At 40.5% G+C, this 110,798-nt stretch overlaps 2 protein-coding genes and 2 pseudogenes across 6 annotated transcripts; 2 read left to right on the forward strand and 2 right to left on the reverse strand.

Annotated features, from left to right (window-relative positions):
• Positions 1 to 5,341: 5,341 nt before the first annotated feature.
• LOC144601613 (glutathione peroxidase 1-like) lies at positions 5,342 to 12,710 on the forward strand (annotated as a pseudogene).
• A 774-nt stretch (positions 12,711 to 13,484) lies between these two features.
• LOC144602001 (uncharacterized protein C3orf62 homolog) lies at positions 13,485 to 27,351 on the reverse strand. Its single transcript, XM_078414685.1, has 4 exons — positions 27,262 to 27,351; positions 22,567 to 23,018; positions 18,343 to 18,446; positions 13,485 to 14,355 (listed from the first exon to the last, which is right to left on the reverse strand). Exons 1-4 carry the CDS (start codon positions 27,349 to 27,351, stop codon positions 14,102 to 14,104), a joined length of 900 nt encoding a protein of 299 aa, XP_078270811.1. The 3' UTR covers positions 13,485 to 14,101.
• Positions 27,352 to 27,600: 249 nt separating this feature from the next.
• On the forward strand, positions 27,601 to 33,731 carry LOC144601788 (glutathione peroxidase 2-like; annotated as a pseudogene). 3 transcript variants are annotated; one of them, XR_013548370.1, is made up of 4 exons: positions 27,602 to 27,799; positions 31,416 to 31,491; positions 31,644 to 31,786; positions 32,988 to 33,731. The product of XR_013548370.1 is annotated as a glutathione peroxidase 2-like, transcript variant X3 (transcript). The 3 variants fall into 3 exon arrangements; XR_013548368.1 differs by having other exon boundaries at positions 27,601 to 27,799; positions 31,416 to 31,786; XR_013548369.1 differs by lacking the exon at positions 27,602 to 27,799 and adding an exon at positions 28,681 to 28,939 and having other exon boundaries at positions 31,416 to 31,786.
• A 2,893-nt stretch (positions 33,732 to 36,624) lies between these two features.
• usp4 (ubiquitin specific peptidase 4 (proto-oncogene)) lies at positions 36,625 to 105,596 on the reverse strand. 2 transcript variants are annotated; one of them, XM_078414206.1, is made up of 22 exons: positions 105,466 to 105,596; positions 95,496 to 95,623; positions 86,414 to 86,544; positions 82,847 to 82,973; positions 78,010 to 78,155; positions 77,253 to 77,314; positions 65,720 to 65,878; positions 64,576 to 64,687; positions 64,247 to 64,420; positions 60,417 to 60,575; positions 57,013 to 57,237; positions 56,754 to 56,837; positions 52,856 to 52,950; positions 52,358 to 52,558; positions 48,534 to 48,640; positions 47,113 to 47,364; positions 45,697 to 45,767; positions 44,983 to 45,098; positions 41,970 to 42,119; positions 39,740 to 39,843; positions 39,555 to 39,643; positions 36,625 to 37,511 (listed from the first exon to the last, which is right to left on the reverse strand). In XM_078414206.1, exons 1-22 carry the CDS (start codon positions 105,552 to 105,554, stop codon positions 37,371 to 37,373), a joined length of 2,922 nt encoding a protein of 973 aa, XP_078270332.1. In that variant the 5' UTR covers positions 105,555 to 105,596; the 3' UTR covers positions 36,625 to 37,370. The 2 variants fall into 2 exon arrangements, with proteins under 2 accessions (XP_078270332.1, XP_078270333.1); XM_078414207.1 differs by lacking the exons at positions 36,625 to 37,511; positions 39,555 to 39,643; positions 39,740 to 39,843; ... (11 more) ...; positions 64,576 to 64,687; positions 65,720 to 65,878 and adding an exon at positions 73,926 to 74,100.
• Between the last annotated feature and the right edge of the window lie 5,202 nt (positions 105,597 to 110,798).

Below are 110,798 nucleotides of genomic sequence, written 5' to 3' on the forward strand. Positions count from 1 at the left end.
GTGCTGTTCCTCCAATTTGCATTGGGCTCCACTCTAACAGTGGAGGAGGCCAGGCCAGAAAGATCAGTATGGGAGGGGGAGTTAAAGTGTCTATCAACCGGGAGATTGAAGAATCTAGCAAGAGTTATAAATCGTGCACCTCTGACACAGCCAAACACAGCTCAATCCAACCCCCATGGCAGCAAAACAGTTGTCATGTTACCCTTTCAACTTCATTTTACACATTTTTTTAAACAATTGCTATTTGTTCCTTCATAGAAACATAGAAAATAGGTGCAGAAGTAGGCCATTCGGCCCTTTGCACCACATACAGCACAATGACCATGAATTGTAAAATATCTGCTTCACTTTTGTCCCCATGAATTGTCAGCCTTTCCTAGCCTGGCCTATACATGGGTGTCAAGATATCATTTTAACCCACTTCTGAAATGGCCTTCCTTGCAAGCTACTGGTCTGGAGATATGAAAACATTGGCTCTTCTAGAAGCACCCACATCCTGAATGAATGAAAGAATGTTAACAGGATATTGCAGCCGCAGTTTCCACCACAGTGTGCTTGCATAGCCTCCCACCCTCCAATGTTGCTTCCTCCTTGTGCTGTGTAAGAGAATAACAAGATATGCATAAATACATTGCAACGTTTATTTGAAGGAAAGACACCTCCACAGTTTTCTCTTTAACGAAGAGGTCCCATTTTGCAACTACTTTTTTCAGACACATATGGATCAAACAACTGTAAATTCCCTTTTTTAACTTGTTAAAGACATTGAGGAACACATCCAAATAATTATTCTCACACTTTTCCCAAGCATCAAAAAGATAATGCCTTGCAACAACAGCGTCACCCTGCTTTACTAGCTCTCAGTTTTGAATTGAGTGCAGATGAAATCCAAGTCCCCCACCTCTCTATATTCTGGCCTTGCTCTTCAATTCCTACCCATTTTAATTAAAACCACTACTTTAAACTCACCGTGGGAGCTGGGAAATTTAAATTCAAATTATTAATCCTGGAATTCCTACACAGTCTAATTAAACCCCAGTGTGAAAAGTCAAAACAACCATTAGCTGACATTGTACAATAACTGAGTCACAACTCAGGAAGTCTCACAACAGTGAGTCATGGCCTTCCTTCCCCGTATGAAAAGGTCAAGCACATTGATGGAGCTGGTGGAAATCTCAGGCGGATGACGTACAAGTTTTTCTAAAATGCTTTTTTTTTAAATTTAAGTTTATTTAAATATAAGTCAGAGTTCAAAATCAAACTAACGCCTAAAGCAGCATTTAAAATCACAACCTTCATGATGATACAGAGTGCTTTACAGTCAATGATAATACACGAGTGATTACAAGAGGTAAGATTAGGGAAACTTAAATTATGGGAGGCTGTTGCAGGAAATATTTTCTACAGTTCAATGCACACTTTTTCAGTAGAGGTCACGAATGAGCTGGATCAAGACACAAAGCATAAAAGATAGACACAAAGTGCTGGAGTAACTCAGCAGGTCAGGCAGCATCTCGAGAAAAATATTTTTTTCATAAGGTCATAAGTGATTGGAGCGGAATGAGGCCATTCGGCCAAAATTCTGGGACCCTTCTTGAGACACAAAGTGCTGGAGGAACTCGATGGGTCAGGCAGCATCTGCGGAGAGAATGGATAGGTGGCATTTTGGGTCAGCACCCTTCGAGGACGCTGTGTCTCACATCTCTGCCCTCAACAGTTCACGTTGGTGGACAGTCTAAACTTGCAAATGTACGAAGGAGGCAAATCTGTAACCATGACTCACACAGACCAAGAACAAGGCAGGGTTGAATTTCTGACCTCTGCTGATTTAGGTAATGTTTGTCAGGGTTTTTTTTGCTTTTTGATTTTTTTCAAGAAAGTGTAAATTAGCTCTTAGGGCTAAGGGAATCAAGGGATATGAGGAAAAAGCCGGAACGGGGAACTGATTTTAGATGATCAACCATGATCACATTGAATGGCGGTGCTGGCTCGAAGGGCCGAATGGTCTACCCCTGCACCTGTTTTCTATGTTCAAGACCTTCAGTGGGGTGCCAGACAAGAGGTACACAACAGATTTAAATAATTCGCAAGGTATAGTCATTAAAAGCATGTCATCATGTATTGTGGCTTTGAACGGTCAATTGATGGTCATTTCGAAGGGAATTTAAAGATCAACCACAATGGGTCTGCTATGATATAAGTGAGATCAGATAAGCATCTAAAGAACATTAATGAGCCAATATAAAGCTATTAAGTTCTATTTCCCTTTTAAGGAATTTCTCTTAAGACAATCATTCTGAACATGTGCAGTATCTTAAGTGTGGCAATAAACAAAGGAACCGTGGTTTACACCATTTTCTGTTCAGACACTCCCCGACTTACACAAACTCGCATTTACGTAAACAATGATGGTAGTCTATACTTCCCACCACGCTACAATCACTCACGTTTACATCAGAATCTAGCCAACAGTGGCGGCAGTACTTACACAGAAGGCTGTGCGCCGCATAGAGTGCCATGGATGCCGCTGACACAGTTAATACTCTCAGTGATGGACACAAAGTGCTGGAGTAACTCAGCGGGCCTGGCAGCATCTCTGGAGAACGTGGACAGTGGCGCAGCGACAGCGTCGGAGACATGGGTTTGATCGCGATTACGGGTGCTGTCTGTACGGAGTTTGTACGTTCTCCCCGTGACCCCGTGGGATTTCTCCGATATCTTCGGTTTCCTCCCACACTCCAAATTGCGTACAGGTTAATTGGCTTGGTGCAATTGTAAATTGTCCCTAGTGTGTAGGATAGTGTCAATGTGCGGCGATCGCTGGTCGGTGCGGATTTAGTGGGCGACGCTGGATCATAAGTGATAGGAGCAGAATTTAGGCCATTCGGCACATCGTCTACTCCGCCATTCAATCATGGCTGAACTATCTCTCCCTCCTAACCCCATTCTCATGCCTTCTCCCCATAACCTCTAACACCTGTACTAATCAAGAATTTCTAAACTAAACTAATTCCCATCCACTCTCACGTTGAACATCTTGAGATGTTCTAATGACTCTGGTTGAAGAGAGATATTGAGGCTCTGATTAGGAAAAAGGAGGCATACATCAGATATTTGCAGTAGGGATCAAGCAAATCCCTCAGAGTATGTGTAAGGCGGCACAGTGGCACATCGGTAGTTGCTACCTTACTGCGCCAGAGACCCAGATTTTGATCCTGACTACAGATGCAGTCTGTACGGCATTTTGTACGTTCTCCCTGAGACCGCGTGGGTTTTCTCCATGTGCTCCGGTTTCTTCCCAGACGCCAAAGATATAGAGGTTTGTAGGTTAATTGGCTTCGGTAAAATTGTAAATTGTCCCTAGTGTGTAGGATAGTGCTGGTGTACGGGGTCAGCGTAGACTCGGTGGGCCGAAGGTCTTTTGATTGAGAAACTCTGTTCAGACCTGCAGAACTAATGCGAAGTATTCCTGTATTAGAATTTGTGGGCCACATTTAATCTTCAGTTGCAACCAAATACTCATAACAATTTTTTTTTAAGTATAGGGAAACAAAAATAATACAAAGTAAAATATTGCAGGTGCTTTGAACGTGAAATGAACAGTGGGCGGAAGAGGGTGGAGGGGAGGGTGGAACTGTTTGGGTGTGGAAGGGTCGGAACCGAGAGGTGGAAATGGGAAAGAGACTGGAAATAATGTAGACTGCAGGAAAGTACTCTGCATTTGCTCTCTCTGTGGATAGGATGACCACTCTTCCTGACTTGGTCATGGCACCTAGAAAACATTGCATTGCAAATCTAAAATTGTTGACAATAATATAAAGATGTAATATTATTATTAAAAGGATCAGTATTCATGTAGGAATCCCTTTCGAACCAAAACCTTCAATCAGCAAAGTGATTCTCACCGTGGATTGTCGAAGAAAGTTCATGATATAAATGTATACTATATATCATATCATATCATATATATACAGCCGGAAACAGGCCTTTTCGGCCCTCCAAGTCCGTGCCGCCCAGTGATCCCCGTACATTAACACTATCCTACACCCACTAGGGACATTTTTTACATTTACCAGCCAATTAACCTACATACCTGTATGTCTTTGGAGTGTGGGAGGAAACCGAAGATCTTGGAGAAAACCCACGCAGGTCACGGGGAGAACGTACAAACTCCTTACAGTGCAGCACCCGTCGTCAGGATCGAACCTGAGTCTCCGGCGCTGCATTCGCTGTAAAGCAGCAACTCTACCGCTGCGCTACCGTGCGCGTTCTGGTAAAACAGTCCAATAGACAAGACCAGTAAAGTTCTGCCATCAGAATATGCCAGGGTACCTGAGCCCCCACCAACTCTAAACAAGACGGAAATTAGAAACTTTGTGAATATTTTGTTAGCGAAAGTGTGAACTAGTACTCACATAGGGACGGAGTCGAGAGCCAACTCATTTATTTTGTTGTGCAGCCCAGCATGTCAACATGGTTATAAGTGACATAAACATTGGTCTTATGTCATAAAACAAAGAACAGTACAGCATAGAAACGGGCCCTTCGGCCCATAATATCCCTGCCGAACATGATGCTAATTAAATTCATCTCTGCCTGCATTTATTTGAGCCATAGATCGTCCAATCCGTGCATATCCAAATGCCTCTTAAACACAGATCAAACCCCAACCGTGAAGATGCTGCTATAGGAGTGATAGTTAGGTCTGTTAAAAAAAAATGGCATGTGTCCTGCTTTTGAAAATGTCTCTCATCCATATCTGGAAATCAAGTTGATCCCTGAAAACGTTTCTCTAAATGGAAAGGCATGCTCATCATCACCTCCAAGATGTCATCAGGTAGTTTATTTTGCTAAATTTAATAACAGCTCAACTGTGACCAAGTATTGACCAACTTTCCAATGTGAGTGTGTGTCGGTAAAATCCAGATAGCGCCAGTAAAACCGGTCAATAAAGCAGGGAGTGTGTGAATTGGGGTCTGAGCACGGGATAGATACACACCATAGATACAGATGAGGGAAACGGTGCTCTTCATTATATTTCCTTGTTAGAAAAAAGACTCGCGCAGCTGAATTATTTGTTTTTTTCTACCTCTGAAAATCATGTACGCAAACAATAGCGACGATAATTTCCTGGATACTGCTTTGACGTATAATAATGCTCGTGGTGGTGGTAGTTTGACGTTGATGCAGTCACAATGAAATGAGCAGGTTTGTGTGTGTGTGTGTGTGTGTGTGAAAGGCAACTGGGTTGCCCCAGTTTGCCTCAGGCTTGGCAGGAGTGCAGGGAAACTTGACCCCGCTTTCCCAATAGCAGAGCGAGAGAATTTGGACAACTCCAAACATGAAGAAAACCATCAAAAACGTTTTTTATGACTTTTCCGCTAAGCTTTTGAGTGGCGATACGTTACATTTCTCCAAACTCAGAGATAAGGTCGTGTTGATTGTCAACGTTGCCTCCCTCTGAAGCCAAACCAGCAAGGATTACCACGATCTCAATGCCATTCAGAAGAAGTTTGGCAAGTATGGGTTCGTGGTCATTGGCTTTCCTTGCAATCAGTTTGGCCACCAAGTAAGTTTTAAATGTGTGTGTATGGTTCCGAGATGTGTTCTAGAGCGGGGCATCCACCCAAAAAACTCGAAGAAAAATATTAATTTGAAAAGAAACGGGAATGTAGTAGTGACCCCCTGTTAAAGTGAGGTATATGTGTTTTAACGCTTAGTATCGCCAATACATTGACTCCATTAGTGGATATCGATCACTGGATGGGTTCGTTTTCGAACTGTATTGATTTAAAATTGAAATTCGCTTTGACACTTTCTGTTGGCGACAGTTCCACTTGGAAGAGTTAATTATTCTTATTTCACAATTGTTAGAAATTGTTTGAACAGTCTGAAGAAGGGTCTCGACCCGAAACGTCACCTATCCGTGTTCTCCAGCGATGCTGCCTGACCCGCTAAGTTACCCCGGCATTGTCTTTCCTTGGAAATTCATAGGTCGCTCTTCATTTCATAAATGCAGGGTATAGTTTGACATCGATTAAATGATGTTTGCCGCAATTTCAAAAATGCAGTTCAATCCTGACAGTGAAGATACACCTTGCACTACCATGGACTGTTTTCCGATTCTGTCTTGCACTAATTACTTGTTTTTGCACAGTCTTTTTCTTTTCTTCATCTTGTGTAATTTGTGTAGTTTCCGTTTTTGTGTGTTGCCTGAGTAGGTATTCCTGTTGCTGCTGCAAGCAACATTTTCATTGTTCTTGCACCTCATTGCACCTGTGCATATGTCAATAAACGACTTATAGAGTCATTGAGTCTAACAGTACGGAAACAAACCCTTCGGCCCAACTCGACCATGCTGACCAAGACGCCCCATCTAGGCTAGATGTTGCTTTACACCGAAGATAGACACAAAATGCTGGAGTAACTTAGCCGGTCAGACAGTATGTCTGGAGAAAAGGAATAGGTGACATTTCGAGTCGAGACCCTTCTTCAGACCAGGTGTCTATCCACGTAAGCTAGTCTCATTTGTCCGTGTTTGGCATATATCCCTCTAAACGTTTCCTTTTCATTTACCTGCCCAAGTGTCTTGTAACTACTGTTATAGTACCTGCCTCAACTACCTCCTCTAGCAGCTTCTTCCATATACCCACCACACACTCTGGATGGAAAAGCTACCCCTCAGGTTTCTATTACATCTTGCATTTCGCACCTTAAACCTATGTCCTCTAGTTCTTGTATCCTCTACCCCGGATAAAAGGCTCTGTGCACTCACTTGAAATGGGAAGAAACATTCCTCCTCAGTCTTCCTTTAGAAGCCTAGCAACTCTGCCGCTGCGCCACCGCGCCACCCGTGTTGTCTTCGTAACATGTGCATGCGCATAACCCTTTGTTACATGTTGTATCACATGTTCCACTCATGCCTAGAAGAGCCTCGATTCGAAATGTTGCCTGTCCATTTTCCCTCCACAGATGCTGCCTGACACAACGACTTCCTCCAGCATTTTGTTTTTCCACCCAATTTATTTGGTGCGTTACAGTGTTGCCTTCAGTGAGTGGTATCCCAGAGCTATCGGCTTTGTTTTTATCCCACTTTCTCGCTATTAAAAACAACTTGTTTCCTCTCTTTCGCAGTTCTGATGAGGGATCCCTGCTCTGTTTCTCTTTCCAAAGATGCCACCTGACCTTCTGAGCATTTCCAGTATTTTCTGTTTTTACTTCACATTTGCGGTATTTTTTTTTGTCATTCAATGGTTATCGGGTACTGCTTCAGGGGTCTTGCTGCCAGGTTAGCACAATCAATGCTACTGCCCACCTGCCCAGAACTCGAGCCGTATCTGTGGGATAGTCTCACGTTGGTCACTTCAGCCACCTGAAATAACACAGAAGGGAAGTGCAAGAAAGTTCCATTGACCCGAATAGACCACCCCAAAAAAGAACACAAAGTGCTAGAGTAACTCGGGGGCGGCACAGTGGTAGAGATGTTGTCTTACAGTGTCAGAGACCCAGGTTTGATCCTGACCATAGGTGCTGTCTGTACAGAGTTAGTACATTCGCGCCGTGACTGTGTGGGGTTTCTCCGGGTGTTCTGAGTTCCTCCCACATTCCAAAGACATGCAAGTTTATTGGCTTCTGTAAATTGTCTCTGATGCGCAGGATGTGAAATAACATGGGATAACATGGAAATAGTATATGAATGATTTTTGGCTGGCACACGCTGTATCTCTAAACTCTAAACTAAACTCAGCGGGTCGGGCAGCATCTGTGGAGAACATGGACAGATAACTGTCTTCCACTGGAAAAGATTATGTGTAGTTATGAGTGTCAACGGTTCGATGGTGTAAATTCTCTTGAACTTGACATTGTTTTATAATTGATATTGTAGGAAAACAATGACAACGATGAGATTCTAAATGCCTTGAAGTACGTACGTCCGGGTAAAGGCTTTGAGCCGAATTTCTGTTTAACTGAAAAGATATTGGTGAACGGCACAGACACAAATCCAATCTACTGTTTCCTAAAGGATAAGTTGCCAGCACCGAGTGATGAACCAAATATCTTAATGAACACACGTGAAAGTATTATCTGGGAGCCGGTCTGTCGCAATGACATCTCTTGGAACTTTGAGAAATTCCTCGTCGGGTCAGATGGAGTGCCATTCAAGCGTTACAGTCACCATTTCCATACCAATGACATTGAGAATGACGTCAAATCTCTTCTCCCACAGGTCCATATTTAACGTTGTGAATAATCTTCCTCTTCAATAGTCAAATATAACATCGTGAATATAGTATTTATATCTTAATTGTGAAAAATGCCATTGTTAGGTTTCTTTTTTTAGGGGGAGGGGGACCCGGACACTGCTGGCAAAACCAGTATTTATTACCCACTCTTAATGGCTCTTGACAAGATGATTGTAAGTATGGTCTTGAACTGTCGTAGTGGCTCCTGGTGACACAGCACTGTGTTGAAGGGCGTTCCAGGATTTAGCTTTAGTAATGGCAAAGGGAATAGCGGTATGTTTCCAAATGTATTTTGGAGAGAGTAGACACAAGTCAGTGTTGGAGGGAGTGAGTGCTCAGAGTAAGACGTAAACTGCCGGGGTCAACGGGTCAGGCAGCATCCCTGGAGAACATGGATAGGCGACATTTTGTGGACCCTTCTTCAGACCCGCTGAGTTACTCCAGCATTTTGTGTCCTTTTTTTTTGTAAACCAGCATCTACAGTTCCTTGCTTCTACATTTTGAGTATTGGATTGCAGGTGGGTTGCTTTTCATGAATGAGCCACTTGATGTTGCTGCAGCTGCAATCACCTGGATAAACAGAGAGCATCCCATCATTCTCCTGACAAGTACTTTGTAGGTAGTGGACAGGTTTTTGAGTGACAGGAGGTCAGTTACTTGCAAAAGCATACCAGCCCCTGTCCTGCTCTTGAACCATAGTATTTATGTGGCTCGTCCAATTGAACTCCACGATGATGATTGGGGCAAACGGTAAAGCTATTTAATGACAACATTTGATTAAACTCCTTCATTGGAGATGGTCACTACATGACACTGTTATGATGCCAATGTTAATGGCCGCTTAACAGGCCATGACTAAGTGTTGTCTACGATCCACCACATGCAGATATGTATTTGTTCATTTGCTGAAGAGTTGGAATTGACATCCCAGTAAGATTTGACTTGAATGGAGTCGATATTCTACAGTCATCAGCAAATGTACTCACCTTTAAGCATATAGTAGAAAAAATGTCTTTGCTGAAGCAGGTAAAAGTAATCAGGCTTACAATACTGTCCTAAAATGCTGTCCTGGGGTTAGGATGATTTACTTTCAGTATCCTAAATTATCTTCCATTGTGCAAGGTATCACTCCAACCATTGCAGTACTTTCCACTTGACCTCACTTCATTGAGTTCACTTTCATCATGGCTCCTTGATGTCAAGCCCTACTTTGATGTCATGGCCATTTATTCTCAGCCAGGTTTTGATCGTTTGCAATGAGGTCTGGAACGGAGTAGTTGTGGTGAAATCCAAATCCATTTGTAAGCAGATTATTGATGACTAATTGATGCTTGAAAGCCATGTGGTGATTTATTGAAAGTGGACTATTTGGATGGTATTTGGAATCACAAAATTGTACCAGCACAGAAATAGACCTTTGGCCCACCTGAACTATTCCCACCATGATCCCTTTCAATGCTAAGCCCAATTGCCGGGATTGGATCCATATCCCACATCTCGTTTCCTATCAAGTACCTGTCCAAATGCTTTCTCAACAGTTCCATTGTATCAACCTCTACCACCTCCTTTAAAATATAGAACACAACACAGTATATCACACAAACAGACCCTTCGGCCCGTGATGTCTGATGTCATGATGCCAAATTAAACACACCCCTACTGCTTGCACATGACCCATATTCCTCTATTCCTTGGATATTCATGTGTCTATCTAAAAGCCTCTTAAACACCACTGTATTACCTGCTTCGACCATCACTCCTGGCAATGCCTTCAAGTCACCTACCATTCTTTGTGTAAAAAACTTGCTCTTTAAAGCTCACCTTAAAGCTTTGCCCTCTAATATTTGACATTTCCACTCTGGAAATTAGATTTTTACTGTCAACTATATTATGTCTCTTATAATTTTATAAACTTTTATTTAGTCTTGCCTCAGCTTCCAATGGTCCAGAGAAAACATTCAAGTTTGTCCAACCTTTTCTTAAAGTTATATCCAGACAGCATCCTGGCAAACCTCTGTACATTCTTCAAAGCCTCCTCATGCTTCCTGTAATGGGGCAACCAGAACTGCACATAATATTCCAAATGCAGCCTAACCAAAGTTTTATAAAGTCCCAACGTGACTTATTGGCTCTGTTGCACAATGCTGCAACAGATTAAGGCAAGCAAAACCATATGTTTGCTTTGAGACCCTATCTACGTGTGTTGTCATTTTCAGGTAGCTAATGACTTGGACCCCAAGAACCCTCATTTGCCTCCTGCAATTAACAGTACATGTTATCTTTACACTTGACCTTCCATAGTCATTGTACCATTGCAAAAGCAATATCTTATGCTTGCCTGGATTAAATTCCATCTGCAATTTCTCTGCCCATATCTGTAAATGATCTGGATGCTGCTGTATCCTTTGGCAGCCTTCTTCACTGTCTGCAACTCCACTAATGTTGGCCTTGACTGCTAACTTACTAACCAATTTACATCTTCGTCCATTTCTCAAGACATTCCTGTATTTCATAAATAATGGAAGTCCCAGCACTGATTCATGTGCCATGTCAAGAAAAACACTTCCCACCACTAGCCCCTGCTTCTTTGGTGTCAGTTTTGAATCCAAACTACCAAGTCACCAGCGATCCCGTACGTCTTAAAGTGCAGATTGCATTTGTCCTGTTTTATTGTGAGCATATTATAATATTATGTGGTGTGAATTGAACTGGCTACAGACTTATCTGACAGGAAGAAGGGAAGGTAAATCATCGAACACAGTTGAAAATGCTTCCTTGTCTCCAGCACTGAAAGTCATAGAGCTAACAGCACAGAAACAGGCCCTTTTATAAGGTCACACATGATAGTAGAATTATAGTGTAAGAAAATAACTGTACAGATGCTGTTACAAATCGAAGGTATTTATTCACAAAATGCTGGAGTAACAGCAGGTCAGGCAGCATCTCAGGAGAAAAGGAATGGGTGATGTTTTGGGTCGAGACCCTTCTTCAGACTGATAGTAGAATTAGGTCATTTGACCCATCAAGTCTACTCTGCCATTCAATCATAGCTGATTTATCTCTCCCTCCTAACCCCATTCTCCTTACTTCTCCACATAATTTCTGACACCCTTTGGCCAAACTCGTCCACACCGATCAAGTTGGCATACTGGGATTAGTCCCATTTGGCCCATATCCAACTTAAGCCTCTCCTATCCATATGTCCGTTAAGTAGGTTCATCCCTCATGTTGCTTCACTCTCTACTCCTGGTAGATCTGATCTGCCTATGGGACAAGATATACTTAGGGATTGTGATGGCATCTGACAGATTCGCTAAGGTATAATTCTGTGAGTCAGACCATATCAGGTTGTTGTTTGACTATTTTTTTTAGTTTAGATACAATGCGATACAGGCCCTTCAGCCCACCGAGTCAGCACTGACCAGCGATCCCCGCGCATTAACGCAAGCCTACACACACCAGGGACAATTTACACCTATACCAAGTATACAAACTCAAGGAAATTCACCTACAAACCTGTATGTCTTTGGAGTGTGGAAGGAAAGCGAAGATCTCGGAGAAAACCTACACGGTCATGGGGAGAACATACAAACTCCATACAGACAGCACCCATGGCTCGAACTGGGTCTCCAACCCTGCAAGGCTGCAACTCTACCACCGTGCCACCCACGATGGGAAGGTTCAGTTTGAATCTCTGGGAAGGGTCTCCCAATGTAGACACTAGCCACCCTAATTTGTGAGGAAGGCTTTGAAAGGTCAGCTGGGCTGGCAGTCGAGTTGATTTCATAACCAGGTACTCCAGACAGTTTTATTCTTCTTCTGTGTCTGAAGGAACTGCAGATGCTGGTTTACACTGAAGATAGACACAAAATGCTGGAGTAACTCAGCGGGTCTGTGGATCTCTAGAGAAAAGGAATAGGTGACGTTTTGGGTCGAGACCCTAGATCAGGCTGCCAGATGAAGGGTCTCGATCCAAAACGTCACCCATTCCTTTTCTCCATAGATGCTGCCTGACCCGCTGAATTACTCCAGCATTTTGTGTCTATCTGTTTTATTCTTCTTCAGTCTGAATATAGTAATAATGGTACAACTGAGTCACTTGCTTAGCCATTGCAGAGGGCATTTAAGAGTCAACTGGGTTGGTCTGGAATCACGAAGGGCTAGACAGATGGTGTTTTTTCTCCCCCTGAAGGAGATCAATGAACCAGATTATTTTTTACAACAATCTGGTAACTTTTGAGGTTATCACCGTTAAGGTGACTTCACTCATTTAGGATTAGTCAAGATTACAATTGTAAAATATTAAGTTATAACATCATACAACTATCATAGTAAAGAAATAGTAGAACTGAGGTTTGTTTATTTTGCTTATGTAAGGGCTCTGATTCCTCTCTTTAGAAATTCAAAGGTACGAAACGAAAAGGAGAGAGATGTCCAAGCCCTCCCAAAAAAAGGGCTCATCGCTGAAATTAATGGATTTCATCCTCATATGTTGCTGTTAGGCATTTTATAACATGATGGTACTTTTTGAAATCGCAAGCAAAGAGTACTTGATACAGTGTGTAAAAGTCTAACCTGCAATTAAATAATCCAAATGAAATATTGTGAATAAATCTGTTATGATATAAAACTCTCTCATCAATTTAACTACATAAAATTAGGCCATTTCTACCAGAGAAAGTTGTTTTTGCATGGATGTAAAACCTTAGGAGTGTATAAGATACATTTATGGGATGTGGGTTTCTCTGTGAAATCTACCCTCGATTGTCTTTCCTAATTGTCTCTGAGGTGATGGTGAGCCATCTTCTAGAGAAACATTTGTATCTCAGATGAAGATACTCCCACAATTTTGTTGGGTAATTATTTCCACGTTTCATACACATTTCCAATGAAGGAATAATAATATGTTTTCAAGGCAGAATGATGTAAGACTTCCAGGTGAACCCACAAGAAATATCATTCTCATGCATATAGTACTTTGTCCTCTTGGTTGTAGAGATCATTAGTTTTGGGAGTTGCTGTTCATGTAACCTTTTTAACAACTAACTGCAGTGCATTTTGTAGATCATTTGAACTATGGTCCTACCCTCGGCTGAATGTGTGTTCTCAGGATGAGAATATTAAGTCTGCAAGTAGGAAGCAACCTCAAATAATTTCTCACATATTCAAACAACAATGTTTATTACAGATGAATAATTCATTTATCATATACAACCATTTAACATATGTTTACATTGGAATAAATTGTATGACCTTTAATACATATATTACTTAATACATTGTCATTATTTTTAATATATAATGTCCTTTTTATACAGGATGTTAAAAATTGCACCTTCCCACTTATCTTGTTTAACTGGTCAACATACCAAATATACTAATTTGGGACTATTGGATAATTTGTAACAAGAGCTTTTGTAAATCATCAGTGAGAGTTAATTTGACCGCAACCTTCTGCACATAAACTGGAGGGGAAGGCATATATGTTGTATTGGACTGTAATCAAGAATACATGTATTCTGAAGACCAAACAAACAGCCAGCCAAAAAAATCTAACTATGGTTGCGATGAAGGAATTCCAGCTGAACTACATTTTTTGGGGTTAGCTGTTTGCTGTGTATTGCATTCAGACTTGCATGTAGAACTTTTTACAGGTCCTCATCAAAGTATGCTTTGGCTCCAGTAGTCTAAACTTAAACAGAGACAATTGCTTCAGGAATTTATTTGTATCTATCATTGGATGTTCTTGCTTAAAATGCAGGTATAGATATCAGTTGCAAGACAGACCAGTCAAATTTGGTTCCAAAATGTGCTCAGGATTATGTGTTTCTCCAAATTACTTATTTTTATCTATCTACCTACACTTTTTTCAATACGTTGTAATCCTCTTCCATGTCCAGGACAATATTAATCAAGTTGTCATCATCTGAGAGTCTATATTTCCCAGTGTGTGGTTCTTTATTTATTGGGCTACAGGGTGGATCAGCAAAGAAAAGGGCTACAGTGTCTTCTGCAGAAACTGATCCAGCAGATTGAGAAAGGGATGGACAAGATTCACTCAAAGGTTCCAGTTTCCCTGCCAATGCCTCGAGCGTTCGAATACTGGTGCTCTCTTCATAAAACACAATGGCAAAACGTTATCAAAGCTGCCTGCTTAAATATCTGCAAAGCAACTTTTCAAATTGCTATAATCATTTCACAATTTTAATTGGAAGTTGTTAAGTATAAAGTGATCATATAAAATTGATGGGGTTAATTTGTGTAGAATAATTGGATTGGCAGCAAGGTGGTGCATCTTGTTAAATTGCTCCACCAATCTGGTTTCCATGCCATGTGGTGTTTGCATGGTTTTTTTCCAACTGCATGGGTTTCATCCAATGAGAATTATGGATGTAGCCCAGACCATCACACAGAACAACCTCCCTTCCATTGACTCCATCTACACTTCACGCTGCCTCGGCAAGACCAACGACATAATCAAGGACCAGTCTCACCCGGTGACTCCCTCTTCTTCCCTCTCCACTCAGGCAAGTGGCACAGAAGTGTGAAAATACACACCTCTAGATTCAGGGACAGTTTCTTCCCAGCTGTTATCAGGCAACTGAACCATCCTATCAATAGGGTGGCACAGTGGCGCAGCGGTAAAGTTCCTGTCTTACAGCGTTTGCAGTACCGGAGACCCGGGTTCAATCCCGACTATGGGTGCTGTCTGTTAGGAGTGTGCACGTTCTGTGACCGCGTGTTTTCTCCGAGATCTTTGGTTTCTTCCCACTCCAAAGACGTACAGGTTGTAGGTAAATTGGCTTGGTTAAGTGTAAATTGTCCCTAGCGGGTATTGGATAGTGGTAATGTATGGGTATCGCTGGTCAGTGTGGACACGGTGGGCCAAAGGGCCTGTTTCCACGCTGTATCTCTAAACTAAACTTGGGAGTGGTCTTGAGCTACTGTCTACCACATTGGAGACCCGTGGGCTATCTCTAATCAAATTTCACTGGTTTTTATATGTTATTCCCATTATCCTATATCTGTACACTGTGGGTGGCTCGATGTAATCATCTATAGTCTTTCCGTTGACTGATTTGCATGCAACAAAAGCTTTTCACTGTACCTCGGTACACATGACACCAAACTAAACTAACTAACGTTCCATAGAAATATGGGTTTGTAGCTTAATTGGCCACTAAATTGCCTATAGTGTGTAGATGAATGGTAGAATCTAAGGGAAGTTGTTGGGGATGGGTATAAAATAGGATAAGAGGATTAGTGTAAATAAATGTTTGATGGTCAGAGTGAATTCTGTGGGTCAAAGAGCCTATTTCTGTGATGTACATTAAAACCACAGCAATTATTACAAACCTAGGGAAGACCTGCATTGCGGTTTAAGATAAATAGGAGTTTGATCCAATGTACTCTCTCCCAAATGGAATTTAAAAAAAATCATACATGGATTCACTATCTTTGCGACCACTTCCTTTAAAACTCTTGGGTGTAGTAGGTGTTCAGGTCCTGACTATTTGTCCAACTTTAGCCCCATTAGTTTCTCAAATACTTTATCCCCGTGACCTTTACACGTTACTCCGTATTATTTGAAATTAGCCCATTTGTTATCTAAAGGAGATTTGAAGTGTCTTCCATAAGACTGTTGCAAAAAATTGATGCAACATATCTGACATTTCTTTGTTTCCCATTATTAATTCATCATCCTCATTCTCTCAAGCTCCTATGCCTTCCTTAGCTGCCACCTTCCTCTTTATAGTATATATCTACAGAAACTCATAAAGTATAGTCATGCAGTACTTCATGCAGTCATAAGGCCTTCAGTCCAACATGTGCATGCTGATCAAAGTGCCTTCCTGAACTAGTCCCTTATACCTGGACTCTTTGTTTCAATATTACATGCATGTTTTCTCTCAAAAGGGAGAATTACTTTTCTCCCTTCTTATTTAGCTTTTTACATAGAAACATGGAAAATAGGTGCAGGAGGAGGCAATTCGGCCCTTCGAGCCAGTACCGTCATTCATTGTGATCATGGCTGATCATCCACAATCAGTAACCTGTGCCCAACATCTCCCCATATCCTTTGATTCCACTAGCCCCCAGAGCTATATCTAAATCTCTTTTAAATTCATCCAGTGATTTGACCTCCACTGCCCTCTGTGGCAGAGAATTCCACAAATTCACAACTCTCTGGGTGAAAAAGTTCCTTCTCACCTCAGTTTTAAATGGCCTCCCCTTTATTCTAAGACTGTGGCCCCTGGATCTGGACCCGCCCAACATTGGGAACAGTCTTTCACTGCTGGATCTTAAAGACTTCCCAATTCTCTGGCCTACCACACTAACCATTACGACTTGGTATGCTCTACTTTTCAATTTAACATCTCCTTAAATCTCTTTTGTTAACCATAGATTTTGCCTCCTCCTGATGGAATACCTATCCAATTGGGATGAACTCCTGCTGAGTATTATGGACCAGCTGTCTGAATATCTTTCATTATTTGTCTACCGACCTGTCATTTAGTTTATTTTCCCTGAACCCCTTAGAGTATTCCAACTTCATACCATTATTTAAGTTGAAAATAGTGGTTCCGGTGCTATGGTGATCATCCTCAAACTGCATTTAGAATTCTCACATATTGTGGTCACTACCTCCTAGGTGATCTTTAACCACGTTCTCTTATTAATCCTTCCTCATTAGTCATGGCTAAGTCTAAAATAGCCGGTTCCTGAGTGGGTTCTGTAACTTATTTTCTAGGAAGCAATCCCTGACACGCTCCATAAATTCATCTACGATATCTTTGCCAGTTTGGTTCATCCAGTCAATATGTAGATTAAAACCTCCCACGACAACTGCAGTTCCCTTCAAACATGGCCTAGATATTTTCCTATTTATGTTCCACCCTATCGGGAAAACACATTTCCGGGGCCTGTTGACTACACCCACATATGTCCTCTTTTCCCTGGTATTCATGATCTCCTGATTCTACATTACTATCCACTGCCTCTATATCATGACTCTGATACCTTCCTTGATTAACAATGCTGCCCTGCTTTCTTTCCCTATTGGCTTGGTCATTTTTGAAATCCTATAACCTGAAATACCTAGCGCCCAGTCCTGGTTACAATAGACAATAGACAATAGGTGCAGGAGTAGGCCATTCAGCCCTTCGAGCCAGCACCGCCATTCAATGCGATCATGGCTGATCACTCTCAATCAGTACCCCGTTCCTGCCTTCTGCCCATACCCCCTCACTCCGCTATCCTTAAGAGCTCTATCCAGCTCTCTCTTGAAAGCATCCAACGAACTGGCCTCCACTGCCTTCTGAGTTACCCTGCAACCACGTCTCCATAATTGCCCTTAGATTATACTCATACTCGTATCTACACTGTCAACTCACCTGTCTTTTTGCAAATTTTATTTGTTTCAAGTAAAGTCCAATACACTTTGATAGTTTTATAGTTTTTAACAACTCTGGATTTGCTGTGTGCATATTTTACAACTAATATTTTTTATAAAACATTTAGTTTATTATTGTAACGCAGGAAACTCAGCAGCTGTTTCAAAGCCCCACAATGATTAATGTTTAATGTTATTGATGTTGATTGAGAGATAAATATTGGTCAGAACCAAAAGGGGATAAAACGCTTTACTTCAAATAGCAGCACAGAATATTTTATCAGAGAGGACATACATGGACTTCATATTTAGCAATATTTAAAACTCAATTCCTACTCCTTTTAACCAGATTTCTCATTGCCACACTATAATTCTATGTTAATTGAGCCTGCAGCATAGTTTATTCTGTTCATGTATATATACTGCAAACAATCTTAGTTCTTTCTATATTCACTTTTAGGTTAGGCTAACTTAAAAACTTATTATTTATTCTTGTGCTATTTAACTCCTCCTATCCTTTGGGGACCTTTTTCTTCTTTTCATTGCCATGTCCCTCTCCCCCTCTTCTCTGGCAAATTAGCTTTGACCACCCCACAACACACTTTAAGAGTTGCAAGCACCAGTATTAATACCATAACTAAAATAGTGTACAAAAGAGTTCCAAAAGAAAATCTTTTTTTCAAATAAGTAGTTGTGCAATATTACCTATTACTTCTAGAAGATTCTTTGTCAGTTCTTCACAAGAATTGTTTGATGGATTATTTCCCTGTGTTTCGGGACACGCATAATTGTTGGTTTCTTGTGAGGAACTTTTGAGAAATGGAAAATACATTAATCAAAACAATACTGCTTATTTGACATCTTCAAATTTGACTTTTACCATGCTGATAATTTATACTGATTTAAATCCCAAGTTAGATAACGTTTATTATCCAATAAACCTCTGCTGCCCTTCACACTATTGTCCAGTTCATCCTCATCTCCCCTATCTCGCAATTTCCCGTCTAGACCTTGTTTTTTTTCTGATTTGTCCTATTTGTTGCCAATTAACTTTAGCTCATTTACTATTGTAAACACCTGTTTACATCCCTTGAAGGAGCTTATGAGAAAAGATGTACCATGGAAGTGGACACGTAAATGTGATTAAGCTTTCAAGTCATGTAAAGCTCAGTTGGCAGAGAGTTCAATGCTTGTTCATTACGGTGTCAATAAGCCAATGAAGTTAGCATAAGGTGTTGGTGCTGTGATCTCTCATGTGTTAGAAAATGGAGAGGAAAGGCCAACAGCATTTGCGTCTAGAAGACTCAATGTCAGTGAGAGAAATTATGCGCAAATAGAGCGAGAGGCTCTTGCATTGATTTTTGCCGTTAGGAGGTTTCACAAATACTTGTATGGTAGAAGGTTTGTAATCGAGACAGATCGCCAGCCGTTGAGTGATCCTAAATCCAAAAGCACACGTACCAACTCTGGCAGCAGCCAGAATGCAAAGATGGGCATTGATATTGTCTGCATACCAGTATGATATTCAGTATCGTAAGGCAGCCCGAGCACAGAAATGCTGATGCCATGTCTAGATTACCTTTGGAATCGGAGGTTACCCCAAACAGAGAGGACTTGTTTTACTTCTCTCATGTTGATGAGTTACCTATCACATCAGGGGACATTCGGAAGGCTACTCGCACTGACAGATTTTTGTCAAGAGTGCAGGAATATATTACAAATGGATGGCCAAACAAATTGCCGAATTCAGAGGCAGAACTGAAACATTTCTTCGTACGTAGGAACAAACTCTCAGTAGACCAAGGTTGTGTCATGTAGGGAGCGAGAGTTGTAATACCCGAAAAATATGGAATAAAATTGCTAGAAGATCTTCATGATCAGCATATTTATTCACAAAGTGCTGGAGTAACTCAGCAGGTCAGGCAGCATCTCGGGAGAGAAGGAATGGATGACGTTTCGGGTCGAGACCCTTCAGAATGTGCCTAACAAAGAGTCTAACTAGAAGCTATCTATGGTAACCTGGTCTAGATAAGGACATAGAACAAACGGTGAAAGAGTGTAGCACGTCAAGCAGTTGGAAAGAATCCACCCACAGTGCCGCCACAGCCATGGAAATGGCCGGTTAGAGCGTGGCAAAGATTACACATTGACTTTGCAGAGTTAGATGGACAACAATTGTTCATTGTGATTAATAGTCACTCCAAGTGGGTTGAGGTGTTTTCGATGAAAAAAACGACATCCAGCAAAACAATAGACATTTTGCGAGGGTTGTTTGCATCCTATGGATTTCCAGAGGAAATAGTGTCTGATAATGGACCACAATTCTGTTCACAAGAGTTTGCACGATTCATGAAAGGGAATGCTGTAAAACACACTAGAGTAGCTCCATACCATCCCGCTTCAAATGGAGCAGCAGAATGCACAGTGCAAATTGTGAAGCGTACATTAGTCAAACAACTGCTGGATCCAAATCCAAAGAAAAGACAGTTGTCTTTGTTTCACAAACTGGCTAACTTTCTGATTACATATCGAAACACACCTCACACCACTACGGGTCAAACACCAGCTGAACTGTTCTTGAAAAGAAAACCCAGAACAAGGTTTTCACTGTTGAAACCAAACTTGGCTCAAACAGTAGAAGAGAAACAGGAGAAACAAAAAGCATATCATGACGGAAGTAAGAGTAAAGGAAAGGAGTGTTGAGTTGAATCAGAAGGTAAAGGTGAAAAACCATCATCACAAGTGGGTGAAGTGGTTACCTGGAAGAGTAGTGAGAAAGTGCGGACCACGGACAAACTTGGTCAAGATGTTTGGAAGTGGAAAGGTGAGAAAAGTACACATTGACCATGTCATGCCTATACAAGAACAGACAGGGTTGAAATCAGACCAATTAGACGAGTCATAATTGGGTTATCACTCAAGTACAGGTACCAGATGAACCAGAAATGGTACAAGAAGATACACAAGTTAGTGAGAGTTTGAATCAGCCTGAAAATGGAGGTTCAAGTGGGGTTGACAGTCATATGGACTGGAATCTATGAATGTAAGTCAAAAGGAAGGCTTGACTTAACTAAAAATGAGTCCAAGTGGTTCTAAACAGTCAGAAACTTTTGGTCAGGGAAGATATCCAGGAAGAAGGAGAAACCTAGTGGTTAGGTTAAATTTGTGAAGTTATTTCCTGAAATGCACATATCATTGTATATGCAACATATATGCATGATGCCCTCATTTTATTCAGGTTATATAAAAGTAAACTATCAGACAAGATTGTAATAATTTCATACCGTTGGTTATATTCAAAACAAAATGTCCACAAGGAAATATTTAAAAGAAATTAGGATGGAAGGAGTTGTAATAGCGCCACCTTTGGTTGGAGGATTGTAAATGATTGAATAAACCACAGTACAGCTGTGCAGTCAGCAGTGAGTTAACTTGTTATTCTGTGTCTGAGCTCAAGATATCACAACTATCACTGGTGATCTATATCCTATTCTATTTTAACTATCTACATGGTTTCCTTTCGAACATTGTTTAGCATTGTGGACTTAGCGTTCACATGTATGCCTGGCATCAGATTTCCAAAATACACTCTATTCTGAGTTCTGTCATGGGAGAAAATTACCATGGATAGATACTTGGATAGGAAAGGCACGTAGGGTTACAAGCCTAATGAAATTAAACGGGATTAGCGTAGAAAGGCATCATGGTTTGCGTAGATGAGAAGGACCAAAGGGCACCTTTTTGTGTTGTACATTTCTATGATGAGGACAGAGAAAAAGATTAAAAGATGCAATCAAAAGTTTTCTTAAAAGTGTACCATCCCCACCAAATACTGGGAACCTCTGACCATTGAAAATGAATAAGAAGCATTTGGGATGGTGTTGAGAACTTTGAGGCCATGCATCAGGTGCACACAGAAGCCCTATGTAAGGAGTGTAAGAAGCACAGCAGCATCAAGCCCCATCTGCCACTTTCTACTTCATCGGTAGACGAGTCTATGGTTCCCACATTGGCCTCATTTGCCACCTCAGAAGCCACAAAACCAGACTGGAAGCATGTTGTTCACAGTCATGTTCAACTGCCGACGAAGAAAAAGATCATGCAGATCACCTTCAGATCTACTTCATTGCTTATTCAATCACACGATTTTCAAATTGCTCCTCTGGTTATGAGTGTTGCATGAGAAAAAATCTTATTTTACTAAAGCAAAATTAGGGACCTTCTATTTGTCTTTTGTCCAGTTTTGGGCCTCTTGATCTTGATTTATAGATCTTGGCAATGAATTTGACTCAGTATTCAGCTCTTCTACTACTTACCAAGTTTGCTTTATTCTGTTTCCATGATATTGCCCAGATCTACCCCTTCCACTGATGAATCCTACTCCATGCTTTCATCACTTCAAGGTTTGACTTTCCCCAATTCTCTCCCAGCTCAACCCCATCCCAGTTCTTGAAAAGCTAGAACAAAAAAGAAAGCAAAACTTGACACTTATGGATTGAAGAGTTTCAGCTCTTCTTACACTCATACGTCAGCATTCAATTTTGCAATAGCCCATTTTCAAATCTCATTTCCTCACCTATCTAACATTCACTATTTCCTTCTTTTGTTTTACGGTTAGCACACACACGGTCTGTGCCCCTCAATATGCAGCATTCTCATTGTTTCCTTCACTTCTCTGTGACATCTATTACTTACTATATTTGTGCCCTCTGAAATCTTCTAAGATATATTTATACATCTTGTCAGCTCCCTCGCTCTCAAAGATCTCCCCAGCAGGATCTTTCATTTTTTTAAAAGTTATTTTGTTATTGTTTGCCTTTTTCCCTTCATGGTCGATTTGAGACATCTTTCTGCATGCAAGGAGCAATATTTAAAGGAAGTCATATACATGGCGCCAGAAAGTTAGAGCTTGTAGATGTTATTAAATACCTGATATATTCTTGTGTAAAATTGTCTGTGCTCTCACAACAATTCTCAAAGGGACCATCTCGCACTGGAACATTGGTATTCATGACAAAGCTTTCTGCATTTCCAAAGACAAGCCGCTTTACTTTAAATGAAATATTATTGCAATCCATCAACGCAAGTTCTGCTGGCACACAGTAATATGGTCCTCTCTCAGGTAATACTTGGAGAACTGGCTGGGTGAGATGTGGAGAACTGAACGATGGATACATTCTTGCAAAGGAATGGTTAATGAATGCACTATCTGGTTCCAGTAACCTCACTGATTCAAGCCACTCAGGGTCTGAAGAGAACATAGGAGATACAATATTGTCCTCCATGGCTCGATCCAGAGCTGCTGCTAGGTCTTCCCTGCACTGCCTCAGTTTCTCAGACATTTTATTTACCTGCATGAAAAAAACATAAAATCTGGATTGCTACATAACATTAAAAAGATACACAGGAGTAAAATGAAATTATTTATTAAAAAATTATATTGATTGTTAATATTGTAATTAGCACAAGCAAAAACTATCACCTTACCATAGAATGTTTGCAATGATATGGACTATTGTAAATTTTCTGTTATTATCCGCACTGATTTTTAAACTTCCATTATTTAGCATCAGAATTTAAAGTGAAGGGAATCCTGGACAATAATCATGGCATAGATACACAGGTGGGAAAGAGTAGTCCTTGAGTGATCAGCATTGACCCCAAAGGCCAGGATATCTCATGGAATCAGATCAAACGTGAGCAAGTAAACATCCTCCTGTTTACCACCTACCATCTTCTGTCAAATGATTAACAACACTTGGAAGAAAGGGCACAGAATATATTTTGTCTGGGGGAGTTCAACGTTCATCATCAAATGTTGCTTGGTAATACCACCACATGCTGGTCCGATGAGGAAAACAACATGTGTGGTGAAGTTACTTTGATCGCACCAATCTAAACGTAGCGGATGGCTTGCTTCATGATAACATCAGCTGAAGTAATCCCCATACTATCCTTGTGAAGAGAGAATCCCTTCTTCACTCCAAAGACATCTTCATCTTGTTTGTGGCGCAACATTCCTGCAAAGTGGTACAGAATCAGAACAGATCTGGCTGTGAAGAAATGAGCATCCTTGAAGCACTGTGGAGAATCAGCAGCAGCAGAAATGTGCACCGCCAAAATCCCAGATCTTCCCTCACTCTGCCATTACTATCAAGCTGGGGTTCAACAAGAGGAGTACAGAAGAATATTCTAGGACAAACACCTCAAATTGGCAGCCTCGAAAAGCTTCAACATAGGACTGCATGCCTTTTTTACAGCATATAATAAATAGAGCCAAACAATCAATGGGGCAGTTTGAAAATCAGTTACGAATACAGTAGTGGTGAACAATCAAACAGCTGACAGGAGGAGGCAGCTCCAAAGAATATTCACATACTTAAAGTTTGTGGTGCACAGCATATAAGTGGTAAAGATCAACCTAAATGCAGTGGATGACATGCATTAACAACTATGAACAATCAGTTGTGCCAAATAGATGAATCATCTCAGCTTCCCACTGAGATCCCCACTATTGTAGAAGCCAGTTTTTGGCCACTTAGATTCACTCCATGTAATATCAAGAAATGGCTGAGAGCACTGGATACAGAAAAGGCTATGGGACTAGAGTCTAGTTACTAGACAATATTTCAAATGCAACAGTGAAGACATGTTCCTGAACAAGCAGTGCTTTAGCATAGTTACAACACAGCCATCTTCCCAACAATGTTGTCCTAACACAATATTGTTGACTAATAACAATGTGTCCTTTTGAGAAGAAGCAAGTCAACTTTAATCTGGCTAATTATCACCTATGTAAACTATGCTCAATCATTAGCCAAGTGAGGAAAGATGTCTTCGACATTGCTATCAAGTGTTATTCACTTGTCAATAACCTATTCACAATGCCCAATTGAGGTTTCACCAGGACTGCACAACTCCTGGCCTGATCACAGTTTTGGTGCAAATGTGAGCCAAAGAGCTGAATTCTAAAGGTGAACTGAGAGTGTTTGCACTTGGCATAATAGTAATATTTGACCTGAGTATTGCATCAAGGAATCCTGATAAAATAGTGGTCAATAGAATCAAAGGAATAAAACTCCAATGTTTGGAGTCAAATGGCACAAAGGAAGATATTTACAGTTGTTGCAACAGTTACTAAGGGCGTGTCCTGGCACGAGCCAATTCAACTGGTTTAACACTGACCTTTATTCCATGACAAGGTTAGAAGTGATGCTGTTTGCTAAAGATTGCACGATATTCCATTACATTTGTAACTTCTTACAACCGAAACAACCCATGCCTGCAGGCAGCCATATCTAGACTACATTCAGGGAAGGGAAATTGGCAGAAGTGACACCATTTGTTTGAAAGTCCTCATGAGCAACATCACAGGGGCTCAATCATTGAAAGACGTATGATTGCTAATCAAGGATCTCTGTGCAGGCTATGAAAAGCAAGTCTTCTCCATGTAGAATCAATTGGAAAATTGGAGACATTCACTAACCACATTGCCAACATGCTGCAAGAGTCATGTGAAACCGAAGTCTCGGACACCAATGTAGGGTCAATATTATCAGAAAGGAGACATAATGCCAGATGAAAAGATATTTCTGGAAGGAATGAGACTCTGAAGGGGATTAACAGGATATTCTCTGAGAATGTGCCCAATGGTGGGGAATCTTCATCTATGGGGAATTGTGTCAGGATACAGGGTGAGATGTTAAGATTTAGGTATCTTCTCTCAGTAGCTTGTGAATCTTTGGAATTCTATACAGCAGAGAACAGAGGTACCAAGTCATTAAATATATTTGAGATAGATTCTTGACATACCGGGAAATCGAGGGTTATGGGAATCAGGCAGAACAATTATGTTGAGGGCAATAATGAGAACAACTGAGGACAAATGTTGAATAGTGGAACAGGCTTGAGGGGGCCATTGGACATACTCCAGCTCCCATTTAAGTTTTAGGATTATCAAACTTACTTGACAAGAGAATGTAGTGCATGTACTGCAATGCTCTTTGTTACTGGATGCCTCCACCCACCCCCTATGGTCCAGCAGCCTATTTTAGCACTGGTGCAGAATCCACAACCCCATAGATTTATTTTAGTGTGTAGGATTGTATGGGAAAATAGGCTCAGAGAAAGTGATTTTTATTGCGTTCAGAGAAGATGATTTTTATTAAGTTAATTGTTTTATTATGTTTTCAATATGCTCAACGCTTAAGTAGAAGCCAATGTACGTTAGAGAAACAAGAATAATGGATGAATGGAACTTAGTAAAACTTAGGACACAGTCTGAGAGTTTTGAATTGCAAAAAATTGCAACGGATAAAGTCAGGGATAAGGTTTCAGTAGCTGATGACTCATGGAAAGAGCAAGTTATGTTTCAGAGGTGGAAAGAAGTGGTATCATATGTAAGTTGTCAGAAATGCATATTGAGTCAGATATGAAGATGTTGGCAAAAGCATGTTTCAGCTTCAGACAGTTATCATAAAGAGAAATGGAGTCAGTGCCTAGGCAAAGACTGAAGATAATGACTTCAATATTCCCAATTTTAATTGGAATGGATTACTGCTCAACTAATATTAGAAATCCAACAAGATTTTTTGACATTTCCACAATCTGTTCTACAATCATTCTGCAAAATATCGTTTCAAATATATAACCCAATCCTATAAAAAGTTATAATTTAAGTGGTTTCCACTAATCTTTATGGTGGAGCATTAAAATGAAAATAAATGGATGTGCAAAACAAATTGTCCTCCTCTCCCACTAGCTCTCAAGCAAATTATTTGGTTGCCAAATTTCCTCCCAGTAAAAATCATGTAAAAATCCCAGTAAAAATTAAATGGAAACATTCGGAGCAAGTTCCTCCTTGAAAAATGAAATGCATTTTTATTTGCAGTTTCTTCCCAACAAGTTCCAAATCGTTCTTGACTATTGGACTACTTTCAACATGTTAAATCAGGTCAGCGTTCACTTTCCATTGCTTGTGGGCAAACTGACTCTTGCACCTCCATGCACAGCTTATGTTTGACAGGCATCTGCCATGCACAGCAGACATCATCGTTGATATAGTGCACATTTCCTACACTTCCTGAAAATGTAGCATTGGTGAAGAAAACCATCACTCCTGCTGCTTAATCACAAGGAAGAACCAATAAGATATTGCAGGAGTTCAGGACTGAGATGGCAATGAACATGTCTGCATTGACACTCGCGCACAGCATGCCTGCAGCATTACAATGTAGACACAAGGGTGCCTCCAGATGCTGGTTTACAAAAAAAGACACAAAGTGCTGGAGTAACTCAGCGGATCTGACAGCATCTCTGGAGAACATGGATAAATGACGTTTCGGGACGGGACCCTTCCTTAGACTGATTCCAGAAAGCTGGAAGAGAGGCGGGGCAGGACAAAGCCAGGCATGGTCAGCATTGTGGATCCTTTTCCTTTGAGACTGTTGATGCCCAGGACAGACTGCAGGGTTTAGAAATGAATGAAGCCAGACCATCATGTGGAAACAAAGGCCGGGTACACTGGGAAGTGCCTTGCCTTCTTCACTATGTTCTCCCCCCTCTGCAGCAACCTTATGGTGTGGCTGTCTCACACAGAGAAGACGTCTTTAAATGCTGACTCACTTCCCTGTGGTCAGTCAGAGCAGGAATGAGGCAGCGTCTTCCAATACACTGCTTCCTATCACAGCACGGATCCACTGTGTTAAGCGCCATGAAGGCTTCTGCAATGGATCTTTCCCCAAATTCGTGTGTATTTTTTTTTGTAAACCATGTCGGGCCTTAGCACACATATAGCAGTCCGAAAGTCCAATTTCCAGACATTTTGCCACGTTGTTCGTGGCGATGACAGCGCGCCGCCGCCGCCGTTACTCACCCGGCCGCCGCCTCTCGACTCAGGCGAGTTGGCAGCTCGAGCGTCGGCGGCTCACACGCGCCCTGCCCCGCCCGCGCCCCGCGCGCTCCCTTCCATTTGACGGCGGGCACGCGCGGTCCGGGCAAACTGCCGCCGGCGCCTCCCAGTGCGCATGCGCGACCGGTTCCCGCCCCTCCCCAACGGCCGGAGTGCGAGGGAGACAGTGCGCGGGCGGGAAAAGTCGTCCTGCCACGACATCGACGGCAGCCGCCATCGACCAGAGGACGAGTTCGTGTCCGCGTCTGAGCGGTAAAGCAAGCCCTCAGTTTCCCCTATCCTTCCAGCCGTCCGAGCTTAAACCGAAGTGAAGCACAAGTGAACCGAAGTGACTCAGCGGGTCGGGCAGCATCTGTGGAGGGAGATGGACAGGCGACATCCCGGCCGGGTCTTCAGACACCTTCAACTGACAAGCAAACGGTCTGAAGGCTGAGGGACGGGCCCGGTGCATCATCTGAATCGTTCAATGTGGATGATTCACTCCGATTTTCTCTCCACAGACGCTGCCCGACCCGTTATTTTGTTTGCATCAACGCAAAATTGTTCACCAGAAAACTCGGGGATGACAAAGGGGAAGGGGAGGGGAGATGTTCCAGGACATCATTATATTGTGGAGCAGAGTACAGATTTACTTAATAGTAGTGTGGATGGCAGCACAGATTTCGTTATTTTGTGGAGGGGTGCACGGGTTTAATTATTGTGGAGGGGAGCACAGATTTCATTATTGTGGAGGGAAGTACATATTTCATTATTAGATTGTGGACTAGGATCTAGGGGGATTGTGGAGGGGGAGCACAGATTTCATTATTAGATTGTGAAGGGGGAGCACAGATTTCATTCTTGTGGAGGGAAGTGTATATATTGTGGAATGGAGGGCGCAGTTGTCATTACAGTGAGGAGGAGGAGGAGGAGCATAGATTTCATTGTTAAATTGCGAAGGGAAGCACATATTTGTGAAGGGAAGCACACAGAAAACTGATGACAATTTATGTATCTTCTATTTATAATGAATGATCTCTTGCTATCCACTTTGCTGCTGTAACACTGTAAATTTCCCCGGTGTGGGACGAATAAAGGAATATATTATTATTATTATATTATATTTCATTATTGTGTGCTGGAGAGCACAAATTTCATTACAGTGTGGAGGGGGCAGCACAGATTTCATGATTGCTGCTGCTGCCAATCTCCTGTCCCCCCCCCATCCGGACCAAACTCAGATCCTGGGGGGACAGGGCTTTCTCCATCGCTGCTCCCACCCTCTGGAACTCACTACCCCAAACCGTCAGAGACTCCTCCTCACTCACCACATTCAAAACATCACTGAAGTCTCACCTGTTCAGCACTGCCTTTACCCACTGAAGGTCACCTCACCTTCTGTCTCCTTTTTCTGTACGTTTACTTATTTATCTATTTATTCAATTCTCTATGTTCTAGAAATCCCTGTAAAGCGTCTTTGAGTGTTTGAAAAGCGCTATATAAATGTAATGCATTATTATTACTATTATCGTTTGGAATAACCTGTTTTACCCGTGTAATGAGGAGGCAAGAATTTGAGGGGCCTGTTCACGGCTGTGGAGAGCACTTTCTTTGGGGCAAATAGGTGTAAATAGGTCTGAGGTTACAGATCACCCCCGGGTTATGACAGGTTCCATTCCTGAGAAGCGTACCCCGAACAGTTTGCAAGGCAAAAATTTGGCCGCCAGCAATATGTTCAAATAACCCCAAAGTCCAACCATGGGCAAGATGTAGTTAAACTAGGGCGCTTAATTCAACCATTCAAATTTCTCCGCAAAGTACAATTATGTTGCGGTGAGGTGAGTTACCACTTGTTAGAAGATGCAGTCCGACAAATCCATCTCGCCAGTTTCCCAAATGCTTGTTCATATGTGTGGGTTGTCCATACATTGGGCGTTAGTTAGTAAGTCAGGAAGGACATGCAATGAAATCAGCCAAAGGGAGCGTGAGGCATTCAAGGAGATAGTGTTTTGAGCAAATATGTTCACATCAACCTAAGGAGTGGGACATTAAGTGTTGAAATCTTTATGCAGGGCAAAGTTGAAGACAGAAATACATTGATGCCATACCAGGACCCCAATACCGAAGAAATCATGTAGCGAGGCATGGCCTTCTCATAAGGATAGCCAGATTGATGAATCAAGATATTTCCATCAATCTGCTTCCATTGAAGATGCCTGACCCCTAAAGTCTTCTAGCAACTTTTTGTTTTGCTTCATAAAATACTGATCTGACCTCAACTGATGAATGAGTATCATCTCTGCTTACTCCATTAGAGGAAGGGTATTCGAGAGTGTCTAGAGAAACTACAGTCATAGACCAGTTTCTGTGCACTGTAATGGTTCCTGAGATTGGGAGGTGAGGATTGTTGCAGATATTGTATAGAAATATATAAAATGATGAGTAGCCTGGACAGAGTTGATGGTATGAGGCTGATTTATTTGGTTTTGGGATTGAGACAATGTGTAAAATAAATTGGAATTAAGAGTTACAGGAGGAAGTTTTTTTTCATAGTGCATGGTTAGATTCTGGAATGGACTGCTTGCAGATTCAATGGAGGCACATTGTGGCTTTCAAAAAGGAATTGGATAAATATACGGAAAAAAGTACTGCCAGGGCAGAGAGGCTGGGGATGGAACTTGTGTGCTGCTCAGGAAGAGATCCTGTACGGACATGATGGCCTCCTATGCTGTAATCATTCAATGATGAAATCACACTGAAGTCGGTATGAATATTGACTTCTCTAACTTCAAGTAGCGCTTGCTTTCCCTGTCTCCATCCCTCCCCCTTTCTAATTCTCCGACCAGTCTGTCTGCCCCCGATTAAATTTTATCTCTGCTTCGTTGTCACCCTCCTAGCTGACAATGATCTATTCTACATTTTCCTTGATATTCATCCCCTTTGATGTCCCGTTTTAACACCTTACACTGTATCTCCCTCTCCCCTGACTCAGTCTGAAGAAGGGTCTCAACCCAAAACATCACCCATTCTTTCTATCCAGAGATGCTGCCTGCTGCTGCTGAGTTACTCCAGCATTTTGTGTGTATCTTTGGTGTAAATCAGTATTTGCAGTTCCTTCCTACATATGAAATCTTTAATTTGGGTCTCTAGTGTGAGGCATGTGAGCTTTGTGGTCAGCCTAATTTAGTCAATTCAAAGTAACAAGAGTCAATGTTGGGGATATCAGCCTGCAATAGACTGCTGATTCACTTATCCTTCCAATGAATGTGGAGATTTTGGAGAAATAACGTGGATGAGGCTTTTCCATTGCCTTGGCCCATTGTCCAGGTGTCAGAAGGATTTATACCCTCATTAAATCATGGTCTGAAATGAATAAACTTGTCAAAAGATAAAAATTTCTGATGACAGATATTGAGCTGTGGTGATATGAAAATGGGTGAACATTCATATGTAAATCTAATGTAGAACTTATTTGTTTTAATCGTCTTTTAAGGAAGCCTCTAAATAAGTGCCTTTCACTATTACCTTAATACATCAGAAAATAAGTTTATCAATTGAGGTACCACATTTGATGTAAGTGTTCCTTTTATCTTTAAAGGATAAATATGCAAAGCAGCACAGTGAGACAGCAGGGCATTTCAAAACCTTCCTCTTGTCCACAAAGTGGGAATAGATTTCTGGAGATTAGAAACATATAAGCAACAGGGAGATTCATATCATTAGCTTAAGGGCTATTAGCTGTTAAATATGTTAGTATCTGAAGTGTGTATGTAGTGTGATAAAAACATAGGGCATAAGGTTTTTTAACCAATGCTTACAGATGCAGAATTTTTAATCTATATACTTTTCAATATTTATATATGAATTGTGCTCTACATCTTTTGTTTAGAGCCATGACGTTTCGCGGTGGCGTTGGATCAGAGTAACGCAAATTTCAAAAGATTTTTGCCGATTTTAAATATTGCGTAAGTGGTTTCATTTCCTGGACGATACTGGCGTTTCAGATTTGAATCTCAGGCAACACTTGCAAAGAAGATGGCAGAAGCCAGACTGACATTTTATAACTTGACTACAGAACTCCTCAATGGTGAAATCTTCCATTTCTCCAATCTTAAAGGAAAGGTGGTGTTAATTGAAAACGTTGCATCCCTATGAGGTTCAACTACCAGGGATTACCAGCAGATGAATGAGCTCCAGAGCTGCTATGGCAGCCAGGGGTTTGCGGTTCTGGGTTTTCCCTGCAATCAGTTTGGTTACCAGGTAAATGTGACATTTAAAAAAAATACTGACCATTCTTTGTCTCTAAATGTTTAACTTACTGTAGTTGACTTTTTTCCTATTGGAAATTTCAAACTTTTATATAAACTTATTTATTACAGCAACACTGGTAAATGTACTTACATTTAATTACATTGTACTAAATTAAATAGTTAAGCCAGATTTCCATTTAAGGAATTTATATCATAAATATCCTTTATAGCTTCCAAATTTGTAATTCTAATTCTTCATTGTAGACATTCAAAATTCTTTGTTGTCATACATGTTTTCCTCAGTTTATAAACACCCAACCTATATACGGCCTATACATTTGAGCAAATGCTTGGGAGACTGGCAGGGTAGATTTGCCAGCTGCTGCGGGACTTCAGGCATCTTCTAGTGTGTGGGAACTTGGCTTGGGACTGGATTTCCAGCATGTCAACCATTTAATTTACGAAAAGTTCTCGGGAATGGAACACTTGCAGAGAACCTGTATAACAAAATATCTTGTCACTTCAATATAGGCACTTTAGGAACTGGTTAAGCTTACATAAAGATGACCTCTTAAAGTAACTCACAATGCTATGATGAGTTCTATTTTTAATCACATGAAAGCATGTTTCGGCTAAATGGTCATTAACCTTATTAAATCTGGTTCTCTATTCACAAGTTCTGCCTAATCTGCAGCACAATTGCAGTTTTGTTCCATATAGATTATTTGGAAAAATAGTTATTATTGAGATTAGTTTAGTTTAGATATACAGCATGGAAACAGGCCCTTTGGCCCACAGTCTGCGCCGACCAGCGATCCCCGCACACTAATGCACTAGTGTATGTCTCTGGAGTGTGAGAGGAAACGAGCTCCTGGAGAAAACCCACGCAGGTCACGGGAGGGATAACGTACAAACTCCGTACAGACATCACCCGTAGTCAGGATCAAACCTGGGCTTCTGGCAGTGTAAGGCAGCAACGGTACCGCTGCGCCACCGTGCCATCCTCACCAGTTATTTTGGAAAAAATACCTGAATCCAAAACCCAATTTGCACCTTTCAAATAAATCTTCGCTTGTGGAAAAAATGAGATGTGGAAGTGTTGGCTTAGTTCCGTTTTGTGAACAATGCCTATCAGATTCCACAAAATGCATCTGTGGCTTGCAAAAAAATTAATTCCTTGTACTTGACCTTGCTTTATATTGATTTTGTAGGAAAATATCTACAATGAGGAGATTCTTAATTCTTTGAAATATGTCCGTCCAGGCAATGGTTTCGAGCCAAATTTTGCTTTATCTAAAAAGATGGATGTCAATGGAGAAGATGAAAATCCAATCTTTACTTTTCTGAAACAGAGGTTGCCTGAACCCTATGATGATCCTGAAACCTTAATGGTGGATCCCAAGTTCATAATCTGGAGGCCAGTCCATCGAAGCGATCTAGGCTGGAATTTTGAGAAATTCCTTATTGGACGAGATGGTGAGCCATTCAGGCGATACAGCAAGAATTTCCTCACTATTGATGTTGAAGAAGACATCAGAGTTCTTTTACAAAGTAATGAAAGACCATCTGATAAAACCATTGAAGAAGAAATTGAAATTGAGTAATGTTTACAGTTTTCAATGTTGAGCATGTTATGTTATGCTTTGTATAAAGATTAGCCAAACATATGTAAATGTAAAATTTAATAATCACCACCTTTATGGATAATTACATTTACTATATTATAGCGCTAATCCAATTGGTCTGTTTGCTCGGTTTAGAATTTTTTTGCAAATGTTAAATACATAAAAAGTTTCCTCAGTGACATCCTGATTTCTCTGTTAAATGAGCCAAACCAGTTTCAGATGTTAGACGTTTTACTATATGATGGTGCTTTTTCAAAGGTCTGTTGAAAAGTACTTAATGTAGCCTGTAAAAGTCTAACTGGACATTGAAGGCAACTTGTAAAGGAGAATCTTCCATTAAAGGTGTTTTAATGAAAAACCACACCCCATTTTCAATTTTATTGTAGGGACTTACACCACATAAAACAGGCAGGAGGATTTTTATCCAGACAAGTAGAGATATTCCATCGTGCTTGTGACGAAGATAATTGAAAGACATCAGAGTATCAGGTGGTTTGATTTCTGCTGCAGCCTCAGACCTGTTCTGCAGCCATGTGACATATAGCTGAGCAACCTCTCAGTTCCCAGGATGTTGATAGTGGGATAATCAGCAGTCATAATTCAATTGAACACAAAGGCTAGAGGGTTAGACTCAGACATAATGCTGGAGTAATGCAGCGGGGCAGGCAACATTGCCAGAAAGGAGGAATGGGTGACGTTTCGGATCGGGACCCTACTTCAGACTGAGTCCAGAGTCACCGAATAGTTTAACTGTCCTGATTAATTTTACTGATTGTATGTCTCTTTGTCACCTTCTCCTCAGCTAACAATGAACCATTGTACATTTCCTTATCGCCAGCTGCTTTGATCTGTCGTTTTCACACCTTGCCCCTTCATATCACTAGACTTCCTCTCCCCTGACTCAGTCTGAAGGGTCTCGACCCAAAATGTCATCCATTCCTTCTCTCCGGAGATGCTGCCTGTCCTGCTGAGTTACTCCAGCATTTTGTGTCAATCTTCAGTGTAAACCAGCATCTGCAGTTCCTTCCTACACATGGTTAGACTCATGCTTGTTGCATATATAAAGGCATAAATGCTACTTGGCCCTTACAGGTCTGTCTGAATGATATCCAGTTTTTGCTGTATATGTATAGTTTACTTTGCTGAGGATTTTCAAGTCGATTTGATATTAGGGGTATCTGGTGGAAATGGCATTTTTAAGTCAAAGCTGATATTTGAGGACTGTTATAATGTAGTCTCATTTTATGCCACGCGAGTACCAAATTCATTTTTGGGTGATAGATGAGTAAAAGTCAGTTTCACCTGAATTTCAGAGAAATATGAGTTCCTTTCCAATGCTTCATTCAAGCAAACAAAATATGAGAGAGTTATGGATTTCAAACTGGCACACTTTTTCATGGATCACAAAATGACAAGTCTAGCAACAGCAATCATCTTTTATATCCCAAACATTCTTCAGTCATCTCCTTTAGCATGGGTTTGTGGAGATGATTACAAAATAATACCAGGGCTAGATAACAGCCTGTTCTATTGCAGTGAGCTGCTGGATGCCTTTTCCCCCTCCCCCATAGTTTAACAGCAGTCTCAGCTTTAGACACCAATGCATCAGGGAGGGAAAAATTATCCAGACAGTTGCAGGAAGCAAACATTTCTTATCTGCCCACTGACCCATAGTACATAAGGTATTTCTTTTGTTTGGAGCCGGGGGGGGGGGGGGGGGGGTACGAAGAGTTAGAAGGTATCAAAGGAAAGGTTGTATCCCTCGTACATATCCAACAGATTCAGCTACCTCACAGCCAACATAGATGAGAGCAGGAAGTTCTGTAAGGGTCAGTAAAATCTTAACTATATTGGTACGATGGGCATTAAGAACAGGGTGGTAATCAGAGCCAGTATAAATAGGGGAAGACTATTGTCTCTGCTCATGTTATTGGTACCTATTTGGACCCATAACAGCTGATTATTTGTCTCCCACTCCTACTTTCAAGGGAGATTTCCTTAAGCCTATCCTTGCTCAACCCTCCGATAAAATGTCTCAAAGACAGAAAGCTGTACAAACAACTGGGCACAATCAGAATAAGGTTAACCTTCAGATTATGCCTTGAGCCATGAGGAAATTAGCATAGAGTAGCTCAAAGATTTTTGAGAGAAAAATAGGTTTCAGTCTATGAGTTACCAGTGCCAGCACCAGGATTTGTGTAGGGGGAAGGAGCTATTTTGCTGGGAAGACAGATAACATACCAGGCTGTGGCAAATACTCTTGAATTTGGGTTGGAAATAGGAGTTTGAAGTAAATGGTGGTTGGGGCGGGAAAGCAAACGGTGCTTATGTGAAAAGGATAATAACCAGAGTGTGACAGGACAGTATATGTAAAAAAAAAAAGCATCTCCAAGAAAGTTCAAAGTTGGGTGATATGGTAAAGAGGCATAATTAAAAGGCGCATGGTATTCTTAAACAGACAATGATACAAAAATAGGCATGATCTGAGACATTAGATGCAAACTCTGAAAAGCTGGAATGTAATCGTCTGAGCACTTAACCTTTTAGAAGAATAGATAGAAAGGAAATGAAGGTAGTGCAGTTTTGTTTATTAAAGATGAGATATTTGTGGCAGGGAGATAAAGTGGAGGGCAAGGTGCCACTGTTTGAAGAGTCCACAGGACCCCTTATACAAACTACACTGCATGACAGTATAAATCCATGGATGATCAAAATCAAAAGAAAACCAAACACTTGTGATGACAACATAATTATAAACAAAGATGGGAGAAATTAACAGGAATAATATGACCTTGAACACTGAATGAAAACAAACTGAAACTAAACTATCACTGTTTTTGTAGCAGGCAGACGGCTAAGAATTTCACATTTCAACAATAAGCCAGGATCTGTGGTGTGGCAGAACAAGATGCACATTGTATACTATTCAGATTAAGATACTGGAGCCAATTTCATTATACAAAAGATAGATAGAAAAAGAGCACAGGAGAGAATTAGAGATAAATTCAAAGGCAAACATTGTGAGAAAATTATTCAGAGGAACAGACTAAAACGGGTCTACAGGGCAACTTACTAGAGGATGTGGATGGTAGTTGATAATATATGTAAAAGAGTTCTGTTACAAATCAGAGGTCATAAATATATAACAGCTTATCAGTTTTTGCCAAAGAATCTCCACAAATGTTTCCATTCAAGTTTCGGCTGAACCTAAATGACAGACGAGTCAACTCCAATCGTCGTCTTTATTTAAGTAGACATATGTATTGAAACTAGCCACTTACAAAGTGCCAGTTTGGGCAAAAAGACCAGAAGAAACTGATGTAAAATTTACATTACAATACATACACAGCAAACTTATGCTGGTTTGGATCAGTATCTTACCTGGGGGCTAGAAACCTTTGTTCCTCTGCCACCTATATTACAATATAATATTACAAATTTTAGTATCCCAGTCACAATAGTCAAACCACAAATAAACCAGTGCTTTGCTACAAATTTAAAATGCAAGATTTCTAGGATAAGATGCAAGGTGTCATTCATGCAAAGAAATACCATTAAACCAATAAGGAAACAATACAAGTGGTTTATGACAGAACTTAAAAAATCCAAATTAATTTGAGAAGGAACTGGGAAAAACTGCAACCCTTTCCGAAAATAAACCAAACCAAAAACCCTGATGTCAAATAGCAGATGAAGAACTTCACTTAAAAATTTCCAAAGCCGTTTATTATACAGTACAGTGACATTCATTTCTTATTCATCAGAAATCATCAGTAGATTCTGAGCCAGAGCACCACTGAACAAAGGTTAACCAACTGACATTTCTGTTCAATCTAGTCATCCAGAATTTGCGTCTAAAAAAGGTGATGCCATCGGGAGGGTTCTCTTTCCCTCCTATTCCCTCGAAGGCAGCCGGTGTTGAGGATACAGAGCAGCACTGTCCAGAAACAGTTTATATGAACTTCTAGCTCAGTTGGTGTCCATTTTGTCCTCATCATGTTTTCTATTCTCACCATTTTCTTCAGTAGGAGTACTCAGGGAAGCTGATGGGCTGTCAAAATGGCTGTAAGAATCTCTGCGTTGATAGAAAAGAACATAGGCTGCCTTTGTCTAGAAAAATACAAATCATAGTTAGCATGTGGTTCTTGATGACGAGTGCCCTACATTGCACATCTTGAGACAATGACATTTGATAGATCTTCAAGATCCTTCTCTCAACCATTGATGTAAGTCAAGTCACTTGAGAATATGAAGAGGTTTTTCCCCCCAGATGCTGGGGGGAAAGGATACAACTGTATCGATTCCACATAGTTAACAAGCTTAAAAGGTTAGGGATTTAGAAAAGTTCTATTAGAAACTGCCATGTAAAATGAAAATATAGCCAAACTATGCCTGGTGCTTAGTGGAACTACTTTACTTCAGCAATAATAGAGTAGGTTTTCAAATCTATACTTTACAGTGGTCGTTTCAAATGTTACTGTGGACGGCTTGATTGTAATAATGTATAGTCTTTCCGCTGACTGGATGGCACGCAACAAAAAAGCTTTTCATTGTACCTAAACTAAACAGTAAACTAAACAAAACTAAAAAGTTGGAAGCCAATTCTTTGCCGAATTATCAATCAAGCAATAAATTTTAAAAATGTGTACAGCTGCATTCTGAAAACTCAGCAAAACAAACATATAGAATTATACAATTGGAAACCAATATGTAGGACAATGAATTGTGAAAGTATTTATTTCTGTATTTATTACCAGGTGATCAGTAGGCCCAGATGTGTTCTGAGCCAGTCAGCTCGTGCATTAGTGTTCCTGTTCCTAATGGTTGTTCTGGGACCTTTGACAGAAGGCATGGGTATTTTCACCTCCCTTAACTAGATTTAAGATTGACCCAAGATACTTTCCAAAAGCAATTCTATGAAAGATGGGTGAGTATGTGATTAAAATGATCTCTCATGCCAACAAGGACTTAGTGGATTCACTTCCGCGATGCAAAGTCTCTACTGCCCACAGTAGAGAAAGGAATATTCACAATGATCAATTCTGAGGAGCAGATTGGAGTTTGGTCTTGGGATCAAACCATGTTAAGAGATCTACAGATGTGAATGATGTCGCAGTAGAACGATGTGAATGTGGATTATTGTGGTAGGATGTGGGTGGAGTGGTACTGCAGGAGGGTATGATTCTGTGAGCAAAAGCTCAGTAAGCCAGCAAGCTCTTAGAAAATGAGATAAGATTCACAGCAGATAATTTGAGGTGGAACTGTGGTGTTCATTGGACTAGGTGTGGGATTTGAAGTCCAGCTCAGACGAAACAGTAGTAAACAGGAAACGATGTACAGAAGATTTGCACTTATACATCAACTGGCCGAAAACCAGCGATGTGCTTTTTGGGTCAATACAGGAAATTTGGCAGCCATTTTGTGCACAGTAACATGATAAATATCAGACATCAGACTATTTTTTTAAATTAAAAACAAATGTTTTGAAGAATTAATTTTGATCAAGACTCCAGGGGTACCTACAATTCCCTATAGAATTTTGTTCATGTCCACCTGACTGCAGACTGAATTATTTCTCCACAGCTATCCCTAGTATTGTATTGAAGGATCAGCTACCAATTTTTGTGCTCAAGTCTTTGAGCCTAGAACTTCCCAACTAAAGTGCAAGCGTGACTTCGGCTGGCAGCAGTTGATGGCAAAGTTTTTTTTAAATGAAAGCTACTTTATATTGACTTTAAAATGTCAGGAAATGCTTTCATTGAATTATTTTCTTATTGGAATTACCGGCTAAAAGTTTACTTGACAAACTGTATGCAGTTTTTTTTGCAGAATACACTGACAACAATGAGGCAGTGAATTTATATGCCTTGTATATAATTATATGCCTCTATATAAACTAACCACTGGCAATCAATGTAACTTTACTAGCACCGTCATCAACTGGAGAACAATTTCTGCAAACAAGCCCCTTTCACACATGGGGCTTGTTATGAGGATAAGGAAGAGTAATCGGTCCTTCCAGTGTGGGGAAAAGTTATTATCACAAAGTTCCCTTTGCTCAACTAATTACAAAGTATCACAAAATGTATTCACAAAATCATTAGAAACTCCAAAATGAAACCACAAAATTATGTTATAAATACAGCAACTTACTACAATCTGATCTTCTGATGCTCCCGAGACACTGCTGTCATCAAAGTAATACCATTGCCCATCAATTTTATTTTTAGCATAAGCAGTATCTGTTGACAAAAAGGAGGCATGTTATACCTGGGCCGCATGCATTTATTAATATCCTCCTTCCTGTTTGCAGTAAAAAACATGGTTAAGTTACTTACAGTGGCCTCCTCCCATTCCACCATAGTGGTTTGATACTGCAACAAGATCATAGATGTAAAGACCTGCTTTGGGGTTGTAGACAAATTCCGACATGTTCAAATCCCTACAAAACCATAAAAATATTATTTTAATATTCATGTCACAATATATAGAAAATGCATTTACATAGGTTCCCAATACATTTTATCTGTAGATCCATGCAACCAGCTTACTTGCCATAACCAATTTATATTACTTTTGATGAGGTTACTTTATGTTGGTAACTGTTTATTTGCATCTCAGTATCTTCATATTTTATGAGGTAAGAAATCCAGCAAGTAACTCAATAGAAAATTTAGTAAACTGATTTAAACAGAAAATACTGGATTTATTCAAAGGTCAGATAGCTGTGGAAAAAGTGTTTCTTTCATTTTGTTCTTCAGATTACCAGCATGTGCGATTTAATTTGTTTTTATTAGCGTTAGAAAACAGGAAGATAAAGTGATAAAGATAAATACAAAGTGCCGGAGTAATTCAGCGGGTTAGGCAGCATCTCTGGAGAAAAAGGATGGGTGACGTTTCGGGTCGGGACCTTTCTTCAGACTGAAAGTAGGGATGTGAGATGAAGAGCAGGATGTGAGAAAAGACTACAACCTATCCAATCGCTGAGTTACTCCAGCACTTCGTATTTATCTTTAATATAAACCAGCATCTGCAGTTTTTAGTTTCTAGATAAAATGTTAACTTTGAAATATATTACAGTGTTCAAAATGTGCAACACAATTTTATGGTTGCTAAATCTTCATGAACTGCTGATGAAGTTTTGTATAAGCCAGCAAGTGATAAACAGAAGCAAAGCAAAATATTGAGTAAAAACAGTTGGCTGTTCTGAATAGATGAGGTAATTTTCACATTTTCCAAAACAAACATTGCTAATGTACATAACTAATGGAGGCTATTGCTTTAAAATTAAATTCTTGCAATTTTTTCCCCTCTTTGCCCCATTTCTACTTCAATACCTATTTATATTCAGTTGATTTCACGTGAAGGAACATCAGAGGTTTCAAAAAGTACTTTTGTATACTATATTTATTCTACTAATGCAAGCCAGCCAGTTAATTCAGTGCCATAGAGTCAAAGAGTGATACAGTGTGGAAACAGGCCCTTCAGCCCAACTTGCCCACACCGGCCAACATGTCCCAGCTACACTAGACCCACCTGCCCGTGTTTGGTCCCGGTCCCTCAAAACCTGTCCTATCCATGTATCTGTCTAAAACGTTGGGAAAGCTCCTGCCTCAACTAGCTCCTCTGACAACTTGTTCCATACACTCACCACCCCTCATGAGAAAAAGTTACCCCTCGGATTCCTATTAAATTTTATCCCCTTCACCTTAAACCTCTGGTCCTCGATTCACCTACTCTAGGCAAGAGACTGAGCATCTACCCAATTCCTCTCATGATTTCATGCACCTCATCCTCCTGCACTCCAAGGAATAGAGTCCCAGCGTACTCAACCTCTCCCTATAGCCCAGACCCTCTAGCCCTGGCAACATGCTTGTATATCTTCTCTGTACCATTTTCAGTTTGACAACACCTTCCCTCTAACATGGTGCCCAGATCTGAACACAATACTCTAAATGCGGCCTCACCAACATCTTATACAACTGCAACATGACCTCCTAACTTCTACACTCAATACTCTGACTGATGAAGGCCAATGTGCCAAACCCCTTTTTGACCACCCTATCTACAAGCAACTCTACCTCCTAGATCCCTCTGCTCTACAACACTCCCCAGAGCCCCACCATTCACTGTGTAGGTCCTGCCCATGTTAGACTTATCAAAATGCGATACCTTGTATTTCTCTGGATTAAATTCCATCAACCATTCCTCAGCCCACCTGGCCAATCAATCAAGATCCTGGTGCAATTTTTCACAACCATCTTCACTATCTGCAAAACCACCTACTTTTGTATCATCAGCAAACTTGTTAATCTTGCCGTGTATGTTCCCATCCAAATCATTGATATAGATTACTAACAGTAACGAGCCTAGCACCGAACCCTGAGGCACACCACTAGTCACAGGCCTCCAGTCCGAAAAGCAACCTTCTACCATCACCCTCTGCTTCTTTCCATTAAGTCAATTTTCTATCCATTCAGCTACCTCTCCTTGGAATCCATGCAATCTAACCTTCCAGAGCCGCCTACCACGTGGAACCTTGTTGAATGCTTTGCTAAATGTTCTTACCTTGTAGGAAACTCTACTAAAGTGTCAAGTTTATCCCTCCAATATCTATTATAAGAGAAACGTTTCAGATGTACCACAAGTATCTTTGGTAGAGACCACAGGTCGAACTTCTTCGTGGCCTGCTGGTGTTTTTTACAGATTGGGCAGTACCTGTGGAGATAACAAGATGCTTATTTTGTGAAGAATGCATTTAATTCAAAATAGATCAGTGCCCATGAATTTAAACAACATTTCTTTCCTTCAAATTCTACTTTAGCACTTTCATCCTGTGTTAATGATTTGCCGGGATGGTTTTAGTTGTGCCTTCTTACAAGGTGGAAACCCTTGCTGTAGGGCAAGAATAGAGACCATCACACAATTATTTAAGCATGGTAGGTAGGTATGAGATCCAAACACAATCCTGTTCTCAACCAATATTTACACTTCCACTAGGAGTCACTGATGGTGATCTTGAATACATAAACTATTTTATTCCTAGTGGTACCTGTTGGCCCCTTTATTTTTTTACTCCAGCCACAGTGGAGGCTCAGTGTAGGCACTGGGGTGCAGCAGTAGAGTTGCTATCTTATAGCACCAGAGACCTGGGTTTGATCCTGACTACGGGTGCTATCTTTTTGGAGTCTGTACGTTCTCTCTGTGAATGCATGGGTTTTCTATAGGTGCTCCGGTTTCCTCCCACATTCCAAAGACGTGCCGGTTTGTAGGTTTATTAGCTTCTGTAAATCATCGCGAGTGTGTAGCATAGAGCGAGTGCATGGGTGATAATTGGTCGCCGCGGACTCAATTGGCTGAAGGGCCTATTTATATACTGTATCTCTAAACTAAACAATTAACGGGGCAATGGGCTGGATATGCTGCCATTCACATCGTAGTCAAATCACTGCAAGAGCTTGTTTGCAATCTGATGTTGGGATGGTGGTAAAAGAATTTTACCACCATCCCAACATCAGATTGCAAACAAGTACAGTGAAAAGCTTTTGTTGCGTGCTAACCAGTCGGTGGAAAGACTATATATGATTCTAATTGAGCTATCCACAATGTACAGATCCATGATAAAGGGAGTAACGTGAATAACGTTTAGTGCAAGATAAATTCCAGTAAAGTCCAATTAAAGACATTTTGAGGGACTCCAATGAGGTAGATGGTAGCTCAGGATTGGTTTAGTTCAATTGGCAATCAGATTCAATTTTGGGTGAGACTTCAGAATGGGACACAGCTGATGTTTGTTAACAATACACACTAGAAACACATTGGTATGACATAGAAACAGAACCATAGAGCACAGGAATGGGCTCTTAGGCCCACAATGGCTGTGACAAACATGATGCCAAATTAAACTAATCTTAATTGCCTGTACGTGATCCTTATCCCTCCATTCCCATGTGCCTATCTAAAAGCCTCTTAAACACCACTATGGTATCTGTCTCCACTACCATCCCAGGTAGGGCATTCCAGGCATTCACCACTTTTTAAAAAAAACGCCCTGCATATTTCCTTTAAACTTCCCCCCTCTGACCTTCAAACTAAGCCATCTAATCTTTTACATTTTCACAAGGTCCCAGGTCCTTCAGACCTGAAACTTCAGACCCTCCAGAGAAAATCCAAATTTGTCAAACCTCTTCTGCATCATCTCCAAAGCCTCCACATCTTTCCTGTAATGGGCTGAACAGAACTGCACACAATACTCCAAATGTGGTCTAGCCAAAGTCCTATAAAGCTACATCATGACTTCCTGTCTTAAATTCAATGCCCTGATGAATGAAGGCCATACACCCATGCACCCTTTTTACTGCTCTACTTGCGTAGCCACTTTTAGTGAGCTTCGGATTTGGACTCCAAGATACCTCTAATTGTAATTTATTCTAACTCCAACCATCCTGCTAAACTTAACAAGCTAAAATGCCAATAAAAATATTTTGCATTTAAAACATCCAAGACTAACGAACAAGATTAAAGGCCTCATACTTTCCAAATTATAATCCTCGATTTACATCTTAAAAATGTACTTTTCTCATGAAGAATACCCTGCAATGCTTTGTGTTTACAGTGTATAGTGATTTGGAATTTATAAAAGGTGCCATAAGCATTATATTTGAGATTTTTTTTTGATAGTACAATTTCAAATGAATATTACTTCTAAACAAATCTGATAGAGATGCACTTTAAAATTTGAAAAAAAAGATAGGTTTTTCATCATTGGGGCATAGGGACAAATGCAGTGACTGAATAATGAGATAGACACAAGGAGTCCAACGGTCTACTCTTGGTCCTGATCTATATGAAAGCGCATTTCAATAGCCATGGTCATTGTTAATTTGGCTATAACTGGTAATTCACACAGAAGACACCAGGTGGCAGACAAATACAAACACAGATGTCACATGATATTATTGAAGTTAGATATATGGCCGAGGCTTGAATGGCCTGAGTAGAATGAACTTTCTTCTTCATCTTTTTAACAACATGGGAAAATAAACTCGCATCAGCATTCCCCACCCGAATGCATGGAAAAAGAAGATGGCAAAAGGCTGATGTCGCTTAATTGGGCAATCAAGGTGCAAAGATTGAAAGATACAGCAACACAAAATAACAATCTAAAATTACATGAAAACATTCTGCATACAGTAAATTTATACCCACATAGCTCAATATAAAAAATGCTAATTATGATAGTCAATATTGATTCTTGACAACTTGATTGGGAAAAACCCTTTTCACAGCAGTTATTTAAAATACCCTTGGATAGGTACATGGATAAGAAAGGTTCAGAGGGATATGGGCCAAACATGGGCAAATGGGATTAGCTTGGATGGAACTAGCTTGGTCGGCATGGACAAGTGGACCTGTTTCCATGCTATGTGATTTTACTTGCATTTTGACAAGCGTCAATCTACTTGAACTCAGGTTTAAACCCGACTATCCCAGTAGCTGAAAGGTCAAAGCTCCAGAGCAAAGGGGAGAAAAATAAGGAGAGACGATGGAGGTAGGATTTAAAAAAAGTAGCTATACAAACCAAAGATCATGTTCTCCCAATACTTCCATTGTAATAAACAATTCTATACAATCTCTTAAGGCAACCGAGCTTCTCTTCTTCTGAGGCTGTGACATACTTTCATGCTTGTCGTATGCCTGGAAAAAGAAACATTCATATTTCACCACACATTGCACAAGTGTGCCAAGTATTAGTATCCAATTTACTTCCCACATGAAGATGAATACATCACAAAGGCAGTACGATTTTCAACAGTTAAGAGTCATCTCATTTAATTATTGAAAAGATACACCAAAAATCATACCTATATTTTTAGATTTTTTTTCTCCAATACCTCAACAATATTAAAATCTATAAGTGACGGAAGCCTTGAAACAGTTTAAAAGTTAACTGTTAAAGATACTAGAAAATAAAATAATCAGGACTGGTAATTAAGGGATATGCTATGATTGTTCTGGTCAACATTAAAACGGACTCAATTGCACTAATGTCTAGCTATAAAATAGTGACAGCATCTCATCAATACCTCAGGTTTTGGAAGTTTGCCTTGCTTAATATCTTTAAAATATATTGCAACTCTCAGAAAGTGTAACATTACCATTTTTAGAGTCCATATGCATTTTCTCATCACTCTTAAGATTGTGTACCGTTGGGTATCTCCTCTCTCAAATAAATACACACTCAAAGTGATTTATTGCATTGGTGATCTAAATTTACAAGTGAAAATCTAGTTACCTCAGCTTCTTGATCATCATAATACATCTTTTTGATGTCAGGATCCCAGTCTACAGCAATTGTGGAATGTGCTGAAAGAAAAACAATAAATGTGGTCAGGAGTCACACCAAGAGAATCTTAAATTCTGTTGATTGAATTGGTTTTGATTAATGTTGTATGTAAAAATTAAATGATTACAGGCTTTACAGTATCTGCAGTAATCGAGCAGATTGCAACTACTTTGCATTGCTACGTATGGAACTTTAAATGTACCAAATATAACTACAGTCGGATGGAGTTTACAGATGAGACTATTTTGAATGTGCTGATGAGCCATCTTAAATACTCAGTTTTCACCAGATATACAGTAGATATTGTTTATCTAAAGGACTGAACTGTGGTGCAGCTGATGAAGCCGCTATTTCACAAATCCAGAGATTCAATTCAATTCTCGGGTGCTGTCCAGTTTCCTCCTGCACAACATAGATATGGTCGGTTAATTAGCCATTATAAATTGATCCCCATATAAAGGTGAGCGGCAGAATCTGGGGTGGCGCAAAGAATTGAATTTGGGGAGAATAAGAGAGATCAATGTGGGATTACTGCACATGGGTGGTTGATGGTCGGCACAAACCCAATGGGCTGAAGAACCTGTCTCCATGCTGCATCTTTACGACTCTTTACGCATTGGAATGGGAGGTGATGGAAGGAGAGAATTAGAATTTACAATATTACTAAATGTAGCCTCTCTCAACGGCAACTATCATGAAATTAATTGATGAGCAAATTTCACAGCATGACTTCTGTACACTACAGTGGTTATATTATGGCACACATGTTTAATGCTACAGGCTGTAAGGTATATTCCAAGGCTGGATTTTCATCAAGTTCATAAAAGGATATGAGGCCTTCAAATATTATTTTACGACACATGCAAATTAGCTGCAGTAAGCCAATTGTCTTATTAAGCATGCCGCCATTTTATGTAAAAGGTCCGAAGACGGGTCCCGACCCGAAACGGCACCTGTCCATTTTCCCCAGTGATGCTGCCTGACCCGCTGAGTTACTCCAGCATTTTGTGTCTAACTTTGGTATAGACCAGCATTTTGCAGTCCATTTTTATCATTGCCGTTTTATATGCTCATGTGCTGATCTAATTATAATCTCAACTCTACATCCCCTTCCACCTGTAGTAACCTCTCACCCATGCTAATCAAATATCTGTTGGCCTCTGCCTTAGAAATAATCGACGGCTCTGCTGCAACGGCACTGAGCACAAGACATCCAAAGAATCATGGCTGCATTGTAAGTGATATCTTCCTGAGGAAATTAATGAATCGGGAAAGTGTCCAGTGGGTTTTGAAAGTAGTATTAACAATGTACCTTACTCTTCGGTTTCCATATTTTTAATTTAGTAGTAAAACTGTGGGACTTACAGCTTAACTTGAGAAAGGTTCCATCTTCCGTAATAGAGCTGAAATCTGAGGTGCCATAGGCATTTACCAAGTTGAAGGTGAATAGTTTCTTTCTATAGTTCTGTGTATTTTCTTTGGCGGTGCGCTTGGTAGGCCCATTTTCCATCTTATCGTTCTCGTCAGCTGCAGAGCTGTCAGACTGGCTGTTCTCTGGTTCGGAGCCAGGTTCCTCATTATCTCCCATTGCATTTTGAAGATCCATCTCCTCCTCACCTAAAGGATGCAAAACAAAATTACCCGGCTGATGCAATTATGACTAAAACAAAAGATCAGAAAAACTAGTTATTCAAATGAAGTCACCATTACTGGATGAGCATAGATCACTTGCAGGTAGATATTAGTTTAACATGACATCATGGTCAGCACAGACATTGTGAGCTTATGGGCCTGTTCCTGTGTTGTACTGTTCCATGTGTAGGAAGGAACTGCAGATGCTGGTTTAAACCAAAGATAGGCACAAAATGCTGTATCTATTATAGATTATATAAGCTGAGAGGATTTATGAAAGGGAAACTACCTATGTTTGACAAACTACGAGTATTTCTTTTTGAGGATGAAACCAGAAGATTAGATAAAAGGGAACTAGTGGATGTGCTACATTTAGATTTTCAGATGTCCTTTGATTAAAAGTACCACATAAGTAGTCAGTGTACAGAAATAAGTTAATGGGACTGAAAACTGATTTTCAGACAGGAAACGGTAGAACAAATGGGTCCTTTGCAGGTGGCATGCCATGACAAATGGAAAACTGCAAGGGATGAGTGCTCGAGTCACAGCTGGTCACATCATGCATCAATGCTTTGCATGAGGGAACCAAAAGTAACATTTCTCAGTTTGCCGATGACAAAATTGGGTGGAATTGAGAAATAAGAATGAAAAAATAATTCTGAAACAAGTAGGCTGGCATGGTCAAGGTAAGCAGTTTATCTTCTACATTGGTTTGGTTACTAACTCCAATGTGCCATGGCTGGGAGTTACATCCTTCAGGATTTGGCCAGTTTGATCTGGGGCGGTGCAGAGGTACTGTTGCTGCCCGACAGCGCAAGAGATCTGAGTTCCATCCAAATTACGGAAGCTGTCTGTACGGAGTTGATGCATTCTCCCTGTGACTGCGCGGGGTTTTCTCTACGTGCTCTGGTTTCCTCCCATACTCCAAAGACCTGCAGGTTTGTAGGTTAATTGACCAGTAAAATTGTAAATTGTCCCTAGTGTGCAGGATAGTGCTTGTGTACTGGTGTGATCGCTGGTTGGTGCGGGCTGGGCTGAAGGGCCTGTTTCAGTCTAAAGTGAGCAGTGAAAAAGTCAGGAAAAAACATGCTGTGCCAGTTTAGCAAATACATTGCTTGTAATAACAAAGATGACAAAGAATTATGCAATATTACCTTCATCACCTATGCCATTTGTCTCACTGGACAAGCCGTTGTCTGTGCTCTGGCTTCCACTGTTACTGCTTTCAGCTATTTCCTTGTGTGTTTGCTTCACATAACGACTGAAATGACAAAAAAAATCTTTATTAGAGCAATTTTATTAAGTTTACACTGCAAACTATAATGTGCTTTCATTGCAATCCCTGTCTATATGATCAGCCATGCTTTTTTCTGAGTCATAAAAGATTAAAAATGTAGATTAAGTCCTATTTAGAATCCCCCAAACAAGAGCTTAGCCAAGATACTTAAAAAACAGTTCAAAAGGAACAGCGTGGACCAGGCAAGTCAAGATTTACTTTCTGCTGAAATCCTCACCCAGTCTTGACTGCCTTATTCAAAAATAAGAGGGGGTGGGGTCGCTCTGTTGGTAAGGAATGATATTCACTCCCTTGCAAGGGGTGACATAGAATCAGGAGATGTAGAATCAGTATGGATAGAAATGAGGAACTGTACGGGTAAAAATACCCTAATGGGAGTTATCTACAGGCCCCCAAACAGTAGCCTTGACATAGGGTGCAAGTTGAATCAAGAGCTATAATTGGCATGTCGCAAATGTAATGCTACGGTGGTTATGGGAGATTTCAACGTGCAGGTAGACTGGGAAAATCAGGTTGGTAATGGACCCCAGGAAAGAGAATTTGTGGAGTACCTCCAAGATGGATTCTTAGAACAGCTTGTACTGGAGCCTACCAGGGAGAAGGCAATTCTGGATTTAGTGTTGTGTAATGAACCTGATCTGATAAGGGGACTCGAGGTAAAAGAGCCATTAGGATGCAGTGATCACAATATGATGTTTTACTCTACAAATTGAAAGGGAGAAGGGAAAATTGGAAGTGTCAGTATTACAGTATAGCAAAGGGGATTACAGAGGCATGAGGCAGGGGCTGGCCAGATTTGACTGGAAGGAGGCCCTAGCAGGGAAGACAGTGGAACAGCAATGGCAGGTATTCCTGGGAACAATGCAGAAGTTGCAGGATCAATTTATCCCAAAGAGGAGGAAAGACTAAGGGGAGTAAGAGGCACCTGTGGCTGTCAAGGGAAGTCAAGGACAGCATAAAAATAAAAGAGAAGTATATCATAGCAAAGAAGAGTGGGAAGCCAGAGGATTGGGAGTCTTTTAAAGAGCAATAGAAGATAACTAAAAAGGCAATACGGGGAGAAAAGATGAGGTAGGAGGGTAAGCTAGCCAATAATATAAAGGAGGATAGTAAAAGCTTTTTTAGGTATGTGAAGAGGAAAAAAATAGTCAAAGCAAATGTGGGTCCCTTGAAGTCAGAAGCAGGGGAATTTATTATGGGGAACAAGGAAATGGCAAACGAGTTGAACCGGTACTTTGGATCTGTCTTCACTAAGGAAGATACAAACAATCTCCCAGATGTTCTAGTGGCCAGAGATCCTAGGGTGACGGAGGAACTGAAGGAGATTCACATTAGGCAGGAAATGGTGTTGGGTACACTGATGGGGCTGAAGGCTGATAAATCCCCAGGGCCTGATGGTCTGCATCCCAGGGTACTTTAGGAGGTGGCTCTAGAAATTGTGGAAGCATTGGTTGTCATTTTCCAATGTTCTATAGATTCAGGATCAGTTCCTGTGGATTGGAGGGTAGCTAATGTTATCCCACTTTTTTAAGAAAGGAGGGAGAGAGAAAACGGGAAATTATAGACCAGTTAGTTTGACATCAGTGGTGGGGAAGATGCTGGAGTCAATTATAAAAGACGAAATTGCAGAGCATTTGGAAAGCAGTAACAGGATCGTTCCGAGTCAGCATGGATTTACGGAGGGGAAATCATAGTCATAGAGAGAGAGAGAGTCATAGAGTCCTACAGCACAGAAAGAGGCCCTTCGGCCCATCGTGTCCGTGCCGCCCATTACCAAACACAGTCTAATTTTAATCCCATTTTCCCGCATTTGGACCGTAGCCATGTTTGACTAAACTTCTGGAATTTTTTGAGGATGTAACTAGGAAAATTGACAGGGGAGAGCCGGTGGATGTGGTGTACCTCGACTTTCAGAAAGCCTTCGACAAGGTCCCACATAGGAGATTAGTGTGCAAAATTAAAGCACATGGTATTGGGGGTAGGGTACTGACATGGATAGAAAATTGGTTGACAGACAGAAAGCAAAGAGAGGGGATAAATGGGTCCCTTTCGGAATGGCAGGCAGTAACTAGTGTGGTACTGCACGGCTTGGTGCTGGGACCGCAGCTATTTACAATATAGATTAATGACTTGGATGAAGGGATTAAAAGTACCATTTGCAAATTTGCAGATGATACAAAGCTGGGTGGTAGTGTGAGCTGTGAGGAAGATGCTATGAGGTTGCAGGGTGACTTGGACAGGTTGTGTGAGTGGGCGGTTACATGGCAGATGCAGTTTAATGTGGATAAGTGTGAGGTTATCCACTTTGGTGGTAAGAATAAGAAGGCAGATTATTATCTGAATGGTGTCAAGTTAGGAAAAGGGGACGTACAACGAGATCTGGTTGTCCTAGTGCATCAGTCACTGAAAGGAAGCATGCAGGTACAGCAGGCAGTGAAGAAAGCCAATGGAATGTTGGCCTTCATAACAAGAGGAATTGAGTATAGGAGCAAAGAGGTCCTTCTGCAGTTGTATAGGGCCCTAGTGAGACCGCACCTGGAGTACTGTGTGCAGTTTTGGTCTCCAAATTTGAGGAAGGATACTCTTGCTATTGAGGGCGTGCAGTGTAGGTTTACTAGGTTAATTCCCGGAATGGCGGGACTGTCATATGTTGAAAGACTGGAGTGGCTAGGCTTGTATACACTTGAATTTAGAAGGATGAGAGGGGATCTTATCAAAACATATAAGATTATTAAGGGGTTGGACACATTAGAGGCAGGAAACATGTTCCCAATGTTGGGGGAGTCCAGAACCAGGGGCCACAGTTTAAGAATAAGGGGTATGCCATTTAGAACGGAGATGAGGAAAAACATTTTCAGTCAGAGAGTTGTAAATCTGTGGAATTCATTGCCTCAGAAGGCAGTGGAGGCCAATTCTATGAATGCATTCAAGAGAGAGCTAGATAGAGCTCTTAAGGATAGCGGAGTCAGGGGATATGGGGAGAAGGCATGAACGGGGTACTGATTGAGAATGATCAGCCATGATCACATTGAATGGTGGTGCCGCCTCGAAGGGCTGAATGGCCTACTCCTCAACCTATTGTCTATTGTCATGCCTTCCCACCTATTTTGATGTAATCGGCACACTGTGCTCTTCTCCAGGCCTTTAACATAAATTGTAAATAACCGAGCCATGAAGGGTTCCAGGAGTCTCACTCCATTAGTTACATCCTTGTACCATTCTTTTCTTTCAGTTTTTCAGCAACTGTTGTGATGTATCGCACTTCCAGCATTGATTTTTTTTAACCTTTCTACTCGGTTCGCCTTCATCACCTTCCCGTTACATAGTTTCCAGGCAATTCAGTTGTAATTAAGTCTTAAGGGCCCTTTCTGAGTTGGCACCAAAACAAATTGTCTCCCTAGTTTCTCTTGCATCATCAATCTATCACATAGATACCAGAAAGACACACATTGTTCTCTCCACCACCCCTCTTGTTAACATGTGCTTATTTTCTAGCTTTGCCTTGTTCTATAAACAGTGATGTAGTATTTATGCAACTGTGACCAAAAAAGTAACAACCATTTACGTTAAAAGAACCACAAATTAGTACATATAAAACATTAAAAAGGCAAAAACATAGCGCTTGAAGGACTATTTTCTTGAAGGACTATTTTCTTGTTAATAAAATATAAATAAACTTACGAAATTCGTGCAAGGATCAGGTCATACAAGTTATCCAGAGTAATATTGTCCTTGGGAACAGAGATCAATAATGGCTGACCAAACAGAATCGTGCCTGCAGGTGTATTAGATGAACGCAACCGTTTCTCACGGAAATAAATTGGTAGGTTGATGTACTTTGAACTTTCGACGTCATCTTCTCCAGCACCAGAAACCTCATAACTGTAAAATTATAGAGAACAGATCAACTAAAATAAATGACATCTTTATTTAAAACAATTGGAAACTGTTGTACATTGCAAATAAATGGTTAAAACATGATCCTCCAAACTCAGCAGTAAGGTGCTAAAAAGGGTAGATGCCAGGCAAAAAGAAAATCACAAAACTAACTCCTCAGTCATAAAATTTCCACACAATGAAAATAAACATCACCCTGCAAGTACCTGAACTAACTTAAGCTACAAATTACTTTTACCACATTTAGAATGAAAATGGAAAAGATCTGTCTTTTATACGTACACAAAAATATCATCCCTGTCCATGATATGATTCAAGGCTTCATCTTGTCGGTAGGTTTTGTGGAACCGATGATTGTAAACATCAGTAACTACCATCTGAAAGCAAAGTATACGAGTTTTAAATCATAACATGTTAATCCAACAGTTTGACATTGTTGCGCTTATTGGACTAAATTGATTAGCTATTTTAGTTCTTGGAAATATACTGTTGTAAAAAGACATTTGGAAAATTTGGTTAAGTAACAGGTTCTGCCTGTAATTGTTCCCAATGAGTGCTCTCTGTGAAACACCTTTTTAAAATATTCTTCTGCTACTATCAAGTTCTCATCTCTCTGGAAGGCAGCAAGACAACTTCTTCTCTACCAACCACCCAGCGATTTAAACGTTTTTCCACGCGAAGCAGTGATTCATTTGCACTTCTGCATTCAATGTTCACAATGTGGTCTTTTCTACATTGGATAAACTGCAGACTGGGAGAGCACTTTTCAGAGCACCCGTATTCAGCCCACAAGTGTGAACAGGTATGTAGGTTAATTGGCTGGGTAAATGTAAAAATTGTCCCTAGTGGGTGTAGGATAGTGTTAATGTACGGGGATCGCTGGGCGGCACGGACTTGGAGGGCCGAAAAGGCCTGTTTCCGGCTGTATATATATGATGATATGATATGATATGATGAATATCCTGCAGCCTGGCATTTTAATTCTCCATCCTATTTAAACTCTGACCCATCTGTCACGGGCATTCTGCACTGCTACAATGATGCTGAATGCAAGCTTTAGGCTCATCTTCACCTGGGCAACCTGCAGCCTTCTGCACTCAATGTCAAACCTTCCAACGTTTGATAACTTACTTTGTTTTGTTGCCACAAGTGGCCATTGTCACTGTAAGTCATCCATTGGTGACACCTGCTCAGTTTTATTATGTTCCATTCATCCCCCGCCCAATATCTTGCATTTATGTCATAGATACAATAAATAGCTTTAGTTTGGATTTATTTAGTTTATTATTATTGAGAGATACAGCACAGAATAGGCCTTTCGAGGCCACGCCGATTAGTGATCAACCCCGTATACTAACCTGGGGGGGGGTGAAGGAAAGCTGGAAGAGGGGAGGGACAGGACAAAGCCTGACCTGGATACAGAGGGAGTAAATCCACTTATTACCGGCCAGGCTTTGTTCGGCTCCTCCTCTCCACATTAGGCAGGAAATGGTTTTGGGTAGACTGATGGGACTGAAGGCTGATAAATCCCCAGGGCCTGATGGTCTGCATCCCAGAGTACTTAAGGAGGTGGCTCTAGAAATAGTGGAAGCATTGGAGATCATTTTTCAATGTTCTATAGATTCAGGATCAGTTCCTGTGGATTGGAGGATAGCAAATGTTATCCCACTTTTTAAGAAAGGAGGGAGAGAGAAAACGGGGAATTATAGACCAGTTAGTCTGACATCAGTGGTGGGGAAGATGCTGGAGTCAATTATAAAAGACGAAATTGCTGAGCATTTGGATAGCAGTAACGGGATCATTCCGAGTCAGCATGGATTTACGAAGGGGAAATCATGCTTGACAAATCTACTGGAATTTTTTGAGGATGTAACTAGGAAAATTGACAAGGGAGAGTCAGTGGATGTGGTGTACCTCGACTTTCAGAAAGCCTTCGACAAGGTCCCACATAGGAGATTAGTGGGCAAAATTAGGGCACATGGTATTGGGGGTAGGGTACTGACATGGATAGAAAATTGGTTGACAGACAGAAAGCAAAGAGTGGGGATAAATGGGTCCCTTTCGGAATGGCAGGCAGTGACCAGTGGGGTACCGCAAGGTTCGGTGCTGGGACCCCAGCTATTTACGATATACATTAATGACTTAGACGAAGGGATTAAAAGTACCATTAGCAAATTTGCAGATGATACTAAGTTGGGGGGTAGTGTGAATTGTGAGGAAGATGCAATAAGGCTGCAGGGTGACTTGGACAGGTTGTGTGAGTGGGCGGATACATGGCAGATGCAGTTTAATGTAGATAAGTGTGAGGTTATTCACTTTGGAAGTAAGAATAGAAAGGCAGATTATTATCTGAATGGTGTCAAGTTAGGAGGAGGGGGAGTTCAACGAGATCTGGGTGTCCTAGTGCATCAGTCAATGAAAGGAAGCATGCAGGTACAGCAGGCAGTGAAGAAAGCCAATGGAATGTTGGCCTTCGTAACAAGAGGAGTTGAGTATAGGAGCAAAGAGGTCCTTCTACAGTTGTACCGGGCCCTGGTGAGACCGCACCTGGAGTACTGTGTGCAGTTTTGGTCTCCAAATTTGAGGAAGGATATTCTTGCTATGGAGGGCGTGCAGCGTAGGTTCACTAGGTTAATTCCCGGAATGGCGGGACTGTCGTATGTTGAAAGGCTGGAGCGATTGGGCTTGTATACACTGGAATTTAGAAGGATGAGGGGGGATCTTATTGAAACATATAAGATAATTAGGGGATTGGACACATTAGAGGCAGATAACATGTTCCCAATGTTAGGGGAGTCCAGAACAAGGGGCCACAGTTTGAGAATAAGGGGTAGGCCATTTAGAACGGAGATGAGGAAGAACTTTTTCAGTCAGAGGGTGGTGAAGGTGTGGAATTCTCTGCCTCAGAAGGCAGTGGAGGCCAGTTCGTTGGATGCTTTCAAGAGAGAGCTGGATAGAGCTCTTGAGGATAGCGGAGTGAGGGGGTATGGGGAGAAGGCAGGAACGGGGTACTGATTGAGTGATCAGCCATGATCGCATTGAATGGCGGTGCTGGCTCGAAGGGCTGAATGGCCTACTCCTGCGTCTATTGTCTATTGTCTTCCAGCTTTCTTCCTCTCACCCCTCCCCTCCACAACCACACAAGGGCCCTGACCCAAAATGTCACCTATCCATATTCTCCAGAGATGCTGCCTGACCTGTTGAGTTACTCCAGCACTTTGTGTCTTTTATTGTCTGTCTGTCTGTCTGTCTGTCTGTCTGTCTGTCTGTCTGTCTGTCTGTCTGTCTGTCTGTCTGTCTCTCTCTGTCTCTCTCTCTCTCTCTCTCTCTCTCTCTCTCTCTCTCTCTCTCTCTCTCTCTCTCTCTCTCTCTCTCTCTGTGTCTGTCTCTGTGTCTGTCTCTCTCTGTGTCTGTCTGTCTGTCTAACTTGATGAGCATATCCGACATTTTAGTTTTTTTTAAACTTCAGCTCAGATTGATTAGGTATAATGATAATCCACCCTCAGGAAAAAAAGCTTACATTTATGTAGGACTTTTGATTTCCTTTCAGAATACGCCAAAGTACTTCACCAATAATAAAGCACTTCTCAATTGTAATTACTATTAGAAGAGGGAGCTGCATATATATAGATGCCCACAAAAAAACATGTAAACATGACAAAAATACAAATTGCTGTAGAAAGTCAGCAGGTCAGGTAGCATCTCAGGGAGGGAATGGACAAGCAATGTTTCAAGTCGGGACTTTTCATACTTATGAATCAGACATCCTTCTATAGAGGGGTCACGACCTGAAACGTTGCCAGTTCATTCCCTCCACATATGTTGCCTGACCCCCTGAGTTGTTCCAACACTGTGTTTCGCTCAGGATTCCAGCATCTGTAGTCACGTGTCTCCATGTAAAAATGACAATTATCTCTTGGTAATATTAACTGAGAAATAAATGTTGGCCAGGACACTGGGATTAATTATTTGCTGTCCTTGGTCTGGTGTACTGGGAGCTTTCAGCAAGCAGACATGATGTGATAATCATGTAATGGAACTGACTGCCTTAGAGATTGCAACTAAATGAGCTCCTGCTCCCAAGTCTTTCCAGGATATTGTAAAATAAAAGCGATTTCTAAAGTAATGGACAATTTTAATTGTAAAATGTAATATTTGAGTAAAAAATGAAACAGCTTACCTTCTCTGCAGCAACTCCAGAGATCTGACAAAGCGTTGTACATAAATCAGAAATTGTACCCAGCTTTGGGACAATTACCCTATACTGTAAAATAAGCAGTCCATTAATAGAGTAATGCAGTACAAAATAATTCAAAGAAAAACATGTATTTAGTGACAGCAAGTGACATTATTTTCTTAGCTTGATTGTTATAATTCCAAAGAGGTTTAAAATGTTTAATAATGAAAATGTTTAATCCATGCAGAGAAAGTAAGCAAACCTGAGTTGGCTTTGACTTTAGGTCAGCCCGCACCAGAAAGATTTCCATGGTGCGGTCCTTCTTCATAGGTAATGGTAGCGTTAAATAGCAGAATGGGTCAAAGGTCACAGAAACTTTTGAACATTCTGGACAAACTAGAGTAGATTTAAATAGCCCATGGAAGATATCCACAATGATGGAGTTGTTCCTTAATCTGTGGTTTTCCCAAGCTTCTGTGGCGACTAGCTATAATCAAAAAGGACAAAAACATTTGTAAGGCGCGTTTATACAGAAAGAGCTTGCATTATAATGGACCACACTGCGTGTTCAGGATTATCAAAGCACTTTCACCTACCTATCATCAACTAGAATGCGGTCATGAACTAACATGTACCTCATTATCCCTTGGACTATATTTAATCGGAATTTATCTTGCACTAAACATAATTTGCTTCATCCTGTACCTGTACGAGGCTCGATTTTAATCATGTACTAGACTAGAGGGTGCTGCATTGGTGCAGCCCCCTCTCCTCCCCCCCTCCCCTCTCTCTTCCCCCCATCCCCACTCCCCCCTCCTTCCCCCAGCCCCCTCCCTCCCACTCCATCCCCCTTATCCTCCTTCCTCTCCCCCTCCCTCCTGCCCCCCTCCCCTCCCCTCCCTCAGAAATAGATTTAAACTTTAAAATGTGGGTAACTTTAAAAATATAACAGAGATTTCAATGAAACTTCTTCCATTAGCACCAAAGGGTCGACGGTGAGTAAGGTGGGCCTAAAATTGTCGCGCTATCGTGTACCGTTTTGGATGACAAGATAACAAACGAGAGTTTTAGTATATAGATGGTCTTTGCGCTGACTGGATAGCGTGCACCAAAAAAAAACCCTTCCCTGTACCTCAGTACACACGACAATAAATTAAACTAAACTTCACATCTAATGGAATGGCTAAAACACACCAACATTTTGCCGCATGTTTGGAAGAGAACAACTCGACATTCCTCTTCGAAAGTCAGCACATTGCTGACTTTCATGCTTGTATACTGTAGCACTAGAGTCAGGATAATGCTTAAGGTCAGACACCAGCACATCTGACCTCTTGCTTCACCACTAAACTCTGTTCTGTGCCCAGGGGTGGAATTCAGTCTCAGCAAGCTCAGAGGCTAGATACACTACACTGTATCTGCCCCCCCCCCAGCATTGACATCTGCAGTTCCATTCATTTGGAATGCTGGCACCAACCTGGATGGCAAATGATTTTTTTCATTTTTTAAATGTATGAATATCAGAGAATTAGGGATGGTTGAGAAGGGCTTTTGGCAATATGTGCTATCAAAAGACTTCCAAGACAATCTAAGGGTGGGTCTACTTGTGGACTGTTCCGACTGTTGCATTGAGACATACAGTTCAACTGAGCCTATGAAAGGTGTACGCAGCCATTAAGATTTTGAGGAATGGTGGGTGGGGGTGGATGAGCTCGTGTTTGAGCTGAGGGTCTGTTAATTTTAACATTGCAATCATTCATAGTTATCTCAAACATACTATGAAGCTAATTTTCTCCACAATGTATCACAAACAGCAAATGAACCTAGGGCGTTAAAACCAATCTTCATTGGTGGTGGCTGACATATCAACTTGGACAGGAGAAATTCTTGTTGTTTTTTGAACAGTACCCTGTTACATGCAGCTGAACAAGATAAACGCTTGGTTTAACATCCAAAATGAAAAGATCACAACTCCGATAACTCAAGACATTGCATGGAAATTTTGGCCTGGATAATGGGGGCAGCCGTTATATCCATAATACTTTAAAAAAAATATATATTTTCTGGTCAATAAATACAACAGATTGACCATACAGTTGTGAAAGTTAAATAGTGCAAAATCATTGTATCAAAAATAAAACAATATATTCACGCATGGTATTTTCTGATCCAAAAAAAGGTGCAGGCAGAAGCCAAAGCTTATTGTGCCTACCCTTAATACTTAACAAAATATAATTTTTAAAAAAACAACATCATAAGTCAGAAGCAGATAAAAACATCGAAAGAAAAGCAAATATAGTCAAGAACCATCATTTCTGTCATGTCAGTCATTTCTCAGTGCTGATCACATATTTTGTATCTTTCAAATACAATATTTTTGAACATTTTCTTGAATTTACACATATTACTACACTCTTTTAATTCAATGTTGCAACTATTCCATAAATTGACCCCTTTAACAGTCACACACCTATTTTACACATTTGTTCTTACCCTCATTTTTTCAAATATATAATTTCCCCTGAGTGGATACCTGCTCTCCCTCACTGAAAACAAACCTTGGATACAGTCAGGAAGTGTTCTTTCTTTTGCTCTAAACATTATTTGTAGAGTTTTAAAGTCTACTAGGTCCATAAATTTTAGGCCATATGATTTCATAAATAATGGGTTGGTTGGGTCATTATAACCAACCTTATTGACAATTCTTATAGCTCTTTTTAGCAATATAAAGATTGAATTAGTGCTAGTTTTGTAGGTGTTTCCCCATACTTCCACAATGTAATATATAGAATAATGAGTGAGCAATATAACGTAAATATTGAATTTTGATTCAAGATGGCCTTAGTTTTGTGCAGTATTGCAATGGATTGAGACAGTTTTGATTTGATATTTTATATGAGGTTTCCAACAGAGTTTATGATCTATTATCACTCCCAATAATTTATTTTCATACTCTTTCAATTTCTACATCATTAATCATAAGTGTTACCTCCGAATTTATTTTTCGATTTCCAAACACAATAAATTTTGTTTTACTTAGATTTAATGACAATTTATTAGTATCAAACCACTTCTTTAGAGTTTCCAATTCCCCTTTAACTGTGTCCAAAAGTTGCTTCATGTTTTTCCCGGAACAAAATAAATTAGTGTCATCTGCATATATAACTAAATGTAACAATTTTGACACCTTACAAAAAAATATAATTTATATAGAGTATAAAGAGCTTTGGGCCCAGCACTGAGCCTTGCGGAACCCCACAGGTGACCTTCACAAGTTCTGAATCAAAATTATTTACTTGAACATACTGATACTTTGAGAGCTGGAGGCTAGAATAGAATCTAGAATCAATAGAATCTAGAATTCACTAATAGAATCAAGCAGAAATTATAATAAATGCAGCAGTTTTTTTCTTTGTATTTCAACTGAAGACACCCAGCAACATTTGAATCAATTGGGAAGTGCTTCAGAACACATATTGCCTTGTTACCCATATCCTTTGAGCATGTTTCATCAATTATTGATGGATTTACCATTATCAAAATCTCCAAGGTCTGACTGAGGGAAAAAATAGTTGGAAGTTAAAATTTGAACCAGCTGTGTGATGCAAAATATACCTTACATTAAAAATGCGTCCTTTAAAATAGATTATACAGAACAAGACTCACATCATCTTCCCTCCCATTGGCATCTTTAAGTTCTAAGTAGGGTTTTTTCTTCACACGATTTAAATCTTCATGTAAACCATCTAAAAGAAATGCAAGCAACTCTTGAGAATCCTGTTGCTGGTATCCCGAAAACTGGGGAGCAAAACATCCAACCTGTGTCTGAAGAGAGAAAGAAAAATATTCACACCATTGTTTCAATTTATGTTAAAGGAATGCTTACCTGAAATAATTAATTATTGGAATTGTAGCACAGACATACTGAGATTCCAGTAAAACAACGTTACTTCAAACATTTTGATGGTAACTGGTTTGTTCAAGACCTTGGGCCTAAAACCTTAAATATCAGGATGACTCACACAACTCATCTAAAGATGAACAACTATTTAGGGCGGCACGGTAGCGCAGCGGTAGAGTTGCTGCTTTACAGCGAATGCAGCGCCGGAGACTCAGGTTCGATTCCTGACTACGGGTGCTGCACTGTAAGGAGTTTGTACGTTCTCCCCGTGACCTGCGTGGGTTTTCTCCGAGATCTTCGGTTTCCTCCCACACTCCAAAGACGTACAGGTATGTAGGTTAATTGGCTGGGTAAATGTAAAAATTGTCCCTAGTGGGTGTAGGATAGTGTTAATGTACGGGGATCGCTGGGCGGCACGGACTTGGAGGGCCGAAAAGGCCTGTTTCCGGCTGTATATATATGATATGATCAGTGGACTTCATGAGAGCACCAGGTGCAAATTATTTTAAGATCATTGCCTTCTGCAACCTACGCATTTTGTAACCCTAATCCATTACATTACTTGCCTACTGTTCTTTTGAAAACTATTTTCATGGTATAGACGATTAACTGCTTGTCAATAAAAAAACCAGTAGCAAAATATTGATTAGAAAGTGGATATATGTAAAAAAAAACAAATCACAAATCTTTACTTCATGAGTTGGTAGAAGAGCTGTGTCCCGCAGGAAGTTGCCACCTGGCAACTGCTGTGCAGCAAGTGTCCAGGCTCACCATTTGCACTCTTGCTCTTTATAGGAGCACTTTTCCAAATGGTGTGCTGAGGTTTAATTAAATTATAACGGGCATAGATAAATTAGCATCTTTTTCCCCACGTCAGGATCGAGAAAAACTAGAGAGCAAAGGTTTGTGAGAGGGAGGAAATTCAAAGGACAGCCAAGGAGTTAATTATTTCCAGAGGGTGCTGGTAGTCTGGAACGTGCTGGCAGAAGTAGTGGTAGAGGCAAATACACAAAGTTAAAATGTAGTTGGACTGTTAGAAAAGGGGATATGGACCAAATGAGATTAACATAGATAGGCATCACAATTGGCATTTGTGAGGTCGGCCCATTTCCATACACTACAATTTTTATGATTTTATGACATTCACACCAAAATACAAGAATGCTCAAAGGCAGCCAGGCAAAGAAAAAAGATTTTAAAGCAAACAAGTCTCAATCCTTAACTTGATTATTAATGGATCAGAATAAATTTATTCTCATTAGTGCTTTTGGAGTTCATGAACCACCTTTGTGATCTTATGTCATGTCATCTTATGTAACATGATAAAATGCCGGCCACATTTTGCATTGCTTGTTTCCTTGAAGATAATGTTCAAATGTAGTTGTTGATCTTGAATCACATTGATTTGTTAGCCTTGGTAACCTGGTCCTTCCTAAATAAATTGCTGACCATTCTTTTTCCACGATATAAATCTATTCTGGGTGCAGAGGGCCAATCTTACTGGCTTTCCACATCCTGGAGTTTAGCTAGATGGTCAGACTTGAGACTGGGTCACTGATAGACCCATAATCTCTGGGGTTAGAAAAGGAGATATCAGGTGACAAACATCTAATGCGGCTTGATAGGGTACATGCAGGGCTGATGTTTCCCTTGAATAGGTGTAGAACTAAGGGTCAGTTTCAAAGTAAATGATTAAACATTCACAACAGAGGCAGAAAGAAATGTCTTTGCAGAGCCATGAATCTTCTAATTCACCATCCAAGAGGGCTGTGGAGGCTCAGTTTCTTGGAATATTCAAAACAGTGATCAATAGATTTTTTGAACATTAAGGAAATTGAGGGATATGGAGTTAGTGCTGCAAAGTGGCAGTGAGGTGAAGGACTAATCACAATCCTACTGAATAACAGAGCTTGTTGGGTCCAAATGGCCTATCCTGCTTCAATTTCTTAAGATATGCAGAGACCTTCCGAGTAATTTAAGTAAATAATTCACAATTTAAAATAATTAAATTGCAAACTAAAGCAAAATAGCACTTAAATGCCCTTGTAGAAACAAGAAACTGCAGATGCTGGTTTACAAAAAAAGGACAAAGCTCTGGAGTAACTCAGCAGGTTATAAGTTATAGGAGCAGAATTAGGCCACTCGGCCCATCAAGTCTACTCCGTCATTCAATCATGGCTGATATATCCTTCCCTCTCATTCTTCTGTCCAGAACCCCTGACACCCATACTAATCAAGAATATATCAATCTCCACCTTAAAAATATCAATCGACTTAGCCCCCACAGCCGTCTGTGGCAATGAATTCCACATATTTGCTACCCTCTGATGAATCTGTGAAATGTATTCTCACAGAAGGCTGGGATAGCCAAGTCAATGAATATTTTTAAGACCGAGATTTCTGAAAAACATGGATAGGTGATGTCTCAGGTTGGGATCCTTCTTCAGACTCTTTAAAAATCCTTTGTCTCCTTGTGCAACACCCTACAATAAAATCATTGGGGAGTTTGATCCTGCATCAGTCCTCAAGTGTAATGCTATAGATCCCAGTAAAACTAGACATGAACAAAATTACTGGCAAATCCTTGAGTTTAATTTTTAAGAGTGAACTAGTAGAACTTAATGTTGGGTGTTCTATTTGGAAATGCTGGCAACAACCAGTGAAATTCAGGATATTGTTTTCCATTATGTTGTCGTTGAATCTTCGATTCATTACGTGGAATAAAGTTCTTAATTTGTTATAGCCCCACAAAGTTCCAGAGTACAGATACGAAAAAATATTTGCATCTTCTGGTTTTAATATCCACATTTGATTAAGACTAAAAATGTTCAAAAATCTGGGGGCATGCTTGGAATATAATTCCACAAGTTTGCAGTGGAGTGGAAATACTAGTCTAACAAATGCCAGTGTATTTTTTTTGTCCACTGTATAAAAACTAAATAGAAAATATTTCTCATTGTAATTAGTTAGCCAACCGTGGGGTTTTTCTGCGAGATGGAAATTGGATTTCAGCATCCCTTACATCATGTCTCACATTGATAGTCATGAGATTTTATTTAGACAATAGGTGCAGGAGTAGGCCAACCGGCCCTTCGAGCCAGCACCGCCATTCAATGTGATCATGGCTGATCATTCTTAAATCAGTACCCCGTTCCTGCCTTCTCCCCATACCCCTTGACTCTGCTATCCTTAAGAGCTCAATCTAGCTCTCTCTTGAATGCATTCAGAGAATTGGCCTCCACTGCCTTCTGAGGCAGAGAATTCCACAGATTTGCAACTCTCTGACTGAAAAAGTTTTTCATCATTCTAAATGGCCTACCCCTTATTCTTAAACTGTGGCCCCTTACATTCTCACTATGAAATAAACAACATGCAAGATTTTGGTTCAAGTACAGAAATGAGTTTCAAACAGCGGAAGGGCAAAAGATGCATGAAACTTCTGCTTACATAACACGCTACTGAAAGAAAATATGGCAATATATTCTATAAAATGGACCCTTTTAACGTGTAGTGCTGCTCTTATATTTGTTTTACAATCAAAACTTAAATGGTCACTTTAGAAAAGCAATCGAGAATAAAGCTGATAAAGACTTACTTTGAACATTCGTGGTGCCACATAAACATTTCTTCCCGACCACATCTGTTTGATGAGCTCAGCATATGCCTCAGCAATTTCTCCTCTCATCCCCAAAGGGTTCTCCCGATTCAGCTCCTCTTCATACTTGCCTTGTAGAAAGTAATCTGTCAATGGACCAGTGTTACTCAAACACTGAAAGAGATCAAAATTGAAATCGTTCTTAATCATCTTTAATTCCATCCCCACTACTATGTTGGTCGGCAGGGAATAAGTTCACAACTTAAGTGTAAAAATATGAATGTTTCACCAGCAATATAATAAAAACATTAAAATCTGTGGAGTCTTACCTGCAATGCTGAATTCATGAAGCATGTATTACCAAGGTTACTCAGGCCACAAAGGCCTGCTTGACTCGGTGATTCCCTATAACTACTGTTCATAGAACCATATCCGCTTGATCTGAAACAAAAAAACACACCAATTGAATTCTCATATGTTGGAAAACAGTATTCATTATGCTTTTTAAGAAGTTGCATGCAAATAGAAGTTTGTATGTTACAGTATCTGCCATCTTGGACAATTATACAAGACAGCGCAAAACATTTAATGTTTAACATTGAAAAATCAAAAGTATTCTCCCCCAAGACATGGAATTAAATTACAGAGATTTTCCCTCTGAAATTTAAAATAAGATAAAAATTGTTTGAAGTAGCTACAATACAAATGACACCAAATAAAGCAATTACAACCATGCAATTAAATTTTGTGGTACTTAACTGTCCCAAACCAGTAAAATTAACGAATGTACATTTTAATTTAGTATAAAGAATATTCTCATTAATGTTTGTCAAGACAGTGGGCAAAATTTGAACATCATTCTCTGTAAATGTGGAGATACATTTGATTGCAGACAACTTTATTTTAAATATGTAAGGAATAATATTTTCTTCAAGAAAGTCAGGCTGAAAAAAAATCATTTTAATTGCTAAACGTTCAGGAGAGATCAAAATTATAGTTCAAAAGTTTATAGCAAAATCATGGCACTGCAGAAAGAGTTGATTATTTTTTCATCAATGGGGTTAATAATTCATGCTAGAACAACAAAACTTCAAGGATAATTTACTCTTATTCAGTAAAAATTTAGCAAAACAAGATTTTTTTGAAATTGTTGAAAGGTGGAGCATTGAACAACTTTTGATTCAATAAAAGTCGAATGTGCAGGGGTTCATCTCATTTAAGATTTAATTTTAAGTAAACGAAACAGATATCAGCAATCTCTGTCTGCTGCTTGGTCCTAGTTTCTTTTCCAGTTTCCTTGTGTGAAAACATGTAGGGCAATCAAATAGGATAAATGAACAGAAGAGGAAAAACAAGTTTAGGTGAATGATGAATTGGGAAGCTTAAAAGTCATCGGATAACATTCCTTTGTCTGAAATAATAAAAACTGGTTATAATCAAGGCAAGGTTTTTCCACCATTCAGGTACACTCACCCCCTGGTGGAGCTGGAGCTGTTTAATATGTTGCTGGAGTTGTTGCTGTCACCATTAGAGACTGTAGAAGGGGAGGACAAGGATGAGGACGAGTATGAATTGCTGCAAGTCGAGGATTTTGGAGAGGTAGATAAATTTCTGCTGGTGGCAGTGCTGGATCTGTCATAAAAACAAAGGCACGAACACGGATTTACAAATCATATTGCCACATGCAAGTCAACGCTGTCAAGACAATGCTTTTTAGAGTAGTCTTGCATGCCAAGCAATACAATTACTTAGTAAGTCAGCAAATGGGAGGGGAGGACTTTTTTCAGAAATTGATCACTGCTGAATGTCAAATGTAACAGAGACTACATCTATCACAACTCACTCTGTTGGTTCTATAAAAGGGCAAAGCAGCAGAAACAATGATTGTAGGAGAAAAATAGAGAAAATGTGTGTGTTGGTGTGTTTACTCATTATATTTTAAGATACTGTAAAAAAGCTACTAAACCCAATAGGTTTCCATATCATACTCATGAAAAACATGATCTGTTACAAATATTAAATGCCATTAACTTTTAAATCATATAACTGCATCATTACATGAATACCGATTTCAGTTCAACTAAACATAGCACAAAAAGTAAGGAAATTTGTGTTTGGTAGATTATTTCTTTGTTGTAACAATGCTTCTTGCTTCAATAAATCTTATACCGTTGGAAAGCCTGTTTATTTCCCTTTTAAATGGTGCCACATTTGTAAGGAATATGCATTTGTGGGATGAGCAGCAGAGCTGAGTATGTGGGTTGCGCCCATGAAAAATCTGCCAAATCTTCTCTGCCAATGCCAAACAGCTTATTCTGCCATTGACTCTTGTTCGGTGTTGTTTGGTGGATTGGATGATTGAAGTCTGAAGAAACAAGACATATTGGCAATTTAACAATTTATTCATTTAATAAACAGGAGCCTCAGTAGCGTGTGGAAGAACCATACACAGCCACAACAGCCTGGCACCTCCTCCTCATGCTGGTCACCAGCCTGGTCACACACTGTTGTGGGATGGCATCCCATTCTTCAACCAGCATTTGTCGCAAGTCAGCCAACGTGGTTGTGTTGGTCACTCTGGCACGAACAGCACGCCCAAGCTGATCCCACAAGTGTTCAATGGGGTTGGGGGGGGCGTGTCCAATGCTTGGCTGAGTAGACATAACTTTTCAGCACTCCCGAAAACAAAGCTCTAAACTGCTAAAAAAAGGACAAACTAAAGGAATCAAGTACTTTAAATTAAATCAGAAAGTATACAGAAAGTATGCAGAACGTACGGATGCCTTCCAAGAAAGTAAAAGGAGGAGTACAACTGCCACAGAAGCAAGCAAAGGAATCAAGAAAAAAAATCGAAGGTAGGCCCACAGCTCTGATGGAGCAGGGGACTAGATTTGGTGACCCCTCGGCAGGCGGTGAGTCTGGGGAGGGCTCCGGTTTTTTTTCGAAGCTGGAGTCTACTACTCCCAGCAAGCGCTCTTTGACTCGGGTCAAAATACGAGGGAGTCGCCGTGAGTTACTAAAAAGGCCCACTGTTTGCTGAGAGGCTGCTGATGTTGTGTCTGGAGTTTCGGACTCGAGTGACGATGAGGTAACGGGAGACTCCACAAGCAGTGGAAGTGGAAATGAGGAAGCAGAAGAAAAGCAAGAAGATACAGAGACTAATATGAAAACGATGCTTCAAGAAATTATTAACAGGCTTAAGAAAATTGAAGGAGATAACAAATTAATGAGGAGAGATAACAAGAAATTTCATAAGACTTTGAAAAAAATGGAGAAATTTCAAACAGTGACAAATAAAGTGGATAATATACAAATGGAAAATGAAATGTTAAAATCTAGAGTGGAAAAAAATGAAGACAGTATTACTGCTGCAGCAATTGAAAGCAAAAAGATGGCGGAGAAGTTGGATGCCTTGGAAAACTATAGCAAGAGAAATAATGTTAAAATTGTTGGTTTGCCAGAGGGAGTGGAGGGGGAAGACCCAATTAACTTTTTTCAAGATTGGATAGTGACCATTCTGGGAATAGATAAACAAGGTCGGATGGAAATAGAAAGAGCACATAGGGCTCTAAGACCGAAACCCTCGGCTAATCAAAAGCCAAGATCTGTGTTGATTAAATTTTTAAGATACCAAGATCGAGAATTGGTTTTCAAAACAGTCGGGAATAATATAAGAGAGGGAAAACCAATAGAACATGAAGGCACTAAAATAATCTTTTACCCAGACATCAGTAATGCCTTGTTGAGCAGAAAAAAAGAATTTAATAAGGCAAAAAATATTCTATGGAAGAAAGGCTATAAGTTTATTTTACTGCATCCGGCTACTTTGAAGATTATGATCAACACTGGAGAAAATAATTTTTTTAAAGACTTTGTCAAAGCAGAAGAGTATGCGGAAGAATTGCCATCGAGATATGCTTAAGAAGATTCATGAATGAATGATTATTAATAAGATCTGTATACTATAGAGGGGATTAACTGTATTAAGGATTGTTAATTTTTAGAAGTACTTGATATATCGGGGGGGTTGGAGAATGTGGATGCTCCACCATAATCATGGGCACAAGTGTGGTGCGGACCACACCTCGTATAATAGAGGGGGGTAATGTTGCTAATCTATTTATTAACAACATTAGAGGGAGGGTCTATTTCTCTATCTTTCTTATTTCTTTTCTGTTTTTATACCTGGACTATGGAGGGGAGCACACTGAAATACGGCACAATGTAAATACCGGAAGAGGTATCAAGGTAAGGAAAAAGGAAAAAGAAAAAAAAAAGAAAAAATGAATGGATAATACATTAAATTTTTTAAGCTATAATGTGAATGGGTTAAATGGACCGATAAAAAGGAAGAGAATTTTAACAGAGATGAAAAAATTGGAAGTAGATATAGCTTTCTTGCAAGAAACACATCTAACGGAAAAAGAGCATCAAAAGTTAAAGAGAGATTGGGTGGGAAGTATGGTCGCATCTTCTTTTAACTCAAAAGCAAGAGGGGTTGCTATCCTAGTTAAGAAAACGCTACCAATTAAGATACAAAATATTGTAAGTGACCCAGTAGGTAGATTTGTAATGGTACATTGTCAAATTTTCTCAGAATTGTGGACCTTAATGAATATATATGCACCAAATATAGATGATGAGAAGTTTGTGCAGGGTACCTTTTTAAATCTGGCGGAAGCACATGAAAATATATTGATAGGGGGAGATTTCAATTTTTGTTTAGATCCAGTAATGGATAGAGCATCAAGGACAACGACAAGGACAAGAGCAGCGAAGACAACCTTGAATTTAATGGAAAATTTAAATTTAATAGATGTTTGGAGGAAAAGCCATCCCAGGGAAAGAGACTACTCCTTTTATTCCAATAGACATGATACATATTCTAGAATAGATCTATTTTTTATTTCAGCTCAATTAAGGGGTAGAATAATACAAATAGATTACAAGGCTAGATTGTTATCGGATCACTCACCATTATTAATGAAAATTACGATGCCAGATAAAGAACAGTCAGTGTATAGATGGAGACTCAACTCTTTACTATTGAAAAGGCAAGACTTTTGTGATTTTATTCGAGAACAAATTGAATTATTTTTGGAAACAAATTTAAATTCAGTTGATGATAAATTTATTGTATGGGATGCAATGAAGGCTTATTTGAGAGGCCAAATTATAAGCTACTCATCTAAGATAAAGAAAGACTATAGGAAGGAACCTGAAAGATTAGAAAAAGAAATCACCGTATTAGAAAAAGACTTACAGAAAACTTCTTCAGATACGAAAAAAATACAACTTGCAAATAAAAAATTTCAATACAATACTTTACATACTTACAGAACAGAAAAACTAATATTACGAACTAACCAAAGATATTAAGAATTAGGAGAAAGAGCGCACAAGGTATTGGCATGGCAACTGAAAGAAGAACAAATATCAAGAACAATAAATTCAATTAGAACAGATCAAAACATTATTACTTATAAACCTAGAGAAATCAATGAGGTATTTAAGCAATTCTACACTAATCTGTACCATTTTGAATCTGAAAAGGATGAAATTAAGATAAATAATTTTTTATCCAAGATACAATTACCAACAATCTCTAATGAGGAGCAGATGGGACTAAATGCCTCCTTCACTTTGAGAGAAGTGGAGGAAGTATTATATTCTTTACCAAGTAATAAATCTCCAGGGGAAGATGGTTTCCCGCCTGAGTTCTATAAAAATTTTAAAGATTTGTTGTTACCAGTATTTATGGAAGCGATACATCAAGCGGAAAAAACTTCTACATTACCAGAATCCTTCTCACTGGCAATTATAACCGTAATTCCAAAAAAAGGGAAAGACCCTTTAAATGCATCTTCTTATAGACCAATATCATTGTTGAATGCAGATTCTAAAATAGTTGCTAAACCTTTGGCAAGGAGATTGGCAGAATATTTACCGAAGCTGGTTAAAGAGGACCAAACTGGATTTGTCAAAAAAAGGAAAATATCTGATAATGTAGCAAGATTTATAAGTATTTTACATTTAGCACAGAAAAGAAAGGAATTGAGCGTAGCAGTTGCTTTAGATGCTGAAAAGGCGTTTGACAGGTTAGAATGGGATTTTTTATTTAAAGTATTAGAGAAGTACGGATTGGGAAATGGTTTAATTAACTGGGTAAAAGCTCTTTATAAGCAACCTAAAGCCAAAGTGGTGACAAATGGCCAATTTTCTCAATCATTTAATTTGGAAAGATCTAGTAGACAGGGATGTCCCTTGTCACCGGCTTTATTTGTATTGGCCATTGAACCTCTCTGGCAGAGCTAATAAGATCAGATTTAGACATTGAAGGATTTAAAGTTAATCAGGAAAATCACAAAATTACTTTATTTGCAGATGATGTTTTAATTTGTCTTACTAAACCATTGGAATCCTTAAGAAAATTATATTTCAGACTGGATGAATATGGGAAAGTATCAGGATACAAAATTAATAAAGATAAAATTGAAATAATGCCTCTTTCTGAAGGTAATTATGATCAATGTAAAAGAGAAAGTCAGTTTAAATGGCAAAAAGAAGGCATGAAGTACCTAGGGGTTAAAGTAGATAATAAGTTAAATAATCTGTATAAACTAAATTATAAACCACTAATTAAAAAAATTGAGGAGGACTTGAAGAAATGGATGAATCTTCCAATTACATTGCTAGGGAGAGTGAACTGTATTAAGATGAATATTTTTCCGAGGTTACAGTATTTATTCCAAACACTGCCTATACCTTTACCAAATAATTTTTTTCAAGAATTGAATAAAATTGTGAGAAATTTTCTTTGGAAAGGTAAAATGCCAAGTGTCTATGGAAAAATTAACATGGAAATTTGAATTAGGTGGACTGCAATTACCAAATTTTAAAAATTACTATCTGGCAGCACAAGAGAGTTTTATTTCATCCTTTTATCAAGAGGGTGGAAAACAAGCATGGGTTAAAATTGAAATGGATAAAATAAAAGAACTATGCCCAGAAGAATTTATCTATAAATGGGAAGCGAAGCTATTAGTTAAGGATCAAGAGTCACCTTTGCTAAAACATTTAATTAATATATTGTTGAAAACAGTTAAAGCTAATGATAAAAGATTTTTTCTAACAGCTAAAACTCCATTAGTAAAAAATAGATTACTGCCGTTTGCTTGGAATAATCAAATATTACAAGTCTGGGAACAGAAGGGTATTAAACATATAGGAGATTGCTACGAAGGAAATAATTTTTTGACATTTTCTCAATTGAGAAACAAATATCAAATTCCAGGGAATAGTATTTTTTTCTATTATCAATTACAATCTTTTTTAAGGGAAAAGTTAGGTAATTCAATGTTTTTATTTCAAATGAAAGGAATTGAATCCCTGATTTAGGGCAAGGGAACTAAAAAAATTATATCTTCAATGTATAAATTGTTACAAAAATCTAGTCCAAAGACAGGAATTCAAAAATCAAGACAAAGATGGGAAACAGATCTGAATATTAGCATTGATGAACCAAGTTGGGAAAGATTATGTTTAGAAAGTATGAAAAATACTATTAATGTGAGATGTAGTTTAGTACAATACAATTTTTTACATCAACTATATTTAACTCCGAAAAAATTAAACAATTTAAATCCAAATTTACCTGAAATTTGTTTTAGATGCAACCAGGATGTGGGTACTTTTTTACACTCCACATGGGCATGTCCGAAGGTAACTCCTTTTTGGAAAGACCTAAAAAACTTTTTGGAACAATTGATGAATAAGACCATACCATTGGATTCAAGGTTGTTTTTATTGGGAGATACTAAAGGAATATTACCAAGATTAATTTTAGATAAATATCAGGAAAGATTTCTCAAAATAGCAATAGCAATAGCAAAAAAATGTGAGCCGGTCACTTGGAAAGATCACAATGAAATAAGAATTGCAAGATGGTATGCAGAAATGCGTAGTTGTATCCCATTAGAAAAAGCTACTTATAATCTGAGAAATAAATATGATTTCTTTTTGAAACTTTGGAACCAATTCACTTTAAAACTAGGATTAAGAATTGGAAATATTTAATTTCAGGATTGTTTTGATACCCCTAAAAAGAATTTAATGAGAAATTAGCCGGAAGTGTTTCCTTCTTGTCTCCAGGTTTCCTTCTTTCTTTCTTCTTTCTTTCTTTCTTTCTTTCTTTCTTTCCTTTTTTATTTTTTTTATTTTGTTTTATCTTTCTTCTTCTCCTTTTCCTCTTTTTTCGAACTGGGGGGTTGGGTGGAGGGGGGTTGTGGGTGGGGAGATAATACAGAACAATACAGGTATAATCGAATTTAAAATGTATAATCGAATTTATAATGTAGGTACCATCGCGTACTATGAGTTCATACATGTATTTGTTTTGTTAAAATTTAAATAAAATTAATTAAAAAGTGTTCAATGGGGTTGAGGTCAGGACTGCTGGCAGGCCATTCCATCCTCTCCACTCCCAAATTCTGGAGGTAGTCTCTGAGAAACCCTGCTCTGTGGGGGCGAGCATTGTCATCTTGGAGGATAGAGTTCTGTCCCAGACTGTGGAGATATGGGATTGCCACTGGTTGCAGAATCTCATCTCGATATCTCTCTGCATTGAGATTGCCTCCAATGATGACAAGCCTCGTTTTTCCAGTGAGGGAGATGCCGCCCCACACGATCACACTGCCTCCACCAAAAGATGTTACTCTATCGGTGCAGCAATCAGCATAGCGTTCTCCGCGTCTTCTCCACACTTTGACCCTATGATCCAACTGCCGTAGGCAGAATCTGGACTCATCGCTGAACATAACGTTCCTCCACATGTTCAGGTTCCAGTGCACGTGTTGCCGACACCAGCGCAAACGGGCCTGACGATGAAGGGCAGTCAAAGCAGGCCTCCTGGCAGTCCTACGAGACCGGAGATCGGATGCGTGCAGTCTGTTCCGAATTGTCTGGGCAGAGAGCCGTCGGCCATATCATCCTGCAAACCTTGACTGCAAATCTGTAGAAGACAGCCTACGGTTCCTAAGTGCTGACAGGGTGAGGAAACAGTCTTCTTCGGGTGTCGCCTTCTTGGGACGCTCACTTCGCGGCCTGTCTCTGACATCCCCCGTTATATGGAACTTGGCCTTCACTTTGGAGATGGTACTAGGGCTCACTCCAAATAATGCCGCAACTTGGTTTTGCGGAACACCAGCTTGAAGTTGTCCTATCGCACGGGCCCTATCCAGATCAGTCAAACGTGGCATGCCGATTCTTGGAGCAGACACCTACTGACCACTGTAGCAGGGCCCATGCTCACAGATGCTGCCAATCAGGTGCCAATCAGGCACCTGATTGTCAGCACCTGGGGGTACCAGAAGCTCAAAACAAGAGTCAATAGCAACAGCAGAATAAGCTGTTTGGCATTGGCAGAGAAGATTTGGCAAATTTTTCATGGGCGCAACCCATATACTCAGCTCTGCTGCTCATCCCACAAATGCATGTTCCTTACAAATGTGGCACCATTTAAAAGGGAAATAAACAGGCTTTCCAACGGTATAAGATTTATTGCCAAGAAGCATTGTTACAACAAAGAAATAATCTACCAAACACAAATTTCCTTACTTTTTGTGCTATGTTTATGTAGCTTCATTGGTTTAGCCCTCAAAATGTAAGAGGTGATAGGCACCAATAGTTTGATTAAGACATTATGGAAAGGCTTGGAGTTCCTTGTATTTCCACAGAAACAGACCAACTGTTTTAGTAATTTACACTGAGGGTTCTTAACATTTTAACTATGGCTCAAGAATTTCAGTTCACCAATTTGCCATCAGCCAGTTCTCCCTAGTGTCATTAGTATCCATCTGAATAAAAGAGAAAAGAAAGTGTAAAGGTAGATTTACCTAATTTAATAAATACCATACCCCCCAAAATAGAGCTCTGAGGGTACATTTTTATTTTTTCCTATTTCAATATCGAAACTGATAACAAACAAGCAAATTCCATGCCCTTCGGCTGCGATTAAGGATATAACTTGCTCAGAAAGTCCCTCAGCCTACGTACATGTATTTAAAATTAGTGAGCTGCCACTGCATTTACTGACTGTACTTCTTCATACTCCTTAGAGAAGTGGGGTAGGTAAAATGATAGAGCAACTGCAACGACTAGCACCATTATTTTCTCTCTGGCTGTGTCAGCCTAGACACCTTTTATAGCTCAAAGATTAAGTGAACTGTTTGCATTGACAGTAATTCTAATAGGAAAGCTATTTAACCACTGTAGAACAGGATGGCTCACACGAACAATTTAGCAGATGGCAACACAAACTTCAAATAGATTTCAGCTATTTATACTTACCCTGAGATGCAAAAAGAAATTAAACTTGTATTTAAACTATATTTAAAATAAAATCAATTATATGGAAATCGATGAGGCACTAGAAGCCATGAGGCAATGTTCTTAATTTTTCATGCAGAAGTTATATGGATTGAGATTGGGGGGGAAGAAAAAACATGGCAGGAATTTGAACTTGTGTAAAGAATGTGAAAAAAACACATTGGGGGACCAGAAACTGGTTGGGGATTTTAACCTTCGCAAAATTGACTGGGAATATCATGGTGTGAAAGGTCTGAACTAAAGGGAGAAGCTGAACAGGCTGGGAGTCTGTTCCTTGCAGCACAGGAGGATGAAGGGTGATCTTATAAAGGCGTATGAAGTCAGGAGAGGAATAGATCACAGTCTCTTGCCCAGAGTTGGGGAATCAAGAACTGGAGGACATAGGTTTAAGGTGAAGGGGAAACGATTTAATAGGAACCTTGAGGGGTAATTTTTGTTTACACAAAGAGTTGTAGGTATATGGAATGAACTGCCAAAGGAGGTAGTTGAGGTAGGGACTATCACAACATTTAAGAAACAATTAGACGGGTACATGGATAGGACAGGTTTTGAGGGCAGGCAGGTGGGACCAATGTAGACAGGACATGTTGGTTGGTGTGGGCCAAAGGGCCTGTTTCCACACTATGTGACTGCATGAGCAGCAATTATTCATCAGCCACATGGCTAAGAGCAATGAAACAGCAAAGTAATGACCGAAAGGTTAATTTATTTGGAGTCGCCCATTGAGCAAAGGATATCGGTGAGATATCTCTGGCCTTTGATTCGTGAATTTAAAGTATGTGAACCACAAAAAAACCCCATAGAATCTTGGTCAGCACTTCACTGAAACGTTGGTTGGTCACAACACAGTGCTGGTAGGTTGGGATGACACTGCAGTCAATGTTCAAAACATACCAAGAATTTATGCAGAAACAAGGAACTGCAGATGCTGGTTTATAAAAGAAATTGCAAATGCATGCTTGCTTTTGAATTTAAAAATTTGGATATTTTAAATGAGCAAATTCAAAAATGTTGTATTGCAGATTTATTCTGTTGCAGATTAACTTTGCAAGAACATATACTCAGTATATTTAACATTTGGACAAATAAGGCTACAGAATGTGCCTGGTCCATCACAAGTATTGAGATTCTCATCATTGAAGGCATTTTCAGGAAACACTGTCTCAAAAAGGCAGCTGATATTAAACCCCCACACCAAACTTGCCTTGCTCCAAACTCGTTGCTACCATCGGGAAGGTGGCACAAAAGCCTGAGAAATTCAAGAACTGCTTCTTCCCATCAGCCACCAGACTCTTGATCATCCTGCACAGCCTTTACTACAACCCAAACTCAGCATGGAACTACAAGTGACTTTTTACTGCGAAGATTTCATTATGTACTGATGCTTACATGATTATGATCTGGTTTATGTAGTAAAACGGATCTGCAAAGCTGCAGCCAGTAAAAGTGTCAGGGTGCATGTGAATACTCTTGATCTTAGATTCAATTTGAGAGAAAGAAAATATGCATGTTTGATGCTGCCATTCACTAAATTGGACTACATGGAAACTCGGCCCAAATCTTTCATGCAGATCAGTGGGTACCCTTCTGTATTTATTCAATAACCTCTGCACATTATGCATAGCCCTATATGGGGAGGTTACCTTCTTTACCCCACATAACTTTAACAATTTCAATTATATTAACCTCCTCTGCTCTAAGGAGACCAGATCTAGCCTTTCGAGTCTTTCCTCATAATCGATCCATTCCAGGCAACGTCCATGGTCTCTTTCTCCCAATACTCCCCAAGGCCCTACCATTCATGATGCCCCAGAGCTCCTGTTTATCTGGATTAAATCCCATCTGCCATTTTTCAGTCATTACCAACATTGATATCTTTCTGCAGCTCAAGGTAACCTTCCACACTAACAACAACTCCACCAATCACTGTCATCCGTGAATTTGCTGGCCTTGCCCTCACCTCCTTCATGGATCTTACAAATAGCAGGGATCCCAGCCATCTGGGACTCTTAGTCACAGGCATCCAATCACAAAAACAACCTTCTTCAACCACCCTCTGCCAAGCCAATTTTGATTTACAGTAGGCAATTAACCTACCAACCTACACATCTTTGGGATGTGGGAGGAAACTGGAGCACCCAGTGGGAAAACCCCACATGGTCACAAGGAGAACGTGCAACATTTATAGTGACCAGGATTTGGGGAGCTAAAAACCCCCAAATACATACTCATTTCTTTGCACATTTTATTTGGCAGGTTGAAGCTATTGCTACTAGCTTTAAAATAATTTTGTCATTGGCAATAATCAAATTTTATTCAGTCTCCTTTCTCATTTTTCCCTTTCTTCTGCTTCCGAAGGCATCAACGCCAATTATCCTCTAATACCCCAAACTACAAATACACTTAAATGAGCCAAATCCAACTTTCCTCAGTTCCCAATCTGTTTGAAATCCACTGTCAAGTATGCTGAGAAAACGTAGAAACCTTAATACCATGCATTGATTGACCAGAGGAAGTACAAACCTCAAGATTTTATACGATAAAACACACACTCTAGTTAACTTTTGAAGTATATGCTCATCTTTACCGCCTCAAGAAATTGTGGAGAAATATAACTTACTTTGTTTGAGAAGTTTGTCTTGGCCATGTTCCATCTTCATTCTTCAGTTCTATGACCAGAAGCTAAGGGTGGTGGTGGGGTGGGATGGGGGGGGGGGGGGGGAGGGAGATAGGCACTTAGCATCAGATTACTTCAGCAGAGGAGTTTGTTTCCCTCCGAAGATTTAAAAAAAAATCACATCTGCTTGTTCCCTTTCAATGCAATTCATAACCAAAATCCATGTCACATACTGTAATTTATCAAGACATTCTTTGAAAATTATGACACCTTGAGTTGCTGTGCAGTGGATGAAAATTTTATGTAACATTCTATTCCCCATGTATTGGGCCCTACCTAGAATTTTAAAGTTTTTCAAATCTCTAAAAACTGTTAGACTTAATGTAGCCAAATCAATGGCTGACGTAACTAAACAGCCATTACTTCATTTAGCTGAAAAGACTCCTCTACAATTTCAGTGTAGGAAAATAACGGCAGATGCTGGTACAAATCGAAGGTATCACAAAATGCTGGAGTAACTCAGCAGGTCAGGCAGCATCTAGGAGAGAGGGAATGGGTGACGTTTCGGGTCGAGACCCTTCTTCAGTCTGAAGAAGGGCCTCGACCCGAAACGTCACCCAGTCCCTCTCTCCTAGATTGCTAAACTGATTTATATAGATTATATATAAATCCACTCAAAATTATACTTTTCTTACAAAATCTCAACTGCACTCATTACCATCCTCAGTCTTCATGCAAAACATCAAAATGCCACACTCACCTGGCCCTGATACAGACCAGCATCTTGCACTGTGCTATCTGGCTTGTTAAGTGGTTCATAAGTATTTGTCATGTATCTATTCCACAACCTTGTCTCCTTCTCGAGTGAGATACTGAACAGCTTTCGCATCTCCTTCTCTATTGTATCTTTTTTTGGGGAAAGAAAAGTACCAATTACAACAAATAAATAAATGAATTCAACACAATGGTTCTCAGAACAGCAAGTAAAAATATCAATGACAGCAACATCTCATGTATAAAGGGGCCCTTTTAAAACGAGATGAACTCTCACGATAGACACAAAAAGCTGGAGTAACTCAGCGGGACAGGCAGCATCTCTGGATAGAAGGAATGGGTGATGTTTTTGGTTGAGATCCTTCTTCAGAGCTCCCCTCTCACAAGATTCCATTTTCTTTTTACATGGAACATTGCACATCTTGTAATCAAAGTATTAGTGGCATGGAGGAAATGCAAGAACTTGGAATATATTTTGTGAAACAGAAAATTCAGATTTCTCTCCACAGCAAAAGTAAATAAACTTCTCAAACCTAAGCCCCACTCAGACGGAAGGTATTTCAATGGAAACCAGCAAAAAAATTCAATCCTTAACCCAATTCTAAATGCGATGGACTCCCATATAAGAATGCCTAGCGGGGGTAGTGGAAAAAATTTGAAGGTATGTATGTTGGTAATCTGGCACAACTATGAAGTTCTAATAAATTCTAAGAGTTCCAAAGTACAACGTTAATTTTTACCGACAGGAAATTTCAAATTGTTAAATTAGAATTTGCTCAACATTTTAGCTTTGTGAAGTATGAACCCCAAGATATCACATGTGGGTCCCGACCCAAAACATTGTCTGTCCATTCCCTCCGCAGATGCTGCCTGACCCACTAAGTTCCTCCAGATCTGTGCGTTTTGCTCAAATTTCCAGCGTCTGATGATTCTTTCAGATGTCTCCATGTCACATGCTTCATTATTTGTAAAGTTTTGGGAGCTTTTTGGCTTCATGATTAATTTTCCTCATCTAGAACCAGAAGTGGCTCGAGTTCCACCGTGTTTCTAGCACGAGAAGGAAAGCGTGATGGTCTGAATGACGTTCTCGCAAAATCAAGAGCCGGGTTAGTTTCTTATGCTCATTATCAGATGATTAGATGGCTACATTTTCCAGCCAACTATAAATCAGTGGAAACCTAACCAGAACCTAGTGTTTTGAAACAAGAACAGTAGATGGGTGTGCATGACAGAACTGTTCCAAGTAGGAACTAGAGGAATTGCAAATGCACAGCTCAGACAGATTTACATTATTCCTTTCCCATCTACTGACTGCTCGTAAATAATTTGCCACTTGCTAAAGTCTAGAGTTTGACACGGGTCAAGGCCTCCACAAATAAGCTTAAGCAGAGAACGTTACACAAGATGCAGATCCGAGGAAAAACATGAAGATTCAAAAACACAGCACCATTCATGGCTGCAAATTGCTATTAACCCACAGCAATCATGAAAATGGTTTGAGATAAAATGAAATTTAACACGAGTCAATAAGGAGAATGCGGGGGGGGGGGGCGACAGTCATTTCTGATTCTTGGTGAGTTGACAAAAATTTGATGTGCTTTTTTCAGCAAATCCATTAATGAATGAAGAAGCCCTGCAGAGAGGCGCTATTTACTGTGAAAAGCAACATTGCATCGTTTGTTCTGTGCGTAATTTTTCCTCTCCTTCTCCCTTTCTGCCAATTCACCACACACCTGCAAACAACAAGCCCATTTTCAAGTCCAACTAGAGTGATACCATGGGATAAATGGTCTGGACTTTCATTTTATACCCGGTTGTAAACACAATCATAGTGTCTTTTTAATAGTTTCTTCTCAAAGATACCTCTCTGCGTGCAATATATATCATTAATACTTCTAAGCCCATATCATGAAAAATAATTCTTGGGGATTGGGATGCACTATGGTTTTAATATAAAATATTCTTAAACTTGCTGTAGTAATTGACTTAATTCAATAGTCTGTGTTCACCAAATTTAATAAAGTACAGCAAGGCTGACCAACATTTGCAGGTGTAAATAACAAGCAATTAACCTTTTTTGCACCCAGAAACAAAATCATAGGTAAAGCTAACCAGAACCCATTGTTTTGAAAAGGGCACCATTAAATCCACAACAGCCAAATCACTTTAAATAAAAAAGACAAAGCGCTGGAGTAATTCAGTGGGTCAGGCAGCATTTCTGGAGAATATGGATGGGCGATGTTTAGGGTCAGGATCTTTCTTCAGACTGATTGTGGTGGGGGGTGGGGAGGAAGCTGGAAGAGGGGTAAATGCAGTAATCCAGTCAGTCCTAATCCTCTCCTCTTTTCCCCTCATTGTTTTACAAATTATTTTTCCTCAAATGCTTAAAAAAAAATTGGGGTTTCATAGGCAAAAGGCAGAATTCATAGGCAAAAGGCAGAATTCAGAAGCTGTTAGAAATCTTTAACAACGGAAAATAGTGGAAATACTCCGCTCCATAGTAGCATCTACAGTGAGGCAAACAACTCATGTTTCAGATCAATACATTTTCATCAGCTCTGATTATAAGCTTATGCTGACCTGAAAAGCAAATGTTTCTCATTCTCCAAAAATATTACCTGCCCTGTTCAGTATTTCCATTATTTTCTGCTTGCATTTGGGTCTCATATTTTGGTTAAAAGCTTCCAAGGGACAAATTTCCTCAGTACAAACTTGAGATTTGTTCCACTTACTTCCAAAAGAGTGTGACCCACTTCCTTAATACTTCTATCGTGCATTGTCTATCTAAAAGAAACAATGGTGTGCCCTTGGAGTACTGTGATAAGTTTAAACTATTTAAAGGGAACTAATGCCTTCTTCTTCTGTCGTATGTCTTTTAGACCTGCAGCTCCGTTGAGGCGAGCCAGGCCAACGTGTCATCGTCCAGGTCAATCTGACCTTGTTCACCATTCGGTGGCCGGTATTTGGGGCAACTGGTGACTATGTGCTCCACTGTCTGTGTTGGGTCCCCACACTCGCAGAAGGCACTGTCCACGAGACCCCACCTCTTCATCGCTACTCCATAGCGTCCGACGCCTGTCCTCAGGCGATTGAGGGTTATCCACTGCTTTCGGGGCTGGTCCTGGCCAGGGACGTCTATGGGTTCACCGATGTAGCGGTGTAGCCTAGATGGTTCCGCTGACTTCCACTGATCTCTCCATCTCGTCTTGACCCAGGTGGCCTTGGAAGTGTCAACCGGCGTTGTACAGAGCAGCTGGAGGGCTTGCATGGCAAAGGGGTGCCGTGATTTGAGGCGCACATGTCGTGGTGTCTCTGTGACGATCTGTTGGAGAAGGTGGAAATCACTCGTCCGTGCCTTTCGAGAAAGGGCCAGCGTGGCTGCTTCTCGTCTGATGTTGGCCGGGGAGATGCCGGCAAGGTAGGGCAGTAGTTATACTGGGGTAGCTCGTAGGCATCCGGAGACAGTCCGCAGGGCGCTGTTGAGGGCAGCATCCAGCTTCTTAGCGCGAGGGCTACGGCACCAGACCGGGGCGCAGTACTCGGCGGCTGAGAACACAAGGGCCACTGTGGACATGCGCAGTGTCTTCGTCGTGGCTCCCCATGTGGTGCCGGCTAGGCGGCATATCAGTGCGGCAAGGGCGCTTATCTTTACCGTGACACCTTCCAGGTGTTTGAATGACAGCGTTCTGTCGAGCTTCACTCCGAGGAATGTGGGGGCGGGCTGGGACTGTAACCGGGCGTTATCCACCATGACGTTCATCTCGCGAGTCGCTTCACTGTTGTTAAGATGGAACATTGAGGATGTTGTCTTACCCGTGCTGAGCTTAAGTCGCCAGTTCCTCAAATATGAAGACAAGATGTTCATGTCTTCAGAGAGGCCCTCTTCTGCTGCTTCCCAGGATGGCTTACTGAGTAGAATGGCCAGGTCATCAGCATAGCCATACTTCTTTGACTGGGTTGCAAGCAGGTCATGGATGTAGATGTTGAACAGCATTGGTGCCAGCACAGAGCCCTGTGGGACGCCGTTCTTGAGTTTCCTCACCCTGCTGCATTGGCCGTTGCTGGTGTGTAGCCGGAAGCTGCGGTTGCTCGGCATCTCCATGATGAAGCTCACCGTGTGCTTGTCTGGGATGGTTTCCAGAAGCTTCATATGTAGTCCACGCAGCCAGACAGTATCGTACACAGCTGTGAGGTCCAAGATGACAGCGCCAGCCTTCTCCCCTGCCTGGAAGCTGTCCTCTAAGTCTTGGCACAGGAGGTTCACCTGGTCCGCCGTTGACCTACCGCTTCGGAAACCAGCCTGTTCTGTGGGAAGCTGGGGATCGATCACTGAGTTGAGACGTGTCTGAAGGAGACGTTCCAGGAGCTTGTATGGGACACACGGCAGTGAGATGGGTCGGTATCCCTTGGGGTCATCGCTGGGCTTGTTTGGCTTCGGCAGAGCGATCACCTTGGCATGGCGCCAGATCTTTGGCAGCTTCAAGCAGCAGAAATACATGGAGAGGAAGGAGCACGGCCAGCTGGTTGCCTTCTTACCTTGGTTTTTTATGTATTCCGGGTGAATGCCTTCGGTGCCTGGTGCATTACCGGTTCTCAGCCGTCGGATGGCCTGCTCGATTTCTTGCCTAATAAATCCAGAGTGAAAGGTGGGGAGAGGAGTTGGGGGAGAAGTTTCTTATTTCCACAAAACCTCTTGACTCATCACAAAACCAAAAAGAATAACTGTATGATGCAATATTAAGAACAATGCAGTGGTTTAAAATTGATTGGAGGATTTCGTTTTACAACAGAACAGAAATTACAAGTTATCAAAAGTGTTTTACCTATGGTATCTGCTTTGCTGAAGTGGCGTGTCACCACATTGTCCATGTTGTTGTTCTCACACAATTTCAATTCTAGGAGGTAAACCTCTACTTTACAATGCTTCACAAACATTCCATGTTCAACGACCTGAGAATGGAATACACCACAGCATTAGAAAACACAAAGCCAACGGATCATGGAAACAAAAATAAGGATTAGAGCATTTGTATGAAAGACGCAATGAGTAGATTTTTTAAAAAGAGATATGCCCCCAAATTTTTACCAACAGCTCAAACTGGCTGGCATACGGCTCACTGGTGATACACTTTCTGGCAAACTTGTGAACTGAACGAAATATTACACTCAAAAGAATATTGAAGCACTGTATGCCAACATTTGAATTGCTGCAATCTAGTGTGATAGTTGAATTAATTAAATGTGTTAACCCCATTTAGGCGGTCAATGGCCAAGTTCAGATACTAATTATGCATGTTTTTTTCTTAATATAAAGACTGAGCTTTGTAAACTAGTCTCAAATATTCGGTAATTGAGCAAACATTAACTTGAGTCAACCATTAACTTGCAATTTTAGTTCCTCATTATTTTTCCAACAGGGAATGGTGCTCTTTTTAAATGTATAAATTTATTAATAGAGGGTTGAGACAATAAAACACTAAAATAGTGAACATTTTTCAGCAGTTTATTAAGCTAAAGAGACCAAACATCAAATTAATTAAAAAATATATCCAGAAGGCATTACCTCAAGGAATGTTAAGGACAGGAAGAAGCTAAAGGTTTAATATATTTACATGACAGATGGTAGATTATTCCAAAAAAAACATTTTGAATCTGAATTTAAAAAAAATGCTGCTGTGGGTTCGGAAATAAGGACAAAACATGCTGGAAATGCATTCGGTCAGGTAGCATCTCTGGAGAGAGAAATAAAGTTAGTGTTTCAGGTCAAAACTGGGATAGGAAAAGTTAATCTAAAGTTGCAGAGTCTGATGCATTAACTCGGCTTCTCTTTCCACAAATGTTGCAGGACCTGATTTCCGGGTATTTTTCATTTGTAGTCAAGTCAAGTCAACTTTATTTGTGAAATACATATACAAGATGTGCAGTGAAATGAAAGTGGCAACACCTGCGGATTATGCTAAAACTACAAAACAGAATAGAAAAATAACTTTTAACACAAAAAATACAGTAAATTAAATTAGTCCCTGGTGATATGAGAGTTAACAGTCCTGATGGCCTGTGGGAAGAAACTCCGTCTCATCCTCTCTGTTTTTACAGCGTGACAGTGGAGGCGTTTGCCTGACCGTAGCAGCTGGAACAGTCCGTTGCTGGGTGGTAGGGGTCCCCCATAATGTTGCTGGTTCTGGATCTGCACCTCCTGATGTATAGGTCCTGCAGGGGGGCGAGTGTAGTTCCCATAGTGCGTTCAGCCAAACGCACTACTCTCCGCAGGGCCTTCCTGTCCTGGGCAGAGCTATTCCCAAACCAGATTGAGATGTTTCCGGACAAGATGCTTTCTACAGCCCCAGAGTAGAAGCACTGAAGGATCCTCAGAGAGACTCTGAATTTCCTCAACTGTCTGAGGTGGTAAAGGCGCTGCCTTGCCTTGCTCACCAGTGCGGCAATGTGTGTTGTCCATGTTAGATCCTCTGTGATGTGGACTCCCAGGTATTTAAAGCTGCTCACCCTATCCACAGTAATCCCATTTACCACCAGTGGCGTGTACGTCCTCGGAAGTTGAGCCCTTCTAAAGTCTACAATCAGCTCCTTAGATTTTGTGACATTCAAGAGGAGGCTGTTGTCCTGACACCAGAGTGCCAGATCAGCCACCTCCTCCCGGTAGGCCTTCTCCTCGTTATCAGGCCCACCACCACAGTGTCGTCAGCAAACTTGATGATGGAGTTGGAGCTGAACCTGGCCACACAGTCATGTGTGTACAGGGAGTACAGTAGGGGGCTAAGGAGGCGACCCTGGGGGGAATCCTGTGTTCAGGGTGAGGGGGTTAGATGTATGTCTTCCCATCTTGACCACTTGGGGCCTGGCGGTGAGAAAGTCCAGGATCCAGGCACACAGGGGAGTGTTAAGCTCCAGTTTCAGCAGCTTCTCAGCCAGTCTGGTGGGGACTATTGTGTTGAAAGCTGAATTAAAATCAATGAACAGCATCCTCACATAGCCCCCCTTCTGGCTGTCAAGATGAGAGAGAGCGGTGTGCAGAACCTGGGAGACCGCATCATCCGTGGATCTGTTTGGACGGTATGTGAACTGCAGCGGGTCCATATTGTGAGGGAGGAAGGCGCAGATGTGGTTCTTGATCAGCCTCTCGAAGCATTTCATGACCACCGAGGTGAGGGCCACCGGCCGATAGTCATTCAAACAAACTGGAGAGGCATTCTTTGGCACTGGTACGGTGCTTTTGAAGCATGCAGGGACCACGGACTTGGCCAAGGAGAGGTTGAATATTGTGGTGAGTACTGGAGCAAGCTGAGTGGCACAAGACTTTAGTACTCGCCCAGATTGGCCATCTGGGCCTTTCATTTGTTCAGTTTTAAAAAATCACCATCAGGCAGGGAGCATAATAAATGTAACTCTTAGCTATTGAAAACTATATTTAGGAAACATTTTCTTTAATCTTTTTGCTGCAATGTTCCCTGTACATATACAAAGTAGTGTACTATTAACAGTAATGAACAAATAATCGACTTAAGAGAATTAATCCTGCCATTTGCAGACTAATTTGAGAGTTGATGCTAAAACAATTTATGACTGTTGTAAAACCAAAACTGGTTCACTGATCTCATAATTGTGTCTAGTTCCACGCTATAAAAACAATATTTAATATATAAGCATTCTAAAAGGTCCTCAGAACAGCAAGTTTTTATTTAAAATCTAACATGCAAACATAAGTGTTTTGCGCTCCAAAGTCACTTTATTTCATGGCATGCTGCCTTTATTTTTCCAGTATAAATTAGCATCAAAATTAACTCAAAATTTGTGTCTGCACAATTAAGTACAAATAACCTGAAAATCAGATGCTAATAACCCATACCAATATTTTGTACAGGTTGATCCAGGTTATGAATGATCTCTGTTTTTGCAGACATCCATGAATCAGAAAACATACATCACTTCATATGTAACCATACCTCCACTATATTGTAATGAATGGCATTACCGAGGGTTAATTAATATGAATATTTATTTATTGCCTTCCCATGCATGGTTACAATGGTACAGAATTGGGATATTGCACACTCAATGGTTGGTTTTGAAGAGCTTGAAGTATCAATGGCTATTACATTATGATAGACTACTGTTGCACAAGTATCAATAGAAGTGATTGCTTGTTAATTTACAAAGCAACTTTCTTAAGTAGCCTCCAGTGGTGAATCTGGGTACTTAAGAGACATTGGAGTCCGATTGCTGCAGGGAGTTTACCTGTAACTTGTTGCTACCAAACCACCTTCCCCCAGCAACAATTTTTTGTTTGAACTTAATATATATATGGGAGCATGTTCATGTATAGGGTGTGATTAAGTCAGACATTCGCAATTCGAGTTGATATACAATCTTACCTTTCGTACAATGGGCTCCTGACCCTCAATGCATGCATACCAACTGACCAACTTGTTCCAAGCTTCTGTGGGAACCAAGACATAATCCAGCTCATCAATCAAATGTTCCTTCAGGACCTGAGAGTCCACTTCTGCATTAAAAAATAGTAAGGTACTACAAGTTAAGATATAGCAACATTAAAGAAACCCAAGTTTCCTTTGAAGAAAGAATTGAGTTCAGAGTTAAAATAAAAATGGACACATTACTATCAAAGTCAAGTATGACTTAAATACTATTTTAAACATGGATCTTTAATACGGTTTCTCAAAATTAAAAAGAATCAGAAAAATAGAGATCCCTTGGTTCAAAGTGAGAAGATAAAGGTGCAATGAAAAGCGATTGGTCGATAAATTGTATTTTCCAATGAAAGTGTTTTATGTTTAAATGTATATACAGAAAATCTTTTCATTGCCCTAGCTATTCCATATTTACATAGCTAACTCTTAACTGATTTGTCTGAAGAAGGGTCTCGACCCGAAACGTCACCCATTCCTTCTCTCCCGAGATGCTGCCTGACCTGCTGAGTTACTCCAGCATTTTGTGAATAATTGCCAAATAAAAAGGTTAACTGCACAAGCAGCAGCAATCAAGAGTCCTAGATATGAGAGAAAAGCTGCAGGTATTTTATGTCAACGGATTATAAACGAAAAAAAGTTGTAAGTTCCGGTGAATTCAAATTATGTAATGAGGCGTGGTTGCTTCCAGCACAAATGTGGATCTTGGTGTATGGAATCACTGAATGGCAATAGCAGGGTCAGAGCAAATTACCAGGAGAGAGATTCTTGCATGATGCAAGGACAAATGTTGTCGTGAAAAGTTAGCAAAAAATGAGGTTTAAGTACTTTCACGTTTAATCGGTAAAATTAAGTGTTTTGACCGTATAATTTGGTTAATAGTTGGGTTTTTTGAGATAAGTTACAGTGGCCAATTAATCTTCTAACGGAGCACGTCAGAGAAACCTAGGCAATAAATGGGAGAAAGTGCAAGCCATCCACAGAATACTCAAGGCCAAGACTGAACCTCAGTTTACTGGAACAACAAGTTAGAGCGTGACTAAGGTACCCGGGCCCTCTTGAATGAAATTTTGTGAAGATTTGGTTCTCTCTGGGTAAAGAAACTCCTTATCTCATTTCTGAAGGTATCACAAAATGCTGGAGTAACTCAGCATCTAGGAGAGACGGAATGGGTGACGTTTCGGGTCGAGACCCTTCTTCAGACTAATGTCAGGGGGATGGTCTCCGTTCTGATAGGTTAATGCCTCATTTTGAGACCGTGACCCCTTGCTCTAGACAAATCAATTAGAGACAAAAGATACTGCCAATGCTGGAATCTTGAGTAAAAAACAAAGTGTTGGAGGAACTCAGTAGGTCAGACAGCATCTATGGAGGGAATGAGCAGACAACGTTTCAGATCAGGACGTTCTCCAGACCTTCTGAAGAGAACATCTTTACATCTATTCTGACAATTCAAGCAGAATTTTGTTTTAATGAGTCCAACTTGTTCTTTTAAACTGAAGAGAGTTTAGACGGCTTAATCTCTCCTCATTAGAACAAAACCTCTCGTCACAGGATTCAATCAAGTGAATTTTTGTTACTGTCCCCCCTATTGCACTTATATTTCTTTAAAGTAGAAAGGCAGACACAAACTTTGCGGTGTGGCTTCAATAAGACATCTTTATTCTTGTACTCAAATCCTCTTGAAATATAGGCCAACATACAAACTAAACTGAATTCTCTAATTTTAGATAACCCACACCCATGTTCCTTTCCAACTCCAAGTCGAGTCCAACTGGCCCGCCTAGGTTTGCCCCTTGCTCATCTTTTCCAACACATCCCGCTCCCATTACTTAGATTTGTTACCCTCCCCCACGTAGATCCATCTGCCCATCACCCACCGACCTGGGTTTCTTCCTCCCTGGCCTACCTTTCCAATCCCCTCCCCCATCTGCTTCCATTTACCCATTATTCTTAGATAGATACAAAAAGGCAGAGAAATTCAACGGGGCAGGCAGCATCTCTGGAGAGAAGGAATGGGCGACATTTTGGATTGAGACCCTTCTTCAGACTGGTTAGGGATAAGGGAAACAAGAGATATAGACAATGTTATGGAGAAATAAAGAACAATGAATAAAAGATATGCAAAAAAGTAACGATGACAAAAGAAACAGGCCATTGTTAACTGTTTGTAGGGTGAAAACGAGAACCTAGCATGACTTGGGTGGGGGAGGGATAGAGAGGGAATGCCGGGGCTATCTGCAGTGAGAGAAATCAATATTCATACCACTGGGCTGTAAGCTGCCCAAGCAAAATATGAGATGCTGTTCCTCCAATTTGCGTTTAGCCTGACTCTGACAATGGAGGAGATCTAGGACAGAAAGGTCTGTGTAAGAATGGGAAGGAGAATTAGTGTCCGGCAACCGGGAGATTGCCCATTATCCTTCCTTTGTCAAGCTTCATATCACTTACTGGTCTGTCTCTACCTTCTCCCTCCCCTCCTTTACCTGTTTCCATCTCTTTTCCCTATATCCGTTTTCACCCAACACTCACCAACTAGATTCAAAACTGCCCCACCCACTCCTGGCTCCATCTGCCCATCACTGCCGCTCCCCATTTCAGTTGGCTGTACTTACCAAATACCAGTCTGTCTCCCCCCCCCCCATCCACTTTAAATCAACTCTTTTCCCTAACACTCTGTCTTGAAGCAGGGTCTCAATTCGAAACATCAGCCACCCCCTTACCGCCACAGATGTAACTTGACCTGCTGAGTTCCTCCAGCAGTTTGCCTTTTGCTCGATTCCACCATCAGCAGTCTCTTGGGGCTCCAACATACAATCCATTTATTTGCTCTATCTGCCAGTTAACACTCAACAATTCGCACACAAGGACTTGCTCTTCTAAACACCAACACCTTTCAAATCTCATTTAATCCACCAGAATTAAAGATAACATTTTCCCACATTTATTTCAACTGCCAACCTCTCAGCTATTCATTAGGCGACTAATATACCCTTGAAGCTTCTTTGCCTCCTCAATCGCAAGTTACATTTTATTTCCAGATTTGTAATCGGCTTAATAAGCTGCCAGATAGAATTGGAACCTTACCATGACATTCTCGTCAATCATCTAATGCACTTTCCTTGAATCTGACTCATGCCTCTCCAAATTGGATAAAATTACCTTTTTCTTCAATAATAAAAGGTTGTGAAGGGCTCGGGCCAGATCAAATGACAACCACTGCAGTTGGCACACAGAGAGAAAACATTTCATGGGTAGCAACTGTATCTATTCTGAACCACTCAGATGGCTCTCAACAGCAGCCAAAGATGTCAGATACTCAGCACACATTAATCTGACCTCTGGATGTTCCAGGAGCACTTCAGCCAAGAAGTTTGTTCAGCAGTTCTATTTTAGAAAGGATGCTCAGTATGAACTGACAGTTTACAAAACAATGTTTAAATATAAAAGCTACTCTACAGACAAACATTAGACCCAAAACTAATTACACTAATTCTCAAGTGGGCCATTCTTAGTCACGTGTGTGACCAAAATTGTGGAATACATCTCTTCTAATTCTGAAAGCATTACAGGTATATTGTTTTGTACTGTATATATATGACCTATATGTCAAAGTTTATCAAGTGAAATTATTTTATATGTTACACTGACAATGTTTGTTTAGTCAGAGGCCAAACATGAGGTCACACACGTGACCAGTCATATTCGACCTCTGACTCTAAACAAACATTGTCAGCGTAACATATAAAAATTTCACTTGATAAACTTTGACATATATAGGTCATATATATATACAGTACAAAACAATATACCTATAATGCTTTCAGAATTAGAAGAGATGTATTCCACAATTTTTCACATTTATAGTCACACATGTGACTAAGAATGGCCCAAGAGCAGATTTTCTCTACCAAATATTTTAAATAAACATACCAAATTTTAAATTTCTAAAAGTAACAGAGCAATGGTAGTCTCAATTGATACTGGAATGAGAGAAATATTACACATCAAACCAAATACCCACAGAAGACATTAATATTTCATTGAACTCAAAATTTCTCTATCATGATTCAATAATGAAAATCTCTTGCTTACAAACACTTTTATGAACCAAGTACAATCTAGAATTCCACATATCAGCCTATATTACCATGAAATGGTCAAAAGAACACATACAAAGAACAACAGAATCATACCAACATAGATACAGGTCTTTCGGCCCACCACATCCACATTCACCATTGAGTATCCATCTACACTGATCCCATTTTTCAGCCCCTGGCTCTGAAGCTTATTGCCGCGGTCATTGAAATGTTCATCTCAGAGCAGCACAGCGCAGGAAAAGGCACTTCAGCTCACAATGTTTGTGCTGAACACAGTGCCAAGCTAAACTGATCTCATCTGCCCGTACATGATCCATATCCCTCTATTCCTTGCACATCCATGTGTAAATCTAAAAGCCTCTTAAACACCCCTATCGTATCTGCCTCCACCATCCACGGAGTCATACATTCCAGATTCCAACTATTTTTTGGGTAAAAATACTCCCCACTTCCCCTGAACCCCCTACCTTCCACCTTAAATCAAGGCCCTCCAATTTCTACTAATTCTTTATGGCGTTTCTCACTGCCTACACAATCTATGTCCCTGCATTTTGTTAACACAATCCAATTCTCCCTTTAACCTCCCCCATTTCAAGTAAAGCCATTCTAAGCTATTCACTCTCATAACAAATACTCCATCCCAAGTGACATCCCAGTAAATCACTTCTGCAATCAACTTCCTATAGTGCAGCAACCAGAACTGTATACAGCTCTCAAGCAGTCAGCCTAACCAATACATAATACATGTGTAGGAAAGAACTGCAGATGCTGGTTTAAATCGAAGATAGACACAAAATGCTGGGGTAATTCAGCGGGACAGAGAGAAGGAATGGGTGGTGTTTCGTGTTGAGACCCTTCTTCAGACTAATGTCAGCGGAGTGGCCGGTAACGAGATAAAATGTAGTCGGAGACAGTAAGACTGGTCGGAGAACTGGGAAGGGGATGGAGAGAGAGGGAGAGCAAGGGTTTTAAGTTAGATAAGTCTATGTTCAAACTGCTGGGGTGTATGCTACCCAAGCAAAATATGAGGTGCTGTTCCTCCAATTTGCGCTGAGTCTCACTCTGCCTCATCTACTGCATTCACTGTTCCAGGTGTGGACTCCTGTATATCGGCGAGACTAAGCACAGGCTCATTTGGCTGAGCACCTCCGCTCAATCTGCCTAAACCTGCCTGATCTCCCAGTTGCTCAACACTTTAACCCCCCCTCCCATTCCCACACTGACCTGGGCCTCCTCCTTTGTCAGAGTAGGCCTCTGGGTAGTGTTGTAGAACAGAGAGATCTAGGAGTACAGGTGCATGGTTCCTTGAAGGTTGAGTCGCAGGTAGATAAGGTGGTCAAAAAGGCTTTTGGCACTTTGGCCTTCATCAGTCAGAGTATTGAGTATAGAGGTTGGGAGGTCATGTTGCAATTGTATAAGACGTTGGTGAGACTGCACTTAGAATATTGTGTTCAGTTCTGGGCACCATGTTATAGGAAAGATATTGTCAAGCTTGAAAGGGTTCAGAAAAGATTTATGAGGATGTTGCCAGAACTAGAGAGTGTGAGCTATAGGGAGAGGTTGAGTAGGCTGGGTCTCTATTCCATGGAGCGGAGGAGGATGAAGGGAAATCTGATAAGAGGTATACAAAATCACGAGAGGAATAGATCGGCTAGATGCATAGCGTCTCTTGCCCAGAGTAGGGGAATCGAGGACCGGAGGACAGGTTCAAGGTGAAGGGGAAAAGATTTAATAGGAATCTGAGGGGTAACTTTTTCACACAAATGGTGACAAGTTGCCAGAGGAGGTAGTTGAGGCTGGGACTATCCCATCGTTTCAGAAGCAGTCTGGTATATGGATAGGACAGGTTTGGAGGGATATGAACCAAGCGCAGGCAAGTGGGACTAGTGTAGCTGGGACATTGTTGGTGCTGTGGGCAAGTTGGGCCGAAGTGCCTGTCTCCACACTGTATCACTCAATGACTATGACTCTAATGCATAATAGTTGTACTTATAGTTGAAAGTAAATGGTTTTACTTTTTATACCCTTGGTTAACCAAAGGCATAATGTTTTTCAATTAATGACCTTAATTACCCATGGTGCTACCTTCAGGGTTCTTTGGACCTGTATATGATGGTCTCTCTGTTTCCGAAACTCCGCAAGATCCCTTCATTCATCGTGTATGTCCTATCCCTACTTGCCCTTCCAAAGTACACCACCTCACACTTATCTGGACTAAATTTCACCTGCCCCCACTCTGTCCACCTTACCCATCAGGGACACCCTCCCTCCTCATTACCATTGCCAGTTTTCAGGTCATCTGCAAAATTCTTAATCAAACCACTGATATTCAGAACATTCATGTCCAAAACGTTACTGTACTGCATATGGCAAATAGTCCTAAATCTAATCCCTCTCGTACCCCACTGGTCACATGCTTCTAATCATAAAAAAATATCCTGACACCCTCTGCCTCCTATTATCAAGCCCATTTTTGATCCAATTTGTTCTGGATCCCATTTTCTAACATTTTGTACCGGTGTGGAGTTCATGCAGACCAGACTAACTGCACTGTCCTCACCTCTTCGAAAAACTCAATCAAATTGGTCCCTGCATCATATTGTATTGACTACGTTTGATTAATTGCTGCCTTTCCAAGTATAAATGAATCCTGTCCCTCATTATACTTTTCCAATAATTTTCCCGTCACAGACTTTAGATAAACAGGTCTATCCAGCATATCCCTCCTGCCCCATGTTGAATAATAGGTAGCACAGTTACTATCCTCCAGTCATCCTGAATTTCATCCATGGCCAATAAAGATGTAAAGATCTATGTTGAAGCCCCAACAAACTCTTCCCAGCACCCTTAAAGCACGCTAAGATCTCTTTTTTAATTGTAATTTGTTCCAGAATTCACTGTTCCTCTTGAATTGTTCCAACTCCAATCCTCTTCACCGTGATGAATATGGATAGGGAGTATTCATTAAGACCTCGCCTCTGTCCTCTGTGCACAGACTGTCCAATTAATCGCTAGAGGGTTCTAATTTTTCCCTTGTTATCTTCTTGCCCTTAACATACTTATAAATTGCTTTGGGATTTTCATTCATTTTCTCCAACAGTGATATCTCATGCCCTTTACCTTTCTAATTTCTACATTTATTTTAAGCAAGTATCCACTTCTCCTGCACATTTTCTGTCAGGCCTCCCAGTTCTCAATATCTGTATATGCTTCATTATTTTCTTTATCAAACCCTCAACACCCTGGGTTTCCTTGGACTTACCCTTCCCTTTCACCTACAGTCACAAAACTCAATATTTCACTTTTGACAGTTTCCCACGCATTGGATGTAGACTTACCTGCTACTCCCATTCCAATTTTGCTCAGTCCTGTCTTACATTATTGAAGTTAGCTCCCCTCCCCTCCCAAATTTAGGGCCTTATATGTCACTCCAACATTATTCTAAAAATAATCCCATTCCTCCCTAAACGTGAAGCAACAGAAGATAAGACTGGAGAAGTTGAAACTGCCGACTGCTTTCGCATCATAATTGTTACATCTCTGTGATTTGCCTACATATCTACTCTTCTTTCCACTGCTGACTGGTAGGCCAATTGTGACTCCCATATGGCTGCATTGCTTGGACAAGGGAACTGAACAGTTGGGCGTTTAAAGCTTTTTAAAAATGCTGTTGGTGTATTGTTATCATCATTAAAACAGCTATTAAATTACACAGTGCGTGTTCTCTTAATCCAGACCTCCACAACTTTTTTTAGGCATTAAAATCAGATTTTTTGCGTCCACAATCAACATTTTTTGCATATGTGGGAAGCGAATTTCATGGATTTTGAAATCTGTTAATGTAGAACTGCATGGTAACATTGGTAGAATAAAAAAACAATTTTACAAGGTAAAAATTGTTTGCTTTTGTAAACTCAAGGGGACACAGGCAACATTTTTGCAACTTATCGGTACAACACAATTATGTGAAAGGTGCGAGAGATAAATCAGTTCATCACACAAGGCAACAAGGTGCAATGTTCATGTGATAGGAGCAGAATTAGGCAATTCGGCCCATTAAGTCTACTCCGCCATTCAAATAACGGCTGATCTATCCCTTCCTCCTAACCCCATTATCTTGCCTTCTCCCCATAACCCCTGACACCCGTACTAATCAAGAATCTATCTCTGCCCTAAAAATATCCATTGACTTGGCCTCCACAGCCTTCTCTGTTCACAAGTGAACTTAGTACTTCAAATGATAAACCATCACTTCACTTGCTTTGTATTTCAGTTGCCTTGAGGAAACAATTTAAAATTTAATTGACCTTTGATTATTTTGTATACCTGCATACTAGCTTTTAATGAATACTGTACATAAAATTTGAACATCCAAATCCGATTATCCCAATTTTGTTTCTGCACATTCAACACAATGAGAATATTTTCTGATGCATGTTTCTTGGATCTAAGGTGAATGTTCTCACAGCATCCCACTTTTAATTCTCATCTGTCACAATTTTACATATTTCGTGTCTCATTGCAATTACCTGCTTCTGTCCACAAAATATTTAATGTGCCTCATAACTTAGTATCGCTTGCAAACCTGGATGTACAGTATGTAAATTCATTTCATTTCAGCTCATTTTGAAATTTCATTTCATTAAATGCTAGAATCAAGGCCCAAAAAACAGATAGAAATTGGATCTGCAACAGCCCTTCTCTGTGGTAGTTCTACAACTATTGCTTTTCAATTTCACACCAGATTTTTGAAATAAATTCCAAAAAGATAATAGGCAGTGTTCAAATATCCAAGATTCCTTAGATTTGATACATAACTTTGCAAAGTGATTAATGAGGGTAATCAAAACCTCGATTCATAGAACTATGACCAAAAACAAATGTGAAGTTCCAACATTTTAAAAATAAATCAGAGCTTGGAATACCTTCAAAAAGCCCAGAATTATCAATTGGGCCTGGAAACATTCCACGTTCTCCCACATTGTACATGTCCCAGTTGTCGAAACCCACATATTTCTTCCATTGCTTAAACCACCTACTGTCTATTAGGTACCTGAAAATACAAAACATCCAAGATGTTATTTAGAGATTTGAAGTTATTTTCATCTCTTACATATCACAATTACCCCGTCAGTGGAGATTCAAGTGATCTTCCCCCAGGCCCTTTGTGTGTCTCCAAATGTGACAGATTTGTCAACAATTATGTAATTCCTGTCCACGGGTTAGCCTCAGGAGCAGGTAATACATCAATACCACGTATTACAGCCTGATATTTTTTTCCTGTTGCTGCGCTTGGCCTTTATATTCAATATCTAAGCCCACCAAAACAAAAATATATAAACAATAATAAACATGAATAGCGTTTATGTAATGTGCCCGTCCCTTCCAACTTTATTATATCCATCAATTTGTAATGAGAATGGGAAGTGAAAAGAAAGGCCACAGTTTGAATCTACATGTAATATACACCGATCAGCTAAAACATTATTCACAAAATGCTGGAGTAACTCAGCAGGTCAGGCAGCATCTCGGGAGAGAAGGAATGGGTGACGTTTCGGGTCGAGACCCTTCTTCAGACAAAACATTATGACCACCTGCTTAACATGATGTTGGTCCTCCACGTGCCGCCAAAACAGCACCGACCCGCTGACACATGGACTCTACAAGACCCCTGAAGGTGTCCTGTGGTAACTGGCACCAAAACATTAGCAGCAGATCCTTCAAGTCCTGTAGGTTGCGAGGTGGAGCGGCCGTAGATCGGACTTGTCGATCCAGCACATCCCACAAATGCTCAATCGGATTGAGATCTGGAGAATTTGGAGGCCAGGGCAACACCGTGAACACTTCATCATGTTCCTCAAACTATTCCCGAACAATGTGTGCAGTGTGGCAGGGCGCATTATCCTACTGAAAGAAGCCATTGCCATCAGGGAATACCATTGCCATGAAGGGGTGCACCTGGTCTGCAATGATGTTTAGGTAGGTGACACGTGTCAAATTGACGTCCACATGAATGGCTGGACCCAGGGATTCCCAGCAGAATATTGCCCAGAGCATTACACTCCCTCCACCATGCCGCAGTAGACCTTCTGTCGGTTCGGACCAGATGGGATAGCCTTCGTTGCCCTCGCACACCGATGAGCTTTGGGCGCCCAATACCCTGTCGCCGGTTTGTCCCTCCTCGGACCACTGTCGGTAGGTACTCACCACTGCTGACCGGGAGCACCCCACAAGCCTTGCCGTTTCAGAGATGCTCTGACCCAGTCGCTTGGCCATAATAATTTGGCCCTTGTCAAAGTCGCTCATGTCTTTACTCCTGCCCATTTCTCCTGCATTCAACACATCAACTTCAAGAACTGACTGTTCACTTACCGCCTAATACATCCCACCCCTTAACAGGTGCCATTGTAACAAGATAACCAATGTTATTCACTTCACCTGTCAGTGGTCATAATGTTTTGGCTGATCGGCGTATGTCTTTCCTTTTGAGCTTGTTTCCAGAATCTGGCAGCCCTTTTACAATATGTATTCATACCGGTCTTACTGCAACTACCAGTACATTGAATGGGCAGATAAGCTTTTATTGACCAACAATTAGAAGTTAGCAGATATCTACTGAAGTGCAGACAACAATCCTTCCCTAGTCAAATCATTAAAAAAAGAGCAATTCAGCTAATTTGGGTGCATATGATTAGAAAATGCTGGAGTAACTAGCGGGTCAGGCAGCATCTCTGGAGAAAATGGACAGGTGAGTTTATAGTTGGGACCCCTTTTCAGACCGACCTGAAGAGTCACCTATTTATTTTACAGTCATAGAGTGTGGAAAGAGGACTTTCAGCCCAACTTGCCCACACCGGCCAGCATGTCTCAGCTACACTAGTCCCACCTGCCTACATTTGGTCCATATTCCTCCAAACCTGTCCTATCCATGTACCTTTATAACTGTTTCTTAAATGTTGGGATAGTCCCAGCTTCAACTACCTCCTCTGGCAGCTTGTCCATACACCCACCCCCCTTTGTGTGAAAAAGTTACCCCAGATTCCTATTAAAATTTTTCCCCTTCACCTTAAACCTATGTCCTCTGGTCTTCGATTCACCTACTCTGCGCAATAGGCTGTGCATCTACCCGATCTATTCCTCTCATGATTTTATACCCCTCAATAAGATGACCCCTCATCCTCCTGCTCTCCAGGGATTAGAATCCCAGCCTACACAACCTCTCCCAATAGCCCAGACCCTCTAGTCCTGGCAACATCCTTGTAAATCTTCTCTGTACCCTTTCCAGGCTGACATCTTTCCTACAACATGGTGCACAGAACTAAACACTCTAAATGTGGCCTCACCAACGCCTTATACTGTATAACTGCAACATGACCTCCCAATCTCTTTTCTCAATACTCTGACTGAAGGCCAATGTATCAAAAGCTTTTTTTGACCACCTTATCTACTTGACGTAGATAACAAACAGTAACGGGCCCAATGCCGAACCCGGAGACACATCACTAGTCACAGGCCTCCGGTCCGAGAAGCAACCTTCCACCATCACCCTCTGCTTCCATCCATGAAGCCAATTTTCTATCCATTCAGCTATCTCTCATTAGATCCCATGTGAGCTAACCTTCCATAGCAGCCTACCAGAGGGCCTTTTTTTCTGCAACTGCAAGATCTGAGGACTGATCGGATTGAAGGGCATTTAATAAAACATAGAGAAGATATTTCAACAATAAATCTACAAAGGAAGTTGAATAGTCCAAAATGTAAATTTAGTTGCACATATTGTTTAAATGAACTGCAACTGCAACTTAACTGCAATTAAGTGAATGCTGAAGGAATACATTAAGGAATAATAAATAGAAGAACATGTTGATAGGTATGGAGACACAAGGAACTGCAGATGCTGGTTTACAAAAATACACACAAAATGTGCTGGACTAACACAGGTATTATCGCTGAATGACATGGATATGCCAGGTTTCATGTCCTGTCCATGTCCTCCATAGACGCCGCGTGACCCGCTGTGTTACTCCAGCACTTTGTGTGCCGGTAAGTATAGCTGAATAGAGCAGATGGAAGTCCAAGTGACATGGATCTATGCTAGAAGCTCCATGGGTAGGAAAGTTTCAAAGGAATATGAGCCAGTTAAATGGCTTCTTGGTCAGCATGGACGAGTTGAGTTGAAGGGTCTGATTCCATGCTATATGACTCTGACAGTAACCGTTACAGTTACTGCAATATTATTTGTTACAGTATGGCATTGTGGGAACTTGATTTTTGCCGACTTGCTGCTGTGTTAGCTCGTAATATTGATTATGGGGCACCTTAGAATATCAAAGAAATAAGGAAGCAGGATAAACAATTTTTTGGGGTACTTTGCTGATCAGATTTTTTTCTTACAAATAATCTTTTGTTACAAGTTTAAAAGCACAGATCATTTTTCTAGAATGCCATAACATTGATTTTTCTAAGTCTTCACAACATCATCTTCCCTTACGATTTCCAGCTATGCAGTGCTAACAACATAATCTGATCAATCTTTGCCTCCAAGGTCAATGGAATAACATTTGACTATTACATTATAATATATTTTGTTTTCTTTAATCTGGAAGCTAACTGCCAAATGAGGTGAAATATTCTTTGCCAGTTCAATGCCAAAATAGCTTCTGCAATAAAATAGTCATAGTCACATAATTTTTTTACAGCTTTTGAACTAAACTGGAATTGGCTTTAAAAAGTGGCAAGTATGTAATTGAAAACGAAACCACTTAATGTCAAAAATAATTTAATGCTAATTTTTAAAAGATGTGTGCTCGTTCTGGAAGTTTTTAAACTGCTTTATAAATGTAGTTAACTACATTGACATTGAGAAAGGAATTGACATGGTAGATTGACTTGAAATAATGATGTCAACAGGGTGTGGTGCTGTGGTAAATCCCCAAGTTTAATTGCCAGCATTAATGAAATTCCTATCTTTTGTCATCTAGACAGACAAAGGTGGTGGATGCATAGGAACACTAGGGATGGCCAATAAAATAGATTTTGTTAATGGTACTCGCAGCCAAATATGTTTTCTTTGTAGTGAGCAAAAATGAGCAAACACCCAAAATGAACTTGTTCACATTTAATATTTTCATACGAGAAAATGTATTACGGCATGGGTCCTAATGCATATTCATATGAATATTCATATGAATGCCACTAAAGGCAGCGTAAATATTTACTAAGAGGGAGAAAGCTGATACATTTTTTTCCTCAAGTACTCTTAAGTAATTGCACAGACGCAAGTGGTCTTAATTTCAAAGATGTCAGCATGTCTGGAAGTGCAGTTTTTATTGAACTATAATCTGGGAGGAATTAATTTTAATGGATATTTCGCCATTTCTGATAAACAACGGCGAGAGGAAATGTTACCCAATTTCTTTCACATTACACAAATTGAAACTAAAAGTAAAAATATGTATGACATTCTAATGCCTCTGACTCAAGCAAACCAAGTGGAATCTTCGACTTATCTGATGTAACAAATGTATATTGTATTGTTGAAATTCATGATCCAGCACAGAATGTGACAATTAAGGATGTTCACAACTTACAATAACCAGCGTGTTCATATATTCATTGTAAAATATATTAAGTATGGGCCCTGACAGGCTTTGATGGATACATTGGTAGTATTTTGCTTCAGAAAGTACAAAGCACAATCTATTTTAAATTGTAGGACAAGAAGTCTCTGTTACAATAAAATGAAAACTTGTAGCATTATTGTACCACAATGTCTTAATGAGCAAGACAACTCAAAGGAGACCTTGCAGCATGAGAATGCATAGGTGCAGAAGAGCCAAATGTGTTCAATAATTCTGTTGTAAGCGTTTTGTTCATGACCTGTAAATACAAGTATCCCAATGTTGTAGGCTAAAAGACCCGAGGGGGAATTATAGAAAACATGGTTTTAATTGGATGATGATACATTCAAAAATCTTGAGAAGAGACCAGCTGAAAAAATAAGGGTAATATCAAAAAAAGGAACTGCAGATGCTGGTTTACCAAGAGAAGACACAAAATGCTGGAGTAAATGCGGGCAGGCAGCATCCCTGGAGAACACGGATTGATGACGTTTCAGAATGAAGGGTCTGGACCCAAAACATCACCATGTTCTCCAGGGTTGTGATGCATCCTGACAGGTTGCTTTCTAAGGTGGATCGGCAGATCCTACAGATCTTAATCTCAACCATTAGCTTAATTTCTCTTTCCAATAATGCTCCCGACGCTGCTGTTAATTTTGTTGCTTTTTTCCTGATTATTTCCTTTCATATAGATTTGATCAGTACTGATTAGGGAATGAAACTAGAGTTATAGGCAAAATAAGAAAATTAAATGTTAAATTCTCATTGATAAATAGGCAACAGGTTTGTTATTGCAATTGTTTAACAAATTATTGAAAAGACTTTCGTGTTAGGAAATTCTGCACTGGTGCATTTTCCTAATTTCTCTCTGTAGTCAAACAGAGGGATGCACTATTATTTTGTGGCATGTAGTATTGCAAGACAGTACAGCATAAGAGCAAATTGGAAGTATTGAAGAATGCGCTGAATAGTTAAGAATAGCAGAGCAACATAAGGAGAGTAACTGTAGGAACTCAGTTGGTCAGGCTGCATCTAAGGAGGGAAATGGCCAGTTGATGTTTCGGGTTGAGACCATTCATCAAACCGAAAGAGTAAAGGGGAAGTAGTCAGTGTAAAGTGTTGGGGAAGGGGTGGGGCAAACACTAGCAAGTGACAGCAGGGTTCAGATGAGGAGGGATTGATTGGCAAGTCAGGACGGAAAGGGGAGGATGGGAAATGATAAGTAGAGAACAAAAGGATGCAGATTCTGGAATCTGACAGGAAAAGGAGGTAAAGAATCAAACTAAACGAAGGATGATATCATTATGTAGGGAAAAACTGCAGATGCTGGTTTAAATAAAAATGCTGGAGTAACTCAGCGGGTCAGGCAGCATCTCTGTAGAAAAGGAATGGGTGACGTTTCGGGTCGAGATCCTTCTTGGAACAGAGTGAGGGGATGGGTAAGCAGTGGGGTGGGGGGTTCAGATAAGGGGAACCCGTGTACACATATATGGGGAGGGGGAAGAAGAAACAGGGCGATCGGAGATGAGTCAGGTTATAAAAAGGCGCATGAGAAAGGTCAGAGGAGAACCAATGGAGTGCATGTTATCTGAAATTAGAGAATTTAAAGTTGATGCTTTTGGGTTGTAGACTACCCAGACAAAATATGATATGCTGTTCCTCTTGATTGTGTACAGTCTCATCTTGGCAGAGCACGGACAAATCAGAGTGGGAATGGGAAGGGGAATTAAAATAGTTACCAACTAGGAGACCCAGAATGCCACAATGGATGAAGTGCAAGAGTTCAGCAAAGTGGTAATCTCGTCATAGTGTCATAGTGTGAAAAGAAGACCTTCGGCCCAACTTGCCCACACCAACCAACATATCCCATCTGCACTAATCCAAATTGCCTGTGTTTGGCCCATATCCCTCTAAACCTGACCATGTAACACACAGTCATGAAGAAACAAAATAGATGTTCCCATGCACATGCTTCTAAAGGGCTCTCAAGCTTCGATTGGACCAGGTGTATGAATTACTGGGAACAAATTCATTTTCGAGCAGATTATCTGCTCCAATTTAGTTAAACAAGCGTCAAAAACCAGCAAGATTTTAAAGTGTAGGAAGGAACTGCAGATGCTGATTTACACCGAAGATAGATGTAAAATGCTGGAGTAACTCAATGGGACAGGCAGCATCCCTGGAGAGGAGGAATGGGTGACGTTTCGGGTCAAGGCTCTTCTTCAGCCTGAGAGTCAGGTGAGGGGAAATCTAGAGATATGGAAGGGTATGAAATGACAGATCAAAGCAGATGAGGAAATGTAGAATGGTTCATTGTTAGCTGAGGGGAAGGTGACAATCAGGCATATAATCAGTAATATTTAATCAGGAGGACAGTAGAGTACTAATAGTTAGAGTACTAGCATGGGGAGGGACGGAGAGGGAAAGGAAGGAAAGTTAGAAAAATCAATACACCGCTGGGTCGTAAGCTGCCCAAGCGAAATACGCGGTGCTGTTCCTCCAATTTGTGTTGGGCCTCACTCTTGACAGTGGAAGACGCCCAGGACAGAAAGGTCAGCATGAAAATGGGAGGGGGGAGTTAAAGTGTTCAGCAACCAGGAAATCACATAGGCCCAGGGGGACTGAGCGGAGGTGTTCAGCGAAACGATTTCCGACCTGCGCTTGGTCTCGCCGAGATATCGGAGTCCACAGCTGGAACAGTGGATACAGTAGATGTGGTTGGAGGAGGTGCAAGTGAACCTCCAAGATTTTAAAGATGAACCCGATGATAAATACACTCAACATTCAAACCTAGAATTTATGCTCAAGTTTCTCTCTGGTGATTTGAAGTCTTGGCACCAGAAACGAGGCGACTCTTGTGTACTGTGTAGCTGAGGTCTGTTGTATTTTACTGGGTTGTATGCAAAACAAAGCGTTTCACTGAACCTAAGTACATGTAACAATAAAGTATCATTGAAGTCACTCAGAAGCAGAACTGCAAGTTATAGAATGGCACCTATCAGCAAGTGGTTCAGTATTAAAAAGCAAAGTACACAAGGCTGTATTGTATCATATACATAATTACGTTTCAATTCTGGGGTTTAGAGTCACATTTATGCAGATTTACGGAATGACTGCACCCCTTATACACTCAGTAAATTTTGCTCCATGCTCTTTTTCTGAAACTGAGCATGCCTACATTTGACATGAACGACCAATAGACAATAGGTGCAGGAGTAGGCCATTCAGCCCTTCGAGCCAGCACCGCCATTCAATGCGATCATGGCTGATCACTCTCAATCAGTACCCCGTTCCTGCCTTCTCCCCATACCCCCTCACTCCGCTATCCTTAAGAGCTCTATCCAGCTCTCTCTTGAAAGCATCCAACGAACTGGCCTCCAATGCCTTCTGAGGCAGAGAATTCCACACCTTCACCACTCTCTGACTGAAAAAGTTCTTCCTCGTCTCCGTTCTAAATGGCCTACCCCTTATTCTTAAACTGTGGCCCCTTGTTCTGGACTCCCCCAACATTGGGAACATGTTTCCTGCCTCTAATGTGTCCAATCCCCTAATTATCTTATATGTTTCAATAAGATCCCCCCTCATCCTTCTAAATTCCAGTGTATACAAGCCCAATCGCTCCAGCCTTTCAACATACGACAGTCCCGCCATTCCGGGAATTAACCTAGTGAACCTACGCTGCACGCCCTCCATAGCAAGAATATCCTTCCTCAAATTTGGAGACCAAAACTGCACACAGTACTCCAGTTAATTGTCAATGAATTACTAGTGCTTTTCTGGTGCTGAAGTGCCTATTTTGGCACAGTCGCTCGATCTGTTTCTTACCGTGCCAAGGGAGTTGTTTATCGACAATGGCTGATAAAACTGGAAAAACATTGTACTCCCGTGTGGATGTCCTCACCTTAATGAGCAAAGAGACAGCTGCCAGGAGCACAGCAATGCCCTAAGACTACACTTTACAAAAAATATACTCATTGTCTGCCCCGCACCTTCTGTATGTAACATTAACAGGAGCTTTCATATAGGATTTAGACAAGATGCTGCTTTAGCATTCCTTTCTCAATAACAAACGTTCTGGAATCGACACGCACTTAAAATCTACATACTGCACAAAAACAAAAGTACTGCAACAGCAAACACTTTGAGTGGATTTAATTCTGACAAAAGAATAGCTGGATCAGCTAGGGGCAACATTTTTACTAGTTCTTGAATGCATTTGGAATTTTAAACTGGCTAAGAACTTCCTCTGGAGCTCTACCTAAACTCAGTGAATTATTTTAACAGAACCTACAATCCACTTACATCCTTATAAATGCTGTCAAATTATTAAACTGACTAAGAAAATCAGAAGTTTAAATAACACACAGAATAATTTTGACAACCGAGCTCAAAAGAAGATATAAAACGTTATATGCATCCCTCTAAGGATTGAACTTTAAGAGACAAGGTTTGTTTTGAAAACCTCATAGGTGAACTTGACTAGAAACACCGAAAATAAAACTCAAGACCAATTGTTACTCCAAACGTGTTCGTCAAAAAGCCACCATGCTATTTGGATCTACTGTCAGCCTTGGCTTGTGATGCTAAGGCTGACAGTAGATCCATAATTCAATAGGGACCTCAACAATCTGAATGGTCAAACAGAAACTTTTAAAAGAACACAACGCTTTCCAACAAAAACGGGTGGATCATGGTTTAATAAAAAATAATGTCGTTTTTTAAGAAACCAGCTACACAGAAAGAACAAACCTGGAGTTCTCCTTCTGCGCAGAAAGCCCTAACCTGGAGATGATGCACGAACAGGAAACACTCAATTCGTTTAACAGATAATCAGAGACGCGAGTTTGGACAAGAGAAGTTTCAGAGCAAAGAGGATCGCTGTTTGAAAGGAGGATGGATGCAGAAATCCTCATCCAAGAGGTAAATTCAGAGGCACATCCCAATGAGCTATGTATGAACTGAGAGTTGGGAAGTGGGGGTATAATCCGAGTAATTAATCTTTGGCCCAGCCTGTTTGGAACTATTTCCTTCTGTGAGGTTTATCACCGGTTCCGGGCAGATTGTCTTGACTGTAATTCTCTTCCGTCCCGTGTTCGCCAGTATCTTCAGTTGGTCCAACTTTACTCTTCCTTAATATCCCCCTCCCCGCAATCCCGAGAGGGCCTCCTCGGCCGCCTTCACCCTCACTCACACACCCGGCCGGCCAGCCACCGTCCTCAGAGATCCACCCCTCGCCCCGCCAAAACACCCCCCTCTCCTTTTCCCAACCGCTTACCACGCATCTCCTTTCACGGGCGCCGTCTTCAGCAAGTTTCCGATCTCATTCTTCTGGCTCTCCAGATCCGGAACGCCACCTTCCGCCATGACAGTCGCTTAGAAAAAAGGGTGGGGGCGGGGGGAGGGCGAGCAGCCGCTGCGCACGCGCGGACGCGGCGGCGGCACTCTGGGATCGCTTCAACGCTCGCTCCCCCAGGGCAGCTTCCACTCCGTCCGCCTTGAGAGCGCGCACGCACGGGCGCGCGCCCCGCGCCACACCCCCTCCCCGCCGCCTGCACCGCTAGCTCCGTGCTCGCGAGCGCGCGCGTCATCGCAATCGGGGGAGGGAGAGGGGGCTGCCAACACCCCGGTTGCCTGGTAACCGGGGGAGGGGGGCTCCCTGTGACGTACGTCTTGTCACCCAAGGTGTGTGAGAGATGGGGGGGGAGGGGGGAGAGAGAGAGAGGTGGGCATCAAGGGAGTCCAAACATTGCAGCACTGTTGAGCTCGAATCAACCCTGAAAAGACCTCACGTTGTGGTTGGGAAGGGAGGCTAGATGCATTCAGATATGGCCAGCCCATCTGATGGCATGAGGAAGAGTCAAGAGTGTGTATAATCATTGTCAAAAAGGAAATGGTTAGGAAGGGAGGACAAATGACATTAGAAATGGCCAGTCCTTCCAATGGGATGTGGAAGAATCAAGTGTTTTCAGTCATAGTCATGGAGTCAGACAGCATGGTTAGGAAGAGATTTCTCACAAAAAAACTGGATTAACTTAGCGGGACAGGCAGCTTCTCTGGAGAGAAGGAATGGGTGACGTTTTGGGTCGAGACCTTTCTTCCTTGAGCTCGTTGAAGTGGGCGTGCAGGAAGAAAAGCCAGATGCCTTCCGAAATGGCCACCCCTTCTGATGGATGTGGAAGAGTCAAGAGTGTTTAAAGTCAAAGTCACACAGCATGGAAACAGGTCCAACTTGCTTATGCAAACTTGTTCTTCCTGCCCACGTTCAGCCAATATCCCTCTAAACCTTGTCTATTTGTCATATGTACTGACAATGTAACAATGAAATTCTTACTTGCAGCAGCAGCAAAATATGTCTGCAAAAACACAATACACATAGATAATATGTAATTAAATAAATCAATAACCACAATGCTAGTGCAGAAAACAGACAGTCCGGAGAAGTTCATATTGATGTTAGTGTATAGGAAGAAGGGTCTCGACCTGAAACATCACCCATTCCTTCTCTCCCGCGATGCTGCCAGACCCGCTGAGTTATTCCAGCATTTTGTGTCTACCTCTGATGTTAGTGCGTGGTGTTCAAGAAACTGATTGGGAAGTAGCTATTCTTCAAGCTGAAGGTCATGTTTTTTAGATTCCAGTACCTTCTTCCCTATAATGTCTTTTTGAGGCAGCACCTCTAATGGATCAATTTGATGGTGGGAGGTTGGTACCCATGATGGACTGGGCAATGTCCACCACTCTTTGTAATCTCCATTCCTGGGCATTCAAGTTGCCAAACCAAGCTGTGATGCAACCAGTCAATATGCTCTTACACCTGCAGAAATTCATGAGAGTATTAATCGACATACCAAATCTCTTCAGTCTTCTGAAGTAGAAGGATGTTGGAAGACCATCAAAGACCCACACCAAGCTGGCTATGCTCTCATGCCCCACTCCCACCTCTCCAGCTTTCTCACCTGCCTACTATAATCAGTCCAAACTGTGTTTTTTCAACAAGATTCTTGCCTCAAACATCTTGAGCCAACATCATATCAGTTTGAATGGTTGGGGTTGGCTCGAGGGATCATATGACCTATTCCTTCTGTTTCTCATGCTTTTATCTGGCTTGCTGGCATGTTAATAGGTGGGAGAGCATTCTTGTCCCTTTCAGAACCCATGACTCAAAAGTTGCATGATAATCTGTCACAGGCCTCTTTTAAGCACATCCAGAGGGAGAACTGTGATTCATCCCTCGAACATGGCAATAACACAGGTTTAAAATAGATCTTGAAGCTTCTGATTAACAAGTACTTTTGTTTTAGAAACTAACCTGACCTGTGGTTAGGTTTTGAGTCCTTTCTATGTGATCTGACCAGAAATTTAAATTAAGGAGCAGAATGTAGAAACAATTAGCTGCAGATGCTGATTTACACAAAAGATTTCAAATTGTTGGTAATTCAGCAGGTCAGGCAGCATCTCTGGAGAACATGGATAGGTGACATTTCAGGTCAAAACCTGATTGTGGAGGGGGATGGGACTGTGGGGAGGGGAGAATTCTTCTTTCACAGTCTCATTTAGAATGCGAAAACCGTGATTCATTCCTCCATCATTCTTCCCCCCACTACAATCAGTCTGAAAAAGGGTCCAGACCCAAAACAATCCATCCATTCCCAAGAGTCAGTGAGCATATTGGTCTTCAAGAAGCCTTTGAATAAGACCAGAGGAACATCTAATTTCAGTTCACGGTTCCATAAAGGATTTCATGAGATTCTATGTCTATTTAATATTTTCAGAGCTTTCTTTGCCACATCATATCAGAATGAAGGATTTTTCAGTGCACACTTCACAAATCTTACTGTTACTCTCTCCAGTTGATACTGCTGATTTTTTCTCATTTGATTTTTGCTGGCATATACTTTATCATTCAACCAAATATTGCCGCCAGTTAATTCCATGAGTTAGTTTTCATTCTTTCTCTCATTTATTTCTGTCAAGACGTAATCTCCATAATGACTTTCAGTGTGTCATGCCAGTAATTTATTTTCCACATGCCACTTGTGGACCTGCATGCATGGACATGGCTATTACTCAAAAAAACATTGCCATTTCTGCAGCATTTTTGATTTCTGAGGGACTTTCAAACTTGAATCAATGTTTTAAATTTCAGGTATTTTTCCTCCCGATTCCAGAGACTGCACTCGTTGCCTGCATATCTGCCAAAACAAAATTAAACATCTACAAGGCCACATACAAATGTTTTCTCATCACAGAATAAAGCACTCATCTGCTACTAATCTGTAAAATTACAAACACACACATTCCCAGAAATAATGTGAACAAGATTTTTTCGGTTGCATCATCACTGAAATGCAAGGGTTGGAACATGATGACATGACAACAATTTTATTACTGAGAAACTGCCTTGTATGTATACTGAAAGTCATTTTGGTTTATTGTTCATTAAGTAGGCGGTGTCTTAGCATTTCTGATATCATCTGCCTTTTGCACCTTAGGAACTTGGCTAAGTTACAATTTCAAGGCATTTGTAAAAATTAATGCATATTAGTTTCTTTGTTACACCATCCAGAGATGTTACTGCCATGAGGAAATCGTTGATGTTGTAATTCACATTACATTGTGTTGTACACTTGAACTCATTTCATTTCTGATAATGGGAATATGAATGAATGGATTTTCGTTTCATTTCAGGAATATTCATGACAAAAATTGGAGATTTTTCATCTTTAAATTGCAAGTTAAAGTAATTTCTCAGGATTCGTTCTTCCTTTTGGGAATACAAATTACTGCCACAATGACCTATAATAATGCCATTAAATCTTTGGGCTTCGTGCTTGCAGTATTAATTTCTTTGGAAATCTCAGTTAACAAGCAAAGCCATATTACTGACACAGATCAGAGTTAACAACAGCGCAGTACGAGGGAGGGCATCTCAAATCGATTCTTAACTGATAAAACAAAGCGTATCACAACTTACATAATCTCTTATGTTATATAATAAATTATTAATATTCAAACTGTCTGCACAACAAAACGAACCTTGTTTTTTCCATGAGTGAATTAATCAATTGAAGACCTATTTACAATTGGTACTGATGGTTCTTAGTTTTCTACTTTATCCACTGTAGAGAAACAGAAGTGTGGAGTCACACAAGGTCATCAATGATCCCAATGGCTGGCACCAGCACTGTAACTAATATTTGCATGGGGGAATAGTACAGAGCAACATTTGCTGCAGAGGGAATGCTGCATAGTTTAATGTCTGGGGTAGCAACAATTATGTGGCACTGCAGGTAAAAATAGAAGATGTCATTCACTGTTTGAAAAAATTGTATTTGCGGCCTGGCTAACGTTTCTCCCTTAACTAATTAATTGACAAAAAAACAATTAATTGAATAATCATCTTTGTTCGTACCACGTTCTTAACAATGGCAGGGTTCCCGTGCTTGCCTACACAACATAAAAATATTTCTTGTGGTCACAGTTGCCCTCACTGAACAAAATTGGAGGCAAAATCCTTGAAAAAAAAATGTTACCTTAAGATTGATAGCAGACTAACAGATATAATTTTCATTTGCTGTTAAATTCTGACGTGTAATTTTTTTGTTAATTGTTACAGCCATTTAATTTAATAAATGATAACAATTCAGTTCAATGAAAAGTCATTTATGTCATGCAAAACAGACATTCAGCTAATCAGTAGTAGAATACAATGTGCTGGAGTAACTCAGCTGATCAGGCAGCATCTCTGGAGGACATGGATAGGCAACGTTTCATTCAGGCCCCTTCTTTAGTCTGACCGCTAGGTTACACCAGCACTTTGTGTTCCACACAAGATTCCAGCACCTGCAGTTCCATATGTCTCCATTCAGCTCATATATTTATTATTATTTTCATATTTCAGATACAGTGCGGAAACAGGCCTTTTCGGCCCACCAAGTCCGCACCGCCCAGTGATCCCCGCACACTAACACCATCCTACTCACACTAGGGACAATTTTTACATTTACCCAGTCAATTAACCTACATACCTGTACGTCTTTGGAGTGTGGGAGGAAACCGAAGATCTCGGAGAAAACCCACGCAGGTCAGGGGGAGAATGTACAAACTCCTTACAGTACAGCACCCGTAGTCAGGATCGAACCTGAGTCTCCGGCGCTGCATTCGCTGTAAAGCAGCAACTCTACCGCTGCGCTACCGTGCCGCCCCATCTCATCCAGTTTTCCAATTAGCAGACCCAGAGAGGTGCCTCCACAAATTTGACGACTTTTTTAGTTAACACATGCGCTGCAGAATCAGGAGATTGCAATGGTTTTTTAAAAAACTTTAAAAACTGGTACTACCAGCTTTAGTTTGACAATCAAATACTTTGGTAATTGTAAATGAGTAGACAAGTTCCATGTAAAACATACATATTTCTTACCTTGAGGACATTGGAAATAATCAAGTCACCCTTAACAAGTATTCTTATTCAAAAAATTTATTAAACACAATGAAAATAACATCTCATACAAAACTGAGCAAGTTTGTCTGCAAAATAATATGCAGATAATTTCTGAGAACAGGGTTATTAAATATGGGGTTTTTTATTTTTTAATAGAGTGAATATAA

The sequence above is a fragment of the Rhinoraja longicauda genome, chromosome 17 (genome assembly GCF_053455715.1).
Source record: "Rhinoraja longicauda isolate Sanriku21f chromosome 17, sRhiLon1.1, whole genome shotgun sequence".
Classification (NCBI taxonomy): domain Eukaryota; kingdom Metazoa; phylum Chordata; class Chondrichthyes; order Rajiformes; family Arhynchobatidae; genus Rhinoraja; species Rhinoraja longicauda.

Excerpts from the sequence above, each read along its gene's own strand:
- LOC144602001 (XM_078414685.1), bottom strand. The coding sequence starts at position 27,351 with ATGGCGCTTAACACAGTGGATCCGTGCTGTGATAGGAAGCAGTGTATT. Across the intron at positions 23,019-27,261 it reads CTCTGACTGACCACAGGGAA|CAATCCAGATTTTATGTTTT; the intron begins GTGAGTCAGCAT and ends AATGTTATGTAG. Across the intron at positions 18,447-22,566 it reads TTTACACAAGAATATATCAG|TTCCTCACAAGAAACCAACA; the intron begins GTATTTAATAAC and ends ATTTCTCAAAAG.
- usp4 (XM_078414206.1), bottom strand. The coding sequence starts at position 105,554 with ATGGCGGAAGGTGGCGTTCCGGATCTGGAGAGCCAGAAGAATGAGATC. Across the intron at positions 65,879-77,252 it reads AGACAAACTTCTCAAACAAA|ATCCAGCACTGCCACCAGCA; the intron begins GTAAGTTATATT and ends TTTTTATGACAG. Across the intron at positions 57,238-60,416 it reads CCAATGGGAGGGAAGATGAT|CTAGTCGCCACAGAAGCTTG; the intron begins GTGAGTCTTGTT and ends TTTTGATTATAG.